The following is a 144,179-nucleotide window of genomic DNA, read 5'->3' as shown; positions in this document are numbered from 1 at the left end:
CCATGTTCACGGGGAGGGTGGTGGTGGTGGAGGGTGGGGTGTTAGAGAGGTCCAAACTACAACTCCCAACAGGCCCCCATGTTCACGGGGAGGGTGGTGGTGGTGGAGGGTGGGGTGTGTGAGAGGTCCAAACTACAACTCCCAACAGGCCCCCATGTTCACGGGGAGGGTGGGGTGTGTGAGAGGTCCAAACTACAACTCCCAACAGGCCCCCATGTTCACGGGGAGGGTGGTGGTGGTGGAGGGTGGGGTGTGTGAGAGGTCCAAACTACAACTCCCAACAGGCCCCCATGTTCACGGGGAGGGTGGTGGTGGTGGAGGGTGGGGTGTTAGAGAGGTCCAAACTACAACTCCCAACAGGCCCCCATGTTCATGGGGAGGGTGGTGGTGGTGGAGGGTGGGGTGTTAGAGAGGTCCAAACTACAACTCCCAACAGGCCCCCATGTTCACGGGGAGGGTGGTGGTGGTGGAGGGTGGGGTGTGTGAGAGGTCCAAACTACAACTCCCAACAGGCCCCCATGTTCACGGGGAGGGTGGTGGTGGTGGAGGGTGGGGTGTGTGAGAGGTCCAAACTACAACTCCCAACAGGCCCCCATGTTCACGGGGAGGGTGGTGGTGGTGGAGGGTGGGGTGTGTGGGGTGTGTGCGACAGGAAACAGAAATGTCTACAAATCCATATGAACATGTAATGTCCACATTACTGACCAGCTCTATCTTGTCCCTCAGGTGATCGTGAACTGACTGGGGAAACCAGTACCCGGCCGCAAGCCTCGCCTCCCACACATACCGGACTCTCTGGTGACGATGACACAGGCAGCTCCGGTGCGGAGGATGGAGCGGGACCAAGCACACAGCCAGGGCCATCTGGCTCACAGGGACTCCCGGGCCCGACAACCGTCGCATGTGTGACTCCAGTGACACCTGCCTCTGTGATCTGCAGAGTCCCCACCACCACCACCACCACCACCAGTACCACCAGTACCACCAGTACCACCAGTACCACCAGTACCACCAGTACCACGACTCCTGCCTGTGCCACCCAGCCTAACCCAGCGCACAATGCAGGTCCATCGGCCTCACACCCAAGCAGGGTGAGTGGGCCACAAAGGAGAGAGGCGACGGGACATCAGGCAATCAGGCGACCCACACTCCGCTGTACAGAGGAAGGACAGCTACCCCATCCTGTGGCAGAGTCCCTACAAGCCCTTGCCAGGTGCCAGGCGTCATACGACCGTTCCCAGGAACATGCAGATCGTGCACACCAGGACTCAGTGGACAACACCAACATGTTGCGCGAAATCTCGGGGTACCTTGGCCAGATCGTGCACATCATGGGCCAACAGACAACAATGTGGAGGGAATGGATTGCCCGGAACAATCCCACCCCCCCTCCACCAATTGTCGTAGCGCCACCGCCACCGTCACCTCCACCTCCACCGCCACCGTCACCTCTGCCTCCACCGCCGCCACCACCACCTGTGCCCCTGGCGACGGATGTGGCCCATGAACAACCTGCACCCCCAGCTGACTCTGTTCCACCTCAGAGACGGAGGGGCCGCCCGAGGCTGGAAGTGGGTGAGAGCAGTGTTGGAGCGCCATCCACACGCTCCAAGAGGGGCCGCCAATGACTTTGTCACTGCCTGTGCCAGACATTCACCCTGCAAAGTATCCTGTCCCACATAGACAATCAGTGCCACTGGTCTGCTGGACTAGCCTGACACCCCCCAATGTGGTGTCAGCACGGACATTTCATCTGCCATTACCTTCAACTCCACCTCCCTCCCCACCCACTTACTTGTAAATATTCACCAGCACAAAAGCACAACCTGTAAATAAATTTCACTTACACACTCAATGATGTTTTGCCTCCATGTTTATTCACATGATTGCCTTCAGAAACAGACGTAAACAGGTTCAGGGATCCTAGTCGTACATGATCATGGCGCTGCGGGAGTGACCTTGGTAAAATCAGAGACAGCAAACACACGTCAGGAAACAGATTCACACACATCACAACACACTGCACAGCAACATCACACAAACTACACTCATCACTAAAGCATGGGATGAGAGGACACACATCATGGAGACTTGTATGTCCAAAGAAATGAAGACACACATATGCAACCATCACAAACAAGAACACACAGCTGATGCACCCCACATCCACACAACACCAGCAAACATACATAAGGCATTGTCAACTGGCACAAGAGGTAGTTACTCACATTCAAGGGAAGTAGCGATCAATGAGCTGGCGCCTCTGGTCCACACCTTCCTCCTCACCACTATCCTCATCAGTTGACATGGGTGGGATGGGAGGCCGAGGAACTTCTTCGTCTTCAGGGTCCAAGAGCAGTTCAATGTCATTGCGCACTGCCAGGTTGTGGAGCATGCAGCAGGCAATCACGATCCTGCATACTTTTCCTGGTGAGTAAGGCAGGGCCCCTCCGGTCTTACAGTCAAAGGGAAATCCCTGGGTACACACTCAAGTATAGACTACTTAACTTACGCACCACTCTGTCTATGCATTCAATCCTCAAGTTTAAATAAAAAATTTCAACTAATTAATAAAAAAGGAATTTAAATTTCCACACTAAAATACGAACGTTCACAGTCTTTTTAATTGGAATATAAAAGAATATACATCAATTGACAAATTAAAATTTCATAGAGTAATCTCTGAAAAAGAATCTTTCTTTAAAAACACAAAGCAAGGAATCAAGGCAATTCATTACAGTTGATCACATGCATTCTAAAATTGACATAAATGATTACACACCCAAAATACACATCATAGAAAGGATTTACAAGTAAAGATTACAACTGGTCACAATGAGGAACACACAAAAAAAAGAGAAAGAAAAACCCCTATAAATTGTGGTTAGCTGATGTCTTTACCACCATTGGTAACTGGATCCAGAGGTCATTAATTGATCAGAGAGTGACGTCAAATGTACCACTTATGCGTGCATATCAGTTGCTCACTAGACCTTTCTTTGGATTCTAGATTGGAAAAAGTGCGTCGATGCGTTTCGGTGCAAGGAACAAAAGGATATTGTAGCACCTTCCTCAGGACTTGCCGTTTCTTTAGGGGTCACCGGCTTCAAAGAATGTTGCTTTACACCCTTTCTGTAAATATATGGGGAAAAGCAAGGTATAACTATTTTGCAAGATTCTTGGTACAATAAAACAATTTGCTATTTGTACTGTGCATTTATTATCTATCCACTCGTGATATGAGTGTACATGTTCTATGACACAATCTACTCCTTGTATAGTGCATATTTTAACTCTCCACTCCTGTTATAGATGTACATGTTCTAATCTTTACATAGGTAGGAAAACAGTTTATGTCTCCTATGTGGTCTTTTCAGATAATACTCGCCAATTCCACACATCAAACCGTTCATTGCCTGAAGGTTCTATTGATAGCCTCCCTATAAATCATATACGTAAACCTGACAAGTATAGCATGTTGTCATTTCCCTCCGTTACCATTTTAGTGTGGAAATCACAGATAGGTAAGGGGGTTGAAGGATCCACTAGAGCCCCTCTCCACCTAGAAACCACCCTCTACTCCAGATACGTAGGCTATCAACCATTGAACCCGTTCTTACCGTAGGGCTTTAGGACCGTGTACCATATAGGATGTGGTAGGTAGAATAAACTCTCAACTTCCGAGGATGGTCTCCTGGTCTCTCTAGATGGGAACATAGGTTGTATTTCTCAGAATCTTTATTTCCATAAGAATCATACTTGTCATGCATCTAAGTATCGGGTATAATTACCTTTTTAATGTAAACTTGATAAAAAGGAAACCCGGGGCCTCTTCTCTTCCTAGTTTATCAGTGATAGCACCTTAACCTTCTTTATCCCGGCTATTTGAAATTCTAATAAAAGCGGAAACACATAACACTGTTTAGGATTGGTGCCCCGCTCCCTATTCACTCTTACCACCTTCTTAGATTTTTCCTTAATATATATGAGATTCCACTATTTACCTTTCAACCACTATTTGGTGGGTAGATGGAAAGCTTCTCCGGTCTTTGTTTGATTGGCGGAGGAACTTCTAGGTTCCTTGCTTGGTAACCGTATTAATCTATTTGAACATGGAATATCACGTTAGAGGCATTGATCCACATGTTCCCCACCCCCACTTTAAAGAAAAAATAATTTTTTTTATCTACGTTAGGGTTAAAGGTATGAGCCACGATTGGGAAATTGTCTCATCTTACCTCAAATCGTTAAAAACATATCTTGAACGGGCATACTTCAGCACAGAATCCTCCTTGAACTGGATATGTTCTATTTGAAATAAATGCACATGTCGGTATATGCTGATCAAAGTTATATCTTGTATCACCTTAAGTTACTATGGCTTGCATATGCTGTCCAGAGATATCGGTTAAAGTATGCGCAACTGCATGTGTTTACTACTATTTGCGTATGCCACGTCTTACAACAGATTATTTAAATTCTTGGCGTGGTCTGACCTCCGCCGTATATAAGAGGGCATGTTGAGGACCCTTAGGTTTTTCAAATAATAGTGATAACAAATCTTATTAACGAGACTCTTAGAGCTTATATTTGCAGGGTTCCCTACTCTCGGGGCGTTTTGAAGTTACGGTAGCCTTATTTCCTAGTCCGCCCCATCCCTCTAAGCAGCAGAAAGGGTCTCCCCGTAGCATGCCATTAGCTCAGTCCTGAATTCTCACCGAATAATACAAACCCGAAGACACCAGCATTTTATGGACTTCCCAAAGTCCACAAGAGTATAGACAATCCTCCTCTTGACCTATAGTTGCGTCTATTGATTCATTGCTGGAACCGTTAAGCATTTATGCTGACAGGTTCCTAAAACCACTAGTAGAGAAGCAGAAAACCTACATTCGGGATACTGCTGACATGATAGCGAAAGTGGAAGGAATGGAGTTCGATGAAGAAACCGAACTCCTGGTGACTCTCGATGTAGAGTCACTCTACACCAATATACCGCAAAGAGACACGATAGAGGTGATTAAGACCCTCCTGGAAGAAACGGACATTGTGGGAGGCAATAAGGAGTTCATAGTTCAGTGTGTCTCCATGGTTCTCCTTAACAATCTTTTTTTATTTAAAAAAGATCTATACATCCAACGAAAAGGGACAAGCATGGGCGCAACCTGTGCGCCGAGCCTGGCCTGCATCTATGTGAGTGTGTTTGAGAACAAACACATATACAATGAAGTAAGCCCATACTACGAAAATATTCGAAGTTGGGCCCGCTTCATAGACGACATTTTTTTTATCTGGCTTGGAACAGCAGAATTGTTGGAAGAATTCCTGTCCTGGCTAAACTTGGGCGACATGAACCTTCGATTCACAGCCGCCTATAGTAAAACCAAAGTTAACTTTCTGGACATCTGTATAAAGTCACACGACAAACAACTCAAGGTAGAACTATATAAAAAAGAGTCTGATCGCAACACATTGTTGCACTATGGCAGCTACCATCCTAGAAGCCAAAAAGACTCTATTCCATTCGGAGAATTCCTCCGCCTTAGGAGGAATTGCACAGAAATAGAGGATTTCTACAAACACGCTGAAGAGATGAAGCGAAAATTTAAAGACAGGGGCTATCCAAAAAAATTGATAGACCATTCTTTAAAAAGAGCCAGATATTATAACAGGGACTGTCTGTTGACCAAAAAAGAAAGAAATAAAACACAGGATAAAATAGTTATGGTGAGCCAATATTCAGTGGTAGCCAATCAGGTGAAGAATATAATCAACCACAATTGGAAAATCCTGAATGATGGTACTGAAAATACACTACAGCGTCCCCTGTATGCATACAGGAAAAATAAAAACCTGAGGTCGACCCTGGTACATACATACCGGGATGACATAGTAGAAAGTCAAACTACCCTCTCAGGAACCAGAGCAGCAGGGAATCACAAATGTGGCAACTGCTGCATTTGTGAACTATGTATGGTTACCAAAAAGGTAGAGCACAATGGAACCACTCATGAAATCACCACGCTAAACAACTGTAAAACGAAAAACGTAATATATATGATCCTGTGCCCATGCAACCAGGCATATATAGGCGAGACAGGTAGAGAGTTAAGGCTTAGATTAGGAGAACATAAATCTGCAATCAAAAACAATAAGGAAAACGCGCCACTGGTGACACACTGGAAAGAGAAAGGACACTGTGAGAAAGACTTGAGATGGGTTATCCTTGAGAGGATAAGGGAACAAACCAGATTAGGAAACAGTAAGAATAGGAGGAAACAACAGGAACAATGGTTCATGGTAAAATTCAACACCATTAAATGCGGTCTCAACTCGAGAGAAGAGTGGGAATCACTCATATAATGGGGAGTAAGTAAAGAAAAGTTGTAACTCAAGAGACAACTGGAGAAGGCTTAACTGGACCTCCAGAAAATGAAACATACGAATAGTAGAGTTGTCACACAATACACCCAACTAATATCAATGGAGGCACGAATTAAATGGAATAAATAAGTAAGCGAATAAGATACCCTAGATTCGAAATACTGTAATTGGTAGGTAACAGTAACAACATAATGGCTAGACCGGGGATTACAGGATAAGAGGAAGAGGGACTAATGAATGCTCTTCTTGGAAAATACTAAAAAATAACATAAGCGCCTCGAGAAAATTGATCCTATCTAGACAACATTACATTCTTGATATAAACCGCAGAGGGACTTCATATAGATTTCCGAGTATGGATCGTATTAAAAGATAAAATTAAAACAATATAAAATATAGAAAATCGCCAACAACCCGTTTTAGGAAAGACCTATTAAATATGCCCTAAATAAAATATACCGATAACAGTGTTTCACTGTATGCTACCACGATAAAAAAACTAAAACAACACCGTCTTAAGATGGCGCCACGAGTAGTCAGGAATCTCGGGCGATATGCGCATGTGCGCGTCTCAGGTGAAACCAACTATTCAATCTACCTAATTAAAACGCGTATAAATACAGCGTACATAGATCAACGGTACCCGAGGAGATCGAACGAGGCAGAAGCAGGACCTGCGCCACATAACGGTGAGAATTCAGGTCTGAGCTAATGGCATGCTACGGGGAGACCCTTTCTGCTGCTTAGAGGGATGGGGCGGACTAGGAAATAATGCTACCGTAACTTCAAAACGGCCCGAGAGTAGGGAACCCTGCAAATATAAGCTCTAAGAGTCTCGTTAATAAGATTTGTTATCACTATTATTTGAAAAACCTAAGGGTCCTCAACATGCCCTCTTATATACGGCGGAGGTCAGACCACGCCAAGAAGTTAAATAATCTGTTGTAAGACGTGGCATACGCAAATAGTAGTCAACACATGCAGTTGCGCATACTTTAACCGATATCTCCGGACAGCATATGCAAGCCATAGTAACTTAAGGTGATACAAGATATAACTTTGATCAGCATATACCGACATGTGCATTTATTTCAAATAGAACATATCCAGTTCAAGGAGGATTCTGTGCTGAAGTATGCCCGTTCAAGATATGTTTTTAACGATTTGAGGTAAGATGAGACAATTTCCCAATCGTGGCTCATACCTTTAACCCTAACGTAGATAAACAAAAAGATTTTTTCTTTAAAGTGGGGGTGGGGAACATGTGGATCAATGCTTCTAACGTGATATTCCTTGTTCAAATAGATTAATACGGTTACCAAGCAAGGAACCTAGAAGTTCCTCCGCCAATCAAACAAAGACCGGAGAAGCTTTCCATCTACCCACCAAATAGTGGTTGAAAGGTAAATAGTGGAATCTCATATATATTAAGGAAAAATCTAAGAAGGTGGTAAGAGTGAATAGGGAGCGGGGCGCCAATCCTAAACAGTGTTATGTGTTTCCGCTTTTATTAGAATTTCAAATAGCCGGGATAAAGAAGGTTAAGGTGCTATCACTGATAAACTAGGAAGAGAAGAGGCCCCGGGTTTCCTTTTTATCAAGTTTACATTAAAAAGGTAATTATACCCGATACTTAGATGCATGACAAGTATGATTCTTATGGAAATAAAGATTCTGAGAAATACAACCTATGTTCCCATCTAGAGAGACCGGGAGACCATCCTCGGAAGTTGAGAGTTTATTCTACCTACCACATCCTATATGGTACACGGTCCTAAAGCCCTACGGTAAGAACGGGTTCAATGGTTGATAGCCTACGTATCTGGAGTAGAGGGTGGTTTCTAGGTGGAGAGGGGCTCTAGTGGATCCTTCAACCCCCTTCCCTATCTGTGATTTCCACACTAAAATGGTAACGGAGGGAAATGACAACATGCTATACTTGTCAGGTTTTACGTATATGATTTATAGGGAGGCTATCAATAGAACCTTCAGGCAATGCACGGTTTGATGTGTGGAATTGGCGAGTATTATCTGAAAAGACCACATAGGAGACATAAACTGTTTTCCTACCTATGTAAAGATTAGAACATGTACATCTATAACAGGAGTGGAGAGTTAAAATATGCACTATACAAGGAGTAGATTGTGTCATAGAACATGTACACTCATATCACGAGTGGATAGATAATAAATGCACAGTACAAATAGCAAATTATGTTATTGTACCAAGAATCTTGCAAAATAGTTATACCTTGCTTTTCCCCATATATTTACAGAAAGGGTGTAAAGCAACATTCTTTGAAGCATGTGACCCCTAAAGAAACGGCAAGCCCTGAGGAAGGTGCTACAATATCCTTTTGTTCCTTGCACCGAAACGCGTCGACGCACTTTTTCCAATCTAGAATCCAAAGAAAGGTCTAGTGAGCAACTGATATGCACGCATAAGTGGTACATTTGACGTCACTCTCTGATCAATTAATGACCTCTGGATCCAGTTACCAATGGTGGTAAAGACATCAGCTAACCACAATTTATAGGGGTTTTTCTTTCTCTTTTTTTTGTGTGTTCCTCATTGTGACCAGTTGTAATCTTTACTTGTAAATCCTTTCTATGATGTATATTTTGGGTGTGTAATCATTTATGTCAATTTTAGAATGCATGTGATCAACTGTAATGAATTGCCTTGATTCCTTGCTTTGTGTTTTTAAAGAAAGATTCTTTTTCAGAGATTACTCTTTGAAATTTTAATTTGTCAATTGATGTATATTCTTTTATATTCCAATTAAAAAGACTGTGAACGTTCGTATTTTAGTGTGGAAATGTAAATTCCTTTTTTATTAATTAGTTGAAATTTTGTATTTAAACTTGAGGATTGAATGCATAGACAGAGTGGTGCGTAAGTTAAGTAGTCTATACTTGAGTGTGTACCCAGGGATTTCCCTTTGACTGTTTGTCACTGTACCCTGTTCCCTGGAGCTAGTGGGGTACTCTCTCCCTAGATACCCCTCCGGTCTTATCCAGGCACCGAAACCTAGACTTTAGCAGTCCAAAGGTACGTTCGATCACTCTCCGTGTCCTTCCATGTGCATCATTGTAGCGCATTTCACCCGCTGTAGTAGGATTACGTATGGGACTGAGGAGCCAGGGCCGGTTTGGGTACGCCGAGTCGCCTATGTAGGGGGATGACAGACACAAACATCAAAACAAGATATGGTGGGTACCCCATGCCACACAGAGATCACAAGAGTCCCCACTGCACACTCACCAACAAGCCACGCTTGACCGGGTCGCAGATTTGCCATCAGTTGGGGGACAATGCTGCTCCGCATGATGTGGGCGTCATGTGCGGAGCCAAGAAATCTTGCACACACATGGGAGATGATGTTGTTTGCCAGGCACACCACCTGCACGTTCAGCGAATGGAAGTGTTTGCGATTCCTAAAAACCTGCTCACGTGCCCGTGGTGGAATGATAGCGATATGTGTGCCATCAATTGAACCCACAACGTGTGGTATGTGGCCCAATGCATAGAAGTCTGCTTTGAATGCTGCCAACTCTTCCGGCCGTGGGAAATGTATGTAGTCATTCTTGTACAGCATCATAGCTGTTAAAACATCCCGAAGTACCGTGCTGAACATGGACTGTGACATCCCCCCGGCATATCCAACTGTGTACTGAAAGGTGCCAGTAGCAAAGAAATGTAGTGCCGCCATAACCTTTGCAGTGGGTGTAATCGAACCAGGATACGTCCTACGTGACTGCAGATGAGGAGACAATTGTGCAACAAGCTCCATCAACCGACGTCGATCCAGCCGGAATTTCCTAATCACCTCCTCGTCAACCATATCCTCCAGCACAGTGTATGGCCGATGCACATTTGGAGCCCTCCTGTGTGGGAGAGAAATGTAACTTGGGTCAACTTACAAACGACGCATACGTGTGCAACTCCATCACATGTGAGCCAACATTAGCAACAACAAATTTTCTAGGGAGAATGGTCATATGTGTGACATCTCTGATAGTCTATACAATACGGAGTTCCCCTTTAACAAAGTGCAGCCACTTGCAACAGGAAGTGTGTCAACGCAACGTAGTCACATGTGAACCTTACTGACAATACATGTGTCTTTACCCTAATGTTTAGTAGCCACATCACAGACATACATGCAAGTGCATGCACACAAATGATAATGATACACACACACCATGTCATCATGCACCAATGCCAACACCAATAATGTTGTGCATACGGTAATTACATGCATGGTGACACAACGTCCAAAACACATACACTGAATGCATGTGTACCACCACCACTGTAGTCACCTCGCCAGAACCACACACTGACAACAGATGCATAATTTGGCCATACAGCCGTGATGTACTGTGTAGTTGTGAAGATGTAATAACGTTTGTAGGGTCATACCCGACGTCAACACGTCCAAATGCACATCTGTTGCCCATTGTGTGCCCACCGATGGGCATTGTATGGACACACATGCAATAGTGTATGACATATGACCTTTCCCTATCTCGCTCACAACCCTCATGACGCAACTGCACACAACACATCACGGTGCAGCGTCTGACAAGATAACATAATTGGTAACGCCATGGCGGTGCACAACTTCCGCTACTTCCCAAAGGCCATACGCGGCCAGCGTCCCTCTTCCCATTGGCTGCATGTGCACGGACCGTCACGGGCACACATCGGCAACCGCACGTGCAAGCTTCAGGCACGGATGCTTCAGTTGCAACAATGTTCTATCACTGGCGCCACCATGGCGGTGCACGTACTCAGCGGGGGAGGTGCAGGCCTATACACCCTTTAGATGTACTCAATGGACATGCCAGTTCATGTCCCCTCTTACAGTCACATTGCATCATCCACTGTACACCGGCCGGAGCGGCCGGGCCAAGGACGGCCGTGCCGGCCATGTACACAACCGCCGTGCCGGCCATGTACACAACCGCTGTGCCGGCCATGTACACAACCGCCGTGCCAGGCCATGTACACAACCGCCGTCCTAGGCCCGGCCTGGCACGGCGGTTGTGGACATGGCCGGCACGGCGGTTGTGTACATGGCCGGCACGGCCGTCCTTGGCCCAGCCGCTCCGGCCGGTGTACGGTGGATGATGCAATGTGATTGTAAGAGGGGACATGAACTGGCATGTCCATTGAGTACATCTAAAGGGTGTATAGGCCTGCACCTCCCCCGCTGAGTACGTGCACCGCCATGGTGGCGCCAGTGATAGAACATTGTTGCAACTGAAGCATCCGTGCCTGAAGCTTGCACGTGCGGTTGCCGATGTGTGCCCGTGACGGTCCGTGCACATGCAGCCAATGGGAAGAGGGCCGCTGGCCGCATATGCCCAATCGCAAGTAGCGGAAGCAGTGCACCGCAACAACAGGGCCAGTCATTGGCCCATTTCACGAACACGCTTCCAGGGCTGACCAATTGCTGGCGACGTATGCCACTGACACGTGCTGAGGGCCCTATATATGTGTGTTGGCCAAAATCACACATCCTACCCTGGGGACCAGTGCTGCCTGTTCACCTCGACCTGCTGCTGCTGCTGAGCTGACCACCGACTGCTGCCTGTGACCATCACCTCGACCTGCTGCTGCTGCTGAGCTGACCACCGACTGCTGCCTGTGACCATCACCTCGACCTGCTGCTGCTGCTGAGCTGACCACCGACTGCTGCCTGTGACCATCACCTCGACCTGCTGCTGCTGCTGAGCTGACCACCGACTGCTGCCTGTGACCATCACCTCGACCTGCTGCTGCTGCTGAGCTGACCACCGACTGCTGCCTGTAACCATCACCTTGACCTGCTGCTGCTGCTGAGCTGACCACCGACTGCTGCCTGTGACCATCACCTCGACCTGCTGCTGCTGCTGAGCTGACCACCGACTGCTGCCTGTGACCATCACCTCGACCTGCTGCTGCTGCTGAGCTGACCACCGACTGCTGCTCTAGTGCCATACTCCGTGATCTTGCCATGTCAAGAGGCAAAGAGATCCGGTCTCGTCCCTTCACCGCCGCGGAGCTTGATGTCCTCGTGGACGGTGTGCTCCGCAACTATGGACGCCTCTACGGCGCACACGGACGGGTGGTAAGTGCAGTGTGGGACATGTTGGTGTGCATGAGGGGGCCAAATAATCCTGCCTACTGCAATCTTAGCTGTGTAGTGTGGGCTCGACATATGTTCCGGATTGTGCATGGCTGCTGACAGATACGTGTTGCCCCTATGTGTGTGACAGGCCAACTGTCCACTGACTTACACCCTTTTGTCTCCCATCATGGTAGGTCAAGCTGCACCTTCACAAGGACGTGTGGAGGAGCATTGCATGGGAAGTACGGGCATTGGGGGTGTGCAACAGACTACAAACAACAAACAATTTTTCTAGGGTTCAAGGGAAGTATTTAAAGACCAGAGCACAGTTATACCCCCCACACAAGTATTCAGGAACAACAAATAACTGTGGGTCTAAAAAGTGAGCTCAAAACATGTTACGTGTTGCTGGCTATGTGTCTGCCACTACTGACACGATAGAAGACAGACTGGACAGTTAACCACTGTGAAAAATGTCCATCAGTTACGCGATTTTGGGCACCCAGTACATCATTTGGTCTACTCCACAGTAGTTTCACCACCACTCTATCTCCATAGATGTATATTGGGGATGCAGAGTGATGGGTGGATGTCTGGTAGATTGGATTTATTCGTAACTGTGAGCAGTGCACAAAAAATGAGTGTGGTAAAAATTATAAGTGTAAGATTGGATGGTGCATACAATTATCACTTTATTCTGGAGTCATGCACCTCCAAAGTTAAAAACAATAGTGCAAAGAAGTCAGGTGGTTCAAGCAAATACCTTCTGACTGGGCTATCTGGTCGACATGTTTCTGCGGTTACTGGTCAATCATTATACCATCCGCTTCCTCAGGACCCATAAACTTAATTGCTACTGCTAAACTAGTGAATGTGAAAAACAGGACAGTTGTGAACGAAAAAAGTGTCACCTGTACACTTCCATTTTTCTCCTGTGAGTGTCCGTTTGTGCCAAAGCCAGCGTATCCACATGTAATGAAAACACAAACAATCATAGCACTTACGTTAGTTCATGCTATACAAACATTATTATACAAATTATTCTAATACTACATCTGGGTCAAATGACCCTAGTATGTAAAACCTTGTCAGCGTAATCAAAGTCTCACCTTAATTTTTAAGGGAAAAGGCCTCACCTCACCTGGCAAACAGCTCAGGAAAATGAAGCACCACTGGTTTCCCTTAAAAATTAAGGTGAGACTTTGATTACGCTGACAAGGTTTTACATACTAGGGTCATTTGACCCAGATGTAGTATTAGAATAATTTGTATAATAATGTTTGTATAGCATGAACTAACGTAAGTGCTATGATTGTTTGTGTTTTCATTACATGTGGATACGCTGGCTTTGGCACAAACGGACACTCACAGGAGAAAAATGGAAGTGTACAGGTGACACTTTTTTCGTTCACAACTGTCCTGTTTTTCACATTCACTAGTTTAGCAGTAGCAATTAAGTTTATGGGTCCTGAGGAAGCGGATGGTATAATGATTGACCAGTAACCGCAGAAACATGTCGACCAGATAGCCCAGTCAGAAGGTATTTGCTTGAACCACCTGACTTCTTTGCACTATTGTTTTTAACTTTGGAGGTGCATGACTCCAGAATAAAGTGATAATTGTATGCACCATCCAATCTTACACTTATAATTTTTACCACACTCATTTTTTGTGCACTGCTCACAGTTACGAATAAATCCAATCTACCAGACATCCACCCATCACTCTGTATCCCCAATATACATCTATGGAGATAGAGTGGTGGTGAAACTACTGTGGAGTAGACCAAATGATGTACTGGGTGCCCAAAATCGCGTAACTGGTGGTTAACTGTCCAGTCTGTCTTCTGGTGTGCAACAGACGACATACACACTGCCACAAACGCTGGGACGACATTTCCAGGCTGAGCAAGAATGTAGCGGAAGTGACACTGGGGATGATTCCAAGGACGCCCCGTCTGGCCCGACGCTCCATGACCCCTCTCATGCACCGTATCATTGCAGTGACGCATCCTGAACTGTCCGAACGTCTGAGTGTCGATCAACAGCAAACTAGCGGTGAGCATACTGTCTGTGTAGGAAACTTGTGAGTGCAATGCATGTATTGGTGCACAGACACAGTATTGAGTTCCGTGTTGCGTATGTATCTCTGTGATGCCATGTTGGTCCCATTGGGTGGGTGTCATTTGACATCCAGGTCCGCCATGTTGACACGCCAATTGCTTAGTAGTTGAGTGTTGAAGCACATCCCCTAGTGGTCCATGGCCCCATGGCAGGAAATGTGTGCAGATGTACGTGCTCCTGCCCTGTCCGCATGCTGTACATGTGTCACGGCCACCAACGCTTATGTAATGTGAGGATGACTGGTAGAGGTGGGCCGTGTGCAGGATGGGGGCTACAATAACTTTGTCAGCTATGGAATTTGGCAATCCTTGTACTTCTGTACGTGAGTGTGCCCATGACTTACACCTCTTTTATGTGCATTTCAGCTATGACAGAGAACACTCAGCCACAGACGGAGGAGATTAGTCGAGGAAATGAGTCCGGGTCAGACTTCGCACACACGCAGACTGACACAGAGGAGGGCAGCGCCGGAGAGGGGGACAGGACCGTCCCTGAGGACTCGCATGTGGAGACACCATCGTCCTCATCTTCGGAAACTCTTGGTGAGCCTGCACTGTTGTCACAGACTGGGAGTGGGCAATCATCACCTTCTGTCGGAAGACAGCACACAGGGCCCACACTTCCGCCAACTGCACCATGTACTGTTCGTGGCCGCAGGAGTAGGGGGAGCAGAGTGGCGTTCGGTGCAGGCACCGCTGCCCCTGCCACGGTGAGCCAAAATGCACTGTGCGCTGAGGCCGTTGATCTGCTGCGACAGCTGTGTGTGGGGCAGACCAATATGACAAATGCTTTCCAAGACCATGATAGGAAGTTGGGGCAGGTGGTGGCATTCATGGAAGGGATGCATGGCGATCTTGCTGGTCTACACAGGACAGTGCAGTCATTGGCAAGCAGTGTGTCGTCTGCAATAGTACAGTTGCATGGACAGGGTGCTACTCCTGTTTCCCCATCTACACCACTGGATGTCTCAGGGGCTAGTGATTATTCTGAGCAGGACTCAAATACAGGTTATTGCACTAGAAGCAGCATCAGACAGCACGTCAGGGCACGCAGGGCACAGACCCCATCCCCTAGATCAGCTAAATCTGTTCACGAAGACAACGTCAGATACACTGGAGTACACACACACGATCCACAAGTGTTGTTGGGAGACATGCCTTCAGGAGCGAAACACGCATTCAACACAAAAGGTACTCCCAAGGCAAGGGATACTCACAAGTCCATGGACAGTCCCTTGGACAAGGCCACTCAAAAGACAAAGGACCCTCCTAAGAGCAGGGAGACTCCCAAGGGCAGGCCCACAACAGAGGAAAGGGACCCTCCCAAGGACAAGGACAGTCAAAATACAAAGGCACCTCCTAAGAGCAGGGAGACTCCGAAGGGCAGGCCCACAACAGAGGAAAGGGACCCTCCCAAGGACAAGGACAGTCAAAAGACAAAGGCACCTCCTAAGAGCAGGGAGACTCCGAAGGGCAGGCCCACAACAGAGGAAAGGGACCCTCCCAAGGACAAGGACAGTCAAAAGACAAAGGCACCTCCTAAGAGCAGGGAGAGTCCCAAGGGCAGGCCCACAACAGAGGAAAGGGACCCTCCCAAGGACAAGGACAGTCAAAAGACAAAGGCACCTCCTAAGAGCAGGGAGACTCCCAAGGGCAGGCCCACAACAGAGGAAAGGGACCATCCCAAGGACAAGGACAGTCAAAAGACAAAGGCACCTCCTAAGAGCAGGGAGACTCCCAAGGGCAGGCCCACAACAGAGGAAAGGGACCCTCCCAAGGACAAGGACAGTCAAAAGACAAAGGCACCTCCTAAGAGCAGGGAGACTCCCAAGGGCAGGCCCACAACAGAGGAAAGGGACCCTCCCAAAGACAAGGACAGTCAAAAGACAAAGGCACCTCCTAAGAGCAGGGAGACTCCCAAGGACAGGCACAAAACAGAGCAAGGTCCATCTCCCAAGGCCAGGGACACACACAGAGAGCAGGTGTCTACTGGAGACAGGTGCACCACAGACGACAAGTCTGCTGGCAGGAACAGGGCGGCGACCAGGGCACAGGCAAAATCCAGAGACAACACTCCACCTAAGGATAAGGCACATCCTACGGACAAGGCTTCTAGCATGGACAATGGCGCAATCAAGGACAGGCATACTTCACCCCTGGCTGCACTGAGGCTGATGTTTTCAACTGAACGCCAAACAGATGTCTCCGCGGCGGAGTCCCCCCATACCTCCACTCCCATCCAGCCCAGTCAGAAGCAGAGGAGGGAGTCCCCTGTTGTTGCATCCCCCATTACACATGAATCTGAGTCCAGGCGGCAGGCACACAGCAAACGACAAGCAGGCTCCAGCACGTCCCCAGAAACCCGATCCCCGGCTGCAGATGCTCCACCTATGGTGGGTGATAATTCTTTAGAGTCCCCACCACTTGGCAGTCCTGTCCTGTCCAGGGTGCACTCACACATCCCTAAGAAACGCAGACACACACCATTGACACCTGCCCACCCCGATGTCGCTCAAGGTCAACTATCCCCAGCTCCCAGGCCCACCCTGCCTCCTGGCCCATACAGCCCTGTGGCTCATCATTTCACTGGTCCCAGTGGCGCAGGTGCAGTTGACTCTCATGTATCAGATAGTGGCACTGTGTCTGTTGTTGGCTGTCATGCATCATGTAGTGGCACAGTCTCTGTTGTGCCCTTTCCTGTTGCTGGTCCTGGCAGTGTATCTGGGTCTATGGCTCACGTGTCAGTGAGTAGATCTGTGGCTGTGTTGCACACTCCTGTTTCTGGTGCTGGCAGTCTGTCTGGGTCAGTGGGTCATGTGTCAGTGACTACATCTGTGGCTGTGTCTCACATTCCTGTTGCTGGTGCTGGCAGTGTGTCTGGGTGTGTGGCCCATGTGTCTGTCACTCGGGCTGTGGCTGTGTCTCACACTCCTGTTGCTGGTGCTGGCAGTGTGTCTGGGTCCGTGGCACATGTGTCTGTCACTCGGGCTGTGGCTGTGTCTCACACTCCTGTTGCTGGTGCTGGCAGTGTGTCTGGGTCCGTGGCACATGTGTCTGTCACTCGGGCTGTGGCTGTGTCTCACACTCCTGTTGCTGGTGCTGGCAGTGTGTCTGGGTCCGTGGCCCATGTGTGTGTCACTCGGGCTGTGGCTGTGTCTCACACTCCTGTTGCTGGTGCTGGCAGTGTGTCCGAGGCAGGTAGTTCACGCAGTCCCTCTGATTCTGTGATGTGAGGTGCTGATCACTTCACTCAAATGTTATTTCACATGGTGTGTCCATTGAGAACTGCGTTGCACTCTTGTGGTCCCTGGGACGGGTTGGTTGGGACACGTACTTGTGCTGCCTCTGATGTAGCTGCTCTGTACTCCACAATGCCCTGTTGATGTTCTGATACTGCATTCTGCCCTCTCACATGCTGCCTCTGATGTACCTGCTCTGTACTCCACAATGCCCTGTTGATGTTCTGATACTGCATTCTGCCCTCTGATGTTCTGCCTCTGATGTAGCTGCTCTGTACTCCACAATGCCCTGTTGATGTTCTGATACTGCATTCTGCCCTCTCACATGCTGCCTCTGATGTAGCTGCTCTGTACTCCACAATGACCTGTTGATGTTCTGATACTGCATTCTGCTCTCTCACATGCTGCCTCTGATGTACCTGCTCTGTACTCCACAATGCCCTGTTGATGTTCTGATACTGCATTCTGCCCTCTCACATGCTGCCTCTGATGTACCTGCTCTGTACTCCACAATGCCCTGTTGATGTTCTGATACTGCATTCTGCCCTCTGATGTGCTGCCTCTGATGTATCTGCTCTGTACTCCACAATGCCCTGTTGATGTTCTGATACTGCATTCTGCCCTCTGATGTGCTGCCTCTGATGTACCTGCTCTGTACTCCACAATGCCCTGTTGATTTTCTGATACTGCATTCTGCCCTCTGATGTGCTGCCTCTGATGGACCTGTTCAGTGCTATGGACTGTTGTTGCACTTGGCCCCTCTCACGTGCTGCCTCTGATGGACCTGTTCAGTGCTATGGACTGTTGATGCACTTGGCCCCTCTCACGTGCTGCCTCTGATGGACCTGCTCTGTACTCCACAATGCCCTGTTGATGTTCTGATACTGCATTCTGCCCTCTGATGTGCTGCCTCTGATGTAGCTGCTCTGTACTCCACAATGCCCTGTTGATGTTCTGATACTGCATTCTGCCCTCTCACATGCTGCCTCTGATGTACCTGCTCTGTACTCCACAATGCCCTGTTGATGTTCTGATACTGCATTCTGCCCTCTGATGTGCTGCCTCTGATGTACCTGCTCTATACTCCGCAATGCCCTGTTGATGTTCTGATACTGCATTCTGCCCTCTGATGTGTTGCCTCTGATGTACCTGCTCTGTACTCCACAATGCCCTGTTGATGTTCTGATACTGCATTCTGCCCTCTCACATGCTGCCTCTGATGTAGCTGCTCTGGTGCCCACTTTGCCCATGCTCACGCATACACTGTGATTATACCCCTATTATGTGCAATAAAGGTAGTCTATCAAGTCTCGTGGTTTGTCGTTGTCATTCATGCTTGCGTACTACAAATGTGTATTTCTATTTGCTTCTCATCAGTGGTTTGGGTAACATGACACTCCCCCTCCCTACGTCACAACCCTTGCAGGTATTCCCCTCCATGCAGCCAATGGTCTGTGCCTTACCTGCGTCGGCGTCGATGGTGGGCCAAGACTAGGACATGGTGGATCGCGAAGAGCATCGGGAAAGCGTGTATCGCTGGGTCCATGGTGGCAAGCAGCTTGTGGTGGGTCTCTCTGCTATGTCTCTTTTCTTCGCTGTGGGGAATCCGCCGTGTTCAGACAGGTTGTTTTTCCGCTGCGGTTTTATGTGTATTTTCCGCCATCTTGATTTGGGGGACGGTCTTAGACGTCAGTACGTACGGCGGAGCCTCCGGATGTGTTCCGTCCGCCGCGTGGTCGTGTGTAGTTCGACGGCGGTGCGTGCTTTTCCGTTGTGGACGGAAATTTGACACGTTTTCCTATCCTGATATGGCGGACGGAGTGTCCGCGGCAGGCGGACACGGAAAAGGCTTTTTCCGCCTACTCCAGGGCCGCGGTGGCTCTTCCGTCCGCCATCCTAATGTGCCCCTAAGTGTGTGGATACGACTATTATACATGAGACCTTTAGCTCGGGTGACGGCTAACGGCCACATATCGAACAAGATAATGCTGGCAAGGGGGACGCGCCAGGGATGCCCCCGTTGCCGTTATTGTTTGCACTGGTACTGGAACCGCTAGCAACATTGATTAGGAAGACCTCGTTGCTAAAGGGAATCAGCTGGAGGGAGGGCTGGGAAGACCGTCTCTCACTTTATGCTGATGACATGTTAGTATACCTTACGGACCCAGAACACGGCATACCAGAGCTTCTTCATATTTGCGATAACCTCGGGAAAGTGTTGGGATACACAATAAACTGGTCCAAGTCAGCCATACATATTCTGAAGGTGCCGGAGCCGACACTCCCCACTGATTGCCCACTAGTGTTAGCGGAGGATTCCTTTAAGTACTTAGGAATATATATCACGAAAGATGCAACAAACTTTTTCACTAGGAACTTGGCACCCCCCTAGAGCGCTTAAAGCGCTATGTTGCGCATTGGGCGTCCTTGCCCCTTATGCTCCTGGGTAGGGCGGCGTTATACAAAATGATGGCCCTGCCTAGGTTTCTTTATGCCCTTGAAAATACGCCCTACCCAGTCCCACCCAGGTACTTTAAACAAATAGCGGCACAGGTATCGGTCCTTGTCTGGGGTAACCGCCCGGCGGGCATAGCACAGGCGAAATTATATAAAAATTGGTACGATGGCGTGATAGCACTCCCAAATTTACAATTATATTACTGGGCGGCACATCTTAAAGTCATCCATCAATGGATCCATGCACCTCATGACGACCCAGCATACAGGGTAGATAGGACACAGTTAGGCACAAATAACATGCTAGCCGTACTTTACAATAGAGGGCTAGCCTCGAAATTGGACTGGCCCACGAAACATACGGCCATGGTGTGGTACACGGCGCAGGCAAGATTGGGATGGAGAGGGACTATAACTACTCTTACCCCACTCTGGGACAACAAGGCACTAGGGCTTCTACAACACAGTAAAGGATTTACACAATGGGATAATATAGGCATCTCCGTGGTGGGAGATTTGTGGGATAAAGGAACGGTGATACCCTTTGCTCAACTCCAGCAGCAATATGACCTGGGCCCGAATGTGACATACAGATACGTACAAATAAGACATGCGTTACTGGCAGTGCTCCCGCCAGATACTGAGGTCCCTGAGGCCTCCCCACTGGAAGATCGGCTACTCACGGACCACATGCACAAACGCGTGACATCACTTACATACAGCAAATTAAACATTAACCTGCGAGACCCCACGATAACACTAAGGGGGAAATGGGTGACCGAGGTGGGAGACATGGATGATTCCGAATGGCTGGAAGCCCTGGCGTCACCCAAAGAGGTGGGAATCTATGCCAAGTTTCGGCTGGTACAGCTTAAAATTCTGCATCGTATATATTACACCAGGACCACCTTACATAAAGTACAACGGACACAACATCCATATTGCCTTCGGGGGTACGGGGAAGAGGGTACTTTTATTCACACCATATGGGGCTGGCCAGCAATAGTAAAATATTGGCGTCAGGTACTATGCACAATATCGCAGACACTGTAGGTATCCCTTCTACTAGAACCACGAAGATGCCTACTCAATATATGGGAGCCCAATGATCTCACACGCCACGGACAGACATGGGTCACGTTGGGCCTCATGATGGCTAAAAGGGATATTGCACAGAAATGGGGGGCGGCAGGGGGCCCTCATTTGCAGCCTGGTGCAAAAACATGGATCTTGCTATCATCACAGAACGCACAGTGTATGCAACTAGAGGGAACCCCCGGAAATGGACTAAAATCTGGGCGGCCTGGAACGCTTTTCGAGGGGACATTTGTGATCCGCTGTCAGAGTCTGACACAGACAGCTTGGATGAAAATTGAAAGAGGGGGTGGAAACAGGAGAGGGAGAGAGGTGCCGAAGGAACTGCTAAAAGGTGTAAAGTGTAATACTGCTTCTGTAAGGAATCTATATTTGAAACTATGTAAATTAACCAAGCAAGATGAATGTCTGATAACTATCAGTATTGCCTATTTGTTGATTGTCTTTAATAAAAACATTCCCAAAAAAAAGACACCCTCATCAATGTTGAGCAAGTCCTGAATACTCTGCATCCTCATAACCTTTGCATTTGAGTCAGGTCCTTGTGCTCTGGGACATACTTTTAGCATTGAAACACAACAGGTACAGCAATCTGGAAGACAATGGATACATAAGCAGCACGTCAGGATAATGCCCGCTATAGCTACCAGGAAAATAAGAATCTTCCAACCCCATGTAGTGAACAGGCCCCTGAACCAGCCAGTAAGGGACCAGGTACCATTCTCCTGATGTATCTCTGAAGCTTTCTTGTGCAATTTCTGTATGGCAGCGGACACAGTGGGGGCGTGATCAGGGATGTAAACACAGAAGCTCCTAGTGGAGGAGTGTGGCTCACTGATTAGAGCGGCAGACCCTGATGCAGAGGTCTGGCCCGGACCAGGGTTCAATTCCCGACGCGGCAGGGTCCTGAGCCCAAAATGTCCACGGACTCGATAATTCTCGCCTCGGTGCCTATTCTAATCATGGGGTCCCACGCTGCAACTCTGGGCAATAGTTGCTTAATCTCCACTACGGCGGCCCACCCGCTGCGGGATGCCTGGCTTTCACCCTGGGAATACCCAGTAGGGGTTATCTCACAGGGAAAAGCCAGGATGGGTTCCCAAGGCAAGCGCCTTGATGCCTTCGGGTGATATGTGCGCTATATAAGACGCAATACATTTACATTTACATTTTACCAATGACACGATAAGCCCCACCCCGATCAGCTACGATAACATCTAGAACCATCCGGTCCTGAAGGGCAACAAGTCTCGTGGCCTGGACCTCTACTGTAACATTCATCAATATTCCCGTTTTTATATTGATAACCCCTTCTACCACCCTGGTAAGTCATCAAATATTGAGGCTGTTAGCCATAGGGCCCAAGAAGGTCATGTCTGTCTGATCTACTGATCTATGTCTTCTGTGCTAATAATTCTTTTAACTCTGGGGGGGGGGCTGGAACACCTCTACGCTGTAGGGGATGATCCTTGTGGAGGTAGTTGGGAGGGGCTATATATACCAGGGGTAGGAGGTAGGAAAGGTAACATCGGCCAGACCAGCCCTCTGGGAGGCACACATAGCCAAGGACGCCACAAACAAAATAAACATTAGACAGTGGAATCAAGGGCGAACTTTTGCATACCCTCAATGTATAAGTGGTGTTGCAATGGCTCTCCCCTACTTATGTGTCTCCTGTCCCCTAAACACAACAAGCATTGTCATAGCCAATAAGTCTTGCCTTTGGGAGGGGTATTAGTTCAGCATAATATAAGGCCTACTTAAGTAATCTGTTGAAAAATGCCTGATAAATGGGAAACATGCATCAAATTGTAGCAGTTGATTTTTTTAGGGTATTGTAGTTGAAGGTGTATTCATGGGAGTTTATGTCGGATAGTACTTACCATACACTGCTCTCTGCTAAGTCATTCAATGACACTTCCACAGAGAGCGGCATGCTGCACAACAGCCCTATGGCATGGTATATGTATTAGCCGCAAGTTTTCATGTTTTAATAGCTTTTGCTCATGAGCGTACTGGCAGACACCGGCTGAAATTAAGCCCCTGTATAGCTGTTGTGGCACTGCCAGGTGTGCTGGGGCTTCTCGTTTGCCTTCGCAAGGTTAAGCAAGGGCGGGGGGAGGTATTTTGCAGCGTCCCATGCCACAACTGAACAAGCACTTGAAAGAAGAGCAGGGCGGCGCGTTAAGAATACAGGAATAGCCAAACATGCAACAAAAGCTATAGCTGGATGAACTAGTAACAGTAAGGTTAAGCAAGGGCGGGGGGGTATTTTGCACATTAAGGCTGTCAAGGGACGTATCTGAGAGTGCCAAGACGTGAAGCGGAAGCTGGGTTCAGAAGTTATGCCAGCCAGAATAAAGTGAAAAGTATTACTGAGGCGAGGGAATGGGACAGTTTATAGACAGGACGGTATATTAAAAGCGGGGTTAGACTGGGAAGGAGTCAGTCAGATCCCAGGACACCTCCCTTTAAAGGACGTGAAGGCGGTGGTCAGTCACGTGTCTGCCTGGCGCCTGTGGATACCTGCAGAGTCCATAACACTTCAGCCTATCACCTGGATGCCCTGTTGTGCTAGGTCACAACCTGTCATGCCAAGACGGTACCGTGGCAGACCAGAAAGCCCGGGGCAGAGTCAGTCAAGTATGAAGTCGAGTCCCCTGAAATGACTGCAAGGCCCACCTGAATGAAACACATTTTGGTACAGTGTTGTGAAAGATGAGGACAAACAAGCCCGTCTAGGGGACAACAGATGCCTGAACCAAAGTCTGTGCAGTTTACACAATGTTACTAGTTTATTGGTTGTAAACATACCGGTTACAACAAACGTGTGTTTTGTTTTGGTGATCATGCCTGTATTTTGGCCCAGCCCAATCCTAACAGGATAGTGCCTGAAAGAAGCCAGTCGAGGGTAGGACTGGGGCAGAGTCAATGACTGCAGCGCTACTCGGCGTGAACCAAAACAGCCCATTTGCATCATGAACGCACCTCAGGAGATGCGGCCTCAGTTACAGCCACCTCGTCTCACGGCCCAGAAGTGGCAGAAGGTGGGGTGGGGTGGTCTGTGCTGAAACTAAGCAGAGCGTGCCCTGGAGCCATTTCACAGCCTTATCTCTTGTTATGACAACTCTGAACTCTGCAGCCAAGGGACACGTCTTCACCGGTGAAAATGTGGATGTCAAGACTTCCCAGGGAAGAGGGCGGTAAACAAGCATTTTAAAGAAAAGCAGGGCGGCGCATTAACATCAATTAGTAACAGGATTCTAGGTTAAGCAAGGGCGGCAGTGTTCGGAAAGGCAATAAATTGCTTCAGCAGATGACAAGTAAAAACAAAAGCACGTGACCAAGGAGGAATGCAGCTCCCAGCCTGCTTGCTCCAGAGAGCAAAACCCCATGGGAGTGAAAATTTTAAGAAGAGGTGGAATATGCACCCGCCTTTGGCCAATTGCGTGCTTTTATTTTTTGAAAGTCACACGCAAAGGCCAATACAATTCGACCAATAGATGCACAAGCTTTCTGAAAGTTTTCTGAATGTCTGGAGTGATTCCAAGAGGCCCTCTCCTAGAGCAGCGCTCGAACTAAAAAGGGGCCATTACATCCACCACTACCAAAGGTATGGGCTTATCTTCTGTGACATTGCGGGCTTGGAAGGATTTGTAGTACTCTTACACATTAAACTGTGAGAATTTTTCCCTTTCCACCTTTGATCAATTCCCCTACTGTCCCCAGTCTGATGCCTGGAGACAGGAACTCAAGAACATTCGACTAAACTGCTCACTGCCAGGGGGAAGTGCCAGATGGGACTCTATGCAGAAAATGCACATTCATTGTCAGGGTGCGAAAACGACTACTTTTACATTACAGGGTGTCAGCTTAAGGGAACGAGCGGACCATGCTAAGCAAAGTGAACCACCCCTCACAACATAAGACAGAGGCAAAGGCAACAAATTCTCACTTTGGTGCATAACAGAGGGTAACAAACCACACACCGAACATTTTGTCGTATTATAGGCTGCGTGGGCTTGGTGCAAGGCTTGGAAAAAAACATTGTCCTTATAACATTTCCGGTGTTCTTCCTTGTGGGGGGCTAAGGTGACAAAAATATGCTCAGGGGAGGCAGGCGTAGTACTTATCCAAGTGTGCACAAGGTATTTCTCTTCAAGGAAAAACATCACCCTAAGTACCAATATCAGGGAAAGCAAGATTATTACTACAAATACTATCTTACTCTTCATAGGCCAAGAGAACGAAACAGGCCCATCTGGAATGGGATGTGGAGCCGTAAAAGGCTGCTCCTCATCATGGTCAGGGCGACCAAAGGGATACATTCTATTATGCAATGGAAAAGTCTTACACTTAGTCCCACGCTGGAATAGCCACAAAAGAGCCAAAATCTATCTAATGTTCATTGTGTGTTGGCGCTGTTGAGCACCGGAGTTGGAGCTGTTCTTCCAGCTCGGATCCTGATCCCATGTAGCAATGCAGAAATCTTCTACTTGAAAACACAGTCCCTTTGCCCCGATTGGTAACTGTCTGAGAGGAAAATAAAATGAGAACTGCACCAGTCTCCTGTTCCCCAACCTATTTCACGCACCACGGACAGGGTACGCACATCCTCATCCTAGTCTTCAGAAATGCAGTCCATCCTCAGTCTGTGGTGAATACAATCAGACTGTGACCCTCACAGACATCAATGCTAGGGGTGAGGCATCTGGCCATTGCAATCCTGTGCTCTCTTTGATCTTGGCCATCTTTAACTTGAGAGTTCCATTGTATTTTTTCAAGAGCCCAGCAGACTGGGGGTGGTTCGCTGCATGAAACTTCTGTCCAATATGCAGCCCCTCACAGGCCAACTGGATGACCGTGGCATTTAAGTGACTGCCTTTGTCACTCCAGATCAAACGGGGCAAATCAAAGCATGGGAAGAACTCTTTCAAGAGCACCTTTGCCGTTACTAGGGCGGCACTTTCTTTGGTGGGGTAAGCCTCAAGAAATACACAAAATGATAGAGGGTCTCAGGGAAAAGTTTAAAGACCTGCGCTGGCAAAATCCCCAATTCAATATTGTATACACATATGGAATCCACGGGTCTCCACTGTTCCTTTAAAGAGCAATACAAAAGCACAAATAATTCTGACACAAATCTAGTGTAAAAACCTGAAAAAAGTCCTATTTAAGAGGACGGAATACCATTACCCACCGAGGTGGCATGCTTCATCATCTGCGATGAATGAATGAATGAAATAAAATTTATACAGCGCAACTAAAACCCTAAGGCATCAAGGCGCCTAACAACAGATCAAAACATAAAGGCAGAACACAATTACAAATATGCCTTTGCGAAAAGCCGAGTTTTCAGAGCCTTTCTAAATGACTGCATGGTGGGGAGGGACTTGAGCTCCACCGGAAGAGAATTCCACCACTTAGATGCCAGAGTAGAAAAGGCTTTACCGCCCCATTTAGCTCTACGAATGCGTGGAACTGTTAACAAAAATTTGTTGGTAGAGCGCAGGTTCATAGAGGGGCTATAGAGTGACAGGATAGATCCAATCCCAGTAGAGCTGCCTCTAGCAAAGGCCCCGTAGGTCATACACAAAGTTTTAAAAAGAATCCGATCTTCAATGGGAAGCCAGTGTAGCGATTTTCTGGCGGAGGTGGCCGAGGCACGTCTGGGCAGATCTAATACAAATTTGGCCGCAGCGTTCTGGACCACCTGCAAGCGCTGCAGCAGACCCTTATTTAGTCCCGCATACAGCGCATTGCAGTAGTCCAAACGGGAGCCAATAAGTGCGACCACAACTTGTTTTCTCGCCTGCTGAGAGAGATAGTGTCTAATTTTCCTCAGCACATAGATTATGCCCCAGCAGGTTGAGACTGTTCTATTAACCTGTTGACGCATGCTGAGGGTAGAGTCAATCATCCCACCTAGATTTTTGGCCAATGTGGCAGGAACAGAACAGGCTCCCAGTGAGTCCGGCCACCAGCTCGCCGACCATATCTCTTCCTTTCCTCCGAACACCATGACCTCAGTCTTCTCCCCATTTAGTTTCAATGAATTGCAGATCATCCATTGATCGACTGCCTCCATACAAGATCTAAAATTGGAGGCAGCCGAGCTGGCAGGCTGGGAGAGAGAGACGAGGATCTGGGTGTCGTCGGCATAGGAGACTACCTCCATCCCGAAAGATCTTATCAGTCTGGCAAGGGGGGTCACATAGATGTTAAAGAGGGTCGGACTTAATGCCGACCCCTGAGGGACCCCACAATGCACAGACAGGGATGGAGATAGGAAGTCCCCCAACTTCACCCTCTGCTCTCTCTGGTCGAGGAAGGAGGTCAGCAAACGCAGGGCAGGCCCCTCAACCCCAATCTCCCTCAGGCGAGATGTTAAAACCGAGGGCGATCTCCTCTTAGTTGCAATTCCTAGTGCAACCAAGGGCTGCAACCCCCTCAGTGTGAGGGGGTAGCTCACAGATGTTTTATAAGAGGGACAGTGAGTCTGATCTCGTAACATCGCTGAAGCATGAGTGAAATTGTGTAAGATAAAGTGTTTGCAGTGCCAACAAAGGTTATTGAAGTGATTTTAAAATTGACTACCAAACGAAAAAGGTATATTTATTGGTTATCAATTGGTGTCAAATAATAAAAACAGGGCAAACGCGATCTGAATAAATTTGCGATCGCGTAGGTCTAGAAAGAGGGTCTACATGTTTCAGCCATAACAATCGTACTTCGATCTTGGCCTTCCTCAAAACCAGAATGGAAATGCTACTGCGAAATAGTGTATGTGAAAAAATAATAATGAAAAAGACAGTTATAACACGTAAGTGGAACGTTACAACCTACAGTCACCTGTGGTCTTCATTCCGAAGGATCTACAGGATTTGTCTTGTCACCTGGGAAAGAATAAACACAGTGATATTCTATTCGTTGTTCATTCCTACATCATATCAGTATGTGCTCAGATCAATATTATATCACTATAGGAACTAACATATCATATATGTTCCTTGCATTGTGTAATGATTACAATCGAAATATTTAACAAAATTCCATTCTCTTACCCGTTCATGTATGGGCGAAGTCCTCACCACTCCTTGCAACAGCTCAGGGCATGAGGCACCGCTCCTTGGGGAGGAAAAACCACTCTAGATTCATGGAATTATTTAAATACACCATAAATCTGTGTAACTCCCTTATAAAATCAACTCACGAAGATCTAAATCTAACAAAAAAAGGGGGGGTCTGATCACATGGGGAAAGCCTGTGATTAAACGGTATATTGCCCTCTTTTTTCACTTTTTAATGATTAGGGTACAAATCAACACTATGGTGTTTATTAGAATATAAGCACAGATATAATAGTGCTGTCGGTATGCCCGTGTTTGCCTAACAACATACAAGTCAATGTAGTATTGGTATTTATCCCAAAGTGCAGGATAACATGTAGTGGTCTAAAACTATGCCACCCATAGAGTATAGTCCTCATTCTTAAAATAGTGGCCCCTGACTCACCTCTCCGTCGGTACCCCGAACGGTCTTCTGGCTGTCCCAAGCGGTAACCGACTGAAGGGAGCGTGTGCTATTTATGCTCAGTTAATCACTACAAGTGAATACAGCTGGCTTCACTGATCGCGATGCATGAAGATGGGTAATATAGTTTTCTGCAGTCAGAGACTGCGCTGTCACATACCTAGAATGACCGAAGGGGAAGAAGTCATCCATGTGCTCTCCGAAGCCTACAACCGAGTTGCGATCTCGGAAAGTAGGTTCGTAACAAATCTGTTAACAAATAGCCGAATTCCTCCCTCCACCGATAAGTCCTGTCCCCTAAAATCCCAAAGCACCCCCTCGAATCTTGTGTAAAAATCAGAAACACTTTCATCTTTCTTCTGGCGGCATGCTGTCAACTTGTCCCAATCCACCCTCCTTGGTGGGATCAAAGAGTGCATATATGTTATTATTCTGCCCGGTAAGGCTAGTATCTCAGCCGTAGGCTTCTCACCAGGCTCCCGCTTCGTGTCCCATGCCCGAATCTGATCCCATTTACCCCCTAGCTCCCCTGCATGGTCCTGCATCTGCACCCGCTGCCAGATATCGACCGGAACAAGCAATCCAAAAAACATTTCAATGTCAGCCAGAGTCATCACAGTCAGAGACGCTGCCTCGGTCAATTCCTTACAGTATGGCATCGGATTCTTCCTATGGTCGTTAACTGAGTCTTAGGGATCAAAACCTCACTTCTTTTCCAAGGAGTATAAGCCCATTGCTCCTGGAAACGGGCCTCCACTCTCTGCCTAATAACATTATTCCCGTCCTGGAGCTCAGGTATTTCAGGGTGATAAATGGGCTGCACCTCCCTCATGGGGAACTAGGAAATAGCAATCTGGCTTAATTGGACCAATCTACCTCGGTATCCAATCAGGGTAGTAACATTACTGAAAACCTCAATGGGTGCCATTCCCGCTACATACACTCTGTCTCGAATGTCGTAAATAATTTGCGGGCCACACCATTGAAACACTGTACCAATAATCTAATGAAGAGTGGCCGACGTGTTTAATGGGCATGCCGCTGCACTAACAGCTCATAATCCTTCAGTACACTCCACACATCTTCCACACTATAAATTGTGTTCCCGGCCCACTGACAGGCCTGGTCAGACACCATCTTCTTCTCCACATCACTCACATCAGAGCGCATTAACACTCTCTCCAGTCTTTCTTTAGCCGCCTCCCGATCTCCTCCCATCAGATCCCTCGCCGGTGTCCCATTGAAAGGCAGAGGTGAGGGAGGAAGTTGAGTGGGAGGTGCGCTCAGAGATGTCCTGGGGCTGGGGAATGGGGAAAATAATGGCTGGGAGATAGGGGTAGCGTGGAGAGACAGGGAAGAACCAGGGGCAACGGATCCATCATGTTGACATGTTTTTCCCGCAACCGCTGCCATTGTGGACGGAGTGGAAAACAAAACTGCTCCATCCTGAGCATCTGAATTAGGGGTTGGGAAATACAGGAAGCAGGACGGGGGGCAGGTGGCACCGCTGCATATGCACCTTGCGTGGCATAAGGAGGTGGTGGTCGTACATCTAACACATCCTCCACAAACAGGTCACCATCTTCACAAGTGACATAAGACTTATCACACTGCAACCTGAACCTTCGATCAGCACATTTGATCCCCTTCTCTACCTTCTCTCTCTCGTACGCTATAGCCTTTACGTTTGACTGTTTGCATCTTCCCTCTTCTTGCATCTTTCTCCGCTTTGATCTGCCTTTGCTTACTTTCTCTCTGTCAAATCTGGAGATTATCAAACATTGACTGTCAACTTCTTTTCGGAATTTATTTTCCTGCAGGAAGTTTAATTTCTGTTCATCAAAAGTTCCCGCCAAGGGCCACTGCAGCTCGGCATTGTCCCTCATATACTTGTGCCACAATGTACTAAACATAATAGGGTGAAGGCCGTGCATAACATACATGCCAAAATTAGGAGTGCCTTCTGGAGGTGCAGGATGTTTCTCCTCTAGACGAGCATCAGCAGAACAACACCAGCACCCAACACAACAAAATTTACTAAGGCACAGCATTTTCCTTTTGGAAGTAGACACAACAAGACAAATTCCCTTTTCCTATACGACAAGTCACCTACTCCTTCCCCTCCCTCCAACGGGAAAAGGAACAAAGAACAACTGGTCCACCGACCGCTGCAATTCTTCGTATCAGACTCTGGGACCCAAGTCCCAAGTACCAAACAACAACCAAACTCCACGCTTCTTTCAGAGAGCAACAAATATAATCACCAAGTTGCCTGACAGGGCACAGACAGGCACCCTGTATTCCAAAACGGGCCGCAGACCCACCAAATTGGCAAATAAACTAAGAATGGCCTCTTGACCATATTCAAACTCCAGATGACATATTTTCCAAGGACTAAGACAAACTCACCTGGTGCACCCAGGTCGAACACAGCTATTCTCCACTGCCGACTCCCAGGACCAAACAGTCAGCTCCCAGGGTTTTGCCTTTCAGAACTCCAGTCAGGGTGACCACTGGACGAGGAACCGCCCGATCAGACAGGCGGGGCAACTGCGAGAACTAAGCTCGATCATGTGGGGATCCCAGATCCACCTATCCGACTCAACGCACCCCTCGCCCTCCACACCCGGTTACTGGTGAGGATGGGACACACGAATGATGGAGTCCCTTTATGGGTGTCAAATGAAGGCAATGATCTGAAAAACGGGTCATTCGGGTCACTCAGGACCACCTCTATGCCTTCCCAATAATGAAGAGTCAATCAGACAGAGAAGAATACAAATCACTCATTTATTAGTAATTGCGTTGCAACTGAGCTCAGTCTGACCTGTCTCCTGGGTGGACAGCCGAGGTACTGACTCCCTACAATTCAGGAATAACAATTATACCAAACTTGCACCTTCAAGGGTCCGACCTGGCTGGAAAATTCCAATTAAGAACAGGATGAACAAAGGAGGCATAAAAGGATGAGTCATGTTACAAAGCCGGCTATAGGCTATCTCACCCCCCAGGCCGCTCGGCTGGGGCCTACCATTGTAAGATGTGGGAACGTACATATCCAACGGCAAAGGTATGCAAAACAGATAATACATTCACTAGGGCAGCACGATTTCAACCTTGGGAACACGATGTGAAGTGGGCGCAGAAGCAGCGACTCCTCTGAGGCAAACACCATGAGACAGAAAGCTCGATCTTCAGTCATAGTACAGTATGGCATGAGTAAAAATGGCGCCTTCAATGCTAACATAAGAAAGTACACCACTTATAAGTACAAGGGAGGAGCATTTCAGGCCTAACCAACACAGAAATTAAATATCAAATCTAACAGAACACTCCCTGACCCATTTGTCAACCATGCTATCAACACCCGCCCAACAGTAAAATTCTCTTATCTTTCTTTTGGTAGTGGACATTCCCATATAACACTCATGGGCCAAGGTACATATCAGCTCCCTGAGTTTCCGTGGCTGAACAATTTGTCTCCCCTCATAACTATGCCATGCAAAACCATAAGTTCCTCATTGATTTTCATAAAATGAAGCGAGTTCCCTGCTCTGGTTCCTTTCTTCAGGCCAACCGATGAGCAAAGATTTCTGAACTTCACCTAAAATACAATCTTCCTGCATATCTTCATTCCATTTTTCTTCAGAAATAGTTTTTACATCATGTTCCTTGAGCCAGCCTCTATTAACATCATCTAAAGTGTAAGCTACATCACATTCATCTACTCCTTTGATTTTGGTATTATCTAATAAAGGTAAACGTGACATACAGTCAGCATGTATATTGGTACAACCTGGGATGTTTTCCACCACACATTGATATTCCTGCAATTTAGCAGCGAGTCTCGCTAAGCGAGCTGTCAGCGTTCTCCCTCCACCAGCAGCAAGCATAATAATAAGAGGCTTATGATCAGTTATTAAACGAAATTTCGTTCCCCATAGAAACTGACGAAAGTATTGAGCCGCCCAATTACAGGCTAGCTAACTCCATCTCAATAGTAGAGTAATTACACTCAGAATCTTGCAGCATTCTTGAGGCACACAACACAACATATTCACCAGAACGATCCTTTTGCATGACTACTGCTTCCAAACCCACACTAGTGGCATCCACTGATACAATGCACTCCTTGCCAACAACATAAGATTTAAAAAATGGAGCACATCAAATTTCCTTCTTGAGTATATCAAATGCCAGCTGTTGGTCTTTACCCCAAATGAAAATAACTGTCTTAAACGCTGAACCTTTGTAGAGTAATCCTGAACAAATTTGCCATAGAACTCAGTCAAACCAAGAAAGGACAACATTGTTCTTTAGTCACAGGGGTAGGAGCTTCAGAAATGCTCTGCACATGATTGAGTTTGGGCCTAATACCTTCGCTGGAAATTTCACGACCGAAATATTCAACTTTGTTCTGTCTAAATTTGCATTTTGTAAATTTCAAAGTTAAACCTTTATCCTGTACTCTTCCCAATACATTTTCCAAATTCTTATGTTCTTCAAACGTTTTCTCAAAAATCAAAATGTCATCCTGAAAGGCAATAGCTCCCTTACAACCTTCTAACACTTCCTTCATTAACCATTGAAAAACATGCAGCACTCGCCAAACGATAAGGCATTCGTAAAAATTGAAACATGCCTTCTGGCGTCACAAAAGCTGTTAGATGTTTAGATTCCTAATGTAACTACACCTGATGGTAAGCGATTGCTAAATCAATTGTGGAGAAAACAGAAGCACTAGACAACATAGATATTAATTTGTGAATGTTAGGAGAGGATGTTTGTCAACCCAAATCTCTTTGTTTAAGCTGCATAAGTTCACACACAAGCAGAGATCTCCTGAACCCTTAATGGACAAAGTAATGGGAGACACCCACGGTGAAGATTCTACGGGTTCGATTATTTTCTTATCAATAAATTCTTTTAATATAACCTTTAGTTTGTCTCGATATGCCAAAGGTACATTCCTCACCATGTGCCTCACAGAAATGGCATCTTCCTTAACAATAGTTTTATGTTTAAAATTAATATATTTACCTAAAGTTCCATCAAAACGTTTAGGAAATCTTTCCTTCACATCAATAACAAAATCATCACTGTTAGTACTAACAACATAAACAGGTGGTGTGGCATTGGGGTCAAGTGTTATACACATTTCTTGTTGATGAGGCCATCCCAAAATAGATACCCCTTTAGTCGCAACATACCTTTGGTTCTTCTGCTTTCAAATTCCAAATCTGCCCACATAAAATGTTCCAAGTCAATTTTATGACCAGAGTACCCCCCAGGTTGAATGTCAGGTGGAATTTACTTCTTCTTGCCCCAATGTTCGTTGAATAACTTCTTACCAATAATGCTGTACCAAGCACATGAGTCAACCATCACCGAAACAGATTTACTATCAATTTTCACCATGCATCTGGGAAAGCCTTTGCAACTGATGTCACCCACACATAGTAAAGAGTTGAAATAGGAAGACAGTTCTTCTTCATCATAAGTAATGTAATTGATTTCTATGACATGATTTCCAAACTTTCCCAAAGTGACCTCTTTTCTTCTATTTCACACGCACTACGCACTTTGTCCCAAGCAGGACACCGTTTAACACTTCCTACATAGTTCGGACAGCCACACCTGTAACAAATTATTGCATTCCTTGTACTTTGACACTTTGACTTCTAATCTCACAAACACATTTTGTGGATTGTTCAATCCCTTAGCTATATCAAGTACCACACTTAAAGAGGATTCTGTACCCAACCATAGTCCTTCCTGAATATTTTTACTCTTAGTCTTCATCATTATTTGGTCACGTAAGACTTGTTTGTAAGTTATAGTTTCAAACGCACAAGACCCAGCCAAGGTACATAACACAGAAACAATTTTCAAAACAAGAACTCCATTGTCTGATAGCTTGATCATATACATTCATATCGCCCGCATTCTCTAGTGGCGGGAGATTATTGAACTCTTTCAAATATGCACCACTCAGACAATGCTTTAGCAATGCAAGTTTCCTTTTGGCAGAACATTCTTCTTGCTCTAAAACTTTTACATACACCAAAAACATGGAGTAACATAGTTCCCATTCCATATTTGGTTCTTCTGCTGCTTGTAGAAAATGATGTGGTGCTGTAATGTTAGCCATAATTGCAACAACAACATAACTAGTTACCCCCCCCAAAAAACTAAAATAAATAACAAAATAAAGGAAAGAACACCGGAAGATAAAGTTACCAAGACACGCCTGTCACCGAAATTACAGGCCAGCAGGATAAAATGTAGTCAAAAGAGACTGCTGTGCCTGTCACTGATAGATGCAGGCAAATGTAGTAAACATGCTTGAGAAATTCCAACTGGTGTGCCTGTCACCGATAGATGCAGACAAAGTGTTATATTTGCACTAGACAAATTAAATTTGGCTTAGCTGCAGCCTATAGCAATATGGCCGCCAAAACGTGAAATGCCATCTTTACCACTGGAAAATCCAAGGTAGAATCAACCCAATTCAAGATGTCCGCCAAAGACGTGCTTGACGTGCCGACGTCACAACACAAAACTCGCACAGACTGACGATGAGCAGCACACATGGAAATCCCTCAACTGCTGCTAATGTGTCAAAACAGGCAAAAATCGGTGGCAAAGGACTCACGGCACTCCTAGGTCTGCAGATCACACTATCAACATCGTCTCCTACAGCGGAATCCAAACAGCGTTGATACTTCAAGGAGATCCTTTTGCCAAAATTGTCGAAAATGAAATGAAAGGTGAGCGCTACCTCCTTCTCCCTCTCGTCGCCTAATTCATGTAGGAATGAGGAGCTGCAGACGTGTGGTAAGTAGACATAGGTTTATTCATTCAGAGGGAGGTAGCTTGATAACCACCACAGGAAAGCACACAGCCGACCCAACAGTCGCAAACCGAATCCACTCTGAGGAACACTATAGTTGGCATGAACATTTTTGCCAGGGCTGCTGTTGATACCCTGTCAACACAGTATTTATCAGGCATGACCATTACCACGCAGTAGGTACTGTTCATGTAACGTGATGCTATACAGCACAGGTAAGTATTTTGTTTTTAAATAACATAATTTCTATGTTATATTTTTTTAAAGTGGTAAAGGTGCGGGCAGAGGTAAAGGGAGGTAATGGTGATTTTAGAGTTAAATGGCAGATAGAGGTAAAAGGGGGTAAAGGTGATTATAGGGTTTAGGAATGGGCAGAGGTAAGGATAGTTAAGGGTCACTTTGCATTTTTTATGGTTTTGGGGTGGGTTGCGGAGGTAAGGGTACTGTTAAGGCTTAGGGACGGGTAGAAGAAAACGGAGGTAAGGCTAAATTTAGGGTTTAGGGATGGATAAAGGGTAGGCAAGAGTTATATAATATTTTTTTATTTCTTATATTTCTTTTTATTGAAACAAGCATCAGGTTCATATATACAATACAGAGGCCACCACAAATGAAGTAATCAATAACAACATATGGTAGATAAGAATTGCATTACTCTATGAAAAGGGAACATCACGGGGAAGGGGGATCATACGGTTCAAGGCATTCAGGTGGCAGACAGATTTCACCCTGATAGCTATTCCAAGGGCTCCAGATACGTACCCACTTTTTGGGACAACCTCTAGCGATATATGCCATTTTCTCCCTGAACATACACCAATAAAGATCCCTTTCCCATGCCTCCAGCATTTGTGGTTTGGCTGCTCCCCACATTTTGAGCAATGTTTCTTTTCGCTATCATGAATCCTAGGGTGGCCCACTGCGTCTGGTGAGTGTTAAGATCCGTGGGTTCCCAAATGTTAAGGAGGCAGCGTCTCACCTCAAGTAAAAGACGGGTATGCACTACTGTGAACAGTGTTTTGTGTACTTTGAGCGAGAAATGACGGACAGACTGGCATTCCCAAATGATGTGTGGAAAAGGTTCCCAGCTGGCCGCACCTTCTCCTGGAATTTCCATTGTTAGTTACTCCCATATGGACTAAATGTGGCCCAGTGATGTATACTCGGTGAAAGATTTTAAGTTGTTCCAGTCTAAGGCGCGCCAGTATGGCGACTACTCTAGGGGACGACACTGCTACCTGCCAGTCTTCCTCATCGATCTCAATCCCATCACCCAACCACTTCTTCCTTAACAATTGAAGGGGATCGGTCATATTGTTTATTAGTATTTTGTATATTAGGGAAATCGTCTTCTCAGGAAATTGCCCATCCATGATTCTGTCCTCTAAGGGTGAAGCCTCAGGAGGGGTCGTGCCTGCTGGAAGGAGCGTTCGGAGTGAGTGTAGGATTTGGGCATAATGGAAATATTCTGTATCTGCCAAATCATATTCAATTTGGATTGTGTTGAAGGATTTAACTCCCCCTGGCCCACAGAGGTCTTTGATTTGTGAGATGCCAATGAAGTCCCATCTGTCAAAGTCTTTTGTTCTCCATAGACTGCCCTTGCTTCAGAGTCCCAAAGGGGGGTAGCCAACATTAGTTTACGTCCCCACCCAAGAGAGTTGGTTGCATCATGCCAGATCCGAATCAAGTGTCTGGTAGGGCCCGTCAAAATATATCTGTTGGGCAGCGAATGAAGCACCCTGTTATAGTTCCCTCCAGGGAGGAGCCATTTGTCCATGGCGTAGACTGGGGTGTTGCCTCGTCTGTAGGTGCCATGGTTTATCGCAGCTAAGTGTGCAGCCCAGTAATATTTTTTGATATACAGAAGGCTTATGCCTCCATCGTACCAAGTTAGGGTCAATTTACTTAAGGTGATACGTGGTTTACCGTCCCAGAGTAGCTGTCTTTGAAGGGCCTATATTTCTATAAAATAGTGCAAGGGTACTGGGTTAAAAGTGTTTTGCAGGCATAAAGAAAGCGGGGCAAAGACATAATTTTAAACAATGCAGCTCTACCTAGTAGGGAGAGGGGAAGCGATTTCCATCGGTTGATGTCTATTTTAAGTCTGTTCAGGGGTGGGAGGAGATTTTGGGCATAGTGGACCGAGGAGTCCTGAGAAATAAAGATGCTAAGGAATGTGAATCCCGTCGTGTTGACCTGGATTGGATAGTTTCTGGGGGGGCATAGGGTGATCTCCCTTGAGGGTGAAGACCAAGGATTTACTCCACTTACCTGCAAATCCGGAGAATCTACCAAACACTGCCAGGATATCTAGAACCACTATCAGAGATTTTGACGGAGAGGCCAAATAAAGTAAAATGTCATCCGCGTAAAGCGAAATACAGTCTTCCCATCCGGGGGGCCATTTCAGCCCTCGTAACATTTGGTCCTGTCGAATCCAAGCCGCCAGCGGCTCTAGAGCGAGGGCAAACAGGTGAAAGGGGGCAGCCCTGGCGGGTTCCACGGCTGTGTGGGAACGCACTGACAGATTATTGTTGACTACAACCTGCGCCAGGGGTTCACGATATAGAAGACGTATCCACTGAATATATTTTGGTCTGAATCCCAGTTTTGCCAGCACAGCCCAGAGATACAGCCATTCCACTGTGTTGAAAGCCATGGTTGCTTCAAGTGACACAACCACAGCTGATTCTTGAATGGTTGAGGCCCTGCCCAACACACCGTGGACCCTACCCAAGTCAGGGCCGTATTTCTGCATGGCATCAAGCCCGATTGATCCGGATGCACCAGGGTATTTATCACCTTAAGTAGTCGGGTGGCCAGTAGTTTGGCCAGGATTTTGCGTTTGGCGTTAAGGAGGGAGATTGGTCTGTAGGAAGAACCCTCAGTACGAGGTTTCCCCTCTTTGCGTATAGTGACTATAGTTGCAATTCTTTGGTACCTTGGCAAGACTCCGCATTATAATGATTCTTCAAACATCGATTTCAGGTGCGAAGCAAGTGTATCTGGCTTCAGTTTGTATAGCTCAATGGGGATGCCATTTGGTCCAAGAACTTTGCCCGTCTGCAGAGCACGTATTGCTTGTGCAATCTCGCCTGTGGTCAGATTGCTGTCCATAAAATCGCGGTCTGCTACGGGGAGACAAGGGAGCCTGATGTCACCTAAGAGGTCTTGAAATTCTTCTTCAGTATTGTCACGATCAAACAGGGTAGAAGGATCAAATAGGTGCGAATGGCGGAATGGAAGTTGTGCACTACATCTCCCATAACACTTAGGGAGATGTTAGTCCTGTCTGTAGGTCTGTTCTTTTTCTTTACATAATCCTTTCAGCCCGGAAGTCGGTGCTTGTCACCTGAAGCTGATGCTGTTGTTTTTGCAAGAACCTCGAGCCGATCTGTATCCTGTTATAGACTCTCTGGAGAAATTGGAGCCTTTGTGTTCTCCGAAGAGCTATATGTTTGCCACTGACAACTTGCCTCGCATGGAGAGCGCGAGCTTTCGAAATATTCAATCGTCTTTAGAAATCATGGCATTATTTGTAGCCGTGTAAGGAAGTCCACCGACGAAGACACTTACTGGAAAAGATTGACGAGCCGAACGGGAGACGCGACTCCCTCTTACGTGCCCGTGAGCGCTGGCGGAACCATTTGGCATTGCGAAGGTTCCGGTATGGATGTTTTCTTTCTTCGCGCAGAGGCGCTGATGTGCGATTACAATTCCAGAAGCTTTTCAAGTAAGGGGTCATTATTTGAAAGCGTTTTCAACATTGTTTTGGTTTGATCATTTATTCAGTGCTAATGCACCTGAGGGAATTCGGCGAGCAGCTTAAATAGAAGTACACGCATAAGATATCTTATGAACCCAAAGCCCTAAGAGCTGTTGACTGGCTCGGATTAGGCATTTACTTTGACAATTTATTGGGATTGAGTACAGAAGGTCGCTTACTTTTCCTAAAGGCTTCAGGACATTACCAGTGGACTAACTGGTATCAGATAAGTTTGTTATTATCTGGTTGCTGATTACGTTTCAAGTTCTTTGAGAAGATATATTTCTTCCTGCCTACCTTTGTTTTTTCTTTCTTTATTTTTTCCTTTTTGAGACTTTTTATGCAAGGTGAATGCAGCAGTTGTTAAGTGTAAGTGACTTACAAACACATATTACTTTGATAGAAACTGCTGGCATTGAGTGCATAATTAAGTGTGATATGTTTTATCATTTATTTAGGAGACACTGAGTGAAAACAGGAGACAGAGAGGTCAACACTACTCCTCATCAGTGTACATCTACCACGTTTGACTGTTGCAACTTTATTGTTTCTTTTGTCCCTTTGTCCCCTTCCCTAAGTGTGGTTTATCTGCTGAGTGTTCCAGTACTCACAGGTGACTCCATATAGGGGAAGAGGAAAACTAGCATCACATCGCTCCAGCTGTAACCGGCTTATCAGGTTAGTGTTAACCTATACTCTGACAAGTATGTGGAGTCATGGTTGTATATATTCGTTGGAAATTGGTGGCAAATTTATCTACTATGTCTTGGGGTTCAGTTAGGGAAAGGCCCTGCTCGTCTTTAAGGTCGGGGACTAGTCTACTCACCCAGTCCTTCTTATCTAACCAGGCTATCAATTTCCCTGCTTTGTCGCCAAGCTCGTATATCTTACCCTGACGTTCTCTGGTCAGGACCTTGGCTTTGTCCGTAACCAAGGCTTTATAGTCAGGTTGCTTCAGGCTCAGGAGGTGTAGTTTCTCCGGTTTCACACCAGTTTCCAGATCAGTTTCAAGCCGATAAATGTCGGCCTCCATGTCCAGGATTTCTCTTTGTTTTTCTTTCTTTGCCACACAGATCAGGGATACAGCCTGACCCCTTATCACGGTCTTGAAAGCCTCCCATATAGACTGGGATGAGGATACCAACCCAACATTTTCAATAAAATAGTGCTCTATGGCCTTTTGAAGATTGGAGCGAAGTTTCGGATTCTTGAGATACCAGGGGTTTATCGGGGCCAACCTACCCACTGTGGCTTGAATGAATACTATGCGTGTCCACACCAAAGAGTGATCGGAGATTCCCCTAGCTAAATGTCTGATTTCTTGTACGTGAGCAATTTGTGCTTCTGGAAGCAGGCAATAGTTCAACTGGGATAAACTATTATGGGTGTCCGAATGGAAGGTATACTGTATCTGATCTGGGTGATGGACCCTCCAAGCATCTACTACCCCATAGTGTCAAGGAATTCAGGCAGCCAGCTGACTGAAGGAATAATCTCCCTGGGCGGGTGGCAGTCTAGAGTGCCGGAGACCACTGGGTTAAAATCGCCACCTAGAACCAGTAGTCCATCCAGCTCCGTGAGAAGGAAGCAACCCAGATCTATGAGGGTGGAGCCCTGTAAACCCGGGGGGACATACACTGAGATACACTTGACCGCTTTGCCCTCCCAAGGGCCAGTTATCCCCATATACATGCCTCTTTCATCCGTCCAGACAGAGCCAACCTCGAGCAGGAGTGAGTTTTTGATCATAACACCGATACCCCTAGAGCCTGACGTAAACCCTGAGTGTGCAACCATTTTGTATCCTCCCCTATGCATAGCCCTACAAAGGTTACCCACTAGATGCGGCTCTTGTAGGAGCACTACGTCTGGGGCCTGTCTTTTGATATATTGTAAAACCATGCAGCCTTTGATTTTATCCCCCAGGCCATTGACATTCCAGCTTAAAATCTTAACATTCCTATCCCCCATGCCGCACGCGGCTCAGATGTCCATTTACTAGCACCTCTGTAGTAGTAATGAAGTGACTTAGTGCGCAAACCGAATTGGTGCCTAAGAACAACCCTTCAACCAAACTACCCCCTCCCCTTGCCTAATTAACCCCCACACCAATGCCCTGAACTCTGGGCTCAACACTGCCCATAGGAAACTTGCAGAGTGCCTGTCGCCCTAAAGAAGAACTATTAGTAGAATAAGTAATAATGTGGCAATCCGTACTCCCATCCCCCCAATGTAGTTTAGAGGCATAACCCTGTGTAAGTCACACCCATATAGCTGAAAGTCCATCTTGAGTTAAGGAGATATTCCACCGGAACCAGACCACTCCACAGCCCATTACCTGCCCAAATCAATACGATGGATAGTCACTGTAAGGAACAAGCCATGTCCAGGGCTGCCTTGTCAGCCGTGGGCCTAAATGGGAGCCTCACTCCTGACCTCTCGGTCTTGTGGGGCTCGTTCCGATTGATGCTCAAGCCAGTCTGCTGCCTCTTCCGGTTGCTGGAAAAACCATATTCTCCCATCAGATTCCATTTGGAGACGCACTGGGAACAACATAGAGCATTTTAGGCCCTTATCGTAAGTTTCTGCTTCACCGCCACGAAGGACCGTCTTTGACGCTGGACACATTTTGAGAAATCGGGGAAGAAGGAGATGTCCGCATTCTCAAAGCGGAGTGCAGCTCCCACCCTGGCGTTCTGGAGGAATATCTCCCTGCCTTGAAAGTTGAGCACCCTCGCCAGCATGGGATATGTGGGGACTCCCGTTTTGGGACGGCCTCTTGGAACCCTGTGCGCCCTTTCAATAAAAAAAAAACTTACTGAGGCCCTTAGGTTTCAGGTGTTGTAGCACAAGGTCTTCCACAAAGAGGTCCGGTTCCTTGTCTTTCTGCTTTCTCTGGCACACCCAAAATGCATAGGTTATTGCACCCTAGGCGCCCTTCATAGTAATCTAGTTTGAGGTCCGTGGTTCTACTGAAGTGTTGGATGTCTTTGAGTTGACCCTGGAGCTGGGTGACGTCATCTACCAGACTGGTAGTGGTAAGTTCCACCTGCTTGTCTTTTCCTTACAATTTGGTGAGGTCAGCATGAATTAGATTGACTTCAATGGAGATGGTATCCATTTTGTGCTCAAGCGAGGTTTGACCAGTGGTGATTGCTTTTATCACATCCTTCAAGGATAATTCCAGATTGTCTCCTCCCTGTTCGCCTGTAGGGATGCCCTCAGATTGTCAATGTGAAAGCATGTCTTTAGGGAGGGTGTAGCGGTCTAGTTTGTTGGTTTGTACCACCCTTTGTCCCTTTGTACCAGACGCCCTACTCTTTTCTGTTGCCATTTGAGCGCTATGATGAGAGTTCCTTAGTATATAGTTCCCTGTGTTGGAGGTGTACAAGACAAGAGTCGTGACCAAAGAAGCAAGGTACCACCCGGCTCTCCCCAGCTGAATCAAAGCGGCAACACAATATATACCAGCAATGCCGGCATAGATCCCCTCTGTACAACTCAGTGTGTTGAAGGTGGCAAAATGGATAAACATGAACTGCTTGTCGAGCTCCTTTATGCCATACCACCCTTCTCCAACTTTAACCTGACATCTCAGAAGGCTGTTGTAGGCTCAAGGACAAAGAGCAGGATACCCCCCTATTAGCAGGCTCCAGGAGCGATGATGGAGTTAAATGTCTGCTCCCTCACCTCCTACTTGCAGGAGTTGCGTGGGTACGTCCTCTAATCTCCGCTCGAGTGCGGCGAGGGTTTTAGCACTCCCCTCGTGGGTCCGCTGGCTCGAAGCGCATTACCCCGGAGTCAGCCGATGGCAGCAGAGCCTGTGTCCCACCGCTGCAGTCTGGTCCGTGCCCCCGCTCCAGTGCCGAGCACCAAGGCAGCGTTAACGGGAGAGCGGCAGGGCCAGTGAGGCAGTGGGTGCTTCAGTGGGGCTGTGCAAGTCAGGCATCCGTCAACAACTGAGGGGCGCCCATTAAGATTTCTGGTGGCGTCTCCGTGCCGCACTTGAGCTTTACCCCCAAATTGAGGCCACAGCTTCTCAGCACGAGTAGGCCCACCGCCTCCAAGGTCGATTACACAGGCTGGGATAGGCCGCAGTGATGGAAGACAGCCGCAGAGCCTCCGCTGGTGTTTTGGTGCTGCCACTCACCACGGGGGCTCAGGATCTGTGTTCAGGATGGCTGGGGGAGGATAAGGGCTCACGGAGCAACTAGCTCAGGTGGCCATTTCGTTCCAGGTCATGGTCAGGCCCCTAATATTAGGGTTTAGTGGTGGTTGGAGGTAAAGTTAAGTTAGTAGAATTTTTGGGTTTACTGGTGGATAGTGTAGTGTAGTTCCTATCTTCCCAATAGGCTCTGCGCATTGGAATAATACCTACAATAGTAAAGGCCTAGACCAGACGTTAACTAGGTCTACTACTGTCGATACTAGACTTAAGTTTTGGGTTTGCCAGCGTAGCTCAGAGTTCGCTAGAAACTTTCTCGAATGTTCAGGAAAGAATTAACTCCCCTGATTAGACAAGAAGGGATTTAGTTTCTGACAACCATAGAACATGACAACTTTGCTCTCCCCTAATCAAGAGTGTATCTCCAGAGTCGTGTGAGCACAAGGCAATTATTTTACTCAGTCAGTACGTGCATTCTTAGTCTCATCAGATTGTAGAGAAAAGGAAGAGACGGGCGTGTTCAATAAAAGGTGTTATTTATTGATCAGTCTCTTTTCTCGTACAAGAGAAATGGATCGATATTATTGCAATACTTATAGTTAAGTAAAGTGCATACATTAAAAGCAATAGTATAAAATAATACTGTAAAAACATTGATATGGTTTCTGAGCCATATGATGTTTAAAATGATTAAAATATATTTACATACACATATACATTTGACTAAACGTACTCAACTGGTGTTTCTAAATACGCCTACCCCGTGTACCTGACCTAAGTCTAATGCGTGGGCGGGAATAGAAAGTTACAGTTTAAGTTAAGTTTGTTTTTGCCAAGTGAATAACTAAAGAATTCTCTGTGAGGGGTTATTCAGTTCTGTACCTGGAAGTTAGGATGAATGAGGAATGGTATCTCTTTCTCTGGTCTCGATATTCCAGGCTGCCTGCGAGGGCTGCCCGAAAGCGCCGGTGCTGGGTCTCTCGGCAGGAGATAGCAGCGCGTCTCTCAGCGCGTCAGGAAGGCGGGGCTGCTGCCAGCGGGGTCTGCTCTGCTCTCGGCTTCGGCAAGTGTGGCTGCTCCGTCTTGTCACCACGCGTGTGTTTGCATAGGGCAAGATCGGCAATATTTATACCTTAAAGGTGCCGAGATTGACGTAAGGATGGACATAGATACGTCAATAAAGATGTCATACGACTTGCTCGTTAGCACATTCTTTACTAAAGTTCTCTGTGAAATCAAAACAATGGCCGCACGGATTTTCCAGGTTGTCATAGGTTTGATTTGTTATGAGAACGTCGTATGCCTTATCAGGGGCTGGAGGAATGTCGCTTGTCTAATTAGATCTCAAGCGTTATGACCTAATCAGATAACACGTTCCTGTGCCGTAGTGTGACTGCGTCAGATAACGGTATCTGCATCATGGGGGCTTATCTTGCCTCATGGGCTGACTGTTAGTTAACTTGATAGTTAGTTTAACCAGAATAGGGTCAGGAATAGGGGGATCGATTCAGAACCTATAGGAATACATGACACCCACTCCACGCTAACTATCGTCATATTTACTAATCTATGCATAGTATAACATAGTACAACATACTATAGAGTATAGTGTATACCTTACCACCCCAAAATACATAAATGCATTTTGAAATTTTCAAATATACTGAAAAATTGCAGTCATATATATTGTATGCACTTAAGCTATGAATTAAATGCTAAAGTAAACACGCATTTGTATACATTATTGCTTATTTGGTATATGAGAAATACACATGAAATGGCTCTTAATATGGCTATACAGAAAGAAAGTTCGAGACCATTTCATCACATAATAAAATGTTTGTGAACATACCAGCGGGCAACTAATATTTTTAAAGTATCTAAAAATAGAAATCTTAGTTCTCTAGGAATAGTTTCTTACTTTAAGCAGAAGATAAGTGTCCCGAAAATTTTGTAAAAAATAATTTGGGGCTGCTAAAAAATTGCTGTCCGTGAACTGGTGGGAAAAACTGTTCATGTGACTTTATTTTTAAAGTTGAAGGCCGAATTCAGGGAACGCCGTGTGCGAGCTTGCTCAAAAGTCTCTATTTCTGTTCTGGAGAGAACATCATATCATTAAGGCTTTCGAAAAAACTGTCAACAGCTTCATGGGAAAGTTCCACTAAGTCGGAAATAGGTGTAACCATGCATTCATGCGCATGATTGTCTCCATTGACATTCTGATTCGCATTGCTGACAGAAGGTCGTACCTGTTCGATGCTGCTTTCATCTTGAACTTCACTACTCTTCAATCGTAGTGGTGAAGATTCCACGAATGCCGTCATCAGGATTGGCAGCCTTTGAGGGCAGCACAAAGCGTGAACCTTGGTAGGAACCAACAATGTATCTGCATCCACCGGCGCATCCGATTGTAGCGTCAGACAGGTGTCTAACACGCATTCTTCTCCGCATAGCAGACACCTCAATACAGGTAAAACACACCTTTGCCACATTGGTCGAAATGATAGAAACCAAGTCATGTTCAGGTCTCTAAGCCGGGAGAGTCCCAGGATTTTTGATATCCGGTCCCGGTATCCAATGGCTAGGATTGTATCTTCCATTGTCGCGAGAGTTTGGTCTGTGACATGGGTTGCCATAACGAAAAATAAGGACTAAGAATAGGATTCCTGCAATTAGTCCCAGGATCAGGGGAAGTCTGCCAAAAATCGAATGGACGAAATCTGGAAAAATACCCAGTATGGCTTTGAATGGTGTTAATGCCATCGAAAATACTGTCTTAAATACCTTTGAGACCCCTGTGGTATCAGAAATATTTAAGATTTCGCTCAGGATTTCCGCGAAATGTACGGGGGAATTAGTTGATAATAATGTATGTATCTCTGCAGTCGTCCTTGCGACTTGTAGATCATACATTTCTTTTGATGACGTGAGCCTTGTAGGCGTCTGAAGAAGCACTGTTTTCATTCTGCTTAAAGTATCTATTCGAATAGAAGTAATTTTCAAATCGGGCCATGCCCTTGCCTCCCTGTCTGGGAAGGAGCTGGGGAACAAAGAACGTCCACAGCACTTGACCTTCGCAGTCGTAGTGACTAGATAAGGAGTCCCGGGCATAAGACTACAACATCTGCGGTCTACAATAAGAATGTAACTCCCATTATAGAGTCTTTGAAAGAATGGTTCTATTTCTGTTGCAGGTGCGCCTTGCTGGTGACATGAAAGGTTGTATGAATTCCCTTCACAGGCTCCATGCAAACTAATTCCGTTACACAGAAGCGTGCCACTTAGTGACATAGCACAATTGTTGCCACTAAGAAACACTTTCTGTCCTTTATTACTGACACATGCATGTGAATAGGGCAGGTTCCAAGTTGTTTTAAGGTACCCCTTTCCCAATTTCTCGTACATGCCAGCCTGTATATATTTTTGGCAGTATTGAAACCTGAAGGTTGAGATTGGAATATTTATGATTCCGTGGATTATCCATTCACTGACAGGTCGTTCTGACATTGTCATTGGTAATCTTTCTAGTTTTTCAATGCTCAAGATTGTATAATCAGCACCCTTTTGCGCCATACCGATTTGTCTATCAGTAAGGTTAAAGATTTGGAATAGTGACGTTGTGTTGATTAAACGCCAAGGCACATAGCCTGAACGCAGATTTTGTAACATCCAGCCAAGCTGTACAATAGAACGCAATTGTGACTGACCATGTTGTAATAACAGTAAGTCTTGCGATAATATATCGATTGCTGACGACACAATGCTGTCCAATGAAAAAATTCTGGAGGACAGAGTCATTAACCCATTGTCCACTACAGAAAGTGATTTTTCCAAATTAATACGGTCAATTTCCCGTATTCTTTCTGCTGTTTCAATTTGAGTAACCTTCCAGGCCTCATTGTATGCTGCATATACAGAGGCTGCTATGAAACGCTTTTGACGCTGTTTGCGTGGTCCCATTATGAAATCACGCAAGTCAGCACCATCAGTAAGTAAAGTTAGGTGTTGCTTAATTTCAGGCAGTGTGGAAGTTTGTAGCCATTGAAGGCATAATTTGCCCACACTGTAGGTTGTTATTATCCCTGGGTGATGTCTTTGGGGATATCTAGGGTCTGGCCTGGTCAATTTGAACCCCTGTGTTTTATTCAGGAATCTGTCTTGACAGTTATTTGTATCTGTGGGCCAGATTAACCATTGTTTCCAACCAGGATGTGTTCTGTTTTGGTTTAATATATGGTTTACGTCTATCTCCTCATCTGTATCAGAGCTATTGTTAAACATTATTGGCTTTGGAATAGACGGTTTATTTAAATCTTTGATTTTGGCTAGGCCAAGACAGGTGGTTTGTTGAACAGTGTCATTTAAAAATATCATTTGTTCTGGGATCATGCAGGCTCTAAACAAAGCTTCTATACCCTGTACTTGCCAATCTTTTGTACCCCAAACACTTTTCAAATCAACATTTTTGTCCCAATAATCAAATCCAAAAGTGTTCATTTTTTCAAAAAATGAGTCTGAATATATAAATTTTGTGTTGGTTATCATGGTTTTGGTTCCTGTCTTGTTTGACAATTTAAAATAAAATGTTTCAGCATTACTTGTGTTAAAACCTGAAAAATATGAATATTTGTCGTAAACGGTTCTGGAGCTCCCTTTTGGAGGTGTTGCACAATGTTCCCATTGATTATAATTTAAAACATTTCTAGGTAGTGCAGATCTATGTAAAAAGTGATTACCATAGTGGTTATAGCAATACATGCTGTCATAATTTGTAGAACCTTGCAAATAATCATGTTTGGTAAATTTAGCAGACATTACTAAATCAGACATCATATTATTAATGCTTTCGAAGTCCCAATCATCAGCAAATGAGTTCGGTTTTGCAAAGTCACTCAAGGAGATCTTAATTTGGTGTGGATATTTCAGGATCTCGACCGGACCATAAATTTCATAGTCAGTGTTGTCCCAGGCTACCCCACCAGGTATCGGATTGGCTGTGAAGTTGGCTGAAGAAAGTTCTGAAGAAAGTTCTCTTCTCTCGACGTGTGAAGATGTGTGTGGTTTGAGGATCAAGTTGATGTTCTGACTTGCTGTGTCCATTTTAGCATATTTTCCCTCAATGAAGCGTCCCAAAGTTAATACCATGATGAGCCAAAGTATGAGGATAAATGCACCAAAACCCACCCAAAATTCAATCCATGGAGAAATCAGATATGTTTCTTTCAGTTGGTTCAAAAGTTCCTTAGCTTTGTCTTTAAAGGATTTTGATGATGGCTGTGTCTTTGATTCACTGAGGCTTTCAGAGGAATCATCGAAGTTTATGAAGTAGCCGGATGCAGTTCTGTCAATTGTTCCATTTGGTTCAGGATTTTTGTTTCTTGCATTTTCACTTGGTACTTCATTGTAGATTGGTGTGTCTCTGCTAAATGTTTTTATTTGGGTTTTCAGAGGTCTTAGTTCTATTGCATTGTTGCATAGTCCTTGTTGTTCTTCTGTAGGCGTTTCGAATGTGATGAGCCTCTTCGTTAGGACCTCTGTACTGGTAGCAAACCTTGGTGTTCTGCTACTTATTGGGAGTCCACTTGGCCTACTGTTTGTTATCGGCCACATGTTGTGGTTTTACCAGGTCGATGGATACAACTCGGTTCTCCTTTTTACCAGCAAGTGGCGGTAGTACAACTGATCTTGTCCCGTTGACAGACAAGACAGGAACTGCTTTTCTGTAAGAAGGCCCAAATTCCTTCTTTACCGCGATCTTCTCCCTGACTAGATCCCCGACTTTTGGAATCCAGACAGGTCTTGCTGGGACAGGTGGTGATTCTTCAGTGGTTGTTGGCTGTTGTTTCAACTGTATGTTGCTCAGGTCTTTTCTTGTTTTGTTTAAGTCCTGCAAAATAGCCAAACGGTCTTTGACATCAAAGCTTTTTACTTTAACCGCTGAAGTCTGACTGTCGAGGTCAGAGATAATCATTCTAGTTCCAAATAATAATTCGTACGGACTGAATCCCTTCAGAGAATTTCTTGGCAAGTTATTTAGACTACGTTGGACACTTATTAAATGTTTGACCCACCCAGCTCCCGAACCTAATATCCTTTCCATTATAGATTGCTTTCTGCCTTGGTTTTTTTCTTTACACCATCCCGTACCCTCAGGAAGGAAGTGAGAAGATTCCCGCTGGGCTGTGCTCATTTGGCCATGTTTCCCCCCAGGCTGGTGTGCCTGAGTGAAAACAATGGTCGAACGTAGCATGCTCTTAGCGTATATGCCATTTAGACTCGCAAATCTTTGTATAACAGTCCGGACGTCAGCCGAGTGCTGAGGATCTACATTATAAGTGGAAACTAGCCTGTATATGTTAATCGCAAGCCCTGCTTTTTACTGGTGATATTATCTGCCTTGATACGACGAGGTATTGAACTGTTTCTCTCCCCACTGCGATCTCTGTTGCAGTTTGGGCAGTTTTTTACAAACATGGTGTGATGCAGGCTCATGCCTGGCCACCAGTACCGTGATTGTAATTCTTCCAGAGAATCTTTCAGTTTATGGTGTCTGAGACCCTCGCCCATGTGTGCGTCTGCGATTAACAAGTTTCTCCTGTCCATGTTTGGAATCACTCTATCCCCCACTCCAGGGATTCGAGCAAAAGGGACGGAGTTTGCATCGATTATGTATGTATAATTGAGTGGATAGTTGATCGGTAACGCTGAGCAGTCGCCTTTTGATGACGTCTTCACCGCCAGCACTATTTCACCGTCAATGTATTTTAATGTACGCTTTTTTCGAACTACGGGAGCCGATTTAGTGGCTGCCGCTGCGGCTGTTTCAGCCAATGAATTCCCTACAACGTGAACGCCATCACACTGATGACTCAGTGAGTGAGTCACGTGAGTCTTTGGTAGTTCTTTTTGTAAAAGAGCTATTTGTTCCCAGAGCAGTTTCTGCTTAATTGGTGCATCTGTGTTATCTTTGTAACCGTTTTGAATCCATGTCTGCAAATCCTTGTTGTATGATTTGACGCAGTAATATGAATCTGACACTATAAGTGTCGGGAATTCGCGATCCGCATTATCTAGCGCCATTTTCAATGCTATTATTTCAGTTTGTTTTTCTGAATTAGTTTCTACTGAGTGTGATTTTGTTAATAGAGGTCTTAGTTTACCTCCGCGCCACACTTCTTTTGTAATCTCACATGTGGGGTTGTATGCTTGTTCTCCCCAAACGGAGGGTTGAGCATGTCCGTCTGTATAGATTACACAGGCGTAATGTCGTAGAGGCAGAATGTCGATTGGCAGAGGGTATGTTTTTTCATATTCTAGATTTTCCATTTCTTCTAGTTCTGGATCAAAGAAGTAGTATACTTTGTCCGTCGTGGTTGAATTTACCCATTGTAACCATTCTGGGTCCAATGTTGTTGTTGGTAAATTACACGGTGTTGTTAATGCCTCAAAGGCTGATTCAGCTGTTCTGACTGTGATCTGTCTACCGTCAGCTATGTCTTTTTCTCTAGCTATTGCGGTTTGAACTGCATGAACACTTTTTTCTTTGTTGCTGAATCTCTGTTCAGCTTTTGTGTACAAGTGTGATTTGAATGCAATTGGTACCTTTTCTCCCTCATTAGAGGTTAGGTATGTGAATCCGCATCTCCCTGGGATGACTCGAATCACAAGATTGCGTGTGTTATCACGTGTTTCTAATTTTGTTTTAATTAGCATGTCTGTTTGTAAGGATCTCAAAATTTCTGTGTGTGTTTGAGTCCAACTGGATCTTTTAAAGTCTGGTTTAATTAGATCATAAAGGGGTTTGACCCTTTCTGCGTAATTTGCAATGTATGTTCTTCCGAAATTTAGGAAGCCTAGAATCGACTGTAAGTTTTTTAGTGTTCTAGGTGCTTGGAGTACGGCACATTTCTCTAGGAAATTGTCAGCCAGGCTTTTGCCTTCACTTGATAACTCATATCCTAAGAATAGGACCGTCAGATGGGCAATTCTGGATTTTTTAAAGTTGAATTTGTAACCCTCTGCAGCGAACCCAAGTATTATGGTGTTCACTCTTTTCAAGTGAGTATCCAAGTCATCATCTGTTAAGTAAATGTCATCGACATAAGATAATGCTTCATCATCATATAGTTGTAGTAATTCTGTTACTCTCGCTGAGAATACCCCCGGGCTGTTCTTGTACCCCTGGGCTAACCAACAGAATTGTTTTTGAGTGCCATTAACTGAGAATGCAGTTAAATATCTGCTTTCTGGTGCTATATTTTGACAAAAGAATCCATTGGAGATGTCCAAGGTTGTTTTGTATTTTTTGCGCACTATGTTATTCATTAGTGCAGCACTGTGTGAGTTTTGCACTGCAAAAGTTTTGCAACATGTGTTAAGGTGTCGGTAATCCAAAACTAGACGATATGAATTGTCTGGTTTGGAGACCGGAAACAAAGGATTGTTCATTTGTGAGGTGCAAGTTTCAATCACCCCCTGGTATTCTAGCTGATCTAGTATTTCATTTACCTGTTTTTTAGCTTCTTGCTTAATTGGGTACTGCCTTTGTGCAGTTGGTTGCGATTTTAACTGGATTTTGTGAGGAGGAGAATCCTCATCCCATCCTACATGATTTTTATATAAAGCAGGTGCTAAGGCCACTGCCCACTTTCTAGCAAGTGTATATTTTTTATGAATCGGGATTTGATTCGAGAAGGCAGGCATAATTACTTCTTCGCCATGAGGGCACTCCCTGACAAACTCTGGTGGCCAGTCTTTTTCAGCTAGAAGGATATCATAGCCCTTGGAGAGGTTATCCCAAAATAGTCCCCTTATTTTCCTAGTCTTATCTCCCTCTATACGTAATGTTATCTCGTATATCTTGTGGGGTTTGCTAACTCTGGTGTCTGCAGTTTCCACTTGAAGATATTCATTCGTGTCCACTGTCTCCAGATGACTCATAAGGACTTTGCGAGCTATGCTCACCTCTGCTGCACTGTCTAGCATTGTCTGAGCCCACTCTCCGTTTTTCAGTTGTGTCCTCAGTATTCTCGGCATTGTTAACTACCTTGATACTGGCTACCTTCTTTTTTGGAAATTGTAATTTCTTTTTTAGCTGAGCAGGTTCCTTGTCTTTGGACTTGCCGTGCTCTTCTCTTTGTTCTGATCGTCCTCTTCTTTCCGATTTCTGCGAGGAATTCTGAAAAGATTGAGAGGGACGTGTATCAATGTCTTGATATCTATCAGGTTTTTTAATATTATCCCTATTTCTAAGGTTGTATCTATTCCCAGAGGGGTCACTCTGCGGTGACCTCTGTCTTCGGTTTGGAGATTTTTCTCTTCGCCTTGGAGACCTTCCTCTGGACTGGAATTTCTTTTCTTTAGGATTGGATTGTTTGTTTCCATCCCAGTTCTTTTTTGGTGAATTATTATTAAAAAATATTTTTTCTGGACTTTCAGTCAGTTGCGGTTTTACTGGTATTCCACCTAAACTATCTCTACCTAGTTCCTCATAGGATTTTTCTATGATTCTGGCAATTTCAGCTGGTTGGTCTGCTATATCTGTCTCTTTTAACCTCTGGCGGATCGCCACGTTTGCTGCTTCACCTTTTATGTTGGCTAATAATATAGCCGAGACCTGCTTGAAGTCTTTCAGTAATTTCATACCAAGAGTTAAAGCAGGTTCTGGACCGTATTCGTCCTGAATTTGTTTTAGCACATCTGGTATCACCGAAATGGATGGAACACCGTGCGTTTTTGTGTAGATGGAAGCAAAGACTGTACCCCAAGTGTCACAGTCCTCTATGTGTGGTGCGATTCCCATTGGGAGACATATAGTCAGAATCCTGTGTTTTTCTAGCGGGGTGGTGTCAGGAAACACCGCCTCTATTTGGGTGATTTTCTGTGCCAACCAGAACGGTATTTGTTCCCGTTTAGCCGGAACTTTACCTAGGCAGGATTGGATGTTCTGTGGTGTAATTTTATTTGTGTTCCCCTGGTGAGGGGTCAGCTGTGGAAGTTTAATAGCTGGCTGAATTGTTGAAGTCCGCATTACATACTGAACTAATTGTCTGTGAATTTTTAGTAATTGTTTTAGCTGTATTAACAGCTCTCCTGTAGACATCCCTTCGATGTCTGGGTGTGGTGTGTATCCGGCTAAGACCGGCCACGTTGCTCCTGGTCTACCTAAAGGACCGAGCCTTGTAATGTGATTGTTATGTTTTAGGGCGCCATCAAATAAGAGTAAATGCTCTTGGAATTTGAGTGGTACTTCCACCTCCTCGAAAGGAGTGTACTCATTAGGAGGTTCCTCTATTTTGTAATAGTGGAAGTACTTTGTTACAGCATTTGCTGCTGGAAAATGTATCCATGTATAGTATACCTCTGTCTGCCGATATTCGTGTGCCTCAATTACGAATATGACTGTGCCACCTCTAGGTGTCAGTCCATTTTCTATAAGTTTTAGAGTTATAGATCTCCTTTTGATGACCGGGATGAGTATTATATCCCCGTCTGCAGCCTGCATGGTAGCATCAGCTGCTGCGAGTTCAGTTGCTAATCTAACTGCCTCTCTTTCCTCATCACTTTCTGACATTTTACTGTTAGAAAGGTTATTCTTTTTGTTTGCAGATCAGGTTTCTTTATGGAAACAGAGATTAGATGCACAATATTTTGGAACTGTTTATCCTTCAACGTTGACTATACCAAGAACCATACATAGGAGTTCCCTCCTGCGAGGTTTTGGAGGATATAACCTTTCACCCACTCCAGACGTCTTTGGAGTATGTGGGAAAAGGGGTCTGAGTGAGAAAGCACGACTGAGTTACTCTAAATGTCTTACGTTAGTTTTATCGCCCTTTCCAAACACGTTGGGCGCCATGTAGTGTAGTTCCTATCTTCCCAATAGGCTCTGCGCATTGGAATAATACCTACAATAGTAAAGGCCTAGACCAGACGTTAACTAGGTCTACTACTGTCGATACTAGACTTAAGTTTTGGGTTTGCCAGCGTAGCTCAGAGTTCGCTAGAAACTTTCTCGAATGTTCAGGAAAGAATTAACTCCCCTGATTAGACAAGAAGGGATTTAGTTTCTGACAACCATAGAACATGACAACTTTGCTCTCCCCTAATCAAGAGTGTATCTCCAGAGTCGTGTGAGCACAAGGCAATTATTTTACTCAGTCAGTACGTGCATTCTTAGTCTCATCAGATTGTAGAGAAAAGGAAGAGACGGGCGTGTTCAATAAAAGGTGTTATTTATTGATCAGTCTCTTTTCTCGTACAAGAGAAATGGATCGATATTATTGCAATACTTATAGTTAAGTAAAGTGCATACATTAAAAGCAATAGTATAAAATAATACTGTAAAAACATTGATATGGTTTCTGAGCCATATGATGTTTAAAATGATTAAAATATATTTACATACACATATACATTTGACTAAACGTACTCAACTGGTGTTTCTAAATACGCCTACCCCGTGTACCTGACCTAAGTCTAATGCGTGGGTGGGAATAGAAAGTTACAGTTTAAGTTAAGTTTGTTTTTGCCAAGTGAATAACTAAAGAATTCTCTGTGAGGGGTTATTCAGTTCTGTACCTGGAAGTTAGGATGAATGAGGAATGGTATCTCTTTCTCTGGTCTCGATATTCCAGGCTGCCTGCGAGGGCTGCCCGAAAGCGCCGGTGCTCTCGGCAGGAGATAGCAGCGCGTCTCTCAGCGCGTCAGGAAGGCGGGGCTGCTGCCAGCGGGGTCTGCTCTGCTCTCGGCTTCAGCAAGTGTGGCTGCTCCGTCTTGTCACCACGCGTGTGTTTGCATAGGGCAAGATCGGCAATATTTATACCTTAAAGGTGCCGAGATTGACGTAAGGATGGACATAGATACGTCAATAAAGATGTCATACGACTTGCTCGTTAGCACATTCTTTACTAAAGTTCTCTGTGAAATCAAAACAATGGCCGCACGGATTTTCCAGGTTGTCATAGGTTTGATTTGTTATGAGAACGTCGTATGCCTTATCAGGGGCTGGAGGAATGTCGCTTGTCTAATTAGATCTCAAGCGTTATGACCTAATCAGATAACACGTTCCTGTGCCGTAGTGTGACTGCGTCAGATAACGGTATCTGCATCATGGGGGCTTATCTTGCCTCATGGGCTGACTGTTAGTTAACTTGATAGTTTGTTTAACCAGAATAGGGTCAGGAATAGGGGGATCGATTCAGAACCTATAGGAATACATGACAATAGAGTTAAGGGTGGTAAGGGTGATTTTAGGATTTAAGAATGGGTAGAGGTTGAGGGAGGTAAGTGTAATATTAGAGTATAGGGGGTGGGTCGAAGGAAGCAGTTGTCCTGGAACAATTTTCAGAAAGAGGGGCACTGCCATGAATGTTACATCACTAAAGTCATTGGGGTTGTGAAAAAACCAAGAGTTACAAAAGGAACAAATGTAGCAAATGAGCCACGTCCATTCAGCAGGAGAGTGATAAGGGTATCGTATGTTGGAGCACTATATTGCAAGTATTTTAATATAGAATGTCATGGAAGTTCACTGTCATTTACAGACAGCACATTTTCCATCAAAATGACCTGTACCTTTTAAAAAACATACTGTTTTTCTAATCAAAATTGTATTGTCCACAAACAACGTCTGGAAATCAGGTTTCAGCAACTAATTATCATTTGCTCATTGCAAATTGTCTTGATGATATATATCTTTGCTTCCTTCACACTTTAGAATTACAAAAAGAGTGCTATATTTGAGCTTTCTTAACTAATGGTTTAACAAAAATGTTTTAAACATTTTTTACATATATTTAAAGGTTATTGTGTTTGAAAAAAATGACATCATACACCCTTTCTTTTCAAACTGCTTGTACCCCACCAAGATTGCCACATAGTTCAGTTTAAAAAAAATCCTCCCACTTTGCCATCAGAAAATGAAAAGTAAACACCAGTCTCGATTTTAAATGAATGAGCAGCAATTTCTCAGGAGACAGAACCTGACTTTTGACCTCCGGCTTTGAACGCTCAACAAACGTAGCAAGATAAAGAAATTATTTCAAGACATCTTTATTGTCCCCAGCGTGCAACATTAAAGACCATTCACGAAGATGGAACACCGGAAGCCAATAATTACATTAGAGCACGCAGAGAGGGGTGTGGCAAAGCTGACATTAACTGCCTGCTGACACGGCCTCTGATGAGAAGCCCAAACGCTTCGAAACGCGTAAGGCCCAGGGCCGGACTGGGACGAAAACCGGCCCTGGCAAAGTGCTTGGCCAGCCCCCCCGGGGGGGGGGGGTGTTGCGGGGTGACTGAGCTCTGTGCCAGGGGCCGCTTCTCGGCCGATTTTGTTACAGGGCCGATTTTGCAAAAACGGCCCTGTAACAAAATCGGCCCCAGGGGCCCCAATCTGGCCCCCACCCGTGCGGCGCACCGGGGGATTGCCCGGTGCCCACAACAGCCAGTCCGGGCCTGGTAAGGCCAGGGACCAGATACGGGGAAGGGAAGTTGCATGTCTTTCTGAAATAAAGGTTTTAACCTACCTGTTGTGGAGTGCGGTCCTAACTCTGGGGAAACTGATGGTAAACATGTAAACGCGGCGCTTTCAGGCCGCGGGGAAAACGCACCACTTCCAAATCACGATGACCCCCAAAGTAAAAATTCACGTTTGAATGGGCGCAGCAGGTAAACAAATCAGGCATGCAGAGTCTTTTTCTGGAGCCCACTGGAGGGCTGAACATTGTTATCCCAAAGTGTGTGCAACAGACAAACCCACTGGAGGGTATGAATTGGGCTGAATTAACTACAAACCCCAGCGTGCAACATTAAAGACCATTCACGAAGATGGAACACCGGAAGCCATTAATTACATCAGAGCACGCAGAGAGGGGTGTGGTAAAGCTGAAATTAACTGCCTGCTGACACGGCCTCTGATGAGAAGCACAAACGCTTCGAAACGCGTAAGGCCAGGGACCAGATACGGGGAAGGGAAGCTGCATCTCTTTCTGAAATAAAGGTTGTAACCTACCTGTTTTGGAGTGCGGTCCTAACTCTGGGGAAACTGATGGTAAACATGTCGCACGTGGCGCTTCCAGGCCATGGGGACGACGCACCACTTCCAACTCACGATGACCCTGAAACTGATGGTAAACATGTAAACGCGGCGCTTTCAGGCCGCGGGGAAAACGCACCACTTCCAAATCACGATGACCCCCAAAGTGAAAATTCACGTTTGAATGGGCGCAGCAGGAGAACAAATCAGGCATGCAAAGTATTTTTCTGGAGCTCACTGGAGGGCTGAACATTGTTGTCCCAAAGTGTGTGCAACAGACAAGCCGACTGGAGGGTATGAATTGGGCTGAATTAACTACAATCCCCAGCGTGCAACATTAAAGACCATTCATGAAGATGGAACACCGGAAGCCATTAATTACATCAGAGCATGCAGAGAGGGGTGTGGTAAAGCTGAAATTAACTGCCTGCTGACACAACCTCTGGTGAGAAGCACAAACGCTTCGAAACTCGTAAGGCCAGGGACCAGATACGGGAAAGGGAAGCTGCATGTCTTTCTGAAATAAAGGTTGTAACCTACCTGTTGTGGAGTGCCATCCTAACTCTGGGGAAACTGATGGTAAACACATATATATATGTTTATATATATATATATATAACGTACGGCATGTTTTTTTTAGGTGCAGGACACATCTTGAAAAAGTTTCCAGGAAGAAACGAAACGCGTCGAAAAAGTCCTAATCCTGCTGTCCAAATAAAATAAACGGCTTGAAATTGAAAATGAAGTTCCGTGTGCGACTCATTTTCTCTTCGCATGGGGAGATAGTTTGGACATGTATATTGGCTTGGTTCTGCCGAAGAGTTAACGCACCACCAGAAGAGCGCCCATGCTCTCCAAACCCGAACCACAGTGTTGGAGTTGATAAGACGGATGGGGAGCAAGGTGCCGCCGAGGACTGGACCACGGTATTGGCCCCGAATCAGTTCCAAAAGTAAACTGACATGGGGGAACTTTTTGCCGAAAATATTGGAATTGTATGGACAATGTTCAACAGGATTTTAATCACCGCCCAACGGAGGGTTATAAACAAGCAACAACCGTCTGAACCTCGTGTCCCACAATGCAGCGCAAAAAGAAGTCCCATAATGCAGCGCAAAAAGGAAATGTTTAAAAAAGATACCAGCGAAGGAAGTGAAATAATGCCAAAACATCGGACTGGGGAACGTACGGCATGTTTTTTTAGGTGCAGGACACATCTTGAAAAAGTTTCCAGGAAGAAACGAAACGCGTCGAAAAAGTCCTAATCCTGCTGTCCAAATAAAATAAACGGCTTGAAATTGAAAATGAAGTTCCGTGTGCGACTCATTTTCTCTTCGCATGGGGAGATAGTTTGGACATATATATATATATATATATATATATATATATATATATATATATATATATATATATATATATATATATATATATATATATAGTTGCAGTGATACAGGCGTGCTTCCAAACCTCTGGTGGTGCACAGTGTACAGCGCCACCGCTGGTGCTTCGATATTAAAATGAATCCCTCCACTCCATTAAGAGAAAAAAGAACAGCACTAAAAGTAATTTAAGGGATCAGGTCTACCCAGGCACAAGGACATGAGAGGGACTCTGATGTGTCCTTGTGCCTGGGGAGACCTGATCCATTAAATTGTTTATTTTCTCCCTGACTTTGAGTTCTGTTCTCTTTTCTCTTAATGGAGCGGAGGGATTCATTTTGATATTGTAGTATTCTCATGTCATGGTATTTCTCCTATGTTACCCTTTCCCTAGCTACTCAGCCTGTGTGTGTGTTCTGAGTGGAATGTTGGTGTGTGGGTTATATGTAGAATGCCTGTGTGACTGGATGAGGACTGACAGTTGGTGAGAGGGGCTGAGCAGCTAGCAGGCTGCTTTTGGTGGGGCTGTTGATGATCACTTACAGACTGCTTACAGGACTTATACAGGACTTATACTGCTGTTTATGATTATCTACATGTTACCTGTTAACCTGTGAATAGACCTACTTGGTTTGCATCATACCAGCATGGCAACATTACTACATCATTTTGGTGACGAGTTGGTGACCACCCCACGCTCTTCAGTTAGTACAAGCGGACTTCAAAGACATCAAAATGCCTTCTACAACATGTTGGGAAGAAGCTGAAAAAGGGACAAGATGTCAGACGCAGACAACGGTAACAAGACGGAAAAAACAGGTACCACAAGATGAAGCAGAGAGACATAGGGAGTCACAAAGGGAATGTAAAGAGCACGCATGGCAGCCCCACCAGTGTCCATTACAAAGGACAGCCCCCACACAACCATGTTGTTCCCCATCTCAAGTGGCCATTATGACAAGAACTGTGCCATCATCAGATGTAAGTGACATCATTTTAGACTGGCTACTTTACATTGTTGGTGTGTTGTGTTGCACCAGGGTGATAGAAGTTGAACCTTTGTGGGCACATACTGCGGATCAGACTACAATAGTATGGTTCAAGACATTCCTAAAGATGCCTTTCCTACATACTAGGTTACTAGTCTGGAGATATCAAAGGGAAAAAAACTGTGCATGCAGCTGGACAATCATACCTATCTCAACTTAATATTAAAAAAGAAAAAGGAGAAGTCAAACTGACGATTTTACACAGGACGTGCGATATTTGGTTAGACAGGCTTGCGCACGGTTTTCACTATGAATAGCTGACAGAAGGTGAACAGCCTTTGAGTCACACAGCAGCTTTCATAATTGAGCACGATGAGTCCTCACTGTCTGCATCGTTACTCAACCGACATATACATGTTTGAAAACAAATGGAGCTCGTGACTAGTTTTGCACGTGCTTACCTTTGTAAAGGTTCCTCGTCTCATGCTGTTCATGCTGTGCTGAGCTCTATGTCAAACACTGTGACGAATGTGTCTTCTACTGCTCTGCTGATCCTTCTTGACGTTTTGGTACACGTAGATGCCAAGAGCCACCTGGCGCAGCGTGAGGCAGCATGCCTCCATTTTGGGTTTTCTGGACTTAAAATATCTTGATTGTGTGTTCGTCACTCATACCTTCACCACTGTTTTGAGTGCGGGAATTAGGCGTGTCAAAATGTAAGTTTGTGCCTTACAGGAATGCGGAAAGTGTGGCATTTCAAAAGAAAGAAACGTCTCACAGAAACGCAGCGTTGGAAGAATTAGCTTCATGTCTTGAACTGGAACGCTGTGGTGAGAACTTTGGTTTCTATTCTTATTTTCGTGTCTGCCTGCGGTGTGACTTTGAGAACTCAGGTTTTCGCAAGTTCTTTTCTTCATTTGGATTGTCAGAACATTTGTGCATAGTCAGGAAATGTGAACAACGTTCTCATTATATAATGGAGTCTGACGTAGTAGTGTTTAAGACATTGCAGTACACTCCTGTTGCTATTTCGTGTGAGACATCGCTCACAGGAGGACTTGTTTATTCATTTTTAGTCACAGCATTGTTTGTCAATGTTATGTAATTCAGTTTCAAGAGGTCATTTTTACGTGTTTGTTGTTAGTTTTGTTGTGAGCACAGAGAATGATTGTGCAACTCAAGTGAGTAGTCACTCACCAGTGTGGTTACTTCTTCTAATCTCTACACTAACTCTTTTGATGTTTTGGTCGTTTATAGAGCTTGCTTGTGTTCCAAATATACATATGAAGTTTGCATTGTACACAGCTTATGCTGTAGAAATTACAAAGTATATATGTTTTGTTTTAAATATTGTTGCAGGATCAAGGTCCCTGCATGCGTAAGACACCTGGTGCTGCACAGAAAATTCTGATGCAGGGTTAGGTTCCCACTGTACCTCCCCACATTTAGAGCATTTTACGTTTTTATGTTGTCCCTTAGTTAATAGTTTGAGCAGGACATTGGGTGTTAGTCCCTTTAGTCCACATATATTTTGCTTGTTTCCTTACATGAGGAGCATCTATTTAACGTTGTTGTCCCATGTATAATTAGGGGCAGGATATTGTGTGTCAGTCCCTTTTGTCCACAATACATATTATTTTACATTGTTGTCCCTTATTTTAATCTGGGGCAGGACATTGGATTTAAGTCCCTTCTGTCCACATTACTTGTCTTCCTACATGGGAGGACATATGATTTTACCTTGGTGTCCCTTATTTAAGTTTGGGGCAGGACATTGGGGTTTAGTCCCTTTAGTTCTCATCAGTAGCGGTCGGCAGTAGGTGTTTCTGTACGGCGGTGATGTGGGCAGGGGAGGGGCAGGGTGGGGGGTAGTAATGTATGGATTACTGAGTTTTACAGGTAAGTAAACATTTAAATAAATAAAACAAATTTTGTTGCGCGCACTGCATCACATTTGGTGATGCAGTGCGCGCAACAAAATTAATTTTATTTATTTAAATGTTTACTTACCTGTAAAACTCCATAATCCATACATTACTACCCCCCACCCTGCCCCTACCCCTGCCCATGTCACCGCCCTACAGAAACACCTACTGCCGACCGCTACTGGTTCTCATACTTTTCTCTCTACATGAGAGCATATGTTTTACAATGTTGTCCCTTGGTTTTGTTGGGGGCAGGATATTGGCTTTCAGTCTCTTTATTCCACATGACATTTTGATCTATATTTATTTTTCTGTATTTGAGTAGGGGGATGGGTATATTGTATTGAGTATCCATCTTTCCTTCTTGTCTTTGGTTTCTTTCCCTCTCGTGGTGTGGTGTTCCCGTCATCCATGGGTCTGGGCCTTTGATTCTGTTTTAAATAGTTCATTTCCTCCTTTATGATGTGGGCTTTGTTTCCTCCATCTTTGGGTTGTGGTATATTTATTCTTGATGTTCTTTTATGTTTATAGTTTATTGCATGTTTATAGTTTTATGCATTAGTTCATTCTTCTGTTCATTAGGGAAGAGGTATGTAGTATACTCATGTCATGGTATTTCTCCTATGTTACCCTTTCCCTAGCTGTTCAGCCTGTGTGTGTGTTCTGAGTGGATTGTTGGTGTGTGGGTTATGTGTAAAATGCCTGGGTGACTGGATGAGGAGTGACATTTGGTGAGAGGGTCTGAGCAGCTAGCAGGCTTCTCCTGGTGGGCTGTTGATAATTACTTACACACTACTTATAGGACTTATACTGCTATTTATGATGAGCTACATGTTACCCTTTAACCTGTTATTAAACCTGCTTGGTTTACATCATACCAGCGTGGCGTGATTACTACAGATATATATCCATCTATCTATATATCAAAGTGATTTGCAAAACAAAAAATGCTTATCCTATGAAAACTTTGGTCCTAACTATATAAAGCTATATATATATATATTTCAAACACATTAGCATCCATTCCGATGCTAAAAAAGAAAAGCACGCAGGTTTCCGATTTCCGAAGTGTTTATTACAGAACCCCTACCCCTCCTTCTACTGTGGGTGTCCTCTCCTCCTTTCTGTACTAGCATTCTGTATGTGTATGTTTATTGGAGCCCAATTACAGATGGATCCATAGCTCTGCATCATTTATTGAAAGGATTTGGCATTACGCGTTTCAGCTTTCACCTTCGTCAGATGCAATACCTTTCCAAATGCCACTGACGCTGGAATCTCGAGTGTATTTTATGCTGGCTCATCTAAAGTAGAATGTTGCCCACCTGAACATCGTTCAACAGGAATCACTTTGGTAGTTCAGAGTGTGAAGACTGCAACTCCCAGTATGCATGTTGTTCATGTTGCTGTTCATGTTGTCAAATGACATCAGTGATGTCATTTGAGATGTCATCAGTGATGTCATCAGTAATGTCACTGACCATGTCATGAATGATGTAATATGTGACATGATCAGCAGTGGATTGCGGGTGCGCGATATATAGTTAGTGCAACTAACTATATATGGAATTTCAATGGTTTTGTGTGAGTAAAATAAGGTTTTCTAAATGCTAATTCCTAACTATATATGGTCTATAACCTATGGTTTTTTCAGTGAATTTTCAAGGTTTTGTAAATGCTAATTCCTAACTATATATGGTCTATAACCTATGGTTTTTTCTGTGAATTTCATTGGTTTTTTAACAGCTAATATATGTAGCTGTAAAATGTATTCTTCTTTAAATCCAAAAATATATTTTATATGTTTATGAATAATTTTTTTTTTAAATATTTTTTTTCCTTCGTTCCCGCTTCGCGAATCGGGAAGCTTCCCGTTAGCTGACCTTGATGCCGCGAAATAGACCGCGAGCCGGTAAACGTTTCTTTACCGCAAGTGCCGCGTTAGAAAACAACATCGTGACGCCTCCCGTCCGCATGACGTTTCACGTTCTCGCGTGATACGTCATATGACGTGCTACGTTAGCGAACTGGTACGCGAAGCGAGTCGCAAAGCGCAGGTTTCTGGAAGCAAACCGGGAGGCCCTGCAAAGCGCTTAACGTAAACACAGCAAGTCATGTGACTTGGTAATAACATTTTTCATTGGTTCATTTCACTTTTGGTTTCCTAATGATGTAAGACTAGGTCATATAATCTAAAATGAACACTTTTGATTGGTTGAGAACTCTTGTTTTTCCCAAATGATGAAAATCCCTCCTTCTTTCCTCACTCTGACTTTCATCATTGTGAGAGAAAGACCCTTTGTGATCACTGAGCAATGGCTTCTTTAGTAGCTTCAGCTGGTGCTTCCCCACCACCTCCACCACATCCAAGGAAGAGTGGACCACCTGCACAAGTTATAATTCAACAAGAAGAGGAAGAAGAAGAACAGGACGACGAGCACGAAGAGAGGCAGTTTTTGCCTGAGCAGCCCAGGACGTCTCACCGGAAAGAAAACTTCATTTGGCAATTTTTTAAAATTCCCAAAGGTCAGAAAAAAGTAAATGCAAGATACGTAACTTGCCTTATATGTCAAGATAGACTGTCCAGAGGAACCGAGAAAAAATACAGTTTCGGAAACTACACAATGCATCGCCATATGACTAGGTGGCATCCTAACAACTACAGTGCTGCACAGTTTCGGAACGACCTAGATAATCTCCCTATTATGGCCAGAAGATCTGTTGTACCGGAAGTAACGGGACCAGAGGGCAGGGAGATGGTGCCAAATATACAAATGAGATTTGGTGATGTAAAACACATCTGCGTATTTTGCGATGGATTCATTTCCTACGGAGAAAAAAGCATCACTCTGATCAACAGAGCTATTGACTATCATATGCAAGTTTGTACGAAACGCCCAAAATAATAAATACTTCTTTTTTTGTTTTGTTGCTCCTGTTGAGCCCTTTACAATGAATCGTTTTCATTGCCCCCTCCAAGAAAAACCCAAAAGAATATAAAACTGTTCAGAAAAATTCAAAAACAGTAAAAAAATGTTCCGAAAAATAATAAAAAAAATATAAAACAACAAAAACAATAAAAAAAAGTTATTTTCAGAACTACCTCCCCGTTATTAAAAAATTGGTACAATATTTGGAACTGTGCCAACCTCTATTTCTCTTAGTTCGCTTCCCAGTTCGCTCGCCGGTACGCGAACCGAAAGCGAACCAAAAACAGTAAGTATAAGGGAAGGAAACAGACACTTATATTAAAAGAAAGACAGCTATAGGGGAGTAAACTAGAGATACTATTACCCGTAATCCACTGCTGATGATGTCACATATTACATCATTCATGACATGCTCAGTGACATCATCAGCAGAGGATTGCGGGTTTTTTGGCAACGTGCCTTATCCACGGTTTAATAACGCTGCCTTTTGCTTTATATAAGTTTTCAAATTGTATGAAATATATACCAATAGGTCGTTATGAACCTTTAGGTAGTGCTTTTCTTCATGAGGTCTGGTCGCTTCCATACACATACAGATGTTTCAAAGATGATCAAGAAGTTTATCTGAATGGAGAGGAATGCACTGAGACGCCAGATCATTCACTAATGTGTAGGCACATACAGTTACACGGTTCATGCAACAAACACCGACCAAATATGGCTTGCGTGTTGCAAGGCACGCCAGTTCCTGCTATCATCCCCACGTTCAAGTTGTTGGAAAATGGTAGTTATTTGATGCTCAATAATGAAGATTGTTCTGAGTTAATTAAAAGTATTCCTTTTATCGTAACAGTAAGTGAACGGGTTATTTGCTGCAGAAATGTTCTATTTCCTCCCACACATGAACATAGGGAGTTTTCAATCTGGCCACAAATACCAACCTTGGGACAGATTTCAACGGCATGGCAAGAATAAGAGCTCTTTTGTCTCAGAGAGAGGTGGCCTTGAATTCGGCCCGTGAAACTTTCGTGCTTCACATAGCGAACACCCGTACAGAGGTGCACACACTTTTCAATTCAGATTTGCCTTTCAATTTCAGCAAGATGGTTCCGACTATCTTTAACGCATCCTCCACAAAGACCCTGGCGCACTTTTTTAAAGTTGTTACCAGTGGTCTCGTGACTTCATTTGAGAAAATCTTTGGAGTCATCCCTGCTTCCTTTCATTCTAGTTTCTCCACTCTGGTTCGTGGATTGGCATTTTTACTTGCATTACCAGCGGACGCTCTTGTGCTTTTTTACATTTTTAAATATGGATGTCCCTCCTATGCAACCTCCCACCCTGCAGCTGCTGACACTGTTCCGCAATCGCATGCTAGAATATTATGGCACAATGCCGTTGGCGATATTAAGCACGGCATATGGATTATCTTTTCGATTCTCCTACTTCACCTGTGTCCAGCCTGTATTTCACTGCCTGACCTGTGATTTCGATTGGGCCATTGATTTGTGTCTCTGCGGACCGGTTTCTCCTGACGTCGACTTTAATCAGCTGATGACTCCTATCATTACTCACGAGTTGGTTTGTCCTGGCGAAAGGATTATGGCTGTGGCATTGATGCATGGACTACTTGGTCCCTGGAATTTACTGGCGGCAACACAGTCTTTCTTGGAACAGAGCTTTCTTGAAAACCCACGAGCTGTCCTCTGATGGTGATAGAGGATCCGGTGCTGGGAGAGCACGTATGTTCTTTTCCGCTTTTAAATTGGATGGCTGAACTGTTTTCGGATGAAGACGGTGACTTCCTATTGGAGGCTGTTGCAGCTTATTTTGCATACACAGTTATGTCATAGACCTTTTTCATGTTTGATATGCTGAGTACTAGCATTTCATTGACAATTCATTGACTTATTTGTCAAGTTTTTATTATTTACCTTGCCTATTGGCTTAAGACTCGATAAAGTACTTGGCTGTTTTATTTTTCTTTAGCATTAAATTTTCCTAGTTTTTAATGCTTTACCTTGCGGACCGTCCACATATAAACTTGCAATCTGCTCTCATGAGATGGCACTTCTATTATCTTATTCAGTTCGTTTCCGGATCATGGGAGGTGTCATCTAGGTCCTGGATATCTTTACACCGTGTTAAGTTAGCATGGGCTCATTACCGGTTTAAACGCCATTTTTCCTTTTTTGCAACTTCTGCACACGACACTTAGTTGTTGCTTTAGCTTTCCACCTAGTAGTTCATCGTGGTTTACATGAGAATAATATGTTATTGCTCTACTATCTGCTTTGCTTGTTAAACTATATCTGTACAGCGAGTGCTAAAGTTTCAAGAACAACACGATACAGAATTGTTATGAGGTCTGATCTCCACGACTTCATACTCATAACATAAGTGCAACTTCTGCCAATTCTGGGCATGAGGCGGGTTTTATATTGCTTTGCCGAACACACATACACAACAGTTGATGCGGTTCACATGAAGAGAGAGCTGGTGTATGCTGATGTGATTCCTTCAAATCTAAGACACTAAAGTATGGGCACGCCCTGAACCAACACAAAGAGACCTTCTTAGCAAATAATATAATATGTGTATTAGGGAGGGTGAGATATAAGCAGCCGCGGGCCGTGGAGGGAGTTACGGTGGGGCAGGGAGGCGGGGAGGGGGAGAAGCAGGGTGGAGCCCTCTCTACCTTGCCCCTCCCCCTCCCCGCCTCCCTGCCCCACCGTAACTCCCTCCACGGCCCGCGTCTGCTTATAAGTGTTGCTAACTCTTATTCATTTACAGCATGTTAACATACTGTCACCATTCGCTTTTTATGTACTAGTAACTATGCTGGTAATTTTGCTACTGATAATATGTGTACTTGTATTCTCCACCCTGCTTCTCCCCCTCCCCGCCTCCCTGCCTCACCGTAACTCCCTCCACGGCCCGCGGCTGCTTATAAGTGTTGCTAACTCTTATTCATTTACAGCATGTTAACATACTATCACCATTCGCTTTTTATGTACTAGTAACTATGCTGGTAATTTTGCTACTGATAATATGTGTACTTGTATTATCTAAGATACTACGCCTGAGAAGACGGCATTAGTAAATAAACATTTCAAATACACATGTGTTCTTCTTAACTCCATGTTCTGGTTTCTAAGAAATATATAACGACCGACTGTTCATGAGTTCCACGTATCCTGAGGTACTATAAGTTCATATTCTGGATTGTCTAAACATTGAGAGTTTGTTATATCCAATGTGACACTGTACCTAGCTTGCTAAGGAGTTTTTGATTACTAACGTGAGTTTTGGGACACCCTAATTCGCCGAGGTTCCAATCCTCTGTCCACAGTTCTGTGTGAGAACAGAAACCCTGCGACAGGGGCACCCCCGACCCTTGCTGGAGCTTCATCACACTTGCGATACAACTCCAGCAATGCGCCACCTTTACGGCACAGATACATCACGCATCTCTGCTGTTTTTGCCCCATGATGCGCCGCATTGTAAATGCAGCACACCATAGGTGACGGAACAGCGGCACAGAATGACTAACACATCCCTGGTGATGCGCCAGTCATCATAAATGTATCCCTATGCTTCTTATCTTGTTAGAGATGAACCGCCATATGTATCATCAAAGTTTTTTGCATTTCCTAAATAGCGAACTTTAAGGAATAAATAGCGATTCTTTACCATTCCTAGTTTGCGATTAGCTATTTGCTAATTACAAATTACCCATTCATTTCCTTCATTTCCATAGGGCGGTTGGACTCACTTTTAGCTCGAACGGCTGAATGGATTTCCACGAAACTTGGCAAAATTGTAGGGACTGGTAGCCCGATGTGCCTTTGCTATGTCTCAAGATATATGCTCCAGTGGTTTTTACGAAAATTAACTTTGAAAAATATATATTGGGCTACATTGGCCTATATATATGTTGGAGCCCAAATGTAGCCCAATGTAGCCCAATGAAGCCCAATGTAGCCCAATGTAGCCCAAAGATGGCCGCCAGACACACAAAAAAACAAATGTAGCCCAAATATCAGCCAGATGTAGCACAACTATAGCCCAGTGACAGAATGACCAATCAGCTTCGCAAACCTCCGTTACGCGAAGCGGAGCGCTGTTACAGATATATATCTTTTTTTGAACGTTAATTTCTCAAAATCCACTGGAGCACATATATTGAGACCTAGCAAAGGCACATCGGGCTACCAGTCCCTAATATTTTGCCAAGTTTCGTGCAAATCCATTCAGCCGTTCGATTATTATTATTATTATTTTTTTTTGCCCCGCGGGGCCCTTTTAAAACCTCCACATCAAACCTAGGGGGTCAGCGACAATGTACTATGCCCCCTTATGGTCATTTGCCCCTTCGCTTTGGCCTCCTCTTGTCTCTCGATCCTACCGAGAGACAAGATGGCGGCCGCTACGGACTGTTTGGAATGTTGACAGACGCCGGAGAACCAATCAGCTTCGCTTCACAAAGCTCCGTTGCGCGAAAAGTACGCGTCCTGGGCCGCTGCCTGGTCCGCTGTTACAGATATATATCTTTTTTTAAACGTTAATTTCTCAAAATCCACCGGAGCACATATATTGAGACCTACAAAAGGCACATCGGGCTACCAGTCCCTACAATTTTGCCAAGTTTCGTGCAAATCCATTTTGCCGTTCGGGCTAAAAGTGAGGCCAACCGCCCTATGGAAAACTCAATGTTAAAAACACGTTTTGGGACCCCCCTTTTTTCTCGACCCCCCCTGGACGAAACCCCCCCCAATTTTCAGGGGCTGCTCAGAAACAAAATGTGCCATTTTCCTGAAAATTTCAGCCAATTCCGTCCACAAACGCCAAAGTTATTAGACATAGAATTTTCAAAAAACCCATAGAGAAAAAATCCTAACTATATATACCTACTGGCGACCGCCAGTAGGTAATATAGTTAGGACCAAAGTTTTCATAGGATAAGCGTTTTTTGTTTTGCCAATACCTTTGGCACCACTTGACAGATCTTCATGAAATTTTAAAAAACCTTCTCCTTTATGGTTCAGCTCCTGTCAGCTTCTTGCTCTTTAGTCTGCCTCGAATTTTAAACTACTCATATTTTTTATCATTTCATTTTGTGTGCCTGAAGGGAATTTGGGGGGAGTGCCTGATATTTTGCTTCGGCTTTTCGTGCTCTTGGATCTTTTAATAAAATTGAATTACTGCTTTGTTGCTGGCACTTCTCGGGGCTTAGTCCCCCCCTGCCACGGCTCCGCAGCACTCCCGACCTCAATTGCAGCCGGGTAGCGGCCATCTTGGATGTGACAAGCGTTTCGCGCGGTCAGCGGTCCAGTCGTTGCACGCATCTCCTCAGCACGGGGCAAGTTATTAAACCGGGCCCATTGCTGCAGAGTGCTGCTCCTGTCAGCGTCTTGCTCTTTAGTCTGCCTCGAATTTTAAACTACTCGTATTTGTTATCATTTCATTTTGTGTGCCTGAAGGGAATTTGGGGGGGAGTGTCTGATATTTTGCTTTGGCTTTTCGTGCTCTTGGATCTTTTAATAAAATTGAATTACTGCTTTGTTGCTGGCACTTCTCGGGGCTTAGTCCTCCCCTGCCACGGTCCGCAGCACTCCCGACCTCAATTGCAGCCGGGTAGCGGCCATCTTGGACGTGACACGCGCTTCGCGCGGTCAGCGGTCCAGTCGTTGCACGCATCTCCTCAGCACTGGCCACATCCTACTTAAATGTGTCAGGATAGAACGCGCAGCGGGCGTGCCGATGGCGCGCCGAAGGCATGCCTAAGGCGAGCCCGTCTGCGCCCGTCCGCGCCCAACCGGGTCCAGGGGCCACAACCCCTGGCCTAAACTTATCCTACTCGCCTCAGGAACTAAGAGCGTTGGCAAAACACCACACCCAGCAGCCGCACGATGTGGTTAATCGCATTCAGCTGATCCAAATTGGTAACGCAACAGTGGATTCGATTACACCCCTCTATGTTCCCCCCACTAGCGGTCCTACCCCTCCCAAGTCATTGAACATCCGTCTTCTCTATCTCAATACCAGGTCATTATTAGTCAAACATCAGCTAGACATTTTTTTGCTGCTTTCTATTGAAAAGCCGGATGTGTTGCTGCTTACAGAAACATGGCTGACACTGGAGTCCACACCAGATATACTAGCTGCCCTCCTCTCAGACTACTATATCTTGAATATCAACCTGCATTCAAGCAAGTCGGGTGGGGGTGTGGCGGCTATTATACACAAGAAATTTAATAGCACCTTAAGATCCTCCCTGGAATTGCCTGAGGTGGAGAACATGGTAGTTTCCTTAGATTCCACTGCGGGAACTATCGCACTAGTGCTGATTTACTGCCCCCCTCAGTCCATGCCGTCCTTCCCGCTCTTACTTAGCGAACAGATGGCCAATCTTTTGACAAATCACTCTAGGGTCTTACTCATAGGGGATTTCAATTACTGGGCCAACGACGCTCATGGCGGACCACAAGCAGTAGAACTGTTTAAATTACTTTCCAACTTGAACTTAACCCAGATTGTATCAACCCCTACGCATATCAAAGGACACACACTGGACCACATTTGGTCCCACAACCTGTCAATATCGGCACCTTTGATATCTCCTTGTATATGGTCAGACCACCACCTGATCGACTTTACGCTCAGTCTCAGCAACAGGCAGAAACTCCCAAAGGGTGAGGGAGGCCTAAAAAGAAAGTGGAGAACTCTTGATACTCAAGAGCTCATTCACACTCTGGCCGGCTCTCTTCCCACTTTTAACTCAAACGTTGACGTCATGGAAACTGCCATCGCGGAATGGCTGAAATCGGCTAGTGATGAGCACGCTCCCCTGATTCCATTTTCTTGAACTAGACACCAAGATGCTAACAAATGGTATACGGCCGAATTGAAGTCACAAAAATTGTCGCTTCGACAATTAGAAAGGAAATGGAGGCATGGATATCTTACCCCAGACAAACATAAGTTTCTGTTGCCTCGTACAGAATATAAAAAAGCTATATTGACAGCTAAAGCAGCTCATTTCTCAGCAAGAATACTTAATGCATATAATAGAACCAAGGAAATATTCAAAATTGTTGGTGAGATCAGTAGTGACGAGAGAATACTTCCAAACCATGCCCCCATGCAAGAGATGTGTGATGTTTTAAACAATTATTTCGTGGACAAAATTGTAACCATTAGATCAAGCATCTCTCCTCTGACTAATACAGTATGATAGGATGATGTTTCTAGAAACCCGGTCACTATTACTTCTCTCCATGATTTATGCCCCAAAAGCCTATCTGACTTATTTGTCCGGGTTAAGTCCAGCTCTCCGAATGACTGCTGTCCTCCTGCTATTATGAAAGATATATTTACAGCACTGCCACATAGCATTCTTCCTTTTTTGAATGCATCTCTCAATCAGGGGGTAGTACCGCCTGCTTTTAAGGCTGCCACACTAGTTCCTCTTCTGAAAAAGCCCGGGTCAGATCCTCTAATCCCTGCCAATTACCGCCCTATATCCCTTCTTCCCTGTCTGTCTAAAATCTTGGAGGCACATGTAGCCAGATGTTTATCTAGCTTTGTGGAACCGACGGAATATTTGGAGCCAAATCAATCGGGCTTTCGCCCAGCCCACTCAACAGAGGCGGTAGTTTTGGCCGTCCTGGACACTTTAAGAACTAATTCTGATAGGGGAACTCCTCAGGCCTTGGCGCTTTTGGATTTGTCGGCAGCGTTCGACACGGTCGATCATAACATCTTGTTGAACCGTGTGGAGCAAGCAGGCATTCAAGGGTCTGCCTACAACTGGCTAAAATCTTTCTTAACCGGCCGAACGCAAGCAGTGCGTCTGGGCACCCTTACTGCCCCAACAATGACCACCGCTTGTGGGGTACCACAGGGCTCATCCCTGTCGCCATTACTGTTTAATCTTTATCTGAGGCCTCTGCTTTATTCCTTAAAGAATCGGAAGGTCACCGTTTTCAACTATGCAGATGACCTTCAGCTGATCTTCCCCCTAGATGGTCCTAATGCTGCAGTGGAATTTCAAACTACCATGCTACATATCCAACACTGGATGGACAGCAGCCAATTGAAACTCAACCCGGGCAAGACGGAATTGGTACTGCCTGGGAAGAGTAAGGACTGCTGGGGTCGACACTTCTGGCCTAGCGAATTGGGTCCCCCTCCTAGTCCATCCCTGTCGGTAAAAAGCCTAGGGGTAATAATCAATGCAGACCTTTCGCTGAAAGGACAGTTGGGCACAGTGATCTCCTCTAGTCTCTATCAACTTTGCAAAATCAGGAAAATTGCACACTTGTTGACTCCCTCAGCGCTGATCCAGGTGGTGATAGCATTGGTTCTCTCACGCCTGGACTTTGCAAACTCCCTCTATATTGGCTTGCACCAGTATTTAATGAAACGGCTGCAAATGGTGCAGAATCAGGCAGCCAGATTAATATATAAACAGCCAAAATGGCACTTTGCCAGGTCCTTGATGCTCAAACTCCACTGGCTTCCCGTGGAGCAACGTGCGGCATTTAAGAACGGGTGCCATGCTTTCAAGGCACTGCAAGGCAACAGTCCAAAATTCATCATGGCCATGATAAATAAACACGTTTCCCGGCGCAACCTGCGCTCATCTTATCTGCACCTTCTATCTGTTCCGACTATAAAACTCAAACGGACCGGAGGAAGCAGATTTTCTTATCTGGCACCTACCTTCTGGAACTCTCTTCCGGTAACGATGAGAAGCTGTGACAACCTTCTTGGCTTTCGAACAGCACTCAAGACTTGGCTGTTTGGACTAGCTTACTTATTGGGTCTGATGTAACAACTTAAGCAGGAGTAGCGCCATGAAACCCTGGGGTGACCGTGCGCTTTATAAGTAAATGATAACATAATATAACATAACATAACACCTGCTGTGTTAAAAGTTTTGGGTTGATCAATCAAGCAAGGGCCGAGAAAAAATGCTGATCCTAAAGCGCGTTTTCCCCAGGGGGTCATGGGTTCCCCCTACTAGAGTTTAATCAAACCCTGGGGACCACCACCTCCCTGGGTTTTTGAGTTTAATTATGTGGGGGTGCTCACACGGCATGCCTGCGCCCCAGGGACCACCACCTTTCCTGGGACTATTTAATTATTAATTGGGGGGTTCTTGGACCGCCACCTCCCCAGGGATTTACAAATAAAAATGTGGGCGGTGTGTGGACCTCCACAGCCTTGGGGGCCGTCAACTCCCCTTGGATTTAACATTAATAAATGGGGGGGACAGCACAGACCCCTTAGTGCCAGGGACCACCACCTCCCCGAGCTTTTTGTTTAAAGAATGTGGGGGTGCATGTACCTCCCTGCAGACCCAAGGGCTGACATCTGCCCAGGTCTTTAAATGTAATTAATGGGTGGACCGTGTGGACACCCCTGCAGCCCCGGAGACCGCATCTCCCTGGGGCTTTTCACAAATTGACGGAGGGGAGCCTCGTGGCCCCTGCAGCCCTGGGGATCAAATTCAAAGAAACGAGAAGTGCGTGCAGCTCCCTCCTGGAGTCAAAGATGGCTCTGGGGACTGACACCCCCCAGGGTCGGATCCTGCTATGTCCCAGGGTGCCCACCCCCAGGACATAGCTGATTGCTATGGCTTAGGAGGAGCCTTACCGCTCCCGCCAAACAATATTTGCTCGGCTTTGAGCAATCAAGAGCATTTTGCTCTCGCTTGCAACAAAAATGGAGCACAACTGCTTTGACACAGTGGGAGCTGCATGTTAGCAGCTCTCTCTGTGCCAAAGCAATGCCGACTCTCGTAGGAGGCGGGGAGATAGTGGTACCGCAGTCGTCATGAGGCACCCCCTGCGGTCCCCAACACGGCTAAGAGGAAGCCTTAGCTGTGACTCGGGAACCCACAAGAGAGTCCTGGCCCCGGGGGATGGGGTCCCCAGGGACAAAATCGGCTTCAGAGAGAGAGCCACATGGTGCCCCTTCCAGTAATAGTTTTTTAAAATTAAAAATAAGAGGTCTCTGGGCCAAAATGGGCCTGGGAGTGGAGCCGATTGACCCCCTCTCCCTTTAATTTTTAAAATCATGAAAGTAAGCAGAAACACAAAGTGGAGGCCCAAAAGACAATGTCTCAGAAGAAAAAGGATCTGTGTTTCCAATGTGATTCTTGTTTCCACACAAAGGTAAATGTCCCACCATTGGACAGATATGCAAGGGCTTTGGGAAAGAAACACATTTCATAATGGTCTGCAAAGTGGGGGGGAGAACGGCTGCTACTGATGGAAGAGCCAGGACTTGACGAGTTCTCAAAAGGCCAGCAGGGCCTGAGTCTGTCGTAGGCTGGTAGGGAGAGCGTTCCAGGTCTTGGCGGCGAGGTAGGAGAAGGATCTACTGCCGCCGGTGGTTTTCCGGATATGAGGAACTGAGGCGAGGGTGAGGCTGACAGAGCGGAGGCTGCGGGTGGGGGTGTGGAAGCTGAGTCGGTCTATGAGGTATGTAGGTCCGGAGTTGTGTAGCGCTTTGTGTGCGTGGATGAGGAGTTTGAAGCTGATCCTCTTGTTGACGGGGAGCCAGTGTAGGCCTCTCAGGTGTGGAGTGATGTGGCTGCGTCGGGGGACGTCGAGGATCAGTCGTGCCGAGGCGTTCTTAATTCGTTGTAGTCGTCTCAGGAGCTTGGTTGTTGTTCCTGAGTAGAGGGCGTTCCCGTAGTCGAGTCTGCTGGTGACGAGTGTCTGGGTGACGTTTTTTCTCGTGTCGGGGGGATCCATTTGAAGATCCAGCAGAGCATTCAGAGGGTGTTGAAGCATGACGCGGAGACGGCATTTACTTGCTTGGTCATGGAGAGGGCAGAGTCGAGGATGACCCCCAGGTTGCGTGTGTGGTCGGTGGGTTCCGGGGCAGTGCCTAGCGATGTGGGCCACCAGGAGTCGTCCCAGACTGATGGGATGGGTCCGAGGATGAAGACCTCCTTCGTGTCTGAGTTCAGCTTCAGTCTGCTGTCCCTCATCCAGTCGGCGACAGTCTTCATTCCTTTGTGGGGATTGGCTTCGGCGGTGTGGGGGTTTTCGGTGAGGGAGATGATCAGCTGGGTGTCGTTGGCGTAGGAGATGATGTTGAGGTTATATTGTCATGCGACTTGGGCGAGCGGTGCCATGTAGATATTGGACAGCGTTGGGCTGAGGGAGGAACCCTGAGGGAGGCCGCAGATGATCTCGGTGGTTTTGGAGCGGAAGAGTGGGAGGCGGACACTCTGGGTTCTGCTGGAGAGGAAGGATGTGGTCCAGGCCAGGGCCTTCTCTTGGATTCCGGCGTCATGGAGGCGTGCTGCTAAGGTGCGGTGGCAGACCGTGTCGAAGGCTGCTGATAGGTCCAGGAGGATGAGGGCGGCTGTTTCTCCCTTGTCCATCAGGATCCTGATGTCGTCGGTGGCGGCGATGAGGGGGGTCTCGGTGCGGTGGTTGCTGCGCAAACCAGATTGAGACGGGTCCAGGATGTTGTTGTCTTCGAGGTAACGGGTTACCTGTTTGTTGACAATCTTCTCTGTCACTATTGCCGGGAACGGGAGCAGGGAGATGGGCCGGAAGTTCTTGAGATCCTTGGGGTCCGCCTTGGGTTTCTTCAGTAGGGCTTTGATCTCAGCGTGCTTCCAGCTTTCCGGGAAGGTTGCTGTCTCGAAGGAGATGTTGATTGCTTTCCGGAGGTGGGGTGCGATGGTTGTGCTGACTTTGTTGAAAACGTGGTGAGGGCAGGGGTCGGTTGGGGATCCGGAGTGGATGGAATTTATGGTTTTGATGGTGTCTTCGTCGCTGACGGTGGGCCAGGTGGTCAGGCGGCTGGTGCGGGTGGAGGTCGCGGAGGTGGTGGTCTCAGTGGTGGGTGCGGGGGTGTCGGAGTTGAAGCTGTCGTGGATGTTGGTGATCTTGCGATGAAAGAAGGTGGCCAGGGAGTCGCACAGGTCCTGTGATGGTGGAATGTCGTTGGTGTTGGAGCTGGGGTTGGAGAGTTCTCTCACGATGCTGAAGAGCTCTTTTTATGTTGTGTGCGTTGTTGTCTAGGCGGTCCTTGAAGGCGGTCCTTTTGGTGGACCTGATGAGTTGGTGGTGGTGGGTGGCATTCTTGTGCGCTGTGTGGTTGTCTGGTGTTCGGTCATGGAGACATTTCTTCTCCAGCTTCCGGCAGGTGTGCTTGGATGTCCGGAGGTCTTTGGTGAACCAGGCGGCTTTTTTGTTGGTGTGGTTAGTTGTGGAGATCTTGAGAGGGGCGAGGGCGTTGGCGCAGTCGTTGATCCACTGTTTGAGGTTGGTCGCGGCCGAGTCGGGGTCAATGGGGTCGGCGGGTGGTCTCAGGGTGAGGGTGGTTGTCAGTTGGTCCTCGGTGACCTTGCCTTAGCAGCGGCGTGGCAACTGTTGGGCGCGGTGGTGTGTGGTGGGTTTCTTGAAGGTGAAGTGGACGCATCTGTGGTCGGTCCAGTGGGGTTCGGTGTTGTGGTTGAAGGAGACGTTGGGGCTTGCGGTCCAGTGTGTGTCCGGCGGCGTGGGTGGGGGTTGTCACGAGCTGTTTGAGTCCGAGGTTGGCGAGATTGTCGATCAGGGCGGTGGAGTTGGCGTCGTCGTTGTTCTCGAGGTGGAAGTTAAGGTCCCCGAGGAGGATGTAGTCCGTGGAGGCGAGGGCGTGGGTGCTGATGAGGTCGGAGATGGTGTAGTTGAACTGTGGTCGTGGTCCGGGTGGTCTATAGGCGAGTGTTCCTCTGGGGGTCGTGTTGGGGTCGGTGTGGATCTGGAAGTGCATGTGTTCGGCAGTGGTGAGGGTGTCTTCGGTGTTGGTCGAGATTCTGAGGGTGTCTTTGTGGACGATGACGATTCCCCCTCCAACTCCGTTGACACGGTCTCTGCGGGAGATCGTGTAGCCTTGTGGGATGGCCATGGCGATGTCTGGCGCTGAGGTGGCGTTCAGCCAGGTCTCTGTCAGGAAGGCGACGTCGGGGGCGGTAGAATCTAGGAGGTCCCAAAGTTCGATGGCGTGCTTGCGAGCGGAGCGGGTGTTGAGGAGGATGCATCTGAGGTGGTTGGGTTCCCTGGATGGAGGTTTGGCGGGCTGGATGCTGGTGAAGCTGCAATTCCGGCAGGTGAAGGGTCCTTGGGTGTGCTTTGGGATGGCCTGGTAGCAGGGGTGGTCTCGTCCGGTGTTGAGTGAGTGGAGGGTGCTTGAGTCGTAGTGTAGTCTGTCGTTGCGGCGGGCGCGGGGTCCAGGGGTTCTGGCGCTGGGCGCGGTCCATGCGCGGACGGGCGCAGACGGGCTTGCCTCTGGCGCGCGCGACCGCCATTAAGAAGGCGGGGAAGTGGCTCAGAGAGAGCCGGCAAAGGGGAGCGCACAAGGGGCAAGAACAGGCAGAAACCCAGAAAGGCACAAAGGAAACGAATGAAGAACGGCACAATAAATCAAGGCACAATAAAACAGTTAGAATAAGGCACAATGCACAAGTCTAGCGATGCTTACCAGAAGCCCACTAGACACCAGGGATGAGGCGCAGGCGGATGCCTGTGGGTGGAGGAGGGCCTCGAACACGCGAACAGCAGCGTGGGCGTGGGTCAGGGACACGGGCACAGCTAGGTAGTGCTTACCAGAAGCCCACTAGACACCAGGGATGAGGTGCAGGTGGATGCCTGTGGGTGGAGGAGGGCCTCGAACACGCGAACAGCATCGTGGGCGGGGGTCAGGGACACGGGCACAGCTAGGTAGTGCTGCGGTCGTGGGAGAGCGAGCTCCTGGCCAAAGGCAGGTCAGAGGTCACTCACCCTCGACGCGCAGCGACCGCCATTAAGAAGGGAGGAGGGAAGGAGGAGCAGCTGGGAGGCGGGAGGGAGCGGCGAATGGGGGCGCGAGGGGGGGCGCGCAGGGAGGCAGCAGCGGGGAAGCTGCTCAGAGTGACCCAGCAAAGGGGAGCGCACAAGGGGCAAGAATAGGCAGAAAAACAGAAAGGCACAAAGGAAACGAATGAAGAACGGCACAATAAATCAAGGCACAATAAAACAGGGCACAGTAAAACAGTTACAATAAGGCACAATGCACAAGTCTAGCGACGCTTACCAGAAGCCCACTAGACACCAGGGATGAGGCGCAGGCGGATGCCTGAGGGTGGAGGAGGGCCTCGAACATGCGAACAGCAGCGTGGGCGAGTGTCAGGGACACGGGCACAGCTAGGTGGTGATGCGGTCGTGGGGGAGTGAGCTCCTGACCAAAGGCAGGTCAGAGGTCACATCACAACAAGAAGAGAAAATAAGTGCTAAAAAGTATCAGAAGCATTCTGGCCATGCTCACAAGGCCAAACAGCAACATCATTTGAGGCAAGTAGAGACTCAATGAAGTTGATCATCATCCAAAGGCTCTTTAATTTCATCTCAAACGACAGTGAAGAAGATGGATGTGCAATGGTAATGTTGACTACAGACATTGTCACAGTGCACATGTACGATTGTCTGCTTGCAAAGAAAAACACAAGTCAAAAAGAGATCGGCATGTGAAGCGACCAAACTCATTTGTCCAGTGCCCCAAGATCACGCTAAAGTTGAACGGCTGCCCTAAAACTTTTATAGGCAGTGGGCCATTGATTATTATCATGCCGGCAGAAAAATACAATGAATTGTCTCTGGTACCATGTCTAATACAATCGAAAACAAAGGTGTACACTGCACATGGGCAGCTTCTACGCCATTGCAAAGTCAAGAGTCACTTGTAGTGACCATGAGGCATTAAAAAATTACAGTACAAGCACCAATTCATGTTCTCCAATGTCCTTCATCAAGTGCATATCTACCCACTGCTGCTGACATGGGAATGATATCCATCAGCTACAAGCTCAATGCACATTCTGAAATAGTAAGTCAATTCCTGTCATTGTTGCATGGACTAGGGAAACTCAAGACAACAAAGGTGCAACTTTCCATTAATGAGGACATTTGTCCGGTTGCTCAGCAACATGGTTGGATTGGTTTTCATTTTTAGGAGGCAGCTGTGAAAGAATTAGAAACAATTTTAAAGCATGACACCTTCGAGTACTCTACTGGTCCGACGCCATGGGTTTTGCCCATAGTGGGCAAAAAAGGACAGTGTAGGTACATTGCGCATTTGCGTTGATATGCGCCAGGCCAACAAAGCAATCGAGCGAGAAAGACATCCAGGTTGACACATAGCATACTTCATTACACAGCTGAATGGTGCCAAGGGCTTTTCCCATTTTCATTTGAACAAAGGATGCCTTCAACTTGAGTTGGAACAGAACTGTGGGCACAATGCTACTTTTTCAACTCATGTTAGTTGGTTTAGATACAAAAGACTTAGGTTTGATGTTTCGTCAGCAGCTGAAATCTTTCAGGATGTCATTCGCTTAATTCAACCTGTCACACATGCTTTTAACTACAGTGTTGAAATGCTAGTGTTTGGAGTAACACGAAAGGAGCGTGACAAAGCTCTTAGACAAGTATGATGTCTGCTCGCTGAAGCAGGTCTCACTTTAAATTCAGAAAAGTATGAGTTTCACAAAACCAAACTCAAATTCTTTGGGCATATTTTCTCTGAAGCGGGAATGAGTCCTAAACCTGAAAAAGTACAAACATTGTAATCCACTTGTCCCCTGCAAGATGTAACCATGCTGCGATCCTTCTTAGGCATGACCAGCTATTGCTCCAGATACATTTGTGACTTTGCTATCGTGAGTGTCCTGTTAAAAGACTTTGACGAAGAAGAATATTCCCTTCCAGTGGTCCTCTGAATGTCACAGAAGTTTCAAGAAAACCAAACAATCAATAAAAAATGCAAGTGAAATGGCTTCTTTTGAGCCAAAGTTACATACTGAGATCGTAGTAAACGCAAGCCTGGGGGTTTGCTCGCGATCCTTGCTCAAAACAATGGATATCCACATGCTTAGATACATATTGTAGCCTATGCTAGCAGAAGCCTATCTCAGACTGAACGTGCCTATTCTCAGCCAGAAAAAGAGAGCCAGGATGTCGTGTGGGCTTGGGAATTTTTTTTTGTGTTTCTGTATGGAAAGCATTTCACCCTTGTCACTGACCACCAGGCGTTGCTCACTATTTTTGGAAATCCAAAAGCCAAGATGCCCCCTTTCATCGAGAGGTGGGGGTCGCAATTGCAAGAGTATGATTACACTATTGTGCATAAGCCGGGGAAGGATCAAAACCCTGCAGAATACTTCTCAGGAGTGCCATTGCAGCTTCATAGTACAACATCTAAAGGGGCTGAAGAGTATATCAATTTCATAATGAAGTTCAGCACCCTAGCAGCTCTAATCATTGAGCAGATCATTGCTGATACCAACACAGGCAGAGATTTACTCGCACTCAAGGATATCATTGAGAAAGCATACTCAACCTCTCACAGATGACTTTGAATTAAAAAAATAAAAAATGTACAGGAAAAACTTTCTATCACTCAAGAAGGTATTATAATTAAGAGGTTTGAGAGTTGACATGCCTGAGAGCTTGAGGCAACAAGTCATTCAACTGGCACGCCAAGGAAATTGTGGCATTGTAGCAACAAAGAGAGCCCTCAGAGTCTGAGTGAGACCAGGAGACATCATCTCATGATAGTTATTGATGAGTACTTACGTTTTCTCTTCATGGAAGATTTATCATCAACCACTCATGACAAAGTCATCAAGAGACTGGATGACATTTTCGCAGAGTGGGGTGTTCCCTCCATTCTCCAATCTGACAATGGGCCACCCTTCAATAGCAGAGAGTTTAAGGACTTTCTTACTTGCTTGACCGTCAAGCATCAGAAAAGCACACCTTTGTGGACAGAGGAAAATTTCGTTGTTGACCGATTCATGTGTACCCTGAAGAAAGTGGTTCAGCGTGCTGCACTCAAAGGAATAGATCTCAGGTCATGCTTATGTCTATCCCTTCGTGCCTATTGGTCAACTCTCCATTCTACCACAGGTGATATCCCTGCCACCTTGCTGTTTGGGAGAGCCATTTGGACAAAGCGGATCACTGAAATAATATCGAGGGACAGAATATCGACCAACAAAAATATCGTTGACAAAATATCGAGAGACAAAATATCGAGTTTCTATCTACAAACAGGTAAGTACAAAAATATCGAGTTAAAAATATCGTTTACAAAAATATAGTTGGAAAAAATATCGACTTTAATAAAAACAATGTTTAATTACATTAATATAAAAAATTAATTACTAAAATATACTTAACAATACTTAAAATAACTTTTAATAATTAAATAATTAATGAAAGTAAAAAAAAAATATTTTTTTAATCATATTTCTTAAAACATATATATATATAGTAACAAAATTTAATTAAATAATAGCCAATATTATTAACGTACAAATACAAAAGAGTAAAAATTACTATTCCCAATCCAGTGGGTGCAACAGTAGGGAAAGCGTTGGATAGCGTAGGGGTTAAAATTACTATTCCCACTCCAAAGAGTGCAACAGTGGATATATGACGTTACAACGCAACTTTTACAACGCACTACCATTACAACGTAAGTATTGGTAAGTATATAATAATTTTTTTTATTTAAATTATTTAAAAAAAATTTAATATAATTTAATTTAATTTCATTTCATTAAATTAATTTAATGTAAATTTAATTTTACTTTATTTTTACACTGTACCCCTGTACCCCAAAAACCCAAAACTGACCCTGAACCCTAAAAAAAACCCTTTACCCCAAAACTGACCCTGAACCCTAAAAATACCCCTTTACCCAAAAATTAAAAACTGACCCTGAACCCTAAAAATACCCCTTTACCCAAAAACTAAAAACTGACCCTGAACCCTAAAAATACCCCTTTACCCAAAAACTAAAAACTGACCCTGAACCCTAAAAATACCCCTTTACCCAAAAACTAAAAACTGACCCTGAACCCTAAAAATACCCCTTTACCCAAAAACCAAAAACTGAACCTGAACCCTAAAAATACCCCTTTAATTTAACATAATTAGCAATTAATCAATTAAATTAAATTAATTACCAATTACATTTTAATTAATTAACAAATATTGTTTAATTAACAATTAATTAAATATTACTACCAATTATTAAATTTACATATTTAATTAATTATAATTAAATTACTTCCCACCCTATTCCCCTATAAACCCACAACCCGCTACAGGAAATAAATTATTTTAATTTACATAATTAGCAATTATCAATTAAATTAAATTAATTACCAATTACATTTTAAATAATTAACAAATATTATTTAATTACCAATTCATTAATTATTACTACCAAATAATAAATTTACATATTTCATTAATTATAATTAAATTACTTCCCACCCTATTCCCCTATAAACCCACAACCCGCTACAGAATAAAATTACACAATAATTAAAAAAAATCATTAATTAAAAATAATTATAAAATAAAATGACACTTTTCACACATATTATAACATAAAAAACACTATAAATAATTAAATATTATTTAAAAAACAATATTTTTTACTATCTAGATTATATACTTGGATATTTTCACTTTCTATATTATTTACAGTCGATATTACTTCACTTACCTTAAAAACGATATTTTGGCTGTCTATATTCTGTCCTGTCGATATTTTGTCCAAACGATATTTCAAACTCGATATTCTGTCCAAACGATATTTTGGAGTCGATATTATGTCTGTGCACCGGACAAAGCTACCACAATGGACCAAGAGCCGAGTAATGGGCACTGATGAGATTTGTGTCATGGACATTTCTTGCAAAAGCAAGATGAAGGCCTATGCAGATAAGCGCAGATACGCTCTCGACTCGGTTTTCGAAAAAGGAGACCGGGTCCTAGTCAAACAAAATCAGAAATGCAAGGCTGACACTCCATTTGACTCTGATCCGTTGAGAGTTGTGACAAGTAAAGGACATATGGTGACCGCTCAACGTCCCGGAAAGTGTATTATAAGAAACTCATCACATTTCGAGCATCTGCCTTGATTTTTATCGGCTCCAGACATCACAAGTAGGAAAAGTCGACCTGAGTGCCAGAGGCAAGCATCTGAGTTTATACATCTACGACGATGCCAGAAGATAGTGCAATTCCTTCTCCTCGTAAGACTCAATCTGGAAGATTGGAGTGAGCACCTCGACTACTCATTGAGGAACTCTAATGTATGTATTTAGTCCGTACTTTTTATTGAACGAAGGAGGAGATGTAGTGTCATGTGATCATGTGCAGTAGAATCCTTATGGTCCTTGCTGGACTCCTTACAAAGTTACATAATCAGCTGGGAGTTACCCAGATGTGCCTGTTGTCAATAAAGGTTATGGCATAGTGCATTCTTTTAACGGTTGCATGCTGAAGAATAAAGACATGTGTTACAGAGCTCCGTGTGTTGTTTGGTAATTTCCGTGCTCCAGAGCTGGGGAGGATGCAACACTGTATAGGAAAAATCTGCAGGAATATACAATGTTTCCTCATCTAGACATTCCTTGGGGAAATTGTTTACACGTAATAAAAGAATGGATTTACTGAACAGTCCTTGAACACAGTAAACATCTATGCCATGTTAGACATAAAATATTCATTGCATCAATGCTTCTAAGATGCATTTTAAATGCCGACATGCGAAAACAGTAAAAAGGCAGAGAACATTTTCTGTTTTGACACCAGCGAACAATACGTTTCCTACCTGGCACAAGTAACCTACTTATAATAAACTGTCATTTGTCTTATCAACAGTTTTACCCAAGCTTAATGAGTTTGACAATCTATTGGTGTAGAATTTCTACTAGGCATTGACATTACAATTAAAAATAGAGGCTGATGTTCAAATGTACATGAACAAGTTGGTGTTAATTAATTATTTTGGTTGAAGTGCCAAAACTGTGTCCTCAATTGGTGGAAGCAAGAATATCAGAAAATGTTTATCCTAGTGACAGCTTTTGTCAGTATATTTGTTGCTAAATCTACTTGTGGATTTGAGCTTGGCAACTGAAAGGAATAACATGAATAATGAACGGTATTCTTTAATTCGAATGACTGATGAATAGAAATTAGCTTTTTAAAACATCCAGACAGAGAAATCTTCATGTGTGTGCACAAGCCATGTAATTGAGGAAACCAGTGATTTGTAGTAGTTTGAGACGTTGCCCCCCACTGCTTCCCCACCCACTGTTCTTTGTGCTATCGATCTTGTAATATCTAATGTTTCTCATACAAGGTTGCAGAGATTATTGACTCAGATCTCCTACTGAAGGAAAGACACATTTTGTAGTTTAAAAGACCCATGCAACAAATTAAATAAAATTACAAATGCTGCTCAGACCTACTCTCTTGCAAGGATCTTTGCTAATTCCAATCTAGGTTTAGAGAGTGGGCCCATGCTCTGCAGGGTCGAAGTACAGGGGAAATCCTTTTCTGTAATATAGAAAGTGCACCCAATCCTGCAAAGGGTGCATATTCATACATGGCCGTTACCGTGGTTGTAGCTACAAAACGGAATTGCTTTACTGTCAATTACCGCGAGATGTCCACAGCCAAAGAGGACTCGGATGTGCGGGAGGCTCTAACTTGGTGGAATCTGGGAAGTAGAAACACCAGTTAGAGCCTTCACACTGGTCTTCCTCCTCTGGTACGTTTGGTAGGGGCAAGGGAAGGCTCATGAAGACTTGGAAAGACCTCTCACACGAGGGTGAAGTCATGCATTGCAGCCCCCTTTGAGAGAAGGCCCCTTTCTGCCTTCCAAGTGTAATTCAAATTCATGTTCACAGTAAGTAAAAAGCGCAGCTGGTTCTTTGTCAATATCAGCACATGCTCATCCTGGACCTGGCAATTGAGGTTTTCCCTTGGACACCCTTCACAGGTGAAGAGGCAGTCAAGGCTGTATCACCTTTGTTGTGGTGTTCAGGGATTTTCTCATTTGTTAGTGGGATCCAGGCCACACAGTCGTAGAGCAGTAGGTTAATATGCTGTTCAGTGTGTCTGTTGCTCTCTGTAAGCTTAATTATCAATTTACACTGTTGGTAGGTTGCATTGCACACCCTCTTTGGATTGTAATTATACATGTGTTTATATAGTGCTTGCTACTCCTGATGAGTCGATGAAGCACTGTTCGGCAAGTAGAACGCTAGTCCGGAACCCAAAAAGAATTAGTGGTGGATTAGTACAGGGCAATATGAGTTCATTCGAGCGGTGGTCTGAATAGGATAATGGAGGGTTTGAAGAGGGAAGAGTCTAGAAAGTGTTATTTGGGTGATCATAGTAGTAAGATGAAATATGGGATGAGTAAAAGGAGAGATGGAGGAGGGAAGAATTTAGAAAGGGTTGTTTGGGAGCTCATGGAGGTAAAATTAGGTTTGGTGTGAGCCAAGGAGGGATAGATAAGGGTAAAGTCTATAAGGGGTTATTTTGGAGATCATAGTAGTAATTTCAAGCTGACTTGAATGGTCATTGAGCCCTCCCTGATGGCACTATACTCACACCAAAGTTGATAGATTTCCTCAGTAGGTCGGGGGCTCGCTTCCTCAGGACATAAATGAGCTTTCAACTAACACCACCAAGGGGAACCTTTACCCAAACCGTGGACTGCTCCTGAAGCTGTATCTTGATCTTCCACTTAGGCTTCCTCTTCAAATGACCATGCCCATATTTTTAAGATCGTCATGTCAATCCAGCTCTTTGCAGTGGTAGCCCTTGTGGTGTGGACATACAAGTCCTTGTCAAATGACCATGGCATCATTGTCAGATCTCCATGAGCGTCATCAGCCCCAGTTCCAACATCATAGTCAGATCCCTATTTAAAATCACCACAGGAATCATCTTTTGATGAACACAGCACCTACATCCGACTGTATAACACCGTCCTCATCAATTCTCCACAAACTTCCTCCTTGCACAAGTGATATTCCAAAGAACACTGGTTCACAGTACAGCACCCTGCCTCTCTGAGGCGACCCTGACCATGGATTAGCTGAGGAGGTGCAATTAAGGGTTGGAACATATAACATAGCTATCCATGACAAGCATGCCTTTTGCCCGATAAAAGTAGAAAAGGTCCTTGCTTCTAAAACACCCAGGACATTATGATGATACTTTTTACACATTACTGCATCATCCAAGATTGTGATGACATTATGTCACATCTTGATGTGAACTCGCCTCCTAGCTCAAGGGACAACATCTCACATTGCAATGGGTTACCTCTCACATTGGACAGGCATACATCCCACATCATGATGGCATTCTCATATCACAACCCAAACTGGCATCCTGATCTGGGGAGGTAGGTAGCACCGCACAACATGATACAATTGTAAAGCTCCCACCAATAGACATGGTAAGAAATTCACCTTTTCTGCGTGGTCACCCCAGATTATTCACCATTTGCCTATCTTTCTGCTGGCTTTAGAAATCTTTGTACTGTGTACTTTAATCCTGCTAACCAGTAGTAAAGGGTCTGTGCTACCCTTTAACCATGGTTACACTGGCTTACTGCTGATTGGTACATCTAGCTTGACCGTAAGTTCTTAGTATATGGGTTAAACAGTTCACTCGGGGCCTGGAAGCTAAATACCACTTGTGAACTGCAGGATCAATTGTGTTGTAAAATGTTATGTGAGTTTGTAAAGCGTACTATTGCTCATAAAGGCATCCTGGTGCTGCCATCCTCTGCAGTGGAAGTGCAAACATGGCTCCAGGCCTACACAGTGTAGCCTGACTGATGCAGTGTGCTCTGCTAAAATAACTCTTTTTGACAGAGTAAAAACACTCTTTTAAATATTAGTAAGGGGCCACTATGCAGGCTCTATAGCCCACAAGGCTTGGTGCATGGTATTTAAAAGTGTGACAAAATGTAAGTTACCATGGGGGTTATTATGATGGTGGAAGGACCTTTTACCATCACCAAGGTCATTACCCACCGCCAAATTAGGATGGGGTGGGTAGCATGGCGGATGCAAAGTCCGTCTGCTGCTTGTCCGCCAAATGAAATCGCACCGATTGCTAGGCGGATGGTGCAGGGCCCCTGAAATAGTGGTGGTGCCTAGCAGGCACCATCCATCAGATCAGGATGTGGGTTTAGGAAGGCCTTTCCATGGCGACGATGCTGCCATGGAAAGGCTGGTGAGGATTGGGTTTCGGGGCCCGTTGCGGACCCTCCTTGTGTGTGGGTGGGTGTGGGTCGCTGAACTAGGGGGTGTCCATGGTACCCCTCTCATTTCCATGCACCAAGTAACAGGCACCGTGTGGTGCCTGTCACGCAGTGCAGGGTAATGCTGTGCACTCACTTTTCACATTGCGTGCGTTGCTGCAGCCAGCAGCACCGCCCGCAATGTGAAAAACCCAGGATGCCCTATCTGTGCGCATGACTTGAACTGAACAATATGCAGGAACCTCGTCAGGACACTACACATCACTGTAATGAATACACCAACAGATGCCTTCCGATACTTCTCTCTTTATTTTCTCCATCCTGTGGTGAGTCCTGATGAGGTTCCTGCATATTGTTCAGTACAAGTCACGCGCAAGGACTGAGCGTGTTCCAGGGTAGCACGGAAATATTCTACGCCTTTGAGCATCCTTAAAAGTGGATATAAGTAACTAGGGGGCAGATTTATGAAGGCCTTGCGCCGCCGGTGCGTCACTTTTTCCCATGTTAAAAATGACGCATCGGCGGCGCAAGGCCTTCATAAATCTGCCCCTAGGTGTGCATCCTACAACATTTGAATTATTGAAGATTAGATTTCAGTCAGATGCATTAATGCGCGGATCCTTGCTGTCTGTGGGTGATGCAGCCATGTGAGATGATGATTCAGTTGGGAAGCAACCAGTCATGGTCTTCTTGGTGGGCATGATATGGTCGTTTTTGTTCGTGTACTTTTATTAAGTCAGGCTGCAGCATGTGGGACACCCTTTAGAGAGGCCTGGGTATAGCTACGGAACAGGGAAAGATGCATTGGAACTTCACACTACATACTTAGTATGCTAACAAACAGGGTTGGATAGGTTTATAGGCATGTTAGGCAGTGCCAAAAGAGCTACTCTAATATAACAATGGGTAGACCGTTATTTTGGTTTGGTTGTTTTATGGTCTGGTGCGCAGGTTTGTACTGTTGAATTCCTTGAAACTCCCATTTTTCTACACTTAGGTCACTATGTAAGTAAAAGGTAGGACTTATGCCTACATGTGTGGCATGTCCTGGTGGTGAGAAACAGACTATTTTGTTTCTAACAACTGTGAGGACCACTCCTCTCATATATTAGCATTAGGAATTCCCTTATATATACTTTTCCTGATCTGAAAGGAGTGCCGTTGCCATGTTTGGTATGTTTATCATGGTTGTGATAAATCCTGCCTACTGGTGTACTTGGAATTTCCATTACTATTACATTACTATTTAGGAAATGTCCACTTTTAGAAAGTGGACATTTCTCTGTGCTTATGACTCTTTGTGCTTTGCAACCTGACTCCAATCCATGTCTAGGCCTGGGTGACAGCTACACTTGATGCATACTCTCCAGACAGCCACAACATAGGAAGGGCTGGGTGTGATAGGGATTACATATGCATTAATCTGCATACTGATGGTCTTCCTAGGCTGGGAGAGGGCGTTCACACTTAACATTTGTATAGGTTGTGTCATGCCCTCATACAAATGATTGATGTACCCCCTACTGATGTCTGGAGCCAGGGCTGGGTTGAAAAGGATTTTATTGCACACTTCTATAAGTTCCCTTTAAAGTTCCCTCTTGAATAAAGACACTTTTGAGTATAATTTCAGGGGCTCTGACCCTATAATTTCAGACACTGCATGGGACTTGTAACCAGGCTCTGCTGACATTACTTGCACCCTTGCCAGAAAACAGCTGTGCTACCTGGAGGAACCACCATTAGGAATACTTGCTTGTTGTGCTGGCTGCTGCCACTTTGCCAAGCTCCTAGATGTGCTGGCCTGCCTGCCTGCCACTTGCTAAGTGCCCCTCATGTGATCTCCAAGGAATCTCAGCATGTGGCGAGTGCTATTTACTGCTCCTTTTGGATTACAGTCAATGCGTGGTTAGCACTGTTATTTGCCTTTTGTGGATTGAAAAAGCATGGGTTGCGTTTCCCCACCAGCACATGTTGAGTGCTTTTGCATCCCTTGTAAACAGAGTGGTGAAGCTCTGTGAAAAGTGCTTGTGGAGCCCTCCTACATCACTTGGAAGTGGGAGTGCCATGGCACTCGCTTCCTTGTAAACTGACCCCCTGTCTGAGTCATATCCCTTAGCAATCCAGGGGCGAGCCTGGCACATGAAGGACGGATAGCCCAGCTCCATCCTCAGAGCAACACTGTGTGTAGAAGGCCCGGCAGGGCTGAAATCAGAAGATGCAGGACCCATTCTTGAGGCCTGTCGCAACCTCAGCAGGTGCCTGCCACTAGTGCCATTTCGGGTGCTCATGACTGGAGACTGTCAAGCCATCTGCACTCCTTCGAGGGCAGCCCTGGGGAGGCCCATAAGGTCTACTGCATCCCTTCTTTCCTCCTCTGGGATTGCACTGAACCAGCTGCACCACACGTTCACGGGCATCTGGTGTCTATGAAAAGAAGGAAAGGGATCGAACAAGGTCTCTTGTGCGCCCCACACACTGGTGGCTTGCACTTTGGACTGTCATTAGGAGGCATGGTTCTGGTTCCACACTGACTTGGTTCGTTGTTTTGTAGCCTTCCTTGACTGTACCGTATAGGGTATGGCAGGAGGGACACATCGCTTAGTGGAATAGGCTATCATACTGCATATGGTAGATGTGCGGGTGGGAGTGCGCCCTATGTTTTCCTAATGGGATTCAGGTGCTTTTCTTGCCATATAGGGGGCTGTCTCTAAACTTGATTCTTTACTTGGACTAATATGGTGATTTATGTGTTTTCTTGCTCTAATCAAACTGCTGTAATTCATGCCCTAATATTATGTATGTTGTGTTGATTCTTGTGTAGGAGAGTAGGATCTTTTTATTATGGCTACCCCCCTTTTTGCTGGTGTTTCATTGTTTTTTGACTTTCGTCTGTCTGGCTGGGGCCCTTCTATTCAGGACCTCAACCTAGCTGCTTCCTCTCTAAATTGATTGCATGTACTTTTGGTACACTCCAGATTGGTTACTGAGTTACCTATTTGAGTCCCTAGTTTATGGTACATTAGGTACTAAGGGAATAGGTACCCCAGAGGCCTACCAGGGGCGGAAGCATGTATATGCCACCCCTGGGAAGCCTTCCAAAATGGCACCACAGGTCTGCTACTGCAGCCTGGGTAAGGTGGTGCATGCACCCCTTCCTAAGATATAGATGACCTATATCTACCTTTAATCACTGACGCATTTAAACGTATAAGTCACTCCTATGGCAGGCCTTATCAATCCTGCAGGCAGAGTGCTTGGTTTTGTGTTAAAGGGAGCCAATGCATGAGCAGGACCCCTCTGTAGCTTTCGGAATCTATTCCCTGATGCTGTTCTGTGATGCAGCCAGACCATATACTCTTAAGTGCATTTTAACCTTGCAGTGAATGCTAACTTTGGGATGGCTGCATGGCAACATGTCGTGTTTGGTGTCAAACACTTTGGAATTCTACCCCCCACCAGTCCTGGCGGCGGTGGTTGAATTCCACCCTTCTAGAGGGAGAAGACTTGTACATACTAACCTAACCGGTAATAGTTTAAAAGAGCATCAGCATCACAAAATGGATGCTGCAGCCACAGACACGAGTCTAACCTCCTGCTGCTGGATGAAACTCTGGCAGGGGAGGCCTGGACAATAGGTTTCCTGTCACAGGGAGGTGTAACCACCTCCCCGGCAGGCTGTAGTGTATTGAGGCTGGGTGGGTGCATTCATAGAATGCTTTTCAGACAGTGCTGGGGCACACTTGGTGTCCCTATGCATACCCCAGTTCAAACCGGTTGCAGGGGCACTCAGCCCCTGCTCTGGCATGAAACTGGACAAAGGGAATGGGTGTAACCACCCCTCTTCACAGACCCTCCCATAGGTGGGTCCCCAGAGTATGTCCAACCCCTTAACTTAGTATAAGTATAGGAACCCTGTCCTTAGGACTTCAGATTACACCTGCTCTGGCGCGAAACTGGACAAAGGGAATGGGTGTAACCACCCCTCTTCCCAGACCCTCCCATAGGTGGGTCCCCAGAGTATGTCCAACCCCTTAACTTAGTATAAGTATAGGAACCCTGTCCTTAGGACTTCAGATTACACATGGACGAAACTCTGCAACATATATCAAGGAACTTCGACATTCTATTTCGACTAGCAGATGGAAGAATCTCCCTTGGGGTCAAGGAGTGATTCCCTTGGTCAAACAGGCACCAACAAAGCATCTTGCCGGTCTGCATTTCCAAGGCTCCCACCAGATTTGCGACTCAGGACACAGACTTCCAGACTTCTCAGAAGCTGACACGAGATCCCAGCATAGCTGAGACCCGCAGCCCTCACGAGTGATGTGAAACCGGAACTCCTGGACACTGTGCACATTTGCAAGTGCATCAACTTCACAAGCTTTTGTAAAGTTGTGCATTGGGCTACTTGTAGCCCAAGCCCGTTGCACCATTTGCACCGAAGATTGTGGGCCTACACTTCACGAGTGTTCCTTGGGCCCACTTCTAGCATTTCCACTCGAGGCTCCTTCGGGATCCCTGGTCTGTTGACTGGTGGGTCCCCATGAAGGTAACTCTTCTGTTTGTTGAGCTTTCCTGGTTGCTCCAGACGTACCCTGACTCCCCACTGAGTGGTGAGTACCCCAGACCTTGCTGGTTTTCACTAAAGCCAATCTTTGCTTTCTGCGTGGGTTGCTATTGCCAAGGCTTGTTGGGTCCAATCTGGATAGCGACACCGCAGCACTCGACATCCTTTGTGGGAGAGCTCTAATCCCGCCCCTGGTTGTTGTCGATGCCTCCTGGTCCTCGATGCCTCCTGGTCCTCGTTGCTGAAGAGTCAAGCTTCACATTCTTCATCTGAAAGCACCCGACATCGGTGGGCATCCGCTCATCGCCTTCCTGGTCACTGGCTAGTGACCAAGACTCTGTCCCCTCTGCTTTCAGGTTCTTCAGATCTACGATCCACCCTTGGATCCACTCGGCACATTCAACTTGGTCGCCAGCAGCACTTTGCAGCAGCTCGCCATTGAAAACGAAGACGAACCCAGATACCTATGCACCCAGCTTCCCTGAGTGAGGTAACGCGAGTACTCCGCGGCTTCCGTGGGTATTGACTCTAGAACTGCCTAGTGCTAAAGAGGTTTGCTCTAAATCCTCTTCCAAGTTTCCTTAATCTGTAATTTCTCCGCGACTTTCTCCATAGAAGTTAATAGTGATTCGCGGCTGTGTTTAGACACTGCACGCGTCCCCCTTGGGTCCCCTGTGTCACTACCTTGGGTGGTTCCTGGTGACCCCAGCGGTTCTAAAGGCTCTAGGCCTTGTATCAATGTCAGCTCCGTTCCAGATATTGTGGATGCCCTCCAGGAGGGCCATGAGATACTGAGGCGAGATAGGGAGCAAAGAGGGGGAGGAATTGCAATTATTCACAAATCCTCCCTGAAGTGCAATATAAGAGAAGCCAGTATAGAACAATGTGAAGCACTGTTTTTTAGACTATCAGTGGCGGACGATGTGACCTTAGCGGGCTTTTTAATATACCGTCCACCGGCCCAGCTGCCCAGTTCATAGCTAGCTTAGAAGAAAGATGTATTCAACCTGCCCTACGTCATAAATATTTCTATATACTAGGAGATTTGAACTTGCACTTTGACAGCAATGAGAACAAAGAAGTTTAATCCCTATGTAAGGTTTTGGGGGCATTGAACCTGAGCCAACAGGTGCAAGTAGCAGCTCATCAAAAAGGATATATCCTCGACCCGATCTTTACCAACCTAAAGGACATAGAGGTTGAAGCTCCTTGGCCTATGCCTTGGACGGACCACTATTTAATTATATTCTCAATATACGTGAGTAATCATAGGCTAGAGATACTGGGGAGAAAGACCTCCCATAGGAAATGGGTTGGTTTTAATTCCAGCTCCTTCTCACTGGTGTTAGAAAAAAATAAACCAATACTCAATGCAGAGATCAAGACGGCCAATGACCAATATGAGAATTGGGTAACAGGTGCTCTAGATGAGATAGCTCCATGGACGACAAGAACCCCCAAGAGACAAATGGCATCTTCCCCCTGGTACAAAGAAACTCTAGCTATAGCAAAAAATTTTAGTAGGCAACACACCGAGTTTATGGTCCTCTGCTTGGTGGCCAGAAACCATGGGACCTGTCCCGACACCTAAATCTGAAGTTAAAAATCTGGGTGTCATGTTTGACCCGGAATTGACCTTCGAGGCTCAAATTCGAAGGGTAGCTGGCAAATGTTTTGAAACCCTTAAAACTCTAAGGAAAATCTTGGACATCCTCCCCACAAATGCAAGGAAAACCATAGTCCACGCGTTGGTAACATCACAATTGGACTATTGTAATGTACTGTACCTGGGGGCCCCCAAAAAGGGATTAGCCAAACTACAGGTGGTGCAGAATGCGGCTGCACTGCTGATACTGAATCTCCCTAGAAGAGCTTCCGCTAAGAATGCTCTAAAAGAACTGCACTGGCTTCTGGTGGCAGAAAGGGTCCTTTTTAAATCCATGTGCTACTGCCATAAAATACTCGCAAAAATGGGTCCCCGCTACCTACACCCTCAAATTTCCAAATATGTCCCAGGTCGTAACCTACGATCAGAAGGTAGGCTACTAGTGAAAGTTCCGAGAATTCGGAGAGCAAGAATGGGGGCCAGGTCCTTCAGCTACCTTGCTGCAAAATATTGGAATAGTCTCCGAGAAATAATAAGAATGGAACTATGTGAAGGCCAATTTAGGAAGAAGCTAAAAACCTGGCTATTCTCCTCTGCATACTAAACTTTAGGAGCTTCCTAAGATGGCATTAGTTGGCAATTTTACAGGAAAGTGCTTATGGTTAGGTACTAGTTTAGAAATCCGCTAGCGCGGGGATACGCCAGATGGCGTAACCAGGCACTTTAGAAATCTTAAATAAATAAAATAAATGAATAAGTCGTGGTTCTTATACCACTTCCTTAATATATAGTTTGGTATGCCCTTAGGGCTCAATGTCTATTGTGCTAATTTACTGTGTGCTAAATAAGTTTACTGAATGTACTAACCTACCATCAATAAGGGTCGCTTGGACTGGTGCAAGGTGCCCACTAGAATAGTGGACAGCATATGCCAGGCCAACTTCTCACACCTTGCACTGTCAGGATAATGAGTATAAGTTCAGTAATTGCATTATCTATACAGTGTTTATGACATCTGTTGTTGTACTCTATGTTAAGTACAATTTTCTATATTTTTGTATAATCTTGTGTGGAGTCTCTTTTTGGTATGTTCGGTGTGTTTCTGTATGAGTGTGTTGCGCAAACGCTTTACACATTGCCTCTGATGATAAGCCTGCCTGCTCTGCACCAAGCTATCAGATGGTGAGCAGAGGTTATCTTTGATCTGGAAATTACGGGAAACATCACTTACAACGCAACTTTTACCACGCAATGCTTTTACATCGCAGCTTTTACAACGCAAACCATTACAACGCATTGCGCTGGGGGGCGCTCTAGGATAGGGAATACATTTAATTTACTGTCCAACACCTTCCCTAGTGTCCACGGGGACTGGAGTTGGAATAGTAAATTAAACTATTCACTATCCAGCACCCCAAAGCGCTTTGTGTTGTAATGGTATGCGTTGTAAAACTCGCGTTGTAAAAGCATGCGATGTAAAAGCATGCGTTGTAATGTCGTACATCCGTAAATTACTTGCAGTGACTAGAGTGGTAGGTTCTGCCTGGCTTAGGTGCACACCCTAGCCAACCAGAAACCCCATTTCTAACACTGCCCATTTTTTGTCCCGGTCCATTCCTGCTTACAAATATATTAAACATAACATGCACTACTACAACAAATATTACACAGACACAAACACATCGCAAGTACGTCCCCAACAGACTCTGACATAGCTCCCAATGGAACATCGTACAGCTACAATCAACAGATCATCGCAAAATATGGAACAAATGCTCACAAACATCTCAAGAATACAATGAACACCCCCAAAAATGATACACTGCCACAAAAACACTGCTGCAATCTCTCCAATAGATCCTTGCACAGAAGCCTCCAACAGACCCCCGCAAAGCATCCAACTAATGCTCATAAAGATCCCAAAAATCCCTTGTACTAACCCAACAAATGTCACACAACCATCAACAGACCCCAGCAAACTCCCCAAAACACTCTCCAATAAATAGTCCCTGATGAAATCCTCACACAACTCCGAAACACTCCCTGGAACAGCAGCCACTAACAGACTTTCGCAAAACCCACAACAGATTTGAACACTTGTATAAAATAACCATCAATCCACAATTGGAAAGCACCAACAGACCCCTGCAAAGTTCCCAACAGATTCCCACTCAGGCCCATGTGCACCAGCCGCCAACCGAGGCTTGCCAAACGCACAATTTTTTTCTTCACACAAGCACTAAAAAACCACTACATAGCCACCAGCAAACTCACCAACAGAATCTAAATTCACTACTAATACAGGCCCTTTTGCAGATATGGACAATTGATGCTTGCACAGGTTCTACAGAAGCACTAATAGACCCTTGCATAGCCATCAAGCTTCACAAGAAGTACCCTGCTAACTTGCACTCAACTCCCAACAGCATGAGACAGCCACTCACACAGCTCCCAACAGACTACCATGCAGCCTCCAAAACAACCTGTAACAGGCCAACACCCATAAAAACAAATAACTTCTTGGATAGAATCTTTCCTGTTTGCCATATGCAAGTCTTGTACGGAATTGCTTTAAAGGTCTAAACGAGTCTGTTTTCCATGTCAAATGTCAATAGGAATCAAAGTCATTCCTGCTGAGTGACAGAAAAGATTAGCATCTATTTTGAGGGGGGAATGAATGTTTGTACCAGTCTGTACAAGCCAGAGTCTGGTTCAAATTCCATCTAATAACAAATATGCTATGTAAATATTCTGCATTACTTTGAGAAAACTGCGTTGTATGCAGGTTCCATCAATGTAGCCTGAACTTGGTCCTCGCAATCCAAGAAGATTTAATTATATAAGCATTGTTAGGGAGGGGCATGTATAAGGGATTTAGAGAAGGTGAAACATGTCAGTCTTTATGTTGTGCATTCAATGCATATGAAACTAATATGAATCAACAATAAAGGTGACAGGGGGGCGTGGCCAACAGCATGGCCGGGTAGGACGTGCTGAGACGGAGCTCCCGCCGAGCTGCCTCAAGATCCGACATTATACCACGCCTGATCATCACCAAAACGCAGGCGGAGGTGCCACAGGTGTCCTGCACCAACTGAGAGCGAGAGCCGTGCACAAATTTGCACCCGGGAAGGAGCTAATCGGTCCGGACTCGCCCGCTCGCACGCCGGACTACACCAAGATGGCGGCTGCCAGCTCTCGTGCGAGCTGAGCTAAGTGACTGCGGGAGCTGGGCACCCAGGCGCGGACTGGAGGAAAGTAGGCGGCTGTATCCCGGACTGTATGCGCCCCGGACCGGCGCCGGCAACGGCTGCGCTTTTCCCGGCGGTGAACAGCCACCGCAAAGCAACCTGCACCAAGATGGCGCCCGGACGGCTGTGGGACCGTCGGAGGTGCTGAGTCCCGCGATCCGGTCTCCGAACCCTCGGACACACGGAACCCGGCGCAAACGCTGGTGGGGCGAGGCGGCCATCAGAGGGACGCGTGGGAAGCCGCCCCTGCATTGTTCGGCGGCCACACCCGGGGGACGGAGGACTGGCCCCGCCCGCTTCCGTGAGTGCGGTCGAGCCCCATCGAGGCCCGGAACCCCGTGCAACGTCGGGGTGAGCGCAAAGGCGCCGTTTTCACCTGGACTGTTCATCGTGCAAAGGTGAGAGAGACCGGCGAGGCCCCGAGCCCCTCACAACCTAAGGGGCATTCGGGAAGGCGTCTCCCCGTGGCCCGGGGACAGCGGAAATCGCAGGGTAGCCAGAGATTCGGCACAGAGATATCAGGAGCGGAACGGCCCCGTGCTTTGCTAAGGCGCGGGTGCATGTGGCTCTTCCACTGGCAGGACGGCCCTGGGACGGCGGTGGCGGCCTCCAAGGGGTGAATCAGGGCGGAACCGCATTTGCTGGAAGCCACAGAGTGAACCTAGACGCCCTTGGCCGGCTGCACGAAGTGAAATACCGGTACCCCCGAGGCCCATGCGGACTGGGATCTGAGCACTACTCCTGAGGGGTTTTGGGCCTCCGACACCCTGAGGAGCCCGGGAACAACTTCAGCCCATTGCCTACCACCACCTGGGAAGAGGACGGACCGGGCCACTGCAACCCATCATGGGCAAGAGGGAGACGATACCGAAAGGGCCCAAGCAAGGCCCGATGGATAACTTCGCTGCACCGCGCCAGGTGGTGAATGGACTCCCGGCGACCCCTGGCCCGCGCTCAGATACCGACCTACTCATGGAGGCCATCCAGGTGTCGCGTACCGACATACAGGAGTCGAGGGCGGCATTGGAGACCAAGATTGGCGAGGTGGGCTCGGAAGTGACACTCCTGCGACAGGATTTTCGGAATCTATCAGAAAGGGTCACCAACGCGGAGACGCGGATGGGTGAGGCGGAGGACTCTATCACGGCCTTGCAAAGAGACATGACGGAACTACAGGCCTCGCATCGCCAACTCCTCTGGAAAGTGGATGACGCCGAAAACAGGGCACGTCGCAACAACCTGCGCTTCGTAGGATTTAGAGAAGGCTGCGAGAAGTCCAACATGGTGGCCTTTCTGAAATCATGGCTGATGGACACATTCCCGGAGGCGCAATTCTCAAACTGTTTCATAATAGAGAGGGCGCACAGGGCCCTCCTTGCCAAACCGCCAACAGGAGCACGACCGCGTCCGATCATTGCACGCTTCTTGAACTTTGCCGATAGGGACTTGATTTTGAGAGCGGCAAGGAAGCTGGGTGAGATCCGATTTGAAAATACACACGTCATGATTTTCCCAGACTATAGCCAGGAGGTACAGAAGCAGAGGCGATCCTTCGATGCGGTGAAGGCGAAACTAAGAGACCAGAAAATCGCCTACATACTACTGTTTCCGGCGAAACTTAAGGTGCTCAGTGGGTGGGAACGCAAGTTGGGGTAATTGGGGGGGGTGTTGGATATGGGACCACTTACTGGGACACAGTCAGATGCACGAGAATCAACGTTGTCACACACAGCTGCTATGGTCGTCTACTGACCTCCAGATGAGCAACACAGTATGGCAGGTACACTAACTACCACAGAAAGAACACATAGGGGGATCTCCATTTTGACATGGAATGTTAATGGACTAGGGTCCAAAATAAAGAGAGTATTGGTAACCTCATACATCAAAAGGGTTGCCCCAGACCTTATCCTCCTACAGGAAACGCACCTTAGGGCGGGAAACTGTACATTCATAGCGAGGGGGAGATACAAAGTCTTGACCCACGCGGGCTACACGTCGGGCACCAGGGGAGTCGCAATCCTAATTAACAAAACACATCCCTTTACCGTAACACGCACATGGAGTGATCCACAAGGTACATACGTGGGAATACAGGGGACATGGAATAGACTGAACATGACAGTTATCTCAGTATATGCCCCGCCAAAACTCCAATCACGCACACTCAGAGAGGTGGCATCCATCCTATTGGAAACGGCGGACACGATGCAAATAGTGGGGGGGGGACTTCAATGACGTCATGTCGGAGGAATTAGACCGTTCAGGTGCAACACGCAGAAGGGGGACGCAAACAGCACTGGCAAAATACATGGCAGAGATGGGACTCACAGACACATGGCGATGGCGACACCCGACACAGGAGACGTTCTCCTTTTATTCAGGGGCCCATAGAGCCTTTTCCAGGCTAGACTACATTTTTATTGCACGGCAATACCGGTCGGAGGGAGATTAGTTCACCTACAAAGCAAGGGGGATATCGGATCATTCACCCCTATATGCCAAATTAGGGAAAAGCACCGAACGGCGAGAGACGGAGTGGCGCTTGGCAGCATGGGACATTCAAACCCCTGAGATAACACGGGGACTGAGGGCAGACATCAAGGTGTACGTAGCGGAGAACAAGGGTTCAGTGGACTCCAGCATTACCTTCTGGGAGGCCATGAAACCGGTGTTGAGGGACAGAATTAGAGGGAGACTGAGAGACGAGCGAAACAAACAGCACAGGGAGGCAACAGGGCTGGAAATTGAAATCCTGGCACTAGAAAGGGAATACCATGTAAACAAAGGGGAGGGTATACTGAGGCAGTTGCAAGACAAACAAAGGGAGTATAGAGAACTGGTCTCTAATGAGGCAAAGACACAATCGCTAGCAACGTTGCACCGCCTCTATGATGTAGGTGACAAGTCAGGCAAGCTTCTGGCATGGCTTGGCAGGAAAGAACGAGCAGCACGATGGGTGGAAAAAATTAGGAGAGATGAGGGAGACATGGAAACTACCGACAAGGGCATAGCAGAAGCTTTCGCAGTGCATTATGAGAATTTCTATAGAGGCAGAGACCTCAGGACAGTGGACGAGGCTATACAATATATGGGCAAGGTGGACATCCCATTATTAGATGCAGAACTCAGCGCCCCACTAGAGGCGGGAATCACACTGGAGGAGGTAACTATAGCCATCAATAGTTGAAAAACGGGGAAAACGCCAGGACCCAACGGGTTCCCAGCAGAATTCTTTAAAAAAACGGCCGACTTGCTGACACGTCACCTATTGGCCCTATATGTTGAAGCCTACGAGATAGGGAAACTCCCACGAGATCTAGCATTGGCAACCATAGTGCCGATACACAAACAGGGCAAGCCGGAGGAGGATTGCGCCTCGTACCGCCCCATCTCGCTGCTGAATATGGAGGTGAAAGTGCTGGCTACGATTCTAGCGGCACGCCTCCGGACTGTTGTTCCAGATCTTATACACACAGACCAATCCGGGTTTCTGCCGGATAGAGCGACAAAGCTCAACCTCCGACGGACACACAATTGGCTTCAAGAAGTGAAAGATAGGACGGAACCGCACTGGTTCCTGTCCTTGGACGCTGAAAAAGCGTTCGACGCAGTACACTGGCCCTTTCTCATGGCAGTATTACGGCGGTTTGGTTTTGGCCCGCACTTCCAGAAATGGATAGGGCTGCTGTACACCACACCGAAGGCGCGGGTACGAGTGAATGGCTGCTTATCACGCGAATTCCGTGTAGAGAGGGGCACCAGACAAGGATGCCCGCTGTCCCCGCTACTCTTCACACTCACAATAGAAATATTGGCAGCCAAAATTCGACAAAACCCGGGGATACATGGTTTCGCGTGGAGTGAGTTAGGGGAGGCACAGGAAAAAGTTTCCTTATACGCCGATGATGTATTGCTATACATTACGAAACCCGAGGTCTCAGTGGGGACATTGTTCAGAGAGTTAGAGGGCTTTGGGGCGATGGCAGGCCATACCATCAACTGGCACAAATCAGTCCTGTATACGCCGCGGGGAGCAGTGCAGGGAGTAACGCTACCGGACCGTCTACTCACTACCTCAGAGGGGTTCCAGTACCTTGGGATCTATATCACTCTGGACAAGAAGCTATCGTTCCAGAAGAATGTGGAACGAATAATGAAAGAGGCAGTAGAAGACATGACGAGATGGAGACTGTTACCGCTCGCCCTATTGGGAAGGGCGGCAATGTACAAGATGATTACCTTACCCAAATTCCTCTACGCACTTCAGAATGAATACTATCCGCTCCCGGCTAACACTATCACCAAAATCCATGCAGACCTGCGATCATTCCTATGGCTAGGCAAACAACCACGCATCGCACTCCAAAGACTCCAACGACACCAGTATAGTGGAGGGGTTTCACTGCCGAACCTAGAAGCATACTACTGGGCGGAACACCTGACCCCCATAAACGACTGGTTACATACACCAGCGGACCACCCGATGTATGCACTGGAGAGACATAAATTGTCCACACACAATGTACTTCACTACTTGTACGGGGGGAGGACAGGGAGAAAGCTCTTGCCCGCTACTATGATTACGATTCGAGCATGGACACGGGCCACGAGATCCACGGGGTGGGAGGGAAAACCAACACGCCAGACACCACTATGGCACTGCACATGGTTCACAGAATTTCAAAAATTGAAAGGCTTTCAGAGGTGGGATGACATAGGGATATCTACTATTGGGGATGTGATTAGGCAAGGTGAGCTGAAGACATTCGCGATGTTACAGGCAGAGTTTGGATTACACCGCACACAACAATACAAACACTTGCAGCTAGTACATGCCTGGAAAGCGCAGAAGATATCACTACAGGATATACCGGAATATTCACCCCTAGAAGGGAGACTCTTGCAGGAACAAATAGTACACCAGGCAGTGTCTCTCACATACAAAACACTCACAAATAATATGTTTGGGAACCTGGCGAAACTCAGAGGTGTGTGGGAGGCGGACGTGGGGCAATTAGAGGACTTAGACTGGGAGCTGATCCTGATGCACCCCCGAGAAGTGGCCATTAAGTCACGGCTGAGGCTGATTCAACTGAATGTGCTGCACAGGACGTACTTTGATAGGAGGCGTCTCCTCAAGATGGGACGGATAACAGACGCCGCATGTCTTCGATGTAGGTCCAACCAAGGGGATTTCTATCACACTATCTGGTGCTGTGCGGCGATTCAGACGTATTGGTCTCACATCTTCACGGAACTGGGGGAGGTACTGGGAGTTGAGCTAACACTGGACCCGAAACTGGCACTGCTGGGAATGGTGACCGAAGTAGACCTGCCGCGCCCACATGTTATTTTCCTGGTGCTGGCACTAGTAGTGGCGAAAAGGGACATTGCAAAATACTGGGGGGTGGCGGAGAGGCCTGAAATAGAGGAGTGGAGGAGAGGGCTACACCTCTATATGGCTGCAGAACGAGTGACATACAAAGCTAGAGGCTGTCCCAAAAAATTCCGAAAGGTATGGGGTAAATGGAGACAATACCATGGCCTAGACGCCGAGCAAATAGGAGGTGACCCATAGACGAACGGTCGGCAGGGGCGGGAGTGGGAGACCACCCGATAATGATAATTGTGCGGGGGCAGATTGATATACTGATAATTTAGGGTCACCAAATGTATGAGGTGCGATCCAGTAACATGGGGGGGAGACAAGCATCAGTATAGTATTCACAAATGGGACTGATGGATTAGTGGCACGTAGATTGATGGACATGTGATCGGACTGTTACCCCTTTGAGGGGGAAAAGCAACCAGTTTTGTGGATAGGGGTGGGTGGGCGGGGGGGGGAGTTGGGGGAGAAAAAACAAAACTAAGCAGGATTGGGGGGTTAGATGAAGAGCTCGTAAGCCTTAGAATAATTGAACACTACTTGATGAGAAAGATGTCGCCGCCCGGCCCCAGGGTTGTGGGCATGAAGGCTGTGAAATAAGAGACATGATGTAAGTTTGACATGCTGACTATGAGCTTGATACAACTGTATTCTTTTCTACCTGCAAATAAAAAAAAATTTAAAAAAAAAAAACAATAAAGGTGACATTTCACACTGTGCCAAATGCATAATAAAATACTGGCTTGAATTTGTATCACATAGACGTGTGTTTCAAGAATGTGGTAATTAACAAGGCAGACCCTAGAAAAATAATTATGCAAAAAAAGAATGCATTTCCCAGGACAATCCACATCCGAAACAGTACTATTAACATTATGAACTTCCCAGTTGGGGGTGTGGCTTGAGCCTGAGCACGATGGCTTCTTCAACCATTGCTCCACACCCATCCAGTAGTTTTAAAGGATCGGAACACTCAATGATGACTTGGCGATACCTTCTCCCACCATAAAGGTAACTGAAGACCAGCAGAGGACCTTAGGTACCGTTTTTATCCGAAATTCAACAAGCTTTAAGCGGATTGCACGGGTAGGCGCTCTAGGTCCAGGAGAGGCAAGATGGCGGCCATACTGCTGACCCACGCGTCTCTGAGCAGCCGCTCCGAATGTGTCCAGATAAAAAGTAAGGAGGAAGAAGGCATTATCCCCCCACCAGATGTAGTCTACCCTTTGGGCCCTGTGGGATCACATAGCCTATCCAGACTAAAACCGGGAGTTAGCACTCACAGCGCTGTGCTATTCCCCAAGACCGCACCACCAGGAAAGCAGACTGGGGGCCACTCATGCACGCTGTCTATCATTGAGCCTAACGTCCAACCACCAAACAGGTACTGATGTTTCACTCCTGGTCCCATTTGCAACCCAAAAGTAACTCGTCCCCAGCAGATTACACCAGTGCAAGTGAACTGAAGAGGGTGACCACCCTGCGGCTCCATGTGTCTTGCGCATCTCAGAGTAGTCCGCTTCAAAGGTCTACAGAATAAAGTATGGGGGTCCAACCATAATGGCCCGAGGGATCACCTACTAAAGGCGGAAGTGAGTGCCTCTAAAGCCCCATTGTCCACTGCACAGATCACAGCTCATAGCAATCCGCGATGACCGAGCCGCTGGGAAACCAACTGTGGTCACTCATGCGTGCTTTCTCACTTCCCGGCTAACTATTAACCCACAAACGGAAACCAGAAACCACATAGTCTCAGGGGTTGATTTTCAAAAAGCAATTACAGGCACCATGACAATCATACCATCAATTCAAATACCTCAGCAGTTTAAAGGAGCCCCCATAGTGATGTGTTTCCACTGACAAAATGGTGTCTGCACCGAATATCACAGCCTGCAGGTTAAATCATGGCTAAAACATGTAGGGAGAGAGCCTGGCATATTTCAATAATGGAACTCTGAAATATGCCTCACCACTGCCATTATCCTTACGACCCCCTTAACCAGTCACCAGCTTGACCACAGCATGAGGTGATCCCTGCGTTAAATCACAACCCATATTACTGCTAACCCAGCTGAATCAAGGGACCCCAGGGAGGCAAAATAGCCCCTGCACCAATCGGCAATCAAACAGTGACAAATACTTCCAATGACGTGTACACAGGCCCTCCTCGACCGCGCCAAGGAGCCAAATGGAAGCCAGACAACACAAAACAAAATGGCAGCCTCCTGTCAGTGCTGCAATCCATGCAACGAGACAAGGCATGGCAGATCGAATAGAAGAAAGGAGTTAGGAATCCTAAACCTAAGACTCTGCCATAGGTCTACATTACCCCGAAAAAACCTGGTAAAGAGCACCACACACAAACCCCATTCTGTGAGCCTCCTCCTATCTCATGGCAGCCTGCTCTTGCCTTCATTATTAAGAGGAAGGCATACTGTCCGACTGGTGTATCCACAGTCAGCTTGGACAACAGCCAACTCATCCAGGCAAAAGGGGAACAGACATCAGGCTCAATCCCCGAAAATACCCACAACTCCAGGCCGTACGAACCATTCTAATTGCTAACTAAGTGGCGTGTATCCTAATACGCATGAACGGCTGCTCTGCAATCTCACAATGATGGATACTAGGGGTAAGGAATCCAAGGACAGCAGAGTCCCCAAAGACAACGAGTCGACCCTAAAATGTGCGAAGGTAGACCCCCCCATTGCCAAACTCTCAGACCAAGCCGAAACCAGACTAGGGGGCTAGCCTAGAGATGATACTACACGCCTCGGGCCACATGAGTCAGCCCTAGAAACAAAAGCAAACACAGATGCCATGCATCACAATCACCAAGCACTACGGAACAACTACCAAAGTATGGTGGGCAGACTAACAGAAGCAGAAACAAGGATTAGTACACTGGAGGACTCCTCAATGCTTGAAAAGAAAAGACTTGACGTGGCAAACAATAATGTCAAACTTCTCACCAAAGAACTATCTGAATTGAAGACCGCAACCACAGAGGAAATATGCGTGATTTTGGGTTTCCTGAAAAGGCTGAAGAGGGCACAAACTACTGTGTTGTGTTCCTGGCAGGGATTCCACGCACTCTAGACATAACATTTGATGAAAACTTTGAGATAGAAAGGGCGCATAGAGTATCAATGGGCAAACCTCATAATGGCCATCCAAGCTCATCTTCGACGCCCAGAGCCATGATCTTCACGCCGCTCCGATAACGCCACTCTGAAGCCATAATAGCGCATATGAAGAAATCCCAGCACATACTTTGGAATGGTTCTAGGATCAAATCCGGCAAGACTACTCAAAGGAGAAGGTTGCATTAGGAAGGGCCCTCTGCCAGTCTCTCAAAGTACACAACATGCCATTCGGGTTTGCTGGCCCCTCCAAATTCTCAATTGTGTTCCAGGGTAAGATTTTATTCTTCTCAGGCTCAGCTAAGCTACAAAACCTCATTGAAGAGTCAGTACCAGTACCAATAGCTACAAAACATAGACTAACCCTGCCACATGCACCCACCAATTACGTGCCCTAATTGCCTCAAGTGCCCTGATACACCGAAATCAATGTTAGTTTTTAAATTCAAGATGGTAATGATGAAATTATTGCACTCCACTGACAACTTGTTCATATTTTTATCCTTTATGTAGCTCTCTTATGCCTATGTGAGAGTCTAGTCTGCATTCAATAATATAGTTACGTAAATAAAATATGGAAATAGAACACATGATAATGTTTAGGTTTTTGTGAGGTTTTTTTTCTTGAAGAATGAAGATGAAGTTAAAATATTATTTGCTCATCTCCCTGGAAAAATTCTGATTATGTGAATTTTGGATTGGGTGAGGCCTCTTGCTTTTGCTTCAAAGGGTGGTTATTCGGGGGCATATTTATCAAATGTTCACACTTGCAACACGCAAGGTAGCTCAAAGGCAATACAAAACCTATAATGATATTTACCAAGCCATGCAAGCCCACCTTGGTGGTCCTCCGTGGCTTGGTAAATCTGGAGTAACACAAGGCAGTGCAAGTTGCTCATTTGCATTTCCCTGCCCCAGGGAGGTGTTCCATGGGTGTAGCATGGGTGTCCCCAAGCATCCATCCATAGATTTTGGCTACCCAAGATTTAGCATTAATAATAAACCTGGGTAGGTTTCAAAATGATCTTCCTTACCTGGGGAGGCATAATGAAGAGAAATATATTTATTTCTCATCATTCGTTCCTCTTACTATTAGTGATGCATTCTGCAGCACACTTAGAAAGAGGAAAAAGCCTCAGATGATTGTTCTTATACAGGAAAATGTCTCTTCCCTGCACAAAAAATATTCAGTTTGAAATGCAGGCGCCCTTGCACCATGATATAAGGTTGCCTGCATTGGTGATAGGCAGCAGTTTGTGCACCAGCACAGACAAAGAGTGGGAATGCACCATGTCTTGATAAATATGACATATTTATGCCCTTTCATGCAGCACTACAAGGTGCATTGCTGCATTGCGTGAAGTAATGATACATATTACCCTCTGTTTCAAATGAATTACTATTGTTTGTGACAAGAAAGACAGGATCCAATGTGGGATGAGCACAGGTGCAGCGGTTATCTCTGCGCCTTGAAAAGGACTACAATCAGGGCAGTTTGTTTTAAGGTACAAAAAGTGCAAAGGATTACCGACGTCAGTTTTGATGGCTATTTACCAAAATGTTAAACTTTTTTGCTTTTCAGAAACAAATTTCCAAGGTTACAGTGTGATAAAGGGGATTATTTATTGTAGTGGAGAGTAGTCCTTTTCAAGTAATAATGGCAGTATTCCTTACCAGGCCCAGTTATGTCTCAATAATTTAAATCTGATCTCAGCCATTGATAACTGTAGCACAGAGCAGGAAGTATTGACATAGGAGAATTGTGCAAAGAATCTATTGGTACCAAAACAGTAAAAAGTAGAAACAAAACATAATAAAAATCCCACTCCAGGGGGCATGGCTAGCTGCCGTAGGGAATTATCGCTTTCTAAAGCGGCTCTGAAGCCCTCGCCAAAATATCCTTTTATTTCTCCACTTTTCGACCCGGAGACTTACCCATCACATCGGGAAACTCACCCTAATCCAATCCAACATGAAGGTGTCGCTTGAGATGGTGGGCCGCCCAACTTGGAGCCGGTGAGAGCGCTTGACTCGGAGCGCTCAGAGCGACCCAAAATTATGTCCGGGAACTAGCAGACGAGACAGCCCCGATCGAGACCTGCGGAACATGACCACACTGGCCTGGGTGATGAAATAGACGCTGCCAGGAGCTGCTACACCCCCCTGGGGGGCTCCTAGTAGCGGCGTTGGTAAAGCACTAACCGGGCGCTGCTGTGGACGGCAGTGGGAAGGAGGCGCAACTTTAGCCTGCCGGGGACTGAACTCAGACCGGAGGGCCAGCCAAATCGCGGTCCCCGGCTATGGGGCCTGCCCACGGGGCCTCCGAGTCCCTCCGTGTCCTGCTGCATCTCCCTGAAGCGATCAGAAGGCCGAGGTGAGAGGGTGCTGTTTGAGAGCCGAGAGGGGAGGAGGAGCGCTTGAGAAATCCCCGTTGTTCCTGCAGTGCAAAGAGCGGGCGGGTCGGCTAACATCAAAATTTAGGTCCCGGACGCACGGCCTACCCCTCGGAGAAGCTGGCAAGCAACCGCTTCCTCTGAATCTGTCCCCTATAGAAACTATCGAGGGCACCTCCTCATCAACATACATATGGCTGACACCAGATCCACATTTTTCCTGTGAGTCACTGAACACGATGCGTGCTGTGGTGGGTCTGGGTGAGGACCAGACGGCCCGGCACACACGGGGCCTGAGCTGAGAGCCCTATTAACAGCAATTATACTACAACTGAGCGCAGTGCACCCTCACCAGCTGTAACAACTGCAGGAGAAGTTAGACCCTCGACTTCCACCCACAGACGCATCGAGGAGTGCTGCATGCTGGACCGGTCCCTGATATCCTGTGGCCTCCTTTGAACCCTCAGTTGGCTACCGCTGTAATGAACACAATATAGATCCGGGGCTCGGCTGGTCCTCTGGGGGCCCTGGTGTTGGCGGAGAATGGGTTCCCACCCAGAATTGTTGCCGGGTGGGTCCCGGACACTGGAAGCTTTGGCCCAACAGCGAAGCGGACTCAATTTCCTTCTAGCCCAGCGAAAGCACCTGAAACACCAACAGGCCAGCGGAGGGCAGTCCTCTCCTCCACGCAGGCCGCGGAAATTACAGGTGTGTTTCTCCAAATAGCTGCACCCCTTTGTCTCTGATATATGACTCATGGCTAACAACAAAGGACTCAAATCTCAAGCCCAAAAACAACTGGCAAAGTTTGCCTGGACCAAGCAGGGGGAGGACACTGAGATGGCATCAGGCGGTGATCCCAAAACCTCACAACCTCTCCCCCGAGCTAAAACTCTCACCCTGGAGGACGTTATGGAGGCCATAGCTGGTGTAAGGACATCTTTGGAGACACGTATAGAGGTAACCCTCCTACGGGCAGATCTGAAGAATTGACTCTAGGTTCAAAGAAGTTGAGACAACTACGACGGCCCTCATGTACGACACCTCTACCCTTCAGCAACAAGTGCCTCAGCTCCAGTGCCAGCAGAAAAGAATGGAAGAGCTCCTGGATGATTATGAAGAGAGGGTGAGACGGAATAACATCCATAGTCTTGGGGTGCCTGAATGAATGGAAGGACTGGCTGCTGAACTCTTTTTGGGGGACCAGGTACTCAACCAACTCCAACCTAAATGTCTCTCCAGCTACTTCTCCATCGAATGGGCCCATAGGGTCCCCGGGGGCGTCCAAAACCTGGGGCTCCTCCAAGGCCCATAATCGCAAGAGTTTTCAATTTTCGAGCCAGAGACTTAATCTTACAGAATGCACGGACGGGACCTCTGATGAAAATCAACAATACGAACATTATCTTTTTCCCGGACTTCACAGTCAAAAGTTCAAGCACAGCGATGCAGTTTTATAGCGGTTAAAATGCTCTCCGAGATAAAAACATTAAATAATCCATGCTTTTCCCGGCCAAACTACGGGTGGATTCTGATGGCAAGACTTGGTTTTTACTATCCTGGAGGAGGCCTGGGACTGGCTGGAAGGATTGCGTCGAGTAGGGAAGCAGTCGGATGGCTGCAACAATGGAGGCCCCAACAACAGCCAGCGGGCCTCTCCCGCTACAAGAGAGCGACATCCAGAGGAGACTCGGATGGGGCACATTGACTCAGGCGATCGGATCCTATTGCTTTACCCACATCTCTTCGTCACGTTTGTATCTGCCGATTCCGGGACTTGCGACTTCCAAGCAACGATTCGCTATACTCTATACTTTGGGCGGTACTGACAGAACCGAGCATATGCCTCAAAGTCTCGAAGCTACCATGAAGCATGCATGGCGATTGGACTAAAATGAACATCGTTTAACGGGGGAGGTCTTGCTAACACTGTGGTCAAATACCACTCTTTGACATGGGGCTCAACATCTGTGCCACCAATACTGGCCCTACATTCCACGCTTGCTTCTTCTACTTACCAGATATGGCAGACTCTAAAGACAAGAAGCTGTCAATATTGACATGGAATGTTAATGGCATTGGAAGTAAAATAAAATAAAGAGGGGAGTGGCCCTGCAGTACCTTAAACGACACACGCCAGACTTGATATTATTGCAGGAAACTCACCTGGTGGGTAACAGTTGTAAAGCTCTGCACAGATGGGGATACAGACTTGTGGCCCATGCTGGGTTTACGTCACGAGGTACAGGTATCCTCGTTCGCAAGAATCTAGCCCTTACACCCACCCGTATTTGGGCCGACCCCCAGGGAAGATTTGCTGTTTTGGAGGCGACCGGAGAGTGCAATCCATTGAATGTAATTTCGGCCTTTCTCCCACCAATGCTGGGAAGGACAGCATTACAAGACCTGGGTAAGATACTAATTGATCTCCCCCCTGGTACTCTTATACTAGGAGGAGACTTTAACATGACAATGGACAACACGCTTGACAGACACCCTCAAAAACCACCTCCCTGTCGTAGCACTTACATGGATGACTTCACCCTGTTGTGTATCGATTTAGATTCAGTATGCATCTCCCGATTCATGCCCTTATATAGGTACATTTCACATTGCCCTTATATAGGCATAGAAATCCAGTCGTTATTTAGGCATAGCCCATGCTACCCAAATACAGGCATGGCTACTTCCATCCATTCATCTACATCACAACGAGTTCTTGGAAAACCAGACTCTTAAGCCGTTAGGGACTTCCCCTTGCTTGGATATTGATTTCACCAAGAACTCATTTATTATGCATGAACATCTATTCCTTAGGGGTTCATTCATGACGTTCACATCCCCGACTTTACGTCGATACTGGCATTCCTAAACACCTTCAAGATATAAATATACCTTCACTTGCTATGGCAAAGCACGGTGTGGTTCGGTGCAGTTCGACTACCTACTTGCACGATGCAGCTCACCACAGCAAGTCCTTAAGGAAACCAAATCTCCAGCTGACGCACTGACTAGATGCTGTCATCCTCCTGTGGAGAAACCAGCTCCAGTGTTTCTGATTCCCCTTGTGGGGTGTTGGGAGATCGAGTCCAGGGAAAGAGATACCAACCTCTATCATTCTAAGGTATGGAGCTGATTAGAACCTAAAGAAACCTTTGGCAATTCTTGGCAAACTAAACTATCGCTGAAACAGCACCTACTTCTTCCCTCATACTAGACCTAGTTTAGGTACACTGGGGTAGGCGTATTTTAGAAGCACCAGTTGAGTATTTTAGTCAAGGTTATTTATGTATGTATTTTTATATATGTCATAGCAACAGACAATGCTATTACAGTATTATTTTATATTACTGTTTTCGCTGTATGCAGTATATTTCACATTTTGTCTAACAATTGTAGCAGTTCATATCTCTTGCATGAGAAATAAGACTGTTCAATAAACCCTTTTATTGAAAATGCCTGTCTCACTATTTCTACGCAACTCCGTAGAAACGAAGCATGCACGATTGACTGAGTGAAAAAGTTATGTATTGTTTCCACAACTCTGAAGATATTTTTCCGGTTCTAGGGGAAACAAAGTTGTCATGTTTATGCGGTTGTCAGAGACTAATCCCTTCTTGTTTATTCGAGAAAGTTTCTAGTGACCTCTGAGTTTGCTGGCACACACACAATTAAGTTTAATATACTCGTTAGAGACATTCTGACTTCAGTCCTATGTCAAATCTATAGTGTATATTATTCCAATGCACAGAGCCTATTGGGAATATAGGAACAACACTAAAACCTAACGAATGGGACTTACTGACATATGGCATACGCTGAATCCCGATATAATTAATTTCACACACTACTCCAATGCACATAAAAGTATGTCCCGCATTGACTGTTTCCTTACGTCCCTCACAGACATAGGTAATTTCCAACACCCTCAAGGGCTCCCGAAAGGCATCTCCGACCATTTCCCCCTCAGGGTTGAACTGAATTTTCACCGACGGTTCGCCCGAGGCCCCATAATAATCAACCAGTGGCTTCTTACACTTCCAGATATCAAAGACGACCTTGCTGAACACACAGATCATTACTTCACCGAAAATATTGGCCCCGTCGACTCGGCAAATATTATATGGGAGGCTTATAATGCAGTAATCAAGGGACGTGCCCTGGCTTTGAAGGTTGGGATACATCCAAAACCACAGCAAACAGCTGACCGAAATGGAGAGTGACTTGCTCCTCCTCGAGACGGAATATAACACCTCTCCCACTGAAGCAACAGTACACAAACTCTGGAAAAAACAACTAGAATACAAAGCCCTAGCACGTGAAAAGGCCCAGACATGAGGAGTCATTCTTCCACACCTTACGGCTGTTCTCAATATGGCCATCTCTGAAGGGCTGTACCCCACCTTATGGAAGATGGCGTTCGTGAAGCCATTGTTAAAAAAGCCTTCCTCAGACCTGGGAGAATTGAAAAACTTTCGACAGATTTCTCTCTTGCCGGTCCCGGCTAAGATGTTGGAGACCCATTTTAACGCTCATCTTAGTACTTTTCTTAATGATCATTCTTTGCCTGATGCTTCTCAGCACGGATTTAGAAGCCATCACAGTAAGGAAACCGCACTTACCACCGTCTTCAATACTATCCGTACTAAAGTGGATGAAGGGCACACAGGCTGCTCATTCTCCTTGACCTCACTGCAGCCTTTGATACCCTGTCTCCCCAGAGGATGGTTCAACGCCTTAGGGAGATTGGGATCGGAGGCTCGGCTTTGAGGCTGCTTTCCTCCTTTCTTAGTGACAGGGCTCAAAACGTGAAATTTGGCCCTTTCTACTCTGCTTTTAAAACCTTGTCATATGGTGTGCCTCAGGGCTCTTCCCTGAGCCCAATACTTTTTGACATTTATGTGGCACCCTTGGCAAAGGTTGTTAGATCATTTGGGCTGGAAGTGTTGTCCTATGCGGACGACACCCAAATTATGGTCTCCATATCCCATAACATCAAGGACTCTGCCCTTAACTTTAAACTCTGTATGCAGGCCGTTTCCTCCTGGATGGTGGAAAATTACATGAAACTAAACGAAGACAAGACAGAAGTACTTGTCTTTGGTAGTAATAAGGACATCTGGTCTACGGATTGGTGGCCTGCTAGCCTAGGTGCCTGCCCCTGTCCGGTTTCTCATGGAAATAACCTAGGTTTCATTGATGACAAATCCCTTTCCATGGAGCACCAGGTTAGTAAGACCATCTCTACCTGTTTTGGCATTATTAGGGTCCTACGAAAAATTGTTCACTTTCTCTCCATTGAAGCACGCAAGCAGGCTGTGGTAGTATTGATAACGTCCAGATTGGACTATTGTAATGCTCTATATTTGGGCATTAACAAGGGTCTTGTGCAACGTTTGCATCTGGTGCAGAGGGCTGCGGATAGACTGGTGATGCATCTTCCAAAATTTCATCCAGTCACTGCCGCAATCAGGTCACTGCATTGGTTGCCTCTTGATCAAAGGAACCTTTTCAAGTCCCTCTGCCTGACTCATAAGGCCTACTATGGCCTAGGTCCTGAGGGCATCAAGTCGATGTTTCAGCGATATGTCCCTAGCAGGCCTCTCCACTCCCCCAATAACAATCTGTTAGCACACCCCGAGTTTAGAAAATCCAGGTGGGGAGGTAGAGCCTTCTCATTGACCGCGGCAAGGCTGTGGAACTCCCTTCCAGAAGAGCTATCTGGTCAATCTTCTCACTCCATCCTCCGTAGGAGCTGAAAAACCTGGCTTTTCTCACATATTTCAGTATAAGCATGTTGTCTAGTCCACAGCCTCCTTTCAGTTGCATTAGCGCCTTGACGGCCTTGGGCTTAGTTCGCACTGTAAAAGGCCAATACTTACTTACTTACTTATATGCCACAGAGTTTACGAGCTTGGGGAACATGGCAGCAAGATGCTGGCATGGCTGGAAAGACGAGATCAGGAGGCTCGGTGGGTTCCTGAAATCTTACTTGAGGATGTGAGACGGGTAACAGACCCTCGGGATGTAACAGAGACATTTGCAAATCACCTGGAGGCCGTATATAACTAGGAATACATCCTCTTCCGAAGACTCCCGTCAGCTCTTGGAGGAAATGAATCTGCCAACACTCACATACACCAACAGGGACGCCCTAGACGCAGACATAACAGCAGAAGAAATCTATAAAGCTATCTTTGCTATTAATTATAGGAAAGCGATGAGACCTAATGGGATCCACATTGAATTCCTCAAGGGGATGGCTCTTAAAGTGGCTCCCCACCTAAAAACATGGATGACGAGAGTCGGGAGCGGGATACCCTTCCCTTGGACCAACGGCTTGCCTCTATAGTCGTCATCCACAAACCGGGTAAATCAGCGGTTAACTGTGGCTCATATAGGCCCATCTCTTTAATCAGTTCAGAGGCCAAGGTGTTGGCCAAACTTCTTACATCCCGGCTAATTGCAGTCCCCCCGTCTCTGGTCCATGAAGACCAATCAGGATTTGTACCGGGTCGAAATACCGCCCTTAATATTCGTCCACAATGTCCTAGTCAGACAGCTCTATCTGCAGTTATACTGTCCTTAGACGCCACTATGGTGTTCAACTAGACAGAGTGGCCCTATCTTTTTGAGGTCTTGGCGAGGTTTGGCTTTGGCCCAGGATTTCAACAATGGGTGGCATTGCTGTTCACTGAATTATTGGCTCAGGTCAGAGTGAACAATCACACATCCTGCACGTTCACCTTACAGAGAGGGACCAGGCAAGGCTGTCACCTGTCCCCCTTTATTATTTGCGATGACCCTTGATCCAGTAGCCCACTGGATAGGGCGAGCTGTTTCTATTTGGGGACTGCGATGGAGCGAAGATAGAGAGGACAAAATATCACTTTGCGCTGATGACATATACCTAGCGTTCCCCCGAGCCTCCATTAACAGTGTACTTAATGTCATCACTAACTTTGGCAAATATGCAGGGTACACTATTAATTGGATTGAAATTTGTGTTGTACGTACTACATGGCCCCACACCTCGCCTACCTCGTGGATACACGATAGAACTGGCCACTGAAGGTTGTAAGGCATTTTTATTCCACCCGACCTCAAATTGTTCTATGAACATAATCTTCTGGGCCCCCTTAAGCGGCTACAAGAAGATGTTAAGCACTGGAGGTCGCTGCCCCTGTCCCTCCTGGGTAGGTCGGCCCTATTTAAAATGGTTGCGCTTTCTCGATTTTAATATGTACTTCAAAACTGCCCATTACCTATAGCTGACAATTATTTCACCACCATAGAAGGGGAACTCCGTATCTTGCTATGGGACGGGAAGGCGCCCCGTATCGCCCTCCAGAAGCTCACAAAGGGTTGGTATCACAGGGGGATTGCCCTTCCAGATCTACGCCTCTATTACTCAGCCTCACAGCTGGTGGCCATCAATCACTGGATCTATGGATCCCAACTAACCCGTCTTTCCACCTAAAACAATACCAAACAGAGAGGGTTATTTGGGTGCTCTTTACAGCAAGGCTCAAAGAGGCTGCTATTTAGGGCCTATGTCACAAACTGTGGCCATTCGGCACAAAGCCACTAAACGCCTGGGTTGGGTGGATAAATTCCTAAAAGCCACACCGTTGTGGTCATCTGAGCGGTTGGGATCACTTTGCTTCCACATAGGGTTTGACAAGTGGGACATCATTGGCATCACAAAATATAGGGGACTTGGCCAGCAAGGGGAAACTTCTCACCTTTAAGGAATTACAAACTAAATATGCTCTCGCACAAGGAGAGGTTTTACGATACTTACAGATCCGATACACTATTCTAACAAGCGTTCCAGACATCCCCTCCTTGTCAGACTCTTCCCCCCTAGAGGACCGCTTTCTCACTGTACCACTCTTGACTAAAGCTATCTCCTGCACCTACCGTAAACTCTGCAATAACTTACCTGACTCCTGTCAGACACTTCGAGGCAGCTGGTAAACAGACGTAGGGTTACTGGAAGACGAGGACTGGCAGACAGCACTAATGTCCTCGACGGAAACAGCAATAAATCACCGCTTCCGCCTAATATAATTAAAAATACTCCACAGGTCCTATCTCTCAGGAGTACTCTTGGGCAAAATAGGTAGCCGTGTGGATGCGTTGTGCCTTAGGGGCTGCGGCCAAAACAGTACTTTTTATCATATCCTGTAGGACTGTCCCCATATAAGTCCCCTGTGGGAAAGGGCAACCCAAAAAAATGAAAGACACATTGGGTAAACACATTCAATTATCGCCGCTATTGGGGATTCTGAATATATGGGAGACCGCTGACTTGACAGACATGGAGCAACAATGGGTGGCATTGGGATACTTGCTGGTGAAGTGAGCTATAGCAATGCTCTGGGGATCCAACAAATGGCCACTGATGATTGGATGGGTGGCAGAGATGGATAGATGCATGATTGCAGAGAAAGAGGCCTATAAGCAAAGGGGCTGCCCTAAGAAGTGGGACTAAAATGGGGAGGGTGAAATGCCTTTAGGTGGGAAATGTGTACTTCTCCAACAGCAGATATGGCGATGAGAAGAACTCGAATCAGTGACACTTCAACTCATTTTTATTTATAGCATGCAAATGCTGATGTACTGTTGTGTATGAACTTTGGACTACACTGTGATATTGTAATGATGACTCTGTGCCTTACCTTTAATAAAATTGTTTAATAAAAAAAAAAAACATTCCAATTTAGAAAAATAAAACAAAATTGTAATGAGAAAATAGACACAAAAGCAACACAAATTAGACGCAAGGAACCGGAGATATGATTTTTCAAAGTGTTAGAGGTGTCGAGTGCCCAAAAACGTATAGCACCAACCTCGGGTATTTGGTCACGCTAGACCAGGTCAAAGTCAAAAGGGTCATGCTAGACCAGATCAAAGTCAAAATTTAAGGGCAACTGCGATGGAACACAGGTTGGATAGTGGGACCAGTTTGGTCCAGTCAAACGTTTTACTTTCTGACTTAGTCTCTGGAACATAAGTTGAAAATCCTCTGGAGGTAATAACAGCTAGATGTGGCCAAGATAGGTTCCATGAGGCTGGATATCCACTGGTCAAAGTCCTAGTGAAGGTGTTGACATTTGGTGGGAATGCTGTGACAGGAAGAAAGTCAAAATTGATGCCAAGGAAGGAACCTCACTGGGTGGATAATACTGGCACCTTTGCCAAGTGAAAATTTCAACCTTTGGCCTTAAAAACATTTTTGGACGTCAGGATCCTTTCAGCGGGGCAAACCAGCAAGTTGAATCCAACCGGCAGTGCGAAGTCAGAGGCTGTGCCGTGACGGACTTCCAGTGGTGACCTCTGGTGATTTTGGCAAAAATCTTTGAAAAAGGTTTCAAGTCTCAACTTTTAAGGTTAGGCAGGAGAAGTACACTCTAACACTTATCCAAGGGCCCTAGGACCTTAGGAACAAAACTTGGAGTAAGAACTGACTCCAAGGGAAGTCACCAGCAGGGGCCAGGGCAAGTCCATTTTGAACTGGTCAAATGTGCACTTCAGTAAGGTTGGCTTCTTGTAGCTTTCATGTCTCTGGAGGCTAGCCAACTAGTCCTTGGATGTCCAGCCCTTGGGGTTTCTTTTTACATGTTACAGTAAGTGTTGTGCTGTTTCTCAAGTCCAAAGGTCTCAGCTAGTGGGTCCTTCTTCAGTCTTCATCAGGTCTAGCAGTGTTGTGGAGAAGGTATCATCTAGGGGTACCAATTGAATGCCCTGCACCAGCTTGTTGGCGGGGTACACTCCCTGTCCAGTAGGGAAAGGTTCCCTGGGGCAATTCTTCACACTTTGACATCATTTCCTAGGGGATTGACGCTAAACAATCCCACAGTGCATTGCTTTGCCAAATCCAAAAAAGCAGAACCTTCTTCTCTTGGTCAGAGCTCTAGGCACACCCATGAGGTATGTCTAAGAAAATACAAGCTCCCCTTGGAAACTAGTTCTGGAACAAGTTTTCTCTCCCACTGGGATTCGCGCTACTCTGGGTTCTTGGAGAATATCCGGGGCATGCCTAGTTGTTAATTATATATAATCTCTGACGGTGGGTGCCCCTTCAGTTTATTGGCACACCCTGCAGGTCATTCTGTCAGTTCCAGCCAATGCCATTTTGTCAACCTTCTTAGATGCCATTCACACCCCCAGCAGGATGGCAGGTGACAGTTGGGGATTAACTCTGAAAGGGCTACTGGAAGGCTTAACGAAGGAAAATGCCAAGTTTCTAAAAGTATCAAATCAACATGTGTCAGTACTGACCTTACTTCAACAATTTATGCACTTACATTCATGGTCACACAGTTAAATTACTGTGATCACCATTTATTTTCATCATAGTATATACAGCACTTCTTAGTGATTATTTTTTAAAGTAGGCATAACAGTAGAACAACAAACAATTTTTTTTTACATTACATCAGCATTTTTTGATGATGATAGGCCACATTACATATAACATAACTTCACATTATCCCATTGAATTAACACATGCCACTAAAAATCCTTATAAGTGAATGTCAAAAAACAATATGTCTCAGTTCTGAAATTCAACGCCCAAAGGAGGCCTATGTCACTTCACTATTAATGAAAGCTCCTTCCTATTGGGCTGTAACCAGAGTGCACGAGTTCAGTATGTGTTCGAACAGGTTATTAACAGGGTTCAATGTTAAGCAATGTTCAACTTGAGTGTTCCTTATGAGCCAATGATGTCCTTTTAATGCACTCCCTGGTTCTTAACACTGCTGTAACCCTTCAATATGTTTATGGGTTCTCCTGCTGGACACCACATTAAGACAAAAATATAGGGGACACATTCAGTGTTCTGATTTATTTACATGGTGGGCTTCGAGTCAATCACAGTTTGTGCTTCTTTAATACACTTATATTCACTTCAATCGTGCAGTTCTCAACTTATCCATTTCCACATCTATATTTCAGCTCTGGATGAAGCTGGGAGGAAAAATAAACAGTGACACAATAGTCAATTAGAACACATTTCCCATGTTAAAGAGAAGGCACAAGTTGTCTGAAAAATGCTGGCTTAATTGGACTCATTTGGTTCATGAAACAGCTGAAGTCGCTGTTTCCTTTGTGGTTCCGCACTTTATGTATCTTTATCCTTTCAGTTGATTAGTAAGACCTGCAAAATGTAAGCGGATGGATGTGTGAAAGGGAAATCAAAGCTTATAACTTGCCATAGTGGAGAGATGCGAGTAGTTCCAAATCGGATGAAAACACAGGTGTGTGGTTTGAACTACCAAGTTGTGAGTGGACTGGGATAGGGGCATGGGCTCCCTTAATCAATGTACTATGCTTGCTGACTGGAGATAATAGAGGCGGCTGTCCATGGCATCCACACTGCAACCATGTTGCCCTGGCAGACTTGTAACACTTACAGAAGCATTAGTTTCGCAACAAAGGGGCAGACTTACAAGCCCCATGCGCCACTTTTGCGTCACGTTTCCCATGTTAAAAATGCCACATAAGTTGTGCAAGGGGCTTGCAAATCTGCCCCAAAGTATTTTAGCATTCTTTCAGTGTTGGCACTGATGGAGCAGGGGAAAGACAAAACATGTTGTGTACCCTCTGTGAAATTAATGTTGTATAACAATAACTGAATTAATGGGGTGATGCATGAAAATTAATCAACAAAACGCACTTAGACATTTTATATTACACGTGGGAAACTAATTGCCATTTGCAAAATTAATCTACCAATAATTGTGAACGAGTCATAATAATATAGTGCTATAATACAGAAAAAGCATGTATGTTTTTGCTTCATTAAAGGAGTATGTATTTATTGTGGAAAGGGAAAAATAAATGCACTTGGTAAGTAAAATAAAGCTATATGTCACTACTAATAAGTGATATTAGAATGGTAGGAGATTAACAGAAAAACTATAATTCTAAATCTAACGTTTGCTGTGTTTGTTTTGACACTAGTTCTCATTGAGACCTATGCGGCCTGGTTGTTGAAAATAGCTGCTGACTAAGGCATTAACATTGGCCTAAGAGAAAGAGCCTCTACGCATGCGCATAAATGAAAAGCAGAGTAAGCAGAATGACTGGTACACAGAGCAAAGTGTTGTCAAGGTCAGCTTGGCCTAGGGTGTGGAAGTGTGCCAAAGGATGTTTGCATCTAAGACTGTGGAAAAGGAACCATTTAATGGAAGAGAATTGCTAAACATGTAACAAAAGGTGAATGACAAGCATAAACGGAGATGACTACCATGAGAACCTGTTAAGGATGACTACGCATTTTGGAAAAATGGTTTGGGCGAGGAATGGATGAGGTGATCATAACCATCCCTCTAATGGACCAATCAGAATTAACTCTGGACCTTAAAAGTTTCAATTTAAGTTAGATAGTCAGAGAAAAAGGGTATAAAAGAGCTTGTTCGAAAGGGTGAAGAAAGCTTGCTCCTTGGATTTATTTTGCACCACAACATGCTGTCAGTTTGAACTATTTTATGGTGCTAGAGACTTTGAAATATTTTTGGAGCAATGAAGATGATCGGATGCAGAGATTTTGTTTTGGAAAAGAGGCGTTGAGAGGCAAATTGAGACTCCTGCAACTCTGTTATTTTCTTGTAACAGAACTTGGTAATATGAATTCTAAATTTCATTTTTCTTTTAACATGTACTAAATAAAATGCTTAATTCTTGCTTGTCTAAATAAACTAAAGTTCTGTTTCCTTAAATGAAGTAGATAAATTAAAATTTTAAAATTTTAAACTTGAGTTGTGGTTTTATTTTATTAAAATGTTATGATTGATTGAAATGCTAAAGTTATAGGATTACTATGATTAAGCTGGTCTTAGTCTCTATCAACTAACTTCTACTAGATGATCTAGTGACCAAATAGTGGAGTACCTTAGTGTAGAGTTATCCAAGTAACGGATTAGCATGTGTAAAGAATTTCCATAAATGTATATAATGTATATAATAGAAGCCTAGGTACCCCGCTAACCAGCAGCTGGATTTCTTTGTCACTGATTCAGGAGTAGTAGTATGTGTGTATGTGTGAGAATGTATGACTCGCAGTGTTATGAGCCCCACTGATGAGTAAAAGTGATTGCTCCTGATTAAGTGAAATAAATATTGAGGGTTGTTGGAGAGCAGCACTGGATCAGCAACACAGTAACCATCAGGCTGAAGTATCAGTAAGGCTAGTTTCAGGGAACTTCGTGCCGGTTTTTAACACTATAGTAAACCTGTGCACTCCGCTGTGTGGGATGATGGCACCTCTAGTGCAAAAGGAGAAAGCCAGAGCTGAAGCTTACTTGTCCAATGTAGGTCGGTCTTTTGCCTGGTTGCTTTGGTTAGCTTCCAAATGCTGTTAAGTCGTAGTCCACTCTGCTGGTTGTCCTTGAAACCTTAAAATGACCTCTCACGTCGTAATGTTTGACATTCAACTTTCCACCAATGGGGTGCTGAGTTGATGTGAAGTCATGTCCCAAATTTTGTAAAAGGCATTATGGGATCTGTAGTAAAGTTGGAATGTGTGATACTGCATCCCGAATTCTGCATCTTGACGTGAGAGGTAATCTGAAGGTTTTAATGTTGACCAGTAGAATGTATAAGGACCTAACTTCATTTTAATGCTACAATGTCATAGCGATACTTTTCATTGCCTAGCTATAGATATACACTGATGGGGATTTGGGACATGACTTTACATGAAGTCAGCTCACTCACTGGTGGAAAGTTGGATAATTTAATTGCATGATCACAAATGTAAATTCATAATTTGTTGAAATAAGGTCAGCACTGGCACCTGTTGATTTTATATTTTATAACGGCCTAACCTTGCTGACATGTAACTGCCCCAACTCCTTTCTCTTTATTATGTTTGTAAAAGTGAATCTTTAAAATAGTAATTTCAAATCCAACTGGACCATCAGATCAGATGTTAAACTCCTATTAAAGTGAGTCTATGAAACATGGTTGTACCTATTACCAAACATAAGATTTGTATTATAAAGGGTGAAAAGGGAACTGAGTGCTTTGCTATGGATAAGACAGCTTTGTTGCTGTGAAAAAAGACTTTTGAGTTGCTTTCCCTGCCAGGATATGTAAAACTTAAGAATACATGTCCTACTTTTCAAATAACATGCACCCTGCCCTGTGGGCATGTAGTTTGTTGTAAATTAATCAAATAATCCAGGTTATAGTTGGTACTGATTTAATAGAAACAGCTCAGTACTCACTTCTTCAGTTCCCAGCAGGTATCTGCCAATACTACACATTTACATATAAACAATTCTAAATGGAATCTACTTACAGGTGCATGTGCACAGAACTAAAGGATAGAGGTTTAAAGGGGAAGTACAATAAGGTAATTTAAAAAAGGAAATGCAAGAGATTAAAATACAAAATATAACACATTTCCCCCCTTAAGAAAATCAATGGCATAAAGGTATACATTTAGAAACACGTCGGACATTCCAAACTTTACCATCTTGTGTGACCACACAGTTACGATTTACTTTAACAATTTTGATAGGCTTACCAAACTTTACATCACTTTTAGCAATAAAACCAGGTTTTCGAATTCTTATCCAATCACCACATTTAAACTCGGGTGTTTTAACTTTCATTCGCATATCATAATCATTCTTGATCTTGTGTTGTTTAATTTCAATCTTTTGGCCAACATCAGAAATATCAGGCATAGTTTTATGAGAGACAGTACTCTTTTTGAACCACCAAGGACATAATTTGGAAATGGGATCTCTACCCCTCAACAACTGGAAAGGTGAAATTTCAGTAGTGGTATGAGGTGTGATCCGATACAACCAAAGTCTCTCCCTCAATTTCTCTCTCCATAAATTACCAAAAGTCTGGGCCCAAAGAATATCTTGTTTGAGAACTCTGTTGTACCTCTCAACCTGTCCATTCCCTTGTGGTTCATACAAAGCAGTTGTGATATGTTTGACACCACAATCTTTAAAGAATTCTTGAATCTCAGAATATTTGATTTGTACTCCATTATCAGAGATTATCATTTCGGGAGAACCTTCTCTAGCAAACAATTCTTTTAAAAACAAGATTACATTTCCAGAATTTGGATGGGAAATAAGTTTGATCTCAGGCCACTTGGAATGATAGTCAACAACAACAATAGCAAACCTGCATTCGGTGGGTAGAAAATTGAATGGACCGGAAATGTCAATACCCAACTTCTGCCATGGATACTCAGGCCATTTAATTGGAATCAAAGGAGCTAGATTACATTTACAAGTCTTGTCACTTTCTATGCATTCTGGGCATTCTCTCACAAACTTGTCAACAAACCTATCTACACCAGGCCACCAAAAATTGGATCTAATCAATCTTTTCATAGATGACATGCCCATGTGACAGTCATGACTAAGTTTCAAAATAAATTCACGAATTTCAAAGGGAGGAATACATTTGTCAGTTCTAAAGATTAAATCTCCTTCAGTAACTAATTCATCTTTGATATTTAAGAAAGGTATGAGATCTCCAGACACTTCTCTTTTAGCAGGCCAACCTTTGTTGATGAAGTCTCTCACTTGACAAAGTAAAACATCCTTACTCATACTACTTTTCCACATTTCTTCAGAAATGGTTTTAAAGTTATTAGATACAGACTCTGTAATGCTAACTACAACTTCATCTTTACTGAGTTCATCAACACTGTTACATGGTAATCTGGACAAACAGTCTGCAGTGACGTTTAATTTCCCTGGAACATACTCAATATCAAAGTTATATTCCTGGAGACGTGACATGAGTCTGGCTATGCGAGCAGTAGCTCTTAACCCTCCACCAGGAGATAAAATATTCACTAAAGGTTTATGGTCTGTTCTTAACATGAACCTTGCACCCCAAATATAATTACGAAAATGTTCTACAGCCCAAACACAACCTAAGAGTTCTTTCTCAATGACAGCATAACCTCTCTCTGTGGCAGTGAGTGTACGAGACGCAAATGCAACATTCCATTCCTCCTTTCCTGAACGTTGTGACAAAACACAACCCAAACCGTAAAGACTAGCATCAACCGTTAATAAACACAATTTATTCAAAGAAAAAGGTTTGAGAGTTGGAGCAGTCACCATGTCAGCTTTTATAGAATCAAAGGCATTCTGTTGTCTGCTGCCCCATATAAATTCCACGTTCTTTCTAGCAAGTTCTCTAATAGGTTCCATCTTAGAAGCAAAATCTTTGATAAACTTGCTGTAGTACTCACAAAGGCCTGAAAATGATAGTAATTTATCTTTACAGTTTGGTGCAGGTGCTTTTAAAATAGCATCAACTAATGATTTTTTTGGAGATACACCATCTTTAGAGATCGTGTGTCCTAGGTATTCTATTGTTTCTTGAAACAATTAAAATTTTTTACTTTTGATTGTCAACCCAGAATCACTTAAAACTTTACATACATTTCTTAAATGTTCACTATGAATTTCATTGTTTTTTGAGAAAATGAGAATATCATCTTGGAAGCATTTAACGTAATTTCCCATTTTCCTGAATAAGTGATACATAGATCTTTGGAAAACGGAAGCCGCAGAGGCTAACCCAAAAGGCATGCGTTTTAAATTGGTACAATCCTTGAGGAGTAATAAAAGCTGTTAAATGCCTGGACTCTTTCGTTAATTCGATCTGATGATATGCCGATCTAAGATCGAGAGTTGAAAAACTGTGGCACCCTCTAGCATGCTCACTACTTTATTGATATTGGGTAGGGGATGGCAATCAACTACAATATTAGCATTCAATGCTCTCAAATCAATGCAAAGTCTCAAACTTTTATCAGGTTTGCCAGGAAGAACGACAGGAGAAACCCACTCAGATGATTCAATTTCTTCTATTACTCCGTTGTCCAACATTTCTTTAAGGGCACTATTCAATTCCTCTCTGACGTTAAGCGGTACATTCCTAAGTTTTTGTATTAGGGGTATAGCTCCTTGTTTGAACTTGATCTCATGAGTGAAACTCTTCAATTTCCCTAAATTTTCTGAAAAAACCGCAGGGAATTCTTTAGCTAAATTTTCCCACTTGTGGTCATCATTTACTGTGACAATAGAACTAGTTTCTGAAAACATATTATCGCATAATATGACTGGATCTTTACAACGTGGATTTAACATTATCCCCAATTTCCACTGATCTCTCCATCCAAGTACATCAATACCTTTTTTGCAATATACAAATTGATGACTGCGGATCTTCCTTTAAAATAAATGGTAGATTGTAGATAGCCAATAAATTCGATGTTAGATCCATTGAAGCACAGAGCATTGATATCTGGGGAAGATAGTTCTTTTTCTGATATCCTTGAACCATATTTCTCAGAAAAGTAATTTCTCGTAATGATAGTCCAAGGAGAACCAGAATCTGCCATTAATTCAAGATTTACACCCAAAAAACTCACAAAACATTTAGGAGAATTGAGTACTTCCCCATCAACTACTCCGACGTTCATCAATGAAACTACCATTCCACAATCACTCATCATTTCTCCATTTTTAGAATGTGTACATTGAACACCATTAATTTCAGGAGAAGAATGAGATCTCACACATGAAACTTCATTCTTCTTGAAGTGATTGACATTGCGATCACTACTCCCTTTTTTCAAATCTCCACATGCTTTGGAGAAATGACCAATCCTACCGCACTTGCTACATTCTTTACCAATAGCAGGACAGAATTTGAAAGATGCAACGTGGCTATTACTACCACACCTATAAGAAATAACTGGATTCTTCCCAATGTTCCTATTGGATTGAAAATTGTTCTTAACATTGTTAATGGCACCAATTTCATCACCTGTTTTGTCATTCTTCAAACCCTTAGAATTTTCCTCAATAGTTTTCATCCATTTATTGGATTGTTCAAATGCTTTAGCTGTAGAAATGCTTTCTTTTAACGTTGGATTCCCCAAAATCCTTAACTGCTCTTGTGTTTTCTTACATTTCACATTCACTATAATTTGGTCTCTTATCATCCCATCCTCGTCGCCAAATTTTGTTGTAAATTAATCAAATAATCCAGGTTATAGTTGGTACTGATTTAATAGAAACAGCTCAGTACTCACTTCTTCAGTTCCCAGCAGGTATCTGCCAGTACTACACATTTACATATAAACAATTCTAAATGGAATCTACTTACAGGTGCATGTGCACAGAACTAAAGGATAGAGGTTTAAAGGGGAAGTGCAATAAGGTAATTTAAAAAAGGAAATGTAAGAGATTAAAATACAAAATATAACATAGTGCTTACTTGAGGGGTGCTTTATATGCATTAAAAAGAATGTTTTAGGCCTTTAAAAGGGTGATTCTAACAGGTTGAAATGGTTTTTTTTAAAACTGCAATGCTAGGTTTCTGTTGAAGGGCTGGGGTCATATTTTACATGGCCACTGAAGTAGTGGCACAATATGTGCTGCCGTCCACTGGTAGCATTCAAAGTACAGGCTCTTGGTACACAGAGCACCATATACTAGTGACTTAAAGGTATATGTTGTGGCCTCATGCTATATTATGACTTCTCCCCACAGTCTTGATGTTCCCCGCTGCTCAGCTAGTGAGTGAGGTCATTGTACGGTTGGAATGTTGAGAGTGTTTGTGCTTGGATGAGTGAACAGTTGGAGTGAGAGGGGCTGAGCAGTAAGATTCTACTCCTTGTGGGGCTTTATCTGTAACCTACATCTAAGCTAATGAACCTACATCTAACGTACAAGGATCCATCTTCATTGTATCTTGATTGTACCAGTAAGATAAATATACCAATTAGGGATTAGCCAATTCAGCACGTTTTTAAGTATCAGAGTACATATATTGGGTGCTGCACGGCAACACCCACATGTTCGGAGTTCAAACAACAGCAATAAAATCTAGCAAAAAAGAGGAGGGGTGATCATGCAAAAAGGGCATTTTCTTACAGGCAATCTGTTTCTGAAACATAAAAAAAACAAATGACCCCCACATGCTGGGAGTTTTCGCCATTGGTCTAAGGGTCATTATTCATTTTTTTCTGTCCCTTGCCATGGGCTGTATCTGGTGGTGACAGAGAGAAAAAGTTCATTACTCCATTCTCTGTATATAGGATTGGTGGAGTAAATCCCGTCTTTCGACGGCCACTACTCTGTAGGTCAATCAGAGGACGTTTTCATTAATATAGCAACAAAGGCTTCATTGACGGAAACCTTATGATCACCCCGTCTTGAAATAAGGCGGACTGACCAAGAGATTGGCTGACAGGACACTCTGTCTTTTTGCAATGGAGTACACTGACCACCAAACTGTAATTCAAGCCCTAAGTTGAGAGCTTTGTTAGTGAATACTGGGAACCTCTTTTGCAGTTCAGAAGCGAAATTCATTCTAAATTCTTTAGGAAGTGCTAAAGGTGGGAGTGAACATTATTTACATCTATATCACAATTAGGAAAACAGAGGAAGAATGTAACTGTAAAACCCTACATATGCCTCACCCTGGAACATATCATGACTTTGAATTCTAGCAAATCTACAACTGTACAAATTCAGTTTTATGTCCCATTATGTCGAATTTTCTAAAAGTAAAGTTTAAAAAAACATATATCTAGGTGCCAGTTGAGAGCTTTTATGAAATGCATGGGGAAAAAATCAATCAGATTCACCGAAAATTAACGTAACCCCTTATTACATTGCATGGTGACAGCTGTAAAGTACCTGTTCTAGTGGCATTGAGTGCTGATGGAATTAGGGAAATTGTGCTGGAAGGCCCGTACTTGAACAGAAATATAGTGTGGCCATCAGAATGCCATAATGGTGTGTTGCATTCAATTGAAAGTAATATAAGCATGCCTGAGACAGTGGGCGAATTTGGTAAAGTGTCGACAGTGCAGAGATCTGATTAGATGCTTTAATTAGAGTATTAGGAGATCTGTGTGTGACCAAGTGAAATTTGCGAGATGTGTGATGCAAGGCTGAGAGAAGGTGGCTGAAAGTTTAATGCCAACAGGAGCCATAGGAGCTGGAAGAAGAAGTGGTTCTAAGGCTGACCAGAGAAGAGGTACCAGAGTAGGCTCTTTAATGGAGTGTCAGGGTAATGGTGGAGTACCACAGAGTCAGTCTGCATCCCCCCAGAGTGATGATGTTGGAATCAAGGATGTCTTCATAACCCTAAACCAAGGGGAGGGCCAGACCGACATTACTGCTACATGAGGACTCTAGGGTAGTGACTGGAGATTGGAGATATGACTTAAACTTGTATTCGTCTGGCCATGAGAAGGGCTCAGCTCCCTGCAGGGATTGACACATTTTCTTTCCTTGCTAGACAATGAAACATAATTAAACCTTCTGTACTAATTTTATCATAATTAACATCTTTAATGCGGCCATTGACTCATTGGTGATGGCCACACCACCTTTACAATGCAGCCATCCGTAAAGGGTTGCTGCCTGCACATGAAAAGAAACTACTTCTAGTGGAAGCACTACAAGCATTTTCTTTTCATTAAGCAAAGTACAGCGGCAAGGGAAGAGCTTCCATCACATCCTGAGTTTGATATATTTTTTGTTTTCCTGTAACATCACAGTTAAATAACAAGAAAAGCAGGCCATCCTACGGCACAATTTCCTATCATATCTGATCGAAGGTGGGGGGGCAACTCTTTCCCGAGCACCAATCGACACTGGAGAGGCAGCGTTGTCTCCTCTCCAGTGCTGCCTCTCCCTAATGGATCACTGCTTGGGGGTGGCATTGGGCATGAGCTCCCAATCAAAGATTCACTCCCCTAGACACCAGGGATTCATAATTGCGGGGAGAGTGGCACCATTGGGCATGTGACTGTTCTCCCACCACCCTGTGAGCAACAGTATTTTTTCCCACCCTGGGGGGAGATAGGAAATTGTTTACTAGGTCTGGGAGAAATTTAAATTAAGCTTTTTTTTTTTCCTCATCTCACCATACAGCGACCGCAATATAAGCAAGAAGCCATCCTTCGACAGGGGGCGCCCCAGGCTTCTGCACTTGCATTGGCTGTAGGCCTAGCCAGGCCAGCTTCTTTGTATGAACCTTGTTGTAATCATTGGACTTAGGGACATTAGATCAGTCCTATTTCTCTGCCCCATACAATGAGCTGCGTCCAGATATTACAACCATCGTCATTCAAATGTCCCAAGTCCAAACGGGCCATACCCAATGAGGCCCTCAGCCAATTCTCATACAGCGGGGGCCGTGGATCTTTCCATAGCTTGCAGATCCCTCTCCTAGCAATGAGAATCAAATACATAAGCAGACCTCTTTGTGGTGCCAACAGTAAGTTCATCAAGTTGTTATCAATGCCGAACATCACTATTGACAAGTTCAAATTGATCTTAAATCTAAAAATAGCACCTAGCGCGCATTCCACACTTTGCCAAAACTCTCTTAACATAACATATATGTATATCATTGGCCGGGGGAAAATCACATCTAGGGCACTTTGAGGAGGAGAGAGGGGCAAATTTAGCTAGTTTCAGGGGGGTGTAATAAAGTCTGTTAATAACATAAAAGTTGTTCTTCTTCAACAAGGCAGGTTTGACCGACCTATATAAAATCTGGAGAGAGTATTCATAAAGGTCCACAGCAACGGCTTCAAGGGCTGACGGGTTCCAAACTGCGTGCTGTAGAGTGAGGCCTAAATCCCGAGCATCCAGGAGCTTCCCATACCAAAACCCAATCTCCTTTTTTATGAGATTTGTGTTCTGACACCGAAGCTCAATTTCCCAGTTTCCGCTGATAGAGTCTTTCACTGCTGTGAACCAGGAAACTAACTGCATATATTTAAATCTTGAAAAGGAATTCCCTAATTTTGATCTTAAAACCTCCCAAGGGAGTATTCCGTCTGTAGATATAAGATCAGACCAGATCAGAATACCAGCATTCTTGATAGGCAATGCGAGGCTGTCTTCGAAACAAGGGGGTAAACCAGTGGAATCCCAAATAGGGGAAAAGTCAGAATAGTAACCCATCCCCCATTGTTTCCTGACCCTATATCATACATTTAATGCGGATTTTAAAACTTTCAGGTGAACCTTTTTGAAGAACCTCAGGGCGCCAAATTTATATAGGAAGCCCTCTCCCTATCCCTCAAATATATAGATCAAAAAGTAAGGGCGAGATGGGGCAGCCCTGCCTCGTTCCTCTTGTTATATTAAAACTCGGTATTAGGGCGCCGTTTAACAAAATCATTGCTGATGCTCCCCGGTAACAGTTAATCAGTGTCTGTATAAAAGTTGTGCCAAATCCCATTGTCTTTAGGGTTTCCCAAAGGAAGGCCCTACAAACTCGGTCGAACGCCTTAGCCACATCGAAAGCCGCCAGGGGTTCTGACCTGGTAACAGCCAGATCTATACTACCAATCAACTATAGGGTCTGTTCTTGAAAAAACCTCCCCGGGATAAAACTCTTTTGGTCTGGGTTTATCAACTGTGAGGCTAGCTTGGCCAATCTCCCTGCCCAAATACTCATAAAGATCTTATAATCAGCATTGAGCAGGGAGATTGGCCTATATGAATCAGCTTTGCGGGACTCTACCTTGTGAACTGTATACATAGTTAAATAAATCACACAGCCTTGGAGACAATTCATCCTGAAGGGTTTTATAGACCTCACCTGGGAGAGCATCAGTCCCTGCAGCCTTGTTGTTCGTAATCTTTTTTATATGTATTTTAATTTCCCTCTCTGTGATGGGAGCATTCAGAGAGGCTCGGCTGCCCTCGGTTAAGACTGGAAGCTCTTTAAGCCTTAGCCACTTTTGGATGCTCTCTGTGCAGTGTGTAATCTCTTTCCTATAGAGGTCAGAGAAAGGGAAAGAAGACACCTTTGCATATCCGCCTGTTTACATGAGGTCGCCCCGCTCTCATTAATAATTAATTCACTTATATTGTTCTTGGCTCGATCTATCCGCGCCTTCCAAGCTAAAAGAGCTCCCGCCCTTTCACCATATTCATAGTGTTGCATGTTGTGAGATAGCCACTGGGCTTTTACTTTTAGATCCAATTTACCCCTATATTCTTGATGAAGATGGTCAAGATCTTTGTTGATTTGTACCAACTTACTAGTAGGTATAGAGGGACTACGGAGTCTCTCACTTTCCAGCTTTCCTATCTCTTTTCTAAATTTTAAACTCCAATAACTCTTCCCTGTTTTTTGCGCAGATCAGGCTATGAATCTGACCGCGAAGATTTGCTTTATAGGCATCCCAGACAAAATCTGGGGATGTGGAGCCAATATTAAGGGTAAAATAATCTAATGTAGAAACTTTAAGTGCCCTGATTATTTCAGTATCAGAAAGCATTGCCCTTTTCAGAGTCCATCTAGATCTAAAACTTTGCCTACCCCCTTCATAAGAAAAAGAGATAGGAGCATGGTCGGAAAGAATACAAGGCAAGATGGAAATATCGCAGACTTTCTCTAGGCCGAGCCTATCAATTAAAACATAGTCAATCCGTGAAGGATGACCATATTTTTTACTAAAAAAAAGGAAAGCCAGTTTTATCCCACATCTTAGCCCTCCAAAGGTCTGCTAGTCCAAAATTATGATTCATGTTGATCATAGCTCTACGTATGAGATGGTTCCAACATGATAACTATGGTTGAATATGTCCCTTATGGGGTCAAGAAGCACATTGAAGTCTCCTCCGATGAATATGGGGGTAATGTTTTCTATTAGTTTGGACTGCATATTGTAGAGATATGTCGGATCATTGGCATTTGGCCCAGAGAATGAAACTATAGTTAACTCAACCCCCCCTATCTCTGTCTGTGCTATAATCCATCTTCCAGACTGGTCCGAGGTGACTGATTTAATAGTACCTTTTGCCCCTGATCTAATTAAGATCGCAACCCCCGTGACCTGTTTAGAGGAGCAAAAAGACTCAATCCAACGATATTTGTCAAAGATGGTCCTACACTCCGAATGACTCAGGTGCGTCTCTTAAAGGAGGCAAACCTGAGCAGAGGACTGTTCAAGATACTTCATAACCAACCCTTGCCTGCGTGGACATCTAAGCCCATTAATATTCCATGAGATACACTTAATTTTACTTCTCATTGAAGCGGCTTACTTTTGCCATTTACCAAAGCAATTATCAGACATTCTAAGGATGGCTTAAATTCTAAAACAGGTTTGAGATTGAGGATATTTTTATAGATTTTGTCCCAATGCAACCCCACCCATGCTCCCCCTCCCTCCCTCCAACCATCCTGAATCCTGTGACCCCCCCTTGCTGTCCTGGGAAACCCCCCTGTTCCTCCGGGCAAATGCCTTATGGATGAGGTCCCCTGAACTCAACCGGAAAAAAAGTTTAATGCACATGATAGGCCAGACCCCACTAAGTGACCCAGCGAGATGATTTCCATAATGGTTCCTACCTTAGGGTTCACCCAGCCTATATCCCACCTCCGCTCTTTATTTTATCAATGAGGGAATCTACCTCCTCAATCTGTCGCATGTTATACATGTGGTTGTTCCACATAATTCGGAGCGATGCCGGGAATCTTAATTGTACCTTAGCACCAAATGAATTCAATATTGTCATTCTTTTGCCAGCTCCCACTGTTTTGTTGCGGCAATATGCGATACATCAGACCTAATAGAAAAATGGACTAGTAAATGAATTACATTTAACCATGCCTGCTTTCAATGCGAGGGATAGAAATTTCACCTTTAGGGAGTAGGTCAAAAAGTTCACCAAGATCTTTATTGGCTTTGGGTTCCTCTTATATGGATCTCGATGTGCACTCTGAATGTCCTGAGCTAGATCAAACTCTGGGGAGTCTTTAAGAATTTTATCTTTTAGAAGAGAAATCACAACATTTTTAACATCTCCTCCCTCCAGGGCCTCAGGAACATTTAATATTTTTTAATTGTTTTTCCTAGCATGGTTCTCAAGACGCTCTATATCATCTTTCAGATCTCTATTTTGAAGAGCTAATTTATCCATTTCCGCTGAAGAACTCTGCAACACTTCCTTTATTTTGGGGATTTCAAGTTCCAAAGCATCAGTTCTTTGTGAAACTTCTTCGACTTTTTGGGCTAACACCTCACATGAGGACTTAATTGTGGCTTGGTTAGTTTTAGAGATGGGAAGTCTTCTTCCAATGTCCTCCCTTAGAGCCATCAAAATATCAGCTAATGATCCAGCCCCCACAATGTGTTGAGGTTTCCTTTTAATATGGGTCTGATATGACTGGAGGATAAGGTAAATCAGAAACTGAGAATGGTGGTGCCACTGCCACGTCAGCCATCGCTGTTACTCCATTATTTTAATTTCCTTGATTTTCTAGGACCAAATATCTGTTGAAAATATCGATGGAGGGATGGAAAGCCACCTGTTGTTCAGTCGATACACATGTTTCATCCGTTACCCCAAAGGGGGACGAGAGCGAAGTAGAAGGCAAGAGGGTTTCTTGAGGCAGGTGAAGGTTCTGCAAATGGGCTGTCTGTGTACTCGGAGATGACATACTAGCTTTTTTATGTAAGCCCTCATCTAAAGGGGTAGATAGAACCTTATAGGCCAACTTCAGAGAAGGAGTTGCTCTGACTTTAGAGGATAGGACTTTCTTAGCCCTACCCTTCCCACTTCCACCGCCTGGAGAAAAGTTCTCCGTGGTGGCTACCCTCTTGCCCTGCCTAGCAGTGGCCCTTACCTCTGCAACTGGAGGTGAAGCACGAGTATGGACATTAGATTTTATACCAGTGTCAAATTTCGCAATCCTATTGCTCAAGGTATACCGGCAAACAGTTGGTTTTATACTATGTCGAACTCTGGCGATGCAGGGGGCACTACACGGGCGACTACACTCCCTATCCTCCATACAGCTTTGATGGCCCACCTGCTTAGCACTCCAGGCAGCCTTCTCTAGATTCTCTAGATTCTCCTGTGCAGCGTAAGCAGTGTAAGTCACACGCTCCTGACCACACGACACACCCCCAAAGCAGGCACTAGGGACCCGTCACGCTTCCCCTCTGAACTATCACCAAAGTCTTACCTCCACACCCCCTTGTGGCCAAGTCGAGAGGAAAGTGGTCTGCTGGCTCACCTCGGCTCCTGGCTATGCTCCATCCTGTTAGCCCCGCAGCCCTAACATGCTCGCAGGTGCTGACTCTGCCGTTATGTGCCCGAAACTGTAGGCAGAGGATCCGCAGCCACCTCCACTCCCCTGCAGCTCCGGCAACCCGCGGTGAGAGATCTGGCAGCAGCACACAGCCCTGGGCTTCGAACACCATTCACGGCAAGAAACTGTCTTCACGGGCCGGAACGCCACACCGAAGAAAAGCACAGAGACGTAAGTTTCCCCGTTTACTGAAGAGACGCTCGGGGTAATCAAAAGAGGTCTGTCGGGGGAAAAAAAAGTTACGCGGCAGATAGTACAAGAGTGGGTGGGGTGGGGGTCCATCACTCAAACATGTTTTTAAGGAATCATCAGGCTAAGACGTAGATCCAGTAGTGCGAGCGTGTCAGGGGAATTCGTCCGCGGCCATTCAGCTTCTGGCCACCAAGTTCCCCACCAAAATTTAAATTAAGCTTATGTATTTTATATAATTTAGGGGATTTTGTGTTATGCCTATTATGTGGATTTCCCCAAATTATGGCATTGTGTCACTTCATGTAATTATGTGCCATTCCCATAATACATTAACCAAAAACGAGCAATTCATGAAAAAAAATTACGGTGATAAGATCAATGGAACGCAAGCAACTTTTTATCATTGAGCATTTGTCTAAATTCAACCTTGAACCACAAATTGACGCAATGACTCATTTTGCTCTAAAATATAGTGTGAAATGACAGATTTGCATTTCACTTTGTAATACAACAGCCATTGGTGTTCAGCTTGGGAACAAGAATGGCAATGACATCAGGGACATCTTAGCCGCAGCTATTAGGTCTTCTACTATGCATTAGTGAGGTAATTCTGGGAACCTATGATCTTAACCTCTTCATTTCATCATTAGCCCTTTGACTAACTTATTCATAAAAATGATTTTATTATAGAAAAGGTTAGAAGTTTTTTTTATTTGTGTTAATTGTCTTACTTTTCGGAACGCATATCTCGTGTGTCAGCATGTGTGGCTATGATACTTTTACAGATTGACAGTGTGCATTGAACATACTTTTTCTCTTGTAGCTGCTGGATTAGGTGATACCTTGGCAACACCAACTGCAAAGTCATGGGTTTAATAGTTGGTCTCACAGTCGTTATCCAGAAATCAAATATCTGTGGCTTGAGCTGGTGAGTTGATATTGTTGATATATAATATTCTTATGCTTATGGACTTCATGTGATTATTACTTACTATAACTATAACTGTTAATTAATGCTTTATTAGCCGTCCCACATTCACCACCCATCAGACAGGCAGTCATCAAAATTAATACATGACTTGCTGCTTACTGGCACAGCATCGCTGCTTACAGGATACAAACTGCAGCAGACAAATGAATACGCTCAAGACAGTGTATTTCCTCTCTTGGGTCTGGCCCTGCAGTTCTAGACTTTGCTGGTGCACAATCTTGTATTTGTAACACTTGCAATCTATTGTTTGGGGGACTGGGAGGTCAGCTGTCTGTCTAAAGGCAGGTGAGTAGTTAGGTGAAAAAGTAAAGTAAATGTTATCCGCGCAGACTTGTTTGGCTGCATGTGTGCAGTCCTAGACTGAAAGATCAGTCTGAAAAGAGAATTTTATGAAGGAGAGGCTTTCATTCAAAATGGAGCTCAAGCCTGGCTGTCTTTATCCGTATCCTGATGGACCTCTAGTAGTTAATGATGGCCATACAATCTCTGAGTTACAAAGTATGCAAAATCACTAAATGCACTCATTAAGCTGAATTTAGCATACTTGTGTGATTAACCTCCATCAATGCAGTGGTGCAAAAAAAAGTACTATTGTCCTTAACTCTGACTCAAAATACGTGACACTTAGTAGAGCTCTATTTTGCTACAACTTGAGAGCTCCGTTATTTTTTCACAAACTCACTCTCGCGTCTATCTTCAGCACGCTAACTGTTTATTCCACAACATATCCAGTGCAGATTGGTAACTGAGAATATTATGACAGTGGTCAAGGTTTGTCGCCTATCCAATATCATCATCTAAGCTACTTTCCGGGAGTATCAAACTTTCCACTTATTGAGTCATTATCACAATGATATAATTGTGCTCATATTACAAGAAAGATTAATTCTGATGTTTGCATTTACTGTTTGTATACAGTTATATGCATAGTTTATTTAGAAAGCAGCCGAAAACAATTTGAATAAAAATGTACAAGTTGTAGGAATATAAGTAGACCCCATGCCACCAGTGACAGTGTTGTAAACCTCAGCCTTTTATTTAACAAATGAATACATTCAAGAGTGTAGTCTTCTATCTCATCACTGCTACTGAAACACCAGATTACTGTGGTTTGTAAATAAAAGCCCATGATCTGAGCACTGTGTTTTTAGTGACATGTAGTTTCATGGTGGCAGTAATTAGGCATCTACAGAACAACATGCACTTTACTCTTCACAGTCAAAAAGGAGGTGAGCTTTGGTCTAGGGTAATTATTAATTTGCTTAGGCCAACCCTCACCTCGTTTTTGACTGTGAAGAATAAAGTGCATGTGTTCTCAAATTTGCTTGAAAATACACAATTTGCCCACTCATTTTTCAAAATGTTCTCATAGGGAAACCCCCCCCCCCCCCCGAACCCTCCTTAGGTCGTTCGATCTTGCTCAATATGGTAGCTCGCCGCGATTTGCTCCACCACTAATTTTACGCCTCACCCGTTTCAAATGTCACCAGCAGCCACTGATCTATGCTTTGATTGGAGATGGTTAGTTGGGATTCCCTCACATTGAAAACTATATACAAGCTGCACAAATCTGACCATCTCTACACTGTGACCATCTCTATGCCTGATCAGATTGGCCAGACTAGATTCCCTACTGCTGGGTGGCTTGTACAATAGCGGAGAGGTGATGAGTGCTGCGTTATGTAAATAGGTCTTCCACTTGACACCAACAGACAGGTTTAAGGGCCAGATTTAGGTAGGCTTTTACCGTTCGGTAACGGCCGAAATCGGCCGTTACTGACCGGTAAAAACCTTTTCCTATGTAGGAGGCTATTTTACCGATTCGGTAAATAATGAATCGGTATTTACCGATTCGGTATTTACCGAATCATCATTTACCGATTTGGTATTTACCGAATCGGTAAATGAGATGTAGGAAGCACTGTAAACAGTGCTTCTGGGCTTTAAGAATTCGTTATTTACCACCAACTATTAGTTGGTGGTAAATAAGGAATTTCTATGTAAATACATAAATGTGCATTTACACCTGTGCCATGTGACAGACATACATGCCCTTAGGGCATGTATGTATGCCACATGTGCACAACCGCACTAATCAGGGGTGTAACAGGGTGTCAAAGTGACACCCTGCCACACTTGAATTTTTCCCAATTTTACCGAATCGGTAATTACCTATTCGGTAATTGACATTCATTCCTATTGGCCTCCAGGCCCATAGGAATGAATGGCAAATACAGAATCGGTAATTACCGATTCGGTAAATACCGAATCTTAACGATTCGGTATTTTTTACCGATTAATTACCTACATAGGATTTACCGATTCTAAAATACCGAATCGGTAAAATTCGGTATTTTAGAATCGGGAAAACCTATTTACCTACATCTAGCCCTAGATTATTACAACTGAGACGATGGGTGTCACTCCAGGATGTTAAATGTGGAGATGCTAGACATTTGTCCTTGAGGAATTGCTCAGGCAAAAGGTTACCAGAAAGGGATTTCCTCAATATAGAATTGCTTACACTTGACATGTCCTAATAGTGCTCACATAAATAAAGTTAAGTAAGAGTAGGAACCAGATGACACAGTACACTAAGGGACCTAATTTATAAATTGAAGAAAGGCAACTAAAACCTCTAAATAAGTGATACACAAAGAAAATGCTTATAACATTAATATGTGATTTTACTTGACTCCAGATCACTCAAGGGCAGTTTATGGTAGTCAGCTATTAGATTGTTTGTTTACAGAATGGCAACATAGTGCATATACAGTTGTTTTCCCTACAGATTCAGCCATTTTAAATCTCGGTTGTTACCCTAGTCAACTAAATAACTGAATTGTCCATACCCCTTAGCCCTCTTATATTACTATTGGGTTATTCAGGACATGAAGTTGAGTACCACCTGTTATCTCCATTGAGCTGTGTGGCAACGTGAGAAATTGGGTTGTTGCTGAGCCACAATCTCTGTCAGGGGAAACCCCAAAAGTCAATAAATTAACCTGTGCTTAACCCTCTGATAGCAAGGTACAAAAGCAGTCAGGCTTAACTTAGAGGCAATGTGTGATGTATCTATTCAGAACAAACAGTAATACATTGAAAACACAACACAGAAACATTCCACACTGATTCACAAAAAATAAATAAATGATAAATTATATGACACCAAAATGACAAAAATCTAATCTGTAGAATCGGAGTTTGAGGTAAAAAAGAACACCTAAAAGATAAAATCGCCATCTGCAGGCATCTAGTTATGCAACACCAGATCAAACTTAAAAATATGGGCAAACAAGATGAAGTGCGAGTTAGATACAAAAAGTGGATTGGGCCCAGTCAGCGTTTACCTTTGGACTTAGAATAAATTTTGAAGAAAAATGTTCTGAGAAAGTGAAGTTCAGCTGGGAAAGGCTGCAGGTGGTGTCCGAGCAGAGAGCCTCGTTATCTGGGAGTCACTGGATGAAGTTGCAGTGAAAATTTCTTCATTTGGACATAGTTATCTTTTGGAAGTTGAAAATCTTCAGCGAGACAATGTTGGAGGCGGTAGCCAATGAGAGTTTCAGGAGGCCGGATACCCCTTTGGCAAAGGACTGCTGAACAGGATGTGCTGCTGCAGCGAAGAACATGCAGGAGCTGTGCAAAGTCAGGCTGACTGACGATGAACCTTGGGCAGATAGACAATCAGGTTTGTCTCCTCCCAAATTTTAGATTTTGGCTATCTGGGCACCTTTAACATCACCACCAAGGGTCAAGGACTGGAGTGGCACCACTTGGGAGGTTAGGTCTCACTCAGGCTGAGTCCGTGTGCGGGCTCAACATAGTTGGAGCCTTTTCTGTCCCTAAGGCTCTGATCAAGAGGCCAAACAATTAGCCCTTGGAGTCACTCTGGTAGTCCTGGGTTCAGCAGTAGAACAGGACTCAAACAGCAGGGCGGACCTCTGAGGGTTCAAGGCAGGCTCCAAGCAGGTGCAGCAAAGCCATCTTGTGGACTACACAGCAGGCTAAAGCAGCAGTCAGTCCTCTGAGAGTCTTTCCGCAGGCCCAGAAAGTGAACTGAAAAGTGGGCCTGAGTGTCCTACTTGTATACCTGCTGCCTCCTTTGAAGTAGAAGAAGGTTCCAGAGAATTGCCTTTGAAGTGCTTCAACTTTCTTGGTTCCCCCGCCCTGGCTTTAAGCTGGCTGCATGAACAATAAAGGAGTGGCAAGTCCTTTGTGTGATAGCATAGCACACCCCTTTTAGTTGTAGGTGGGGCTGTATCCAGCTCCAACCCCATCCTGCCAGGTGATGGCCCACACAGTCACACCCAATTCCTCTTTGTGTGGCTTTCTAGGAGGAATAAACACAATTCAACTGCTAACTACAGCCAGTCATGTGACCAAGGAACAGATTGCAAGCACTAAATAGTTAGGTCAGAAAATGCCAAAATACTTTAAGTAGCATTTTCAAACCTGTTACCTAAAATCCAACATTACCATTAAAGAGGATTTTCAAATACAACTTCTCAGACACAAAACACATATTGTTTACCTTTTCCCAATCAAAGTTTAGCACTTATTAAATGTACCAAGGCAACCCAAAGTTATTTGATGGGAGAGGTAGGCCTCACAGTAGTGAAACACGTATTTAGGAGATTTTCACTACAAGGACATGTAAAACTTAAAAGTACATGCCTAACCTTTTCATTACAATGCACCTGGACATATAGACTATATACGGCCTACCTCAGTGGTAACATATATGCAATAAAGGGGAAGTTTAGGCTTGGTAAGTTTAAATCTGCATTCAGGCTGAAATGGCAGACCTGAGACGTGTCTTAAGGGTCTACTTAAGTGGGAAGCACAATAAGTGCTGCAGGCCCAGTCTACAAGAGGTTTATAAGTAAATTAAATATGTAATTCAAGTGTAAGTGAAATTTGCCATGCTCAAAGGAGAGAGCACAAGCACTTTAGCACTGGGAATAAGTGGTAAAGTGCACAGAGTCCTAGAGCCAACAAAAAGCAGAACGTGGACGGCAAAGGCAATACATTTCAGAGAAGACAACACTAAGGCTGAGAGGTCTAACTCAACGCATATGTTGTTACCCACAAAGCTTAGTATAACATGAGTTCTGAAGTTTCTTGATATTCCCTGTATGTCTATATGGTGGGCTGAGATATAGAACATTAACACCCCAGAAAATCTGTTTCCATTACTACATGACAAGGTAGCTAGATTAAATATGCACCACATTTAAGACTTATATCCTAAAAGATCATGGCTGTCGACAATCTCACCAGCATCAGCCAGATATAATAAGGAGGGCAAGCCAAGTACAGCTCTAATTCTTCTGGGGTGCTCCCTTGATTCGCCTTATAGATTTACAGCTGTTCCTAATGACCTGCATGGCTTCCTGGTCGATCAAGTTTGGTCCTTCTATGGGCCCTGCCCACTAATCTCAATGCATTCAATGCATAAAGTACAAAGTACTAAGTCATTCGTTGCCTGCTTTTGCCTATTACCCCCCCACATTGTGAAGAAACCTCTTGCAATGAGTAACATTAGTGATTCAATATGAGGCCTCTTTTCAATTACTGAAGCCTTCCTCTGCTGTTTCTCCCTTTTTTCATCATATTTTTGATATATTTTTTTTTAAAGTGCTTTAGTGAGCATCCGATGCATACTGCCTCATTATGAACTTATGTTTGCAAGACCCTTCACTGGTTCCCAATACAGTGCATCTCTATGACCAATTGGAGTTTTGGTTGGGAGGGGTGTGAACCTTTCTCAAGCAGCAACCACAATTCCTGTCAGGGTGAACCAGTATAGTCACTAAGGGCCAGATGTAGGTAAATATCATTTACCGATTCTAAAATACAGAATTTTACCAATTCGGTATTTCAGAATCGGTAAATGATATGTAGCTAATGAGTTGGTAAATTTTACCAAATCGGTAACATTCGGTAAATACCGATTCGGTATTTACCGATTCAGTATTCCCCATTCATTCCTATGGGCCTGGAGGCCCACAGGAATTAATGAGAATTCCTGATTCGGTAAATACCGAATCGGTAATAGGGGGTAGACTTACAAGGGTGGCAGGGTGTCACATTGACACCCTGTTGCACCCCTGAATAGTGCATGAGTGCACATGTGGCACACATACATGGCCTAAGGGCCTGTATGTCTGCCACATGCCACTGTTAAAAAAGCACAAAATTGCTTTTTTAACGGTTTTTGTTATTTACCACCAACTTGTAGTTGGTGGTAAATAACGAATCCTTAAAAGTGAAAAGCACTCACTTGAGTGCTTCCTACATTAAGGATTCGGTAATTTACCGAATCGGTATTTAAGAATTCAGTAATTTACCTATTCCTTAAATTACCGATTCGGTAAATTACCAAATCCTTAAAGTAGACCCCTGCATTCCAAATGCCAAATACCGGTCGGTAACGGCCGAAATTCGGTAATTTCGGCCGTTACCGACCGGTATTGGGCGACCTACATCTGCCCCTAAATTATCCTGTGCTTAGCCCTCTGGTAGCTTGGTCCAAAAGCAGTCAGGCTTAACTTAGAGGCATAAATATTTATGCAGGACACCAACAGCAATAAAGTGAAAACACAAGAAAAATTCCACAAATTTAGAAAAATATAGTGAAATGTAATAAATACAATAAGACCAAAATGGCAAAAATTAGTAGAATCGTAGAAATGCAATTTCCAGGTTTTAGGTAAGTATAGCATCCAAAAGAAAAAAAGTGACACTGGCAGTTATCTTGTCATGTTAGACGAAGGCAATGTCACAAGTTCAGGCTGACCGTGATGGTGCACAGGCCAGATTCAGGAACCAGGATATTCCCTCTTAAATATCATCATCATCATCATATAAATTTTTATTTCGGTAATTATATCACCATAAAAGATATACATAGTTCCATTCAAAAATGTTAAAACATTAAAATAATAAAATGACAGTTCATCCAGGTATCAAAAAAAATTTCCTTTATTTATTTATTTATTTATTGGGACATTTATTGAGCGCTGCGCTTACGCACACCGGCGTGTCCACGCGCTGAGAGTGGGAGTAGACAGATGACAGGGAGCAAAAACATCACGGGCCCTTATTTGCTATAAAGATAGGTTTTTAATTTTGCCCGGAATCTGGCCTCATCTAGTTCCAGACGCAGGTCCGTTGGCAGTTTGTTCCAGTAAGTTGCCGCCAAATATCTGAAAGACCTGCCTCCCATGCGGGCCTTCTTGATTCTTGGGGTCCTCAGTAAGCCACCCCCTGTTGATCTAAGTGCCCGTGTTGGTATGTAGGCTTCGATCAAATTCGTCAGGGGGACGGGTGCCCTGCCATTCAAAATACGGTGACAGGTACATAGGGCTTTATACTCCACTCTTCTCCTTACAGGGAGCCAGTGTAGCTGCTGGAGGGCCGCCTTAGAGTGCGCCCTTTTTGGCAGTCTGAGTATCAGCCGTGCAGCCGCATTCTGCAGCACTTGCAGCCGGGCCATGCTTTTTTCTGGCGCTCCCAGGTACAGCAGGTTCCCATAGTCCGCCCGAGCTGTTACCAGGGCATGAACCAGGGTTTGACGTGCTTCCAGCGGGAGTAAGTCCAGGACCTTTCTCAGCTTCTTCAGAATCCCGAAGCAGACTCCCACCACCCGATTAATCTGGGGGCCAAAGGTGAGCCCTACGTCAAACCACACCCCCAAATTGCGCGCCTCTAGGCACGGGGTAGGGGTGGGGCCAAGGCAGGAGGGCCACCATGCCGGCGACCAGGCAGACTGGGCTCTCCCTACCACCAGCACCTCTGTCTTGCTGCCGTTCAGCTTCAAGCAATTGTTGGCCATCCATTCGGCAAGATCTTTCATACACGAACGGAAGCCATCGGCAGCAAGACAGGGCGCCTGCGACAGGGAGATTACCAGCTGCGTGTCGTCGGCATAAGAGACTAGTTGGAGGCCATGACTCTCCACGATCGATGCAACAGGCGCGACGTACAAATTAAAAAGGGTAGGGCTCAAGGACGAGCCCTGCGGCACGCCTTGGCCCAAAGGCACCCCCCTAGAATAGCAGTCTCCCTGCCTGACTTGAAAACTTCTCTCATTGAGGAAGTCTTGGATCCATCTCAGCGCGGTGCCAGAGATGCCACCTCTGTTCAGACACTGTAGCAAGATGTTGTGTGCTACAGTGTCGAACGCCGCGCTGAGGTCCAACAAGATCAGAGCCATAGTTTGGCCTGCATCCACGCCCTCTCTCAGATGTTCCGTTGCCATGAGGAGGGCGGACTCAGTGGAATGACGTGGCCTGAAACCAAACTGCGTCGCATGGAGCAGTCCCCTTTCCTCTACGTGCTTCATAATTTGGAT

The 144,179-nt window shown here is 45.1% G+C and overlaps 1 long non-coding RNA gene across 1 annotated transcript; it reads left to right on the top strand.

Annotated features, from left to right (window-relative positions):
- Positions 1 to 35,527: 35,527 nt before the first annotated feature.
- Positions 35,528 to 121,254, top strand: LOC144753458 (uncharacterized). Its single transcript, XR_013594367.1, has 2 exons — positions 35,528 to 35,719; positions 120,463 to 121,254. It is a non-coding gene; the product is annotated as an uncharacterized LOC144753458 (long non-coding RNA).
- The last annotated feature ends 22,925 nt before the right edge of the window (positions 121,255 to 144,179 follow it).

Source organism: Lissotriton helveticus, chromosome 5_1 (assembly GCF_964261635.1).
Source record: "Lissotriton helveticus chromosome 5_1, aLisHel1.1, whole genome shotgun sequence".
In the NCBI taxonomy this organism is placed as follows: Eukaryota; Metazoa; Chordata; class Amphibia; order Caudata; family Salamandridae; genus Lissotriton; species Lissotriton helveticus.
Note: the sequence above shows the minus strand (reverse complement) of the source record. Positions and strands in the feature narration are given on the sequence as shown.